A 134782-nucleotide genomic window follows, 5' to 3' on the forward strand; every position below is an offset into this window, starting at 1 on the left:
CTACACACAACAGGCAAAACTCAAGGACCCCATTCACACATTCACACAGTGAGAAAGAGAGACAAGCAGTGAGTCTCCTGGAGGATGAAGATACAGATCCAATATGTATAGATATTCAGCTCTTAAATTATTAAGAGCAGAAATAGTCTTTATTTGTTTGAAGTGTTCTCATGCCGAGCGTTATAAAATTGGTCTCATTAATTCATTTGTCCATAAATAAATTAACAGACATCTTTTTTGACATAGTTTGACCTGTAGGAATGTGCTGATGTCACAATACCTAAGCATCAGCAGCATGTCTCAACTCCAGATAAGCATTATTTCCCTCGGCATTTTAATGTGTATTACTGAAGCCTTGAAATTGAATTGCGAATGCATGAGCAGTGGTTTGGGAAATTTACACTGCCAGCAAGTGTAAAAGTGACCTTGTAGCTACTGAGTTTTGGAATAAAGTTGTTTGAAAACCGAACAAACTTTGACCATCAGCATTAAATCCACTAGTCACATTAGGGTACAACACCTCCTTTAAAACTGGAGTGTGGCAGAATATGGTCTGTACCAAATGACAAAAGTTTTCTCCATTTCATTAAAAAAAAAGTGTGCAAAAGTGTGTCCACAAAACTTACATGTGCTAGAAGGATAGCATTTTGACAACCCTTCCTCCTTGAGTTACAGGGGAGGGGGGCATTCATTTCTCAGTAAGCTGTGATTTAAGTTTCATGTGTTTGTACCAGCTGTACAAATGAATGACTAGTAAGTGTCAGCTAAGACTTTAAATTGACTCCAATTAATTGTGTTGTGTGAGTTTTTTCAAGTATGATAAAATATTAGTTGTTACCATGTGTCTGCATATGTCTGGTCTCACTGGGTTTTGGTGAGCAACAAATGTAGAATATAGAATGTTCTCACATGCCCACATAAACCTAATTTTTGATTTTAGAGTCCCATCCATCAGAAGCAAACACTCACAGATTTAGAACTGTATACAATATTTATTGACAATGTATTCATTTCCATAGGTTTTTCATAGTAAAGACAGACACTGACTTTTACAGGGCTTATCTTTGAGAAGGGTACAGCTCTGGGTTTCTGGGAATGTTCTCGTGAGTGGCACATACAAGGATTTTTTCAAGGTGGAGGGTGTTGAGAGGGTAAGAAGGATTGATGCTCCTTGGAGTGAAGTCCAGGGCAGCAGGAGGCTAAGGCTTCTTCTGTGAGTGTGTGCAAACATACACTGTCACCAAGATGTGTCATTTAGGCTTTTAGGATGTCAGTCTGTCCTTGCTCTCCAGAGAAGACTCTGCTGTCTGATGAAAACCGTGCATTTCCAAAAACTTTTCACTTTCCAGGAATGTAGGGGAAAAAAAGCCATTTTCAAACCATGTATTTTTTAAACTTTATACAAGGGGTCATGGAAGGATTTTCTAAGCATACATGTCATTAAGTTTTCAGAATCCCGAGAGGACAATGTAATCATTCTGTATAGTATAAATGTGAAAATTGCCAAAATTGGATTTACAAGGTTTTGCCAAACGACAGTGTTTGCAGGTTTCTTTTTTTTTTTACACAGGAGTATAGAAGTATAAAAATATATGAAACAAAAAAGCGCTGTGAAGTACAAACACATATTCAAAGTGTAGAACTTATGAAGCAGACCTTTCTTGCCAGTTGCCGGCGTGCTTTGGAAACACATTACTGTCTGGCTGACATACATCCACTACAAACTCTCACACTCAAACACACCATGTCATACCACATACAGTATTATCTGAAGATTAAGAAATATATTTATATCCGGTAGGTTGAGATCTGTCTATGGCTGAGGTGGTTTTAGTACCTTAATGACTTTTAAAATATTTTATGAGTTTAGATTCTGCCAATGCTGAAAAAGTGTGCCATACTGTTAGTACTGTAAAAGTGTACTGTATACAGTATTATGGGTCTTGAGTTAAACAGAGAAAGCAAACAAATGACAGAGAAAACATCTGAGACAAGCTCACTAAGGTACTTTTCCTTGCCAAGTACAATTCTTGGGTTTGAAGTTGTAGTTTAGGGTTGTCGTGTTGTTAGTAGTGTGAATTGTGCTGACCTGAGATGGTTGATTTTCGGGCTAATACAAAGGCATCACTAGCCTCTTTATCACTTGACCCTTTGTGTGTGTGTGTGTGTGTGTGTGTGTACATGTGTTCGAAAAGGTAGTGTACATATAGCTGTATTTAGCTGATCATTGGTACAAGAAATTGTTATACTTTTGCTGACACATTACAGCAAATACATGCTGTAAAAGAATATCAACTACATTCATGAATATATGTTACATTTTGGCAAAACCAAAGAAATGTGCTTTGACAAAAAGAGCAAAAAGAAACAAAAAAGTGATCAAGTGACACTTTAAAATAGACTATTTACATAGTTTCACATCAGCCTTTGCATTCTCTTGTTACAGTATAAATCATATTGAAAATGTCCTTTTGTCTTTTCTGTTGAAAGCTCATAGATATTTATTTACAGGAACAATATCTTCCAATTGATGATTAATAATATACTATCTGATATATACATACTTATATGTAAATATGTTTTTTTGGGACACGAGCCCAAATTTGAGTTCAACTCATCCTCATCTATAGAAAAATTTACAATGCCAATAATAATAGTTTTATAGTAGAACTCAGAATCTACCTGGATCTCTTTGTGTATGTGTTTTGTTTTAAAACTTACAGACAAAATAAAAAAATTGTTTGAGAGAAAGATATATTGAAAACATGAAATATGAGAGTCATTTTGTTGACATAATTACCAGAACGATCAAAAAACCCCAAAACAAAACGTAACAATTTACTTACTTATGTGCAGTTTTCAATACCTAGATCAACACAATGTGAAAATGATTCCTTTTGATGAGTGACATGTAAACACCAGCTGAAAGTCCAAGTGGACTGTATCAATCAAAGTTTACATTTCAGTTGTTGGGCAGTGCTTGTGAAAATGCATCGTGTCATTCTTAAAACAGTCGTAACTGTTACGTAAATGCTTTTTAGAAAAATGTAAATATTTTTAATATTATTATCAATACAGTACTTGCTATACCAATCAGACATACTTTTTATAAATTGTAATTACAGACTTGTGTGTGTGCTCATTTGTGAGGTGAATTAAACACAAAAAGCACAAATGAAATGAAACAATTCAGTGAGAAAGAAGAAAGTGATCAAAAACAATATCAAGGAGTTTCTACTGTACAGAGCATGCAGTGAGACATAACCGTATGTGGCTACATTTTAAGTAAATAATTAGAATATTAATGTTTAAATGTTCATTAACACCACAATCAAAAGGAATGGTATACCAGGAGAAATTATCTCTTTAAATTAGATCTTTGTTGTTTTAGGTGAACTCAAAAGAAGCATGTGAGACAAAGGCTCCAGTTACTAGTTCTCATTTCAGTGTGATTTTTGAAAGATATTTGCAGTCACCTTCTCTCCCTTTCTAACTAAACTTTTTCTGTTGTTGAGACAGTTTGCATTTCACTCTTTGATGAATGATTTGGTACTTTGTGTATGCGGAGAAGAGGCCATAACGCCAGAGTTCATTCATACGGACAGTGTGGCAAATCTATGGGGATATGACACTCTTGTGTATTACAGCCCTAGTTGTATTTTTACATTTGAACCTTGTTGTAACTGAAACATAAAGTGTAATGATCTTTCCACTTTAGACAGCCCCCATAAGCACCAGGTGTTCGAAGAACTACGGTACAGCCTCTATGGCTTTTAAGAACTTGTGTGCAAAATCTTTTATAAAATCTACCTTGTGTACATACAGTCAAAAGCACAGCATCATTAGTAAATAATCTGTAATTATCTGTTGTAAATTCATTTTGGATTTACGGCTATGTCCTTTTATGATCATCAATCCTTTTTCAATCTGGAAACAGTACGTGACTAGGAGGTTTTAAACTTATAATAATTAGAATAATGTGGTTTGGGAGGCAGATACAAAACATAAACTCATTGGCAACAGAAAATATCTGCATAAATAATAATGGGGTCAAAAGGTGATATTTGATGATTGTTGTGCTTTTTCTGCTTTCTGGCCTTTCCTTTTAGCTTCTCCATCTGTGTTCGTCTTGAACCATAAAAGAGTTATCATAGCTAATAAAATGCCTTTTTCAGCAGTTGTGTACATTTTTTTATCAGTGTTGCACAACAACAAAGTGAGAATAGAGAGCTGAAAAAGGTAATTTTATAGGTAATATTATAGCTATAATAAATGCTATATATGTGCTGTGGGGTAAAATCCAATATTATTAATTATAATCATATAAAAGTAATGCTAATTTGGCTACAGACAAATATTTGATATTTTCTTTCTTATATATTTCTCTCTCTCTCTCTTTCAGAAGTTTGACACAGTGGACAGAACTCAATAACGACAATCCAAATCCACTGTATTAGCTTTATGCTTCTTTACATTATACCATTTTTGACCTTCAACAGGTAAAACCTGGAAGTTTTGGAATGATCTAAGTTGATATTACTTAATGCCATGTTATCAAAATGGTTTATGAACTGAGAACATGCTTAGAAATAAATGATATAGTGCTCCCAATATATTAAAGTAGAAAAAGGTTGATCTTGAAATTTCTTTCACATTACATGATATTATAAATTGTGAACTTCAGGCCCTTTATTATTAGTATGAAATTAATTTTAGTAATAATACATTTTGTTTCTTTGACATAAAACCCTGTTGACCTTAAACAAGGTTCAGCACTTTTTAAGTAGTGTCAGTGAAAGTAAACGGTCGTTTAAATATGTCAACTTGTCAATTTGTTTCTAACTGATATTATATTTTGGCAATGAATCATGTATGCTGTAAATCTAAAATAATAAAAACATAAAAAATATGCAGACAAACATTTTAAAAAATGGCAAGATATACAATTCACAAAATATGTAAAATTTTAAACAATTAGTCAGGAACAGGCACCTTATATGTTTGTAATCTCTCTTCTATAAGGTTTTCACGTGTTAGCCAGCAAATGTGGTTTCCAAGATATGATGGATCCAGTCCTGAATATAGTAATTCAGTCCAGTGTTACAAGATCACGTAAAAATGAAACAAACCAGATACAAACAAGAAATGAGCAACATATTTTGCTGTTTGTTCTTGCCCTCACTGATGTCCTTTTCTTCTTTTAATTGACATAGTAAAGCCAGTAAACAATGTTGAAGAAGGAAAAGACAGTTGGGAAGATCATCCTCGACCATTTGTCAATAGAGTTTACATCAGTCAAGTCTGGGATGTTGATCTTTAGCTGTGAAGCGCGCCTCCGTAGTCGGCTCTTCTTTTGAGTCATGTGGCACTCCAGTGTGTTTCGGCCAAAGTTGTGCCTGGCCAGCCCTGCTTTGCGGTACTGTAGAGTTGAGCTGTCGTATGTCAGCATGGTATTTCTTGGGTCATTGAGACCCAGGGCCAGCTCTGAAACGCCCATGTCATTCTTGATGTCCAGGGTTCCCAAAAGGATGTTTTCATGTGGGTCCATCTGCCAAAGTAAAAGAGTCAAGTTTGTTCCACTAAAATGAATAAAAAATTGGGTTGGGTTTTACCAGCCCAGTACCCAGTACTTGTTTTACCAGCCCAGTACCAAACAGACAGACACAGAGGAACATAAGTTTGAGTATTTGTAAGCTAAAGAGCCAGATATTTCCCTCAGGAGTTGGTGAAGATCAACTCCCGAGAATACTGGACTTATGTTCAAATAAATGCTAATGCTGCTGGATGTGTAAACAAGCAAAAGTTTGGTTTGGTAACACATGATAATATGTTAATGTTGTGTTTACATCTTGTTCTGCTGCCCCCAAGTGGCCAAAAAAAAACAATAATACTAATTTAAGACACCAGTAGTTTATGCTTTCAGTAGGTCTTTGTAGTACCTTATTCTTCTGATCGCCAAGTCCAATTGCTGCATCATCCACAAAGATTGGTTCCCACATCGAGTCATGGCCATCAAGATCCCTTTGTTTCATTCTTGCATACAGGGTATCATCTCTGCCAACTACATTCCCCACCAGCCACTGGAAGCAAACAGAATCGCCATGGTTACTTGAGCAATGGAAAAGCAGAGGAAGGAGGTTGCATTTGTGTAGGTGAGTATAACTTGGCAACAGAGTACATTTTGTGAAATAATGAAATCCTTGTGTTCACAAGTGACTGCAAATACTTGTGGACATGAATTACAGTGCACAGTTTTTAGTATTGCTCTTGAATAAAGCATATTGTTATGTTTTACTTTCCTCCTTTGCCTGCACCTGATGTCACAGGATATTAATGTGACCATTTTCCCGCTCAGTTCTAGCCAGTGTTTTGTATTCAACTGAGATATATATATATATATATATATATATATAGGGGTTACTAATAAAATTTAGCTATCTAGCTAACTCTGGGACAGTCAATGACTGTCCATTGTCCCTGTTAAATAAATGAATATCAGCATGGCCATGTGCAGCCATGTTATAGTGGCCATTTCGCATCTCTGCTACTAAGTATTTGGTTCATGTGAACTGGGAGCACAATATGGGAAAGTGAACGCAACTCCTTCTATCAAGACAAAGAGCCAAGTGGCTCAGAGACCTTCTTTCCCTCTGTTTCAGCTGGCAACATGTCACATTTGGATTTCAAACAGGGATAGTACAAGCTTATTAGGCTGGCTCTACTTGGCGCAGTGAAAGCAGGAAACATTAGGTCAACCCTCCATTTGAAGTGGTGACATTTCTTTTCTTTTCTAGTTCTGAGCTCCTTAGATAGCTTTATGAATAATTAAATTAAAATTCCACTGCGAAATAAACAAAATATGTGATTCTGTGAATCTAGAGCAAAGAAAAAAAATGTTTTCACTTGGAATACCAGGAACATAGGTGCTCATCTGTAGTATGTATATGAATCTGCATAAGTTGAGGCGTTTTTTCGGAAAAATATTCTGAATCTGGGGTGAATCAAGTTTTAAGTTTAAAAATAAAATGCAGATTACCGAGGCAAGCTAAGCTGTTCTTACCTTGTTTGGATCCATCCTCATCTTTTCGTTGTTGGCTATAGCTATCTTCTCAGCTGCCCTTTTCTGACGCTGAGGGCCCCGTCCAAAGAAGATATAGTTTACCAGCGCATACTCCAGCAGAGCCAGGAAGACAAAGACGAAGCAGCCCATGAGGTACATATCTATGGCCTTGACATAGGGGATTTTGGGGAGGGTTTCTCTCAGGTGGGTGTTAATGGTAGTCATGGTGAGCACCGTGGTAATACCTGGTGGGGAAAGACCGTATTCATTACATTATGACAGAAGTGGTGTGAATCAAGAATGTTAAAATAATAATAAAAAATGAGTATTGCTTCATAAACTTCAGCAGTTGAAATTATACCACTTTTATGTAATAACCCCACATAAGTGAGGTGAGCACTCACAAATTCACTTCTTGCATTTTTCTTTTTATTAAATCAACAATCACCTGAAGCCCTCACTCACTGTACTTTTCTGACGGAGTGTGTGACAGTTTTAATCCTTCCAACTGCAAGACATCTTTGTGATAAACTTGATACCATGTCTGTGCTTGATTAAGCCTGTCAGGATCAATGAAACCGAGAGGCTTACCCCCATGACTTCAAACCATGCATTGGGAGACGAGCTAAAAGACGTGCACCTGAAGTGTTGCAGCGATTTGAAATTCAAATGTCAACCGTGGTCTTGTTCATTAGTGAAGAACTCCTACTGAGAAAAGTTGTAGCCAGTTTTCAAAAGCCTCACCCAGCGAGCTGTGACCTTAGTTACTGTCAGATTGACTGTGCATATCAATGTGTTGAGTTTGTGCTTATTATGAGTGACACGCTAACTCTTGCAAGCAGTAATTTCATTTCATGTTTTTGTTGTTTTAGCAAAGCACTGACTCTTGGATGCAGTGTGCTTACAAGTGTGTGTGTCTATGTTATTATCTATATGCAGGAATTATAAATGGCATGAAAGGCTCGATTCTACAGCTTATATATGACTTTCCATGCGTGATTAAATAATTGCGTTCTCAGCTCCTATAGCACTCACGAATCCTCCCCCACCTGTATATTCTACTTTGAAAGCACACACAGCCTTATTATTTAAGGCAATTTCTATTGAGAGTCTCAGTAAACAATTACTAAATTATTATACAGCTGTCACAAAGCTGTCAGGTGACCACTGCTCAAAATAGGATTCAGGCAATTTTCCCAAGCTGTTGCTGCAAGAGCTTAACAATAACAACAAAGGATTTCTGCAGCACAGCGCCCATGTGATTCTGACATTACAGGTCCCTTTTAATGCCTGAAACCAGGTCAGAGTAAAGTGGTTCCTCTATCTAGTGTAGATTGGGGGGTGAACGAACATTTACCAACTCTGCTGACCCTCCTCCATTATGGAGCATTACCTATTTTTTTATTAAATCCCATGCATGCCTTTCCCCCGGATCACCAAATGCAGCTCAGTCGTCAATCAGCGAAATTGCCTTGTCGACTAAAGCAAGGGATGGGTAGAAGGATGGATGAAGCAGGGTGGATGGAGTTGGGTGAAAAGAAGGCAGGGAGCTTCCAATAAACACAGAGTAAGCTAGAAGCTCAATACAAACGTCACAGGCTACATGGGGTTTACATAATCGAGGATGACGGGAGGAAATTGTGGCTCTTGAATTAGAGTGGAAACAAATCACTTCATAATACGTCTGCGGGACACAGCAACACTTGTTGTAGGCTACTGGGATGGATATTTGACCCTGTGAACACCCACAGTGATTGTAAAAGAAGTGAAACATAGTGGATCAGCACAGTGCTACTCTGCTTTCTTTAAAGACTGTATCATAGAATTAATAAAGACAAACAAAGTACAGTAATTACTTAATTTATAAAGGTAAAAAATTAAGATAAGATGAAAACTGTATAAATAGGATTCCTTACAATGAAAAGTAATGAACTTCACAGAACTAAAAAGCCTATCTTAAAGTATCTTATATGGGAAACAGGTCAAGCAGGTCTTCTACAAACTGCTTTTTGCTTTGTCAGTATATTCAGTGTTTAGATTTTTGGCAGATTTTCTTGCCTGACTTAATGTGAAATATGTTGTGAATCTTTTTCTTGCCTCCACTTGTCACCTCCAAGGTTTATTGTCGCTCTATTTGCCCTTCAAGAGAAAGACAAGTGAATGTTATGTGGTGAAATTGGTGGAAAAAATCTATGTATAGCTTATCCGTGGATTTCCTTGGTCGGTCTATTTTAGTGCCAGTGCAATCTTCTTTTAAGTGTCAATCCCTGTTTCAACGTGTCCTGCCCATCTGTCTATATCTGTATTGCAGGCCTCACCTAGAGCCACTCTGGCTGCAGAGGCGTCATAGTTGATCCAGAAGGAGACCCAGGAGAGGATGGTGATGAGTATAGAAGGCATGTATGTCTGCAGGATGAAGTACCCAATGTTTCTCTTCAGTTTAAAACTCAGGGACAGACGAGGGTAAGCACCTGCAGACGGGGGATGGGGGAAGAAAAGAAGCAAGCAGAAGCAGTGTTAGGTGATGCATTTCCACAATATTTGCCTTAGCTGCCAGGTCTCCAGGGCTTTATGTTTTCTGATTATGCTATTTTAGAGATAACTCTCCCTTACAGTGAACTTGCTGTGGTCTGAGGACATCCCAGAATATACAGAGATTACGGACATTTTGTGCATTTAATCATTAAACCTTGGTTTACAAATCATGTAGGATAACAATGTTCAAACCTCCACCGTGGTCTGACATCATGCTGCTTCTTTTTTGGTAAGAAATCTCTAACAGAAATCTTTTGGGTCCTTTACTTTTTTCTCTCTAAATAAGAAAATAGTGAAAAATCCCCAAGACAATTTCCCAGAGTTTAAGGTGATATTTTCAAATTACTTGGTTTGTCCAAACAGCCAAATAGAAAGATATTCAATTAATGAAAAGCAGCACATCCTTACGTTTCAGAAGAGGGAACCAGTGAATGTTTGGCACTTTGGCTTAACCAAAATGACCAAAACAATAGATTGATTAGAAACATTGTTGTTTATTAGTTTTCTGTGGATTGACTAAGAAATTAATTGGCAACTTGTTTCAGCACTATAGTCTTGTATGACTGTCTGAAAAGTGATACGTAAGCTTTTTTCAAGCTCTTTTATCAACATTAGGTTTCCATACTGTAAATCATTACAACTTACAGCAACTAGAGTGTGGACTAGTCTCATCCCTGGGTTGTCCATTGCAGAAACACTTGGTAAAAAGCCATATTTTTGTCTCCACTGAACTGAAGCATCAGCGCTCCCCAGAATTACCTGTCCTCCGCTGCCTGTGTTTGTACATGATATTGCAAGAGGTTTGATGGTTTGTCTGTTGAGGGTCCTCTTTTTTCTGCTTATCTCTGCTCTATTTGAAATAAACCCACATAAGGGGAAATTGTATCAGCACACATATTTCTCTCCTTAGGGAATTGGCTGTATTTTGGTTTGAGTTGCATTACAACTGAATGGGGGAAGGCACCACAAGAAGAGCTAGAATACACTGGCAATATGCGGTTTATTGGAAAGTCATGCAGAAACAGAAGAGGCGCGAGGGAGGAAGATTAAGTCTTTTTAATGAAAGCACCAACAATTCACCAGCCTCAGCTCCTCTTGGAAAGTCACCACTTAGATCTGCTATTTCAGTTAGTTAATGAGTCACCAAGACAATCACTAAATTATTTCTTTATGAAGTGAGGAAATGTAGCTTGGGTAGAAAATGACAGGACTGAGGTGCAACGGTGAATATTTATTATTCATAAGGACAACAATGACATTTCCTATCCTTGGAGTGAAACATGACACTTGCATTGGATAAATGCCAAGACACTTCTGCTGATGTTTGCATCTCTGAGTGACCCTCAGGTTGCTCCCTCCATATTGCAATAGACAGCATGTTAAAAGGGAATCCCCCGTCTACCACGTCTCTGTATGAGGCAATAAAATCAGGCGCACTGTGGGGACACACTGGGGTAGACTTACTTGCATGCATGGTAATGGACAGCAAACACACACACACACACACACACACATGCATACAAACATTGTGCATTTATCCGGAAGTGTTATGTTACTAATAGGGTTGTGTGGAATATGTGACCCCTGCAGACAAAATGAGTCCTCTCAGTGGTTGAGGCTCAACGTTCATTGCATTAATGTTCTGCTCTCATTCAATACAGTACATAGAAACTGTATTCAGCAGAACTGCTGTCCCGCTTACAATTGCTTGCTTGCATGACAAATTCATGAATATGAAAATGCAGAGCAGATGAATATTTCATTGTATCAGACAGCATTCTTTTTGTTTATTGCTGTTAAATAAGTCATGGTGTCTTCTGTCTCCCAGGACAGCCACTTCATCCGAAGGTTTGCATGTGTGTTAGTACATTTACATAACATTTTGCATTTCTGGAAATTAGTGGATGCTATTTTCATATCAATAAGAGCAAACAGTGACATGAGTCAATATTTATGAATTGCCATATTGCCCTCTTTGCCGAAGCATTATGATAATGAAATGAAATAACCCTCAGAGACAGAAAACAATGAAATAATGGAAATAAAGGAAAAGTAATAACAGTTAAGTGTGTGTGTGTGTACAAAAACATATGCTTCAAGATAATATTTATATCAGGGCTGATAATACTGGATTGCATCATGTTGCACTGATGTTGCCGTTTGTCTGTTCAACACCGTGCATTCAACTAGCACAAGCCTAACTTGCTCTCTTTTATGACTGGTGTGATTTCATGCATTTCAGCTTGTTTGTTACCTGTGGAGAAGACCACATTCTTGGAGATTAGCTTATGATCCACAATGGAGAACTGGGGCAGTTCAATCTTGTCCACCCCCGTCACAGCATTGTCTCCTCCACGCCAGTAGAACTCAATGTCATCTGTAGTGTAACCATCTGAGAAAGGGTGCAGAGAACAGGATTTGTTGAGGATTGTTAATGGTTTGTATATTTGCTCATAATCACGTCCCATCTGGATCCCATACAGTCCAGTTAATCAATCACTTAGCACAACTCAGTTTGCATTTTGGTTAACTGACTAAAAATAGTAACCGCAAGGAAATGATGCCTCTTGTATCCTACTTAAATATTTGTGTATATGCATTTACAGTATGAATACATTTGCTTGTTTGCTACTAACACTCACTGACTTAGGTGGCGCCAGATCCATCTATCCCACAATTACCTGCATATTGTATTTTAAGAGGAAAAAGGTGCAGGCTAAAATTGGACTAGACTGGTGACAATGAATGGAAGTTAGTGAGCCTGGCATCTAATTGACATTATACTGTCAAGTAGCAACTCTGTTATAATTATTCAGTTAATGTGGGTGGTAAAAAAATCTTTTTTGTGCTTGGACAACTACCAGCATTAAGTATTTCACCTATTATTGTTATTATTATTATTTAATATTAGAAATTATCCACTTGTGTGCTCTTGACTCTTCTTGACCCCTCACTTGTGATCAAGTACTCCTACACACATTAAGCTGCCCAGTACAACCACAGTCTACAGTGGGCCACTAAGCAGCTCCATAACAGTTCCATGCCTTGTTCAAGCGCACCTTAATATCAACTTCTGAGGTACCAATGTGCAAGGCACATGCTGATGTCTACTGTATTCTTGACAATAGCTGAATTATGAAAAAGCCTGTTAAACTATAAATTATGAAATCAAGTTAAGCTTATAACATTCCATATAGTAGCTGAGGGAACCCCTTATATATGGGACTAAATATATATGAGTCAACTTTATTATGTTTTGTCCCATGAGCAACTAAATTATTAAATACCATGAGCAAGAAATGATTAAATAACCAGGCTTGGCATCCATTTTCATAACTAAAACCTAGTAAAATCTACAAAGGGACAAGAAGGAAGTCCATTAATATTAATCTGAACCAAAGCTACTCGCTCTGTTGCTCTTATTTTGGCCAAATCAGTGGAGACATGGACAGCAAAGCGGCCAGTGGGCAGGAGAAATAAATGATTGAGTAACATGGTACTCTGTAGTTATAGCTGAAGACAAGTTTAAAAAAAAAAAAAAGGCAAGAAGAAAAGTAGAAATTTTTCATTAGACCATGAAACGTGGCTCTTGCATAATCCACTGCCTACTGTCTGCTCTGGTGCAGTTGTCATGTCTGCTGACTTCAGGGCATAAGAGTATTGGTCTCAGAGAGAGGAGAGGAAGGAGATGAGAAGACGAGGAGGGACAGGAGACAGCTGGGATTAGAGCACTTTTTTTTTTAGAAGGCTGGTTCACCATTAAAGTCAAACTAAAACTATGTGAAACTCAAGTAAAACAGCAATTTGCAAAGCAATATATAAAAAGGGTATATTATCACCATGTGAGTCGTGTCGTGTTCATGTGTTTGAATGCCTCTTTCAATAGTCTTGAAGTTGTCTTGAGGCCTCCCTCTCACAGCAGAAGTCATCACGATAATAAAACATGGCATACTGCAGTATAAAAGCTAGACATGTACTGCAGCCAAGCTTGTATAAAACATGGATGGCATTATTGCTTTCCCATTTTGGCTTTCTTTAGGGCTACAAAAGGGTTGAGAAGTGACACAAAGCCTTTAGGCTTCTTATAATGCAACACAGTTAGGATGTTAGGGCACTATATTTTGCAGCGCTAGATTATATCAGAGTTCTGACAGCTCATCACAAAGAGTGTATCAGCGTGTGAACTTGCTCAGCTGAGAGGTAGGTGGAGAAGACTTCCAATACACTTTGCTGCCTCAAGACAAACAACTAAATATTGCAGTCTTACCATAAAACTGATACAACTGTACAGTCGCTTCCAATGTGCATGTGTAGTATGGTCAGGTTTTAGGTAACAGCAGGAGATGGATTAAATCGCGTCTGTTTTCAGTATGTCAACATGCAACTTAATAATAATTTGTTGTTAAAACTGCATGTTTGATGCAATGGGGATTTGCATGCATGTTAGTCGTGTTTGCCTGAGTGATTATTGTTATATCATTTGATTGCATGCGTGGAAGTTGACTCTCCTTTTTTGCATTAGTGTGTGTGACCATTACTCTGTTGAATGTTGATGATGGGGAGATTTAGCAGCTAGAAAGTGAATTATCATGCTTGATTTGCGTCAGTATGTACATTATGCGTGTGTGTGTGGGATGGCGGTGATGACGGGGCCGGGCTGGATGAGGAATGAAAGCATGTTTGACAGAACAATTTAAAGGGAACTCCCACGCTGTTTCATCTATTAATGCATACAATGTAGACCGTTATACCACACCTCCTTTCTCCTCTCCTCTTCCTCCTATGGCGTTTTCTCCTTTTCTCCCCCATTCTCCTCTTCTAACTTGTTCTGTTTTTATCTCCCTTTCTCCCACCACTTTTTTCCATTTGATTGCACCCCACTCCTTCTCTCCTCTCGGTTATTTCTCTGTCATAACTACCATTATGTGTCCATCTATCTTTCACACTACCTTCCCTCTTCTTATCCATCCCCCATACCCTGCTCTGCTTAATTAATACTTGTGTGACCTATTTAGTTGCTCTGAATTATTAAAGCAGACTCTTCAGTGGCTGCTTTCAACACCCTCACACTCTGACATCTCTTGTTCCTCTTGACGAAAGGAGAGTTGGGTACTCACTGCATTCGACTATACTGCCTTTTTCTCTCTCTAAAATAATGTATATCCAAAACATTCAGTTACAATATAGTTTGTGTTGTCAAATCACAGCATCATCATCACTTCACATAAGAGGTAATCAATACAATTTCAAAATGTATTCCAAAGGCACTAAGTAGCCAAAGGAAGGATGGTAAAATGAGATTTATGTGTTCTCTTCTCTTAGATCCAGGAAAAAGCCTGGCAACTGCATTTTGAACCAACTGCAGACGATTAAGTGCTTCTCTACTAAGTGCAGAGTATAAGGAAATTATATTAGTCGAGATGGGATGAAATAAAGGCAGGTCAGGTCAGGGGCAGACAGAAATAACTTAATTTTGGATACATTTCTTAAGTGATAAAACTGCGACTGAATAACTCCCTCTACTTGAGATTCAACATTTAAATTTGAGTCAATATGTTAAGTCCCAGAGGATCGTCCCCAGAGGATGAAAGCTCATTTTATTGGTGACCCCCTGATCTTTCCTCTTGTGCCACCACTGGGGACAAATTTCCACTTGTACACAGGATATATCAAAATGTAAGGGATCTGCCATTACATTTACAACAATCATTCTACCTGGAGGATGAACCCTTTCTACTTTGCACATTTCATGAGCTTTCCTTTTGCACCACCTCACACTAAAATTTTTCCAACTTTTCCAATGATGTATCTCAGGATCTAGCAGGCAGATTGCTATGCACATTCTGGATCCCAATAGGATGAAACCTTTTGATTTTAATGATCCAGTGGCCTTTCCTCTGGCACCTCAGGAGAAGCGACAATTTAAGCATAACATAGAAGATATATTGTTAGTTCCATCCATCCAACACTTTTGTATCATGCGGTGTTATGCACATCAAAGCCTCTCTAGGGGCAACTAACACGATTATTTATGTCATAAGAAACTGACAACACACAACAACTACACTCAGACCTGTGTGTACACTTCCAGCAAAGAGAAGTGAATTCCTTTGTGTTAACCGTGCACATATCAGGGTCAATGATTCGATCCGGTCCTCGTATTTTTGATTGTCCAGCTACCCAATCCACTTAAACCTATTGTTTCTATGTCACTGAGGCTGACTTTGCAATTGCGTCACTTCGGTTTCATAGTAAAGTTATTACATCACAGTGGTTGTGGCACAGATAATTTGTCCTGATTCCCATCCTGCATGAAATTAACTGAAAAGAGTGAAGACAGTGAGAAAAAAATAGAAAGAGACATGATCTGCAATATATCACAGACAAGAGAGAGTTAGTCTACAGTATATCTATTAACTACGAAACAATGAAATGAGAAAAGAGGAAATTAGCTCCTTGATTCCCCAGTGGGATGAGAAGCAAACTCATCCCTTCAGTACAAAAAAAGAAAAAAAAAAATATGGGTGTGACAATATGTATTTTACGCTAGCACAAAGGCTTCTCTCGTGGATTCCAAAGTCTGGGAGCGTTGGCAGGCCAAAAATAAATGAAATTGTTCTCGATAGCATCAGAGGAGATAGCAATACAATACTAAAGCTATTTAACTGGGACTCTGGCATATCTCCCTGACCAAATCTGACTCCAGGCCTTTTTATCGAGCTTATGAAATAATGTCTCAGTTGATTTGTTTTAATAGGCAAAGAAGGATTTTGGAGGGAGATAAAACACTGGCTTTGATATTGCTCTAGGCAAAACATAATCAGGGATAACAAAGTTTTTTTTAAACTTCTAAATGGTGCATACCTGTAATAAAACTCAGAAAATAGCGCACAGTTTTTAATATGTAATAAACACTGTTGTCATTGTGACATACATTTTAAAGGCCATGCAGAACCACTAACAACAATGACAAAAAAAAAACTTTTTATCTGATTCTTTTTATCACGTCTATAATGAGAACAGACAGCTTTTTACTATTACAATGGCTGCAAACCTCACTGGAGAACAGCACCTTAAAATCAAAAGATGTCACAACAGATGTCTAATTGATTCACCATGAACAGTAAAATTGCTGCTCCACCAAACAAGCCTTTAAGTTAGTCCAAGAAGCACACAAGGACTCTAAGGGAGTGAGAGTAAATAATGATACACTGAACTACACAGTTCAACCTAAACAGACTTGACTAAACAACTTGAACCTAAACAGACTACCATTTACAATGCAAGGTTTGGGAAACCTGGCTCTTTCCATAGTTTGCACACAACTAAATGCATATTAATAGACACTGATTTGTGGTAAGAGGCAAACACATACATACATGGATACACAAAAACATCCTCACACACACACACACACACACACACACACACACAAATGGACATGTCAAATGAAACCCCTGAGCAACTGCCTGCCTCGCTCTGTCTCCCCTGTGAGCTGAGGAGGCTACTCCACTCTTAAATATGTCTCAGATGAATTTTTGATTCCACGCAGTTCAAAGCGACTTTAATGTTATTCCTGGTGTCCAATTAAAAATGTCTTCAAACTTTTGCAGTACACAGCAAGCTGCAGCTGACTGCATGCCCGGACAGGGACAGAACATCTGAAGATAAGATAAATAAATAAGCCATGGCAAGCCCAAGTGTAGAAACCATTCACGACTCAGAGGATGTGTGCATTTTCTAAAAAATGAGCTCTGATTGGCACAGATAGCAAGAGAGAGATAGACAGTGGAAGTGGCTCTGTCCATATGATGTGGATCGCTGGTGCAGAAAATATAACTATTACTCGGTAGAGATGCTGTAATGAAATGATAGTTTCATTGTGAGTGCACAGCAACTCGGTGAAATAACAGTTGTGATGTGCCTTTCACTCCCCTCTCAGTGTATACAGAAATAAACAGGGATGTCTTTGTTTTAGCATACATGTGTGAGGATACGAAAGTATCGGTGATTGCAAGTTTATCTTCATTTGTGTTTGACTTTCTCTCTCAGTGCCTTTTCTTAGCAGCTTCACTTAAATTCCCAGTTTTGCAGTCTCCTGAAAAGCCATCTGCAATCACACCTATGCTAAAGCTAAAGCAGCCAATCAGAGCAAAAATGCTTCTGCGTAGTATTCAGTGTTTCACGGCTGAGTGACCCTACTCTTGTTATGATTTATTGAAAAGGTGTACAGCTGCTTTACTTGTGAAGTCAATGTTACATCTTTGATTAGAATCTGCTTCCTGTGAAGGCAGTGCGACTGTATAGCAGTGTATATACTGTACATGGTAAACTGCATTACTGTAACAGTGACCCAGAACGTTAGGGGTTTAACCCTTTTTGAATAATTCAAGGGATGGTATTTCCTTGCACTGACATAAAAATCTTGTGTGGCTTACTACACTATAGTTGAAGTCCTGGATTACGCATGCATTATAGAGACGCTGAGCAAGTAACAAAACAAATGCAGGGTGACAGGGCTTGGCTTGCAAGGTTAGAAACCCAACCCTTCTCCTATGCTGCAACTGAACGTGAGGCTGAGGTTGTGTGGTATTAAAGCCAAGTTTACCGCGCCTCATAATAAAGATAAGCCAGCAAATACGATGTATTGTTGTTATGAAGTCCTTGGAGCAGTAACAGCATTACAGATAACAGAAGAGTCTGAGGAACAAGGCCATATTTTCTGTACCATCTATCATATAAAGAATTCATATCCAGAGTGTAGTAATTCATATCCCTTGAATCTATCTTAGTTATGGCCTATGTTTATAGGTGCAGAGCTCTATGTGAGTTATGAGCAAAGAGTTAACATACTGTCCCGAAGCTCTCCATGGATGATAGGTTGAGGATGTGAGAACCCAGTGAAATTTAAACTAGAGGTAGAACTTCTCTTTCAGAATTAACCACACCCTGTGTTTAATAACATTATCTCTGCTGTGTTGAAGTTCTGGCCATATCTTGAAACTTTTATCTAAACACATAACTTTACTTCAGAGACTGGCAACCATATCACACCCTGTTATGATTTGTTAAAGGGACCACCTTTACTGTGGTGTTATATAGTGTTTTTCTCTTGTCTGCATGCGACAGTGATATAGATCAAGCTCCTCTAAGCTGTGAGTGACAGGCCACTCTTAAAGATTCCCTGTGGAGTTTTTGACCTCTAGTGGTGCTATGGATGTTTTTCTATAAGATGGCCCCCGTTTTGTTTGTCAAAGATGCACATACATGCACTTGTACACACCCAGATGCCGCAGTACACAGTCCTACAAATTGTTTCCCACTATTCCACTGATCTACAGTTGGTGGTAACACACACAAAATGCAGCAATGCATCGACAAAGGTGGAAAATGAAAACTGCAAGCTAGTAAACATGGATGTAAATGATGCTGGATTTTAAATATGTAAAAAATCAGCTTTGCAAATGAGGAAGGAAAGACATTTGACATGTTTGTTAGCGCTCAAGGATACACTGTTTTGCTGAGTAACACTGAATGTAAACATAACTTGTTTACAACAAAACACAACCCCTTTAAATTGTGGGAGGAGGGGTCAAATTGTTGCGTAGTAAATTACTTTTAAAGTTGGTGCACTCATGGACGTGAGTGTGTTCCCATTGGTAAACTGTGATGTCAGCAGTGAATAAGAAATCTTATATGAAACCTTTTTTGTTGTTCTGTATTATTTGTATGCTTTGTATCTGTCTGGCTCACCCTGTATTTACCTGAGCAGGTGGTAGGTTCCAGTTAAGTAAGCCTGAGAAGATAAAATGCCTGTCATTAGTCAGTAGTGGGAGAGCAGGTGGCAGCTTGCTGTGCTTTTTTTGTTGAAGTTGTTTTAATTTAACTGCCCAGGATTTGTTTTTTCCTCTGTTTCATTAATATTTTCCTAATAAATTCCATCTCTTTGAACAGAGTCCTGCCTGGGGCTGTTTCCAGCATCCCCTTTAAGTTGTCCAGTGCCAATCAATATCTACAACTCTTTAAACAAGGTTGTGGAACTATGTGAGATAGTTTAGCTCGAGCGTCTAGGAAGGTGGTAGACTCAGCAGTCATGAGGATTTCCCAGAGGTGATGTCTTTAATTTACAGTGTTTTCCATTTATATAATAATAAAAAATACAAAGGAAACTAAGAAAATTAGCTCTTTGCAACTCAAACTAACAGCACATCTGAATGGCAACACAGCCTCCCCTCTCTCTCTCCACAGCAACAACCAACTGACTATTTATAGGTGTTTATATTTATGGGTGTTCCATATTAACAAAAAGCCTGCTTCAGCCAGTACTAAACCAAAAGTGGGTGAACTACACATAAACTTATAATCAGAAAATCAAACACCATTCACAAGCTTAGACCACAGCTCATTAACCCTACTGAATGGCTCTTTAACAGTAAATAATTCCTAAAACATTACTTGGACTGTGTAAGAGAAACAGAAAAAACCTTTCTACAAAAAAGAAAACCCCTCCATTTGGTTTGACCCAATGATGTCAGCCATGACATCACCAACACTATAAAAATCAGGAAATGCTGGGCAGCCCCCTCCCAAACATTAGTCCTCAACGCTGGGCCCAAACAAAGGAACAAACAATTAAACCACGTTCAAACTTTGCAACTTAGATAAAGGTAACTGAAACTAACTTATGACTGTGTGTTGGCTTTAACCTACATATGCTTTGATGTGACCTGTAACCTAATGCTAACACCAACAAACCCCGGGATAGTAAGTGATGCAATGTTACAAAAGCAATGGTAAATTATAGCAAAAGGAACACATGTAGAAAATGATAATGTAATGTGTAAGACTAACCCAGAAGGGACAAGTGGTGAGTGGTCAAAATTCTCACCCACTGTCACAAACTACACATTGATTGTCATTAAACCCATTCAATTCCATCAATTCTATACGTCACATGCAATCATACAAGGTACAATCACAGCAAAATGCAAAAACGTCCCATTTAATATGATCATATTATGATCTGATTAAAATAAACCACAGTTGACAGTTAAGGAAACAGAACACAAACTGCAGTATCCAGTGTCAGACACTATCACAATGCTGTGCACTGTTTATTAAGTTATCTTATTCTTTATTCTTACAAAACAATCCCAAAATGGGTGAGCAATTTGTGAATCCACCAAACCATTAGTCACGGGCAGGATGGGAAAGGTCCCTGGGCTATCCAGAACATTTACATCTCTCCATCCCCACGGCTGTAAGCATGAGGTTTTCTATTTTTCTGTTCCCTCCCTTTGTGTGATCCTCTCATTCATGTCAAACATGCTGATCAAGTGATGAGTGCATTCAGGACAGAAAATCATGAATGAGATTAAAATGGTACAATTAGGAGGGGGTATTGGTGGGCAAAAAGGCAAAGACTTGTGCATATAGTGGAGTATACAATGGAAACTATACTCAAGTATTTCTTGAATTAGCTGTGTAAGTTGGGAAACAAGAGGAATTTGAAATGATTAATACTCTATTGAGATTTTTTGTGCATGGTAACAGATGAATGAACTCCTTTGTAGAATTGAAAACAATACGTTGGCTCCATCCCCCGTTTGCACAAAATACCCATGCTGATACATGGAAATGTTGAAAAAGCTTGTTATTGTGTGATTAAAAGTTGGTAATTAAACCAGGGTCAGCAATTTAACTTTTGCCTAAAGTCATTAGAGAAGGTCAGCATGAAGAGATGAAAGTATGATCCATAAATTAAAGTTCTTGGACGTTTTATATTCAACCTGTCAAAGCTTATTAAATCACAGGCATCACTCAGTGGCTCAATATTGGGATATTAGGAGACATTGGAGCAATCAAACTCACTGGAAACAAGCCAACAGATAAAAAAAAGTATGAAATTATGACACTGGCAAATGTGTGAAAGAAGAGAAGGGAGGGGGCAGATGAAGAGAGAGTGAAGAGGAGACCAGACACATTCAGGGATTTAGAGGAGAGAAAGAGCACAGCTGCATAAAAATCAACCATCCAACCCAATGAGCGGAGTCACTGAAGGCAAAACTAGATCTGAGACAGTCCAAACCAGCAGAGAGCCCCTTCATACTGCTGCTCCATGAGCCCTTCTCTTCTGGGGCTCAGATGAAACAAAAGAGCGGACGTGTGTGTGTTTTTGTTTTGAAATTTTTAGCTGCCGGGCACATCACATTTTCAAGTGCCTGTGATGTGCAGACATGTACTATACACACACACACACACACACACACACACACAACTGCAGTTACTACTCCCCAGCCAGTGTGTTTTAAACGTGGTGGGAGAAAGCCTATCACCAAATTAAAAGAGAGGGATGTGTGCTCGAGTTGCTGATAACTAGCTGTGTTGTGAGACAGTCATTTGTAAACAGCCAATGTCCCTCTCTGTCTCCCCCTCACTTGCCTACCATCAATCCCCTGAACTATGTTCAAACAAGTACTTTAAATTTACATTGCACAGTGTGAGGTAACATTTGCAGTTCAAGCTCTACACCATCTTACCAGGGGCATACCAAATTCCCAATTAGGTTTGATTAAGGAGTTTTTTGCTCGTTGCTCCTGAGAAACTACGGATGAGCAGTCTTGTGTATAGTAGTGTCAGCATGAAGGTCATCCTCTCTACTGCTTCAGTACTTTTCTAATTTCTCCCTGGGCTGTGGCCCCATATGTAGCATTGGCGTTTCTAAATGTGAGAATCAGAAAAGGAGGCACAAGGGTTTCTTTGTTTTTTCCCTCCGAATGAGATGGCAAAAATGTTGCTCTTTGCTCTGATGAATAAAATGAGAAACATGTCCTGTATGAATAAACACTTCATGATAAACAGAATGATGGGTTTATGGTATCATATTCAGGACTGAGATGCCGGAAAATGAGAAACGTAAGACATAGTAATTGTAGCGCCACGTCACCATGAGTCAAAGATGAAGTCAAGAAGTGTAGAGTTGTAGAGATTTGCCAACATAAGGCACAGTATAGTCCCCAGGGCTGTGTTATAGGTGTTCACAGAAGTCAATGTCTCTATTTGTACTTCATTTGACAGCAGATAGCTTGAGAGCAGATGGCTGTATTTGTACAAAACTATAGATGGGAGCCAGTAACCTCTCTTTCACTAGATTTCACTAGCACATGAATGCACCATCAGTAAGCTGTACAGTTTTCAACTTACACTCTCAACTGCATCACAATCCAATGGTAAGGTAACGTACAGTATCTAGGATTTTTCACTGTCAAGGATGACCTAGCATAAGTAGATTGTTATAGTGTACTGCAATGAAAGGAGCCAGATGAAAAGGTACACATTCAACATCTATCTCCTACCTAGTGTGCAAAATATGTGTCAGTAGAGAATATGTGTTTTTTCAGGCAGCATAAAACATGCAAAAACACAAGGTTGGACATTAAGACAATAGTCATTTTAGTGAAATACAACTACAGTTTTCTTATAGGCCTCAGGATATAAGTTATATTAAACAATTCAGAAAGATTCAAATATTTGAAATACTTGTGTTAAACATATAAAACAAAACTTGCAGAATAGGAATATGACTAAAATAAGACTGTCAACATGGATCGACAAATAGAGACGTGAGGAACATCCCCTGCAGGCCCATAATGTGAGTTGGTCATTAGAAACAATGGCCCCTAATTTCAGGTTCACTAGGGGTTAATGACAAGCGGGAGAACCTCTGCCACTGGATAACTGCTTACCTTTAACAGTCTTACGCTTGCACACAGCATTCCTAAGTCCATGCTAAGAAGTGGCAGTGATGGACAGACAGGCTAGAGGAAAAGGGCAGTGATTTTGTATCTTTGATGGACAATTTAGATTTGCTGTGATGCAACTGTACTGTTATCAGTAAAGGAGAGGGGGAGGCCTGTGTAGCTGGGGGTCACTTAGTCAAACCTGTTGAAAAACAGGTTTAATTGGTTTGTCCCCTCCTGCTTCCCTTCAACCAATTGGCCTAACAGCTGACACACAAGGATGTTTCTCATCCCATTCCGCATCTCTTTTACACTAATCTGCCACAGCTTGATTTTAATTCCCTCTCTGTTGGCATTCTCTCTTTCCTAAGTTTTTTGGGATATTTCTACTGCCAACTTAACTGTACCTATTTCAAGCCCAGATGGCCTCAATCTTTCATATTGAAGATGGACATAATGTGTGTTTTAATTCAGTGTTCAACAAACTCTTTTCATGGCAATTATAGAATTTGATGCAATATGTAAAACATTTGGAGAGCCTTATGTGCACATCATGCACCAAGCAAAACACATTCTAGTCCATTAGCTGACTACCGTACTGTAGAGCCGTCATGCATTCCTGTACCCACACTCTCACAGAACTCAGCAGACTGTTGCTGGACAAATGATCTGTATCTGGATACAGCACAATTTGTGGATGTGACTATGGAGCTGTGTGCACCCTTAGCCTTGCATACAGAAAGGCTCCAGGTCTGGAATTGCCGGAGAAGGTCATCATGGAGGCACCGGGATAATATCTTTATAACAATGACAAAGCAGGCACTTTTATGACGAACACTTTGCTAGTAGTATCAGGCCTCTACTAAACTTTACTGTATTGTGCAATCTTGAGTTCACAAAAACTCACCTAAACCGCCTCCTTTGCTCCTTACGCTCTATTTCCCTTTGTACTCCAGCTCCAGCTGTAGGCCTTCCAGCTCACTCGCACAGTTAAGTGCAACACCCTTTAGCCATCTCTATATGGAAGCTACATTTGGATGCATTTACAGCTATCCAGTTGAGTTCTGACTAAGCTTGTGTTTAACCATCTTAGTTTGTGAGCAAATTTGATTTTCCTCATGATGGTGGATGAATGGCAAGATCACCCCTTCTACCTCGCAACTACTTCCATCCTTCTCTAGTGTGCCACCAAGTAAGGGAGTTGGGTTTTTAGCATTAGAGCAGCAGTTAACATCAGGGCAGTCAGCTGTGTTGGACAACATCCCGCACAAGTGAAGTTATAAAGAAAGGAGAGGAATGTGAACCTACCATTTTAGGTTTTACTAATAATACTGTTACAAAATCTTAAATGAAACTACAGACATCCAGTATTTAATTTTTATTTCGTTATCAAATATATGAAAAGCTATGCATAGAAAAACTAAAAGACACTTATGGAGATACAACAACATACAAAGGTCCTGGGATGCATTCAAACCTTAAAACACAGTACGACGTGGTTAAATGGTAGGTGCCGTAGAGGTGCCACAGCACCCCTAGGAAACCAATCATGTCGTAAATTGTTGTCATTTGAAACTAGGCTGCAGCTTTGAGCTTTGGACAGCATTAGCAATTAGCTCTCATTTATCACTTCAGCACCATGGACAGCGCAGATTACATAAAGTAGTCCACCCGTCTAGTGAAGGTAGAGGGACTCATTGAGCTATGACCATTAGCTAATTTGATAAGGGGGCTATATGGTGTTAATAATGGATCTTCCACACCAAACTGTGATGAAATGGATCAAAATACAAATAAGGCTGATTTAAACTATTTTACATAAATTCCCACTTATTGTTCCAAAATCTGTGCAATAAAACACTAATACTAATAGTGTTTATCTAAGCTGAATATTTCTTTCTAGAAGAGCAGCTGAGAGTATATTTAGGAAGGAAAGAATGGTTCTACTTTTACCAAGGGAAATAGAGTAAATTGGATGGGAAGGATTATGTTCAAAATATAACAATTCTGCGTAAATCCTTATAACACATTAGAGCACAAATTATTGGGACCCAGCGCAGGCCCTGTCACACACAAAGTAGTTCCTGACAACCGACTGAACAAAGCTGAGGCTATGCCAGTGTATCTGGGTATAGATACCTGTGGCAGTCCAGAGATTTATAGGCAGGAAACAAAATATCAATAAATGCCATGACATTTAAGAGATTAAATAATGAATAAAGGAAGGAATTACTTACAGCTTTCTATCTCGAGTGTGCAGTTTTGCTCATCCAGTGGATACCTTCTCAGGTCCATCATGCAAGCAGCCGTGGTAGTGATCCTGAAAACACATGACAAAATGATGAGTTCAATTCACGGCATTGTGGTAGAATTTCATAGATAGCATATTGAAGGTTTGATGCACAGTAGGAGAATAACAGTAAACTCCAGCGTCTTGTCCAGCAGATGTAGACAAAGCTGATAGCATAACTGATCGATAATGAAGAACCTGTTAGTGAACAGAAGGTAGAGCACAACTAGATTGAAATTATACAGAGTTGTTATCTGCAATAGAGATATTTAGGACCAAACCTTAAAACCCCTATGTGTTGACTCTGATGTTTGGTGAACTTTAGTTTGTGACAGCTGTGATAAACCAAACCTCCACCTCCGTCTACCATGGGCCCTGCACTGGTGCTCGATGCCCCGTGGTCTCTGTTTTACCATTTAGGTTAGGGTAAAGGTTGAGTTAGGTTCTTGTCTTCACAGTGTCGTGAATTAACGTTTATAAATGTTGAAACGTTAGTACAGTTTAACTTCATTCACCAAGGCACATACTTACATTCACAGAATTCTGATGACCATTTATTTTCTGTGTAACCATGAGTAACTAAACAAGACTTAAAATCTTCAAAACCTCTACAGCTAAATGCAGGAGCCTTTGAGGGTTTGGGGGTGGTGGCAGCAGTGGTGGGGACTCCATTTGGGGATTACAGGGCCAAAGCTAATCCTTATGTCCCAGTTTTAGCATTGTTTGGATAATCCTTTGGGTCCTCTGTCAGGCCTTACCTGAGATGCGAGTCACTACAGGGATCAAACTCTGTGGGACAGCGGTGGCAACAATAGGCCAGAGATAACAGTGGTAGCGTTTGTACTCTGACTACTGCATGTCATATCATCATGAAATACGTGGAAAGAAAAGGCATGTTTCACAACCCGATGGCATCCCAAAGACTTGACAAGTCTAGATTATTGGTTGTATCAAAGCAATTTAATCACTAATACAAGACTACAAGAAGAAGAAGGAGCAGAAGAGGAAATTACATATTTAACATTTCACAAGAAACACACATGTCCAAAAGCTTTACTTAAGCAACATTATGCCACTATTTTACCTTAAAATAACAGTTTCAATATCATTTTAATGGTACACTGACTTGTAATATGGAGAATGGCGCCTCTTTCATTCCCACTCTGCATCCCAAACACCTGCTCTTTGTAACTTGGTGGAGCTGGTACGATCTCCCAGGAGAAGTGCTTTATGACACTAGGTTACACATAAGTCTAGCTTGTTATTTTCAGTACGGACATCACGACAGAGCCGAAGAGACTGAAGAAGACGTTGACAGAGGAAGCCAAGAAGAGAGAAAGAGAGTAACCAGCAAGAGGACAAGAGTAAATCTCAGACCGGCTTTTAGTCGTCGGTGGGAGCTACACGAAGTAAAAGGCTGCAAGACAGACGGTGATCTGGCCTTCTTGCTAGTAAGTTATATTATTATTTAGTATTATCTTATAGATGGCTTGCTATGTCTTGTGCTGTTGCGCTTGCTTGATGTTTGGCTATCTTAGCAATGTTGTCGACTCGCTGGTTTTTGATCAAGTCAGCCCACCAAATCCAAATCCTTCATCTTGTCAACAAATGCACATGTACAGCTGCCCATGAAGGTGAATTGCACTCCTAGTTGCAAAAAAATACCAATTCTTGCAAGATGTTGCTTTAAGTTTTGTGATTTTCTTTTTGTGAGTGCAAAGTTTTGGCACAGTTGTCCATCTCTTCCTCTGTTGATGTGACTGACAGTGCTTTGTTTTGTGAACATTGTTGTCAAGTATGAAAAGTTGTATGAATAAACAAGAATAAAAGATTGTGGGAGGTTCTTTTATGTTTGTCTCCACTTAGAATCAAAGTATTTTTTATGTTTTAAGTTCTTAATCCCTGAAGTGTCTCTTGAGAGGAAAGAGCATACAAGGTGCTGGCACAACTCCACAAGAACATGGAAAATATAAGAACTGAGGTGTTGATCTTTGAGCTAATGAAATTGTTTTCCTTCTGCATCTCAAGATACCAATGAGGTTTAATGAGTGTACCATTCAGAAAATATATTATGTATCATATACATAAATAAGCCAGTGAATGTTCCTCTCTGAACGTTGTGTAAATCAAGGGAGTTGTTTTTATGGGACCAATGGAATAAGCCTCCAACACACTGGTATAAATTTCATCCCGACACTGTTCATTAACACAAGGTCTCAGAGTTATCATTCAGTTAACAAGTTTCATCTGAGGAACTACTTTAAATGATGAATGTAAATCATATTATCTTGTACCAGGCTGAAATGGGATCTAGCTTTAATCTCCAGCACCTGAAGTGCCACAAATCAACACTACCTGACTCTGTGGAACATGTTGAGAGAAAAGATCAATACGGCTGTAGATTATTATCTTCACTTCCACTGAGATTGCCTCAATGGTGATTGTATAGACAAAGACAAGAACTTTGAGGCAAAAGGGACAGTGAAGCATAAAGATGACACCTGAAGCTTAACGCTTTGACTTTCCCTCTGGCAGAATCCAATTTTGACTTAAAAAATTATGTCATCAACCGGGCTAAAGTAAACTCAGATTTCAGCGATGAGAGGGAACCAGATTATGTTTTTAGTTCTTTAGCTTGGTAAAAACTCAGTGTTGAATTATTCTCTTTTTCTTTAAGTATTTGTTTCTATTTGTATTTTTCTTCTATTTTAGTAAGAAGTATTTAGTAAGAGTTGACCTCAAACTTTGATTTTCTTTCTACATGTGCAGCAGCCAAATGAGCCGAAATCCAGCTCATCAAAATGCCAAACTCATTTCAGCATTGTTTGAATTATTTGACACTGAGCCTGTCTTTATTTAAAGAGCTGCTTCAAAGAGAAGCAAATTCAATACCACATTCTTTATTCCAATTTATGATTCATTTTTAAACCAGATACACGGATTGTAAGAAATGAACTGCAAATTAAGCAAAGCAGTTTAAATCTGGATTATTTATCGAAACATTGCTCATAAACCTAATCTACTTTTCCAAAAGAAATGTTCTAGCATGGTAAGTGCTTTAATGATAGCTGCAACCAGCTGTGGCCAGGGAGCTATAACCTTCTGCTTTACTGCCCCTATCATATTTTGTGTATATATGTCAGCATAATAGCGTTTAGCCTTCCAATCACTATCAAAACAAATAGACAGGGATGGATAATAAGGGATAATAACAGCAGCCAACCATGAGTCAGTAGATAAGGTTATGTTGTCCATCAGACTTTGTGAAGGGAACATAAGGATGAGGCTGTGAGTAATAGGCTGCCATTCTTTCCCTGGCTCTGGTCTTGTGTGAGAACTTGACTCCCACTGAGGGAGTTGCCACAGAGCAGCACAGCATGGTGGGTAATCGTCTAGGCACACCTGACAACATAGATAAATTTGTGCCAGAGGAGAGGCTCATCTTGAGTCCAATCCCCTGTGTTACACAGCAGAGATAATCACCCTTGTATGTCTCTGTGCCTCACTCTCTTTTGCTCTCTACCATCTTTGCTCTCTCTCCTACAGCCACTGCAATGCCATTCTTTTTGCATCTAATAAGTATTTCTTAGATTTTTAAATGATGATGCAGCAATGCGACAATACTTTTAAAAAAGTTGTTGAGGTCATTTTTTTACATAGAGGCATCCCATTCTGTAAATCATCTGTGTCTGTGTCTTAGCAACTGAGCTCACCACAGGCACCATATGGTGGACAGGTGGGACCACACCTACCCAATTCAAAACAGTGCTTGTGGTATACTCAGTAATTTTGAGGTCAAACCAAAATCAAGCAAAAATTGCAGGGAAATATTTCTTATTTCACAGTTCAGTCTGTTTAAAGAGATACTGTAATTCACCAGAAATATTGTATATTATCTTCTCACCCTCTAGGATGGTCCTTATCAGCCTCCTCCCCAACATAGACATGGCCAGAGCTCAGTGTTCCAAAAAGATTTAAAAAAAAAGAAAAAGATGACCAAAATCCTATTGGATATTGTGCCTCATAACCCAAGTGTGCTGATGCAGAACAACTGCACAGTGAGTCCTGGACTTGTAATTATACCAGTATCAGGAGCAAGTCTTTGATAAAACACTCGTGTATAGCCACGTATCACATGTTCAAATTGTACTTGACATCAAGAACATGACACGATCTGTCCATCACTCTTTTGGCTGACATGAGGGTGAGTGAAAACTACATACAGTATATAACATGAAAACCAGTTGACTGTGTTTCCATTGTGATGGAAGGACTTTCAGATTCAGAACCAGCCTACAGGTAACTCATTTGGTGGAGATACATTGAAAAATGTGGTCTAAGATGGAAAGAAAAACACTAATTTTTCATATTTTTTGTAAAGGAAGATTCACCCACACTATATTACAAAATATCAGTAGAAACCTTGACATCGCTGCATCTGAGGGTTCAAATCCTTCTATTTATAGTTTATTTCTCTTTTAGTCCGTTTGACTGTATTTCACCATTTCATTGGTTCTCTTGTGTTCTGTGATTATCCTTGGTTTACAAGATGGCTGGACAAATGCTGTTTTTATTGATTTTACATCATTGATTTGGCTGGTGTTACTTCAGAAGAGCCCTGAAGCTGCAGAAGGTCCTGAGATTAATGTGTGGATCATACAGTTTATGGTACAGTGGCTTGCAAAAGTATTCAGCCCCCTTGAACTTTTCCACATTTTGTCACGTTATGACCACAAATCTAAATATATTTTATTGGAATTTTATGTGAAAGACCAACACAAAGTGGCACACAATTGTGAAGTAGAAAGAAAATTATATATGATTTAAAAAAAAATTTACAAATAAAAAACTGAAAAGTACGATGTGCAAAAGTATTCAGCCCCCTTTTCTCTGAGTGTAACCAATTGCCTTCAGAAGTTGCCTGATGATTGCTGAATGATCGAATGTTGACCTAATGACTAAATAGAGTCCACCTGTGTGTAATCTAATCTGAGTACAAATACAGCTGTTCTGTGACGGCCTCAGAGGTTTGTTAAGAGAATATTGGGGAGCAAACAGCATCATGATGTCCAAGGAACACACCAGACAGGTCAGGGATAAAGTTGTGGAGAAGTTTAAAGCGGGGTTAGGCTATAAAAAGATTTCCCAAGCTTTGAACATCTCACGGAGCGCTGTTCAATCCATCATCCGGAAATGGAAATTGTATGGCACAACTGCAAACCTACCAAGACACGGCCGTCCACCTAAACTTACAGGCCGAACAAGGAGAGCACTGATCAGAGATGCAGCCAAGAGGCCCATGGTGACTCTCGACGAACTGCAGAGATCCACAGCTCAGGTGGGGGAATCTGTCCACAGGACAACTATTAGTCGTGCGCTGCACAAATCTGGCCTTTATGGAAGAGTGGCAAGAAGAAAGCCATTGTTAAAAGAAAACCATAAGAAGTCCCGTTTGCAGTTTGCCAGAAGCCATATGGGAGACACAGCAAACATGTGGAAGAAGGTGCTCTAGTCAGATGAGACCAAAATTGAACTTTTTGGCCTAAATGCAAAACGCTATGTGTGGCGGAAAACTAACACTGCACATCACTCTAAACACACCATCCCCACTGTCAAACATGGTGGTGGCAGCATCATGCTCTGGGGGTGCTTCTCTTCAGCAGGGACAGGGAAGATGGTCAGAGTTGATGGGAAGATGGATGGAGCCAAATACAGGGCAATCTTGGAAGAAAACCTGTTGGAGTCTGCAAAAGACTTGAGACTGGGGCGGAGGTTCACCTTCCAGCAGGACAACGACCCTAAACATAAAGCCAGGGCTACAATGGAATGGTTTAAAACAAAACATATTCATGTGTTAGAATGGCCCAGTCAAAGTCCAGACCTAAATCCAATCGAGAATCTGTGGCAAGATCTGAAAACTGCCGTTCACAAACGCTCTCCATCTAATCTGACTGAGCTTGAGCTGTTTTGCAAGGAAGAATGGGCAAAAATTTCAGTCTCTTGATGTGCAAAGCTGGTAGAGACATACCCCAAAAGACTTGCAGCTGTAATTGCAGCAAAAGGCGGTTCCACAAAGTATTGACTCAGAGGGGCTGAATACTTTTGCACACCGTACTTTTCAGTTTTTTATTTGTAAATTTTTTTTTAATCATGTATAATTTTCTTTCTACTTCACAATTGTGTGCCACTTTGTGTTGGTCTTTCACATAAAATTCCAATAAAATATATTTCTGTTTGTGGTCGTAACGTGACAAAATGTGGAAAAGTTCAAGGGGGCTGAATACTTTTGCAAGCCACTGTATGTGGCCATTAAGGCTCCTAAATAGACCAAAATAACTATATTGATCATTGAAAGGCTTAAAAGTGTATGTTTTCCTAGCATACATAAAGTACAAAGTGTTTTACTCAAACAACTGCATGTCCCTTCTCTTACCAACAGTCACAATGTCTTCTTTTAACCAAACTTTAACCACAATCCTAAGTTTACAGCCTATTGTTTGTTGTTGTTATAGGTATGATGACTTCTGGCTCTCTGAATATCCACATGAAGGGAGGGCAGCAAAGCAGTGAAATTATGTACAGAGAGGAGATGAGAGAAAATTTGAGAACAGAGGATGTCAGGTGTGACAGTGAGGGAACTATCATAACAGCACTTTTTAATAGCAATAAAGAAGTTAAAAGGGAAGAGTTCTAGCATTAACATGCTGTTTCATATTATACACCTCAGGGGTTTCCAACCCCCCACAGTGAGATGGGAAGGTTGTTTGAGCCTAAGAGGTTTACAGGTATTCTCCTTTTCTTTCTGTCTTGTCCCCTGTCTTTGTCAGTATTTATTTCTCACTGATGGATTTGCTGCTGGTGATGGGGCTCCGTGGCTTCCAAGTGTTTAACCAAGGAGTAAATTGCCGGTTACTTTCTGGCAACTTTCTGATCTCTGTGTCAAGATGGAGTCATTGGTGTAGAACTGAGAGCAAGAGCCTCTGGCAGAGTCTTTAAAAAGACTGTGTAGGAAAGGTAAAGGTTATGCATGGTTGTGTGGGGTTATGTGTGTGAATTTGTGCTCCTGTGTGTGTTTGTTATGTTGCTGTCACTCTGTGGATGTGTGTGTTTGTAAGTGCCTGATTGTGTTTGCAGCTGTCTGGCTCTCCATTTACCCTCACATACTTTTCCGCTTGTCCCATCCATTAAATGATGCACAGCCGCATTTCTCGCTCAGTCTTAGTATAGTCCTTAGTTGCTTGGTTACTGCCTGAGGACACTGCCAACCGCACCAACTGAGCCCCATATGTTGCATCACCTGCAGTGGCCCTCCATATTTACCAGACTGCGCTTGAAGACTCTGTTCCTGGATGGATGAAACTTGTGAGGTCAAATCAGGGCCAAGTAGCCTTAAGGGTTTCCAGCAGTCATTGGGACTCAGGCCAAGTAAATGTGTTGACTGTTGGTCACATACTCGGAACAGACAAGCTTGGTGGAAAGTAACTAAGAACATTTTTTACATAACTGCAGTATATGTTTTGTCAGTTTACAGTGTTGATAGAGTGTGATAGAATCCTCCCAACCACTCAGTATTTTGTCACGCTCCATTCCCTCTGCTGCATCTGTTGAAGTCACGCTAAGCTAGCAGTTCGAACAAGTCCAGCTCTGAACCACTGTCTTGGCTGCCAGTGGAGGTAAGAAACGGGATTACTGAGTCGCTGCTTTCCATGTTGACCGGTAAAAATGTATCAGTGGTCGAGGGGTGACTGCTGGGGCAGGGGTGTGTGTGCTTTTGTTTGAAAGCTTTTTCAAGTACAGTTTTGATGTACCTTTTATACTGCTCTATGCGTCTATTCCACCATGTTCCAAAGGGAAATGTTCTACTTTTTACTCTTGAATAGTAGTTTGAAAGCAATATTTTCTATTTTTCAAGTTAATTTGCAGCTTTTTACATACAAAAAGGATAACCTTATAACTAACCTGTCTAATCACAGCTCACAATCCCTATTAGTTCCCTATGATTTGTATTTTCAATTAATTGTGGTACAGCCACTTTTACTTTCATAAAGGATCTGAATACCTCTCTTCCATTGCCTGAAGAGTTATATGAGCTTCATTCAGAGGCACAAAATGCGCAGCGTGCCAGGGCTGCATGATTTGATATTTAAGATAATGACAGCATTCAGAGAGCACTCATCCCCCATAGCCAGCTGGTTCCCACCTACAGCCTACCAAGAAAACATAGGGAGTAGTGTGCCCACGGAACCAAATCATTTGCTGTAGCACTAATTACATATTCAACAAAAAAATCACTGCTCTTTAATGTTGGAAGGCAAAATATTATGTTTGTCATTTACTGTAAATATTTATGCTAATTTCTCTCCTTAATTGTCAGAAAAGCTCTTTGTTTCTGCAGTCTTACTGCGGTCTCCCTGTGCTCCCTGTGATATCCAGGCCTATCCTGCAGCAAATAAGTCAGAACAAAGGCAAGACCCCCCTTTAGATGTGCCCTCTCAGGCCTACCCTGTCTGAGAAAAACAGAGGTACTTCTGTTGTTTGTTATCAGCTTTTGCAATGTTATTATACTTCCTGAAGTCAATTTCTGTTGTTTGCTGTTGTTTCTTCACAGGTAAAATAATGCCCTTGAGATGGTGGATTTAGTTTTGAAGATCAATGTAGGGGTGTTACGAGTTGGAAAAAGAACACTAGTTTGCATGTCAAGAGATGTGTGCAAATGAATGCATATCAGCCCACAGAAAGGGTTGGTGCTGTTTGCCTTTTAACCGCCATAATGAACCCCTGGGATGAATTGGCAGTTCAATGGCAAATACAGTAAGTGTGTGTATGAATATTCATTAGCTGTTTGTACATTCTCTCTGTGTGCGGCTTTCTCTATTATCAGCATCTACGGACTCGCTGCATCCAATTACATTTCCAATAAAAAGCCTCAATGAGAAGATTCTCCTTGTCAACAAGGCATCTTGCTGTTTGTGTTTACAGATGATGTGGCCACTATTTCCTCATTAAAGTACGTATATTGTATTTCTGTGACAAATGAACTAATAATTGCCATGACTGCCATGCCACAGATTGCTATTCAGATCACTGTAGGCCACAGAAGAAGAAGAAGAAGAAGAAGAAGAAGAAGAAGAAGAAGAAGAAGAAGAAGAAGATGAAGTGGCTGTATAGGGACACCTTTTTTTCTTATCATAGTCACCTCAAAGCTTCCGAATTTTGTCATGATGGGTAAAAATTACATCCTTAGAGTCTGATGATCGAAACACATCTGAAAAATATTCAGTCTGATTTCTTTAAGTTGTAAATCAACGTTTAAAAGGTCTAGTCTGAGGTTGCTACATAAAGTAACATTGCTGTTTGCCAATTCTGATGAAACACATTCAGATTTTGTGAAATTTTTGCAGTAAGTGGAAAGATAATGTTTCACGTAAGCATATTATACCAGCTTTTCTTGCAGGTAACTTAATGCTTGTCATCACATTGCACATTGATTTTTCATGTTGCACTCACAGCACTTGTTTTAGGGAGACTTATGCTGTAACTATTTCTTGATGAATATCCATCCACCCACCCATTCTGTGCAGCGTCTCCACTGGTTGCCTGGCAACCTCACAGTGACGACTGTGACTCTGGGAGGTCCCTACGCCTGTCGTTTTAACATTTCTGTTTGTGTACAGAAAAAACAAACAAGACACAGCGTGTTCATTAGTGAGCTTTAGGGGTGTTGTTAGGTGTATTTTTGAACTTTGGACAGAGGCATGCCAGCTGTTCCCCCCTGGTTCCAGTCTTTATGTGGAGCTACAATAATCCTGGCTCTAGCTCCAATCCCAATACACAAACATGAAAGTGGCATCGATCTATTCATCTAATTCTCAATTCTCAACTCATCTAGGAAGCAAATAAGTGTATTTTCCAAAATGTCAGACTATTCCTTTAAAGTTCAGAACAAAATATCAACTTTCTCCCTGAGTTAGGATACTGAATACATGTATTAATAATTTCACATATGTTTATTCATATATGTATCCTTGTTATGTCAGAGTATAGGAATTATGATTAACATAATCCCTATTATTATTCCTATTTGAATTTCTTTGGTGTATGGTTTTACTACTGGCTTCTGCAATAACCCAATTTCCAGCTCAGGGACCATTAAAGTTTCATGTAGTCTAATCTAATTTATTGGCATAATAAATTAAATAACTACATAATTTGTATTAGGCTTTCAGGGGACAGGAATATGCTGTATCTGCATGTGCTGCATGGATTTGTGAGCACTCCTTGACATGCGCAAGATCCCATGACCCAATTTAGGATTTGTAAAAATCTGGTCATCCTACTTACATGATATTGAGTGTCAAGGGTGATGGATTTCTTCTCCCACTTTCAATCTAATCCCACTTCATCCAAAGTAATATTTGCACTGACTTTGTGTCATAACTTCTGTAGTGCATGGGAAATGTGCAAGCCCATATTCCAAGTGATTGTGGATTTTTCATTTGCATATTGGATTCAATGGTTGGGTTGATACTGTAGGTTATCCGTTTGAACTCAAATGGCTTGACACAGGGATGATTTGTGCTATTTGTGAGGGTCAAATTATGCTGAAATAGAACTCAATCTGCTGGTGTCTCTCTAGTTTTCTTCAGTATGCTTTTGTCCACTTTTGATGTTCCAGGTTATGAGCACATTGGCTCTGATGTAAGAGGGAAGCACTTAAACACAATGATCAAGTGCCATTCTTATTAGATAAATAGGAGAAGTTGTTACAGTGCTAGATGTCGCATTGATGCAGGGGACTGACAGTATTCAGGGTACAGTATGTCCAGGATGACACAGATTTTATTTTGATAATTCCTTTATTCCCAAACTGCAATAAACCTCAAAAGATTAAAAAAAACAACAACATGGGACAACTTCAAAACCCGTCACGCACTTTGCTTGATGCTGTGTTTACTGTGTGTAGGAAATACTGACGTGTAGTGCTTTGCTTTTTCATCAAATCAAGTGTCTGCAAATTACTCTAAACCCAGCAATGATCCAGGAAGAACTGTTATGTCAGTAAACCGACTGTAAGTTTGACAAGGAGGATTTGTTTTTTTATTACCTAGGGGATTTCTGATTTAATCTGAAGGCAATAAAATGTATCAATGATTCTAAAAAATCTGATTCTAATTCACTTTGCACTCATGAATGCTCCGGCAAAATGGAACTCCACGTTGAAGTGAAGGTCCCTTGCCCCTTTCAATAATACACCGAAGGATCTGATATCTGTGCCTATGTTTGGCAGAAAAGTCCTCAAGTGGGTAAACTTGAAAATATATCCAGCATCATTCTTTTCCTCTCTAACTCAAGCCTTAGCACTTATTCCATCAAAAGTAAAATGCGTTTGTTGTTGTGAGTTATTTTCTCTCCTTAAAAGTTGTCTCTTTCTTTATCTCCTGCATCTCTAAAGAATTTGATCGCTCTTTCTTCTCTTTCCCTTCCCCTCTACTCTTGCGGCACACTCACCATATCTACCAACTATTTACCCTTTGGTTGCCACTCAAGTGTTCAGAATTAGAACTACTTGGGCTTCAGCACATTCATTCCATCAAGCCTTGGCAGGGATGTTTCTGAGCAAATTACAACATGCTGAACACTGTAAGAGGGCAGTGGGTGAGTAATGAAGACAGACAACATTAGTGAAGAAGACCTAAGAGAGCAATATCGACAAGATTTCTCTCTAATCCTCTCTTTAACGCCCCTCTCTCTCTCCCTCTTTGTCTCGTTGTCTCTATCTCTCTCTATTCAATTTCACTCTCCCACAGCAGTGCCAATGTGCTGCCATGATGGCCATTAAGATGTTATGGTTTTCAATAACTTTTTATAGAGTTTGGGCATCAGAGGCCTATTTGCAAAATGAACTGATGAGACATCAGTGAGGTGTGAGAAATGCACTGTAATCATGTTAACTTTGAGAGGCTGAAACTAAGTGGAATGGGTCAATCAATTTATATTGTATGATAGGGGTTTTGTTTTTGGCAACTGGAACACAGATGGGTCATGTCATATTAACATATCAAACATGCAAAAGTCTCAGCTTGGGGAAATATTCAGAAAATCAACTAAAATTGCCTCCCCGAAGAATGTTAACAAAGAAAACATCAAACATGATGTTTTGAAAAAGTAATACTGCAGTCTTTGTTGCTTCGAATGTGTCAACAAACTCACTGATTGTTCAAAGCTATCATTGTCTGAGAAACTCATCACATCACACTAAGTTTGAGAAGAGTGTAAAAATTACAACCATATGCTCTCTAAGTGTTCTTTGGTAGGAAGTGTGACTAAGATGAATAGATGTTTCAATCATCTGACAGTTTACAGTTTTTTGTTATTGAAAGGGAGATAAAAGGTTTTTAAGGGAATATCAAAAATGTTGCTTTTGTTTGTAAGTCAAGAATGAAATATGCAGGCATAGCAGGAAAGCTAATGTGAGTTGTGAGGGCGCAAACATGAAACCAGAAAGTATCAAATATAGCCTAAATTTCTCTCCTTCGTCGCTGATTATTTTCTCTGAGGAGAAGACATGAAATGAGATTTACAGAGCAAATATGTGTGCTGTAGCAGAAAAAAACACAAAAACAGGCAATTAAATTTCAGTTGAACTTCACATGTGCTTTTTCATCACACTTTTGGTGATGTAAATTATGCAGAGACTTTGCAAAAGCGTTGAATTTAGTGTTACAGAAACCTTGTTGTGATGTGCACATGTCCTATAAATGAGGACACAAGTAGGTCACTTCATCAACATTATAATTTTCGCTCAGGGGCAATATTGCACCTCACATCAGTAGTTTTCTTCATCTGGCTCTAATGAGCTAATTACTGACTGAGTCCAACGCAGCAGTCGTTGACTCATTGTTATGTTAAAGTTGGCAGAAGTTAATTTTTTTACCCAGGTTGTTTGTTTGAGTACTCTGACAATAGATTAAGTGTGAAGTGTTTGACAAAATGAAGTGGAAATTACTACCATTTAGTAGTAGTCTATCATTATCGGGTGCCGTACTCATCCGGCATGTGGGAGATATTGTGTTTTTTTGATTTTGTTGTGTGTGTGTGTGTCAAAAACATAGTTTATCTCTTAAAAGAGCCTTTTAAGAGATAAAAATCTCACCTTAAACCGTACAGCACGGTGCCGTCTGGGTGCAGTCGGATCATTCTATTTTTTACTGTGACACCGTGGACAAACGATTTCTTGTCGTTGAGGAAGTAGGTGTCGGGGACCCAGAGCTGGTCAGCCACCCGGTTATCTAAGGTCAGATTGAGGGGGATCTCAGAGTAGGACAGCCGCTTGTCTCGCCAGGCCTGCTGGAAGTACATCGTCAATGTGTAGTCCTGAAAGGTGCACAGAGAGGGAGCAAAGGAGGACAGAGAGGGAAAGAGCCAGAAAACCAGAGGGGGAGGAGACAGATGAAGTGAAAGGAAAACGGCCGGGAGAGGGAGGATGGATAAAAATGGAGGAGGGATGGAGAGAAAAGAGAGAAAAGAGAGGGTTACCCCAAAAAGCGACCATTTTACACAGCTGCTCTGTGATACTTTTCCACTGCAAGCTCTCAGATTGGACCAGACTAGCCTTCAATATTGGATGAAGTTCACTTAAAAGCAAATGGAACACAAGCAGTACAGGCCACAAAACTCTCAGTACAAAGCAATGGGGAATTCCTTCTTTTCACAGAAACATGAGGTTAAGACAGACACTGTGAAAGAGTGTGTATGTGTCAGAGAGGGGAGGAGAGACAGAGAGACAGATGGTATAGGGTTTGGTGTGTGTGTGTGTGTGTGTCAGTTTGGGTCTGTTAATATATGATAAAAATATGTGTGTGGCTTGCTCGGTTGGTTTATTATGCGTTTTTGTGTGTATGTGATGCACATACATACACACAGAGAAGAGAGAGAGGCCATATGTTCCAGACAAATTAAAATAACCTGCGAGCAACCTCAAAAATCTGTTTAAAAAAATCTCCTATATGCTCTATTTGCTTTGACAGTTGCTGTCTTTCTGGGATTAAGTATTGTTTGTGAAACGGGCTCACTATCTTATACTTGCATAACATATTCACTCATTTTCTTCTGTTTGTCCTGCCAGAACCAGAAAGGTAGACCATCCTCCAGCATCAAATCAAGTCGCGCTGAGACAGCACAAAGCCTTTGAGGGACTGTAAATGTTTGCTTTACATAGCAGACTCAGACATCAAAGTGTGTTGGACAAGATATGCATGTTTCTTAGAAAAGGAGAAATATATATAATACATGCACTGTATATACTCTTCTTCAACAATTTATTAATTTATTCTGTATGGATGGGATGAAGAAGAGGCATGGTTACAGTGTCACTAAGGCAAGCTTGTGTATATTTATTTAATTTAAACACTTAGACTGTTTCTGACTGTGGAGTTTCTAACCACTTGTTATGCTATAACTTTGATGAGTGGGATTACTGTATTATTTATATCTCATGCTTTATACGCATGTTTGCAAGGTTGCAAACAAATGTGCATGTGCATGCGGGTGATGAAGTTGCGGTTTCAAGGTATTTTGCTGAGCAACAGTTGGTGGCAGTAATGTGACAAGAAATGTACCACTGCACCAACAAAAAGTAATAAAAAGGAAGACAGATAACTAGCAAACATTAATAACACTGGCGGTTTCAAAATATTCCAAAAATATCAGCTTTCCATATGTTTTATGAAGAAGGAAATGCATTTGTTAGACCTAAAGAATACACACAACACACAACATAACTGTGTTTATGTACAAAAAAATAATTTCACTGTTGGACTATACATACAAAGATATATTTTCTATTGTTAAGATGTTGCACACATGAAACCTCAAACACATACAGTACGTTAATAATTTATAAACAAAGTTTGATGCAGTAGAATTCCCTGACGGTAAATCTAGGACACGATGAAACAGTCAAGCCAGCAGTCAGATGCTCATGTAGCTCACTGAAGTAAGAAGCCTACCAATCATCCACGAAAAACTAAGTTAAATAAACTTGCTGTCGCAGGGAACTTTTTGTCATGACTGGCACATCCACTTCCTGGCAAAGAGGCTGAACATGCATTTTTGAATATACCCGTCGGCTACAGATCTGACATCCCACAGCACCTTGGGAACTGGAGGCTTGGATATTGACTGGATGGAGTCAGGGAAACAGGAGCAGCTTTTCATAGCAAAGTCCTTGTTTGACTTAAATAGGTTTTGTCATGTTGTTGTTGTTTGTACCTTATTTGGCTTGAGGTGCTGACAACCACGAGTTTGAGAATTGAGTTTTTCAAAAGACATAAATAGTATAGTGGCAATTCTAGCGTTCGGCACTATAATTGGACTTAGAATGCGAAGAGAACAATTTGAGTGGATCCAGAAACACTGAAACACTATATGGGATTGTTGAAACTTCCATTTGACAGCCTTTTTTCATATATGAAAAAGCTGTGATGCCTTATTTAGATTAGTTTGAAGAAAAACATTTGAAGGGCTATGTAGAGGCTTAATGAGATGTTATTCTCACTTCTAGAAAAAAAGAACAGACAAATAACTGTAGAGGTCTGATATAAGGGTGTGTTTGTACTTGCACCATTGGATCATTTGCTTCACGTGCTGCCTTCCCAACACTTCATCCCTGGTCGGTGGTTATGTAACAGCTCACACTCTGCTCTTTCTGGCACGCTGTGCACCGCAGCACATGTGGCTGAAGAGATGCTTGTTGCTATGTAGTCCTCCTAAACTATCTCTGCAGCACTCATCAATACACACCATCAAACAAGATGGTTTCCTGTGATGTAGGAAACATCAGGGAGGCTTACCTATCTTTCTTGTTGCACACACAAACACACAGTGTCTCTTCCTGCCTTCTTACAAATGTGGACATCCGCAGTCTGTCTCAGTACATCCTGTCTTCAGATACCACATCAAGAAATGATACATGCACTGTGTTTCCTTTGCATGTGTGTATCAATGCATTTTGTGCATGTGGGTCCTTGGAGACACATGTGCTATATATATATGTGTGTGTGTGTGTGTTTTTGTTGCGCTTCAGGGATCACAGCCAGGGCTGAACGTGAATAGAAGATAACAATGCTGTGATTTTCACATGGCACTGTGGATGCAATGTGTGTTATTGCAATATGCAACATGTCCTTTGCAAAATGCAACAGCAGGAATTAGATAACAAGAGTCATGATCTTGTGTACATCACTTGCAGCCCTAGCACTCATAATAAGCATCATTTGTAAAAGCTATCAGCTATTCTGGCACAATTCTCCCCTCCACGGAGTTTTTTGAATGTGAAGTACTCTTAAGTAGCCGTGAAATATTAGGAAAAAAAATGGACAGCCATGGTGGAGTAAGAAGGTGCTCTGTGACCTGGGGCGTAATTATTAAACTGAGTGAATGTTTCCACTGTCATCCCAGAGAGCCTATTATTGCAGGCCTATCTACTTGAGGAAGTTGTGGTTTGCTTTGTGGGACAGCCTCTGTGGAGGTGCCACTGGCTAGTTTACTGTGAACATAAAGCTCCCCTCAAAGACAGCTATAGTGTGCCTCTCTCTTTTTCTCTCTGTGGGAGGAGGAGGTTGTAAATCACCAGAATAACTGCAGCGGCTGTGTGCATGTAAGTGCAAGAGAGGCTGTCATAACAACAGTCATAATGAGCATCAGTACATAAACTATGTTGGAGAGAGAGAGAGAGAGAGAGAGAGAGAAATGGAAAGCGGAAGGAAAGGAGGCAGATAGTGATACAGGAAGAATGATGTTGGATTTATGAGTGCAGAATATGCTGTGCTGCCAAGCTGCCAAAGAGAGGACAATACAAAGTGATCATTATATTCTCACACTCAAAGCTACTACAGAATGTGAGAATCCATCATAGCTAATAACTAATATCCAGTTCCACAGCACACTTCCTACTGTGTTAATGTTTCCTCATTTAGAACATTTCGTGATAAATACACTTCTTACAGAAGATATTCAATATGAGTCAGTCAGTCAGTCAGTCAATTCATCTATCAAACTCTCAGTGATCCAGTTTGTTCCAATCTGACACTCTTATTTTCTGTTCTAAAACTTTTCAATCTAAAAGTAAAGTTTATGGAACTGACAATGACATTCCTTGACAAGGAAAATGTATGATACAGTTCTGAGAAAACGATCTTTAAAAAATAAAGAATATAATAAACATAACAAAGGTAACAAAACAAACCTACAACGTACAGTTACTACTGCTGCTCAGCACACTGACACATGCGCTACAGCTTCATCATCAAAAGGCTGCAAGGGCTCCACAGCCGGGGGACAATCTGCTGCTGTAATATCATTTCTATTCGGTGTCCGCTCACCTGACCCGCAGCCTGCATACACTGCCGTACTGAGGGAGGCACTGTCATCACCACTCTACTGTAGCTTGTATCTATCTGAGCGAGTTAGAGGCAAATGGAACAGGCTGCAATTATCTAAGCCCAGCCCACACACACAATAGTGGCATCCAGATGATGTGTTCCCAAAAGTGCTTCTGCAAACTTCAAGTTTGTGTTTCATTACTGAAAGGGCACATGCAGCCAGAGTCACTGTGTGGGCAGATTCCTTAGACAGAGGCAAAGATGCCAGACAATGCTATATCTACAGTATATGCTTGGTCACTCAGCCCTTCAGGCAGCCAAATTGTGCAAAATCTCATATTGGCATTTCATGCCATGGATATTACAGTTTGAGTCTGATATGATTTGACTGCCAGGGAGACTCATGAATGCCAAAAGTGTTAGTAAGTAACCATCTCGCATTGCTCAAATGAATAACCAGTCACATGCTTTGCGTTTGTCAAGACTTGTCTGCGCTGTAAATTGCCCATGAATATGTGCAATCTATAACTGTCTCAGCCTCTATGTGCAGCATTATTTTCTCTGTATTACAGAAAAACCATAGACCATAGAAATATCCAACTTCCTCATGTCCTCTGTGCCCTAACAGATCAGCGGCGATCAGTATGAACGTGAGGAAAACAAAAAACACTTGGAAATCAAAAACGAAAAAGGATGCTCCAGCTGCCCACTCTGACCTCGTCAACCGATTCATCCTCCAAGCTGCCCTGTCCACTAACCCCTCACATCTCATCCCCACCCCCGCACCACATGGCATCTCTAGGACTGAGAGCAACTTGAAGAACTAATATTAGACTTATTTTGTTGGACTGTTACGAACCCTCCTACAAACCCTATTTTGTGTCTGCATTAATTGTTACAACTTTGTTTTTGTCTTGTAATTGCTCATTTGCACTGGCCATAGAGTCCTAACAAACTAAAAGACACAATGTGTTGTTGTCATTAACTTCCAAAACAACATATATGAGCATTTTCTAATCTGATACCACCATGATTAAAGTTTGGTTAGGTTAAACTTGGTTAATTTTCAAAATGAAAGTGGATCAGATCACTATGTATAATTTGAAAGGGGTCGATTGTAGTGATGAACCCATTCAGAATTTAGCTCATTGTTTTGGTTTTGAGACCTGCAGCTTTCTCTTTCACTTTTCAACACAAACAGCAGACAGGCAAAAAAAAAGCAAGAAAAAGAACATTGAGAAACGCTGGGAGTGATGAGGTGTGATGGGATGCTGAGAGGAGGACAGGGATGGAGGAAGTAGAATGGAGGTTTAAGTCTACAGGGAGAGAGAAAAGAGAGAGGGATCAGAATGAGGATGACTAAAGTGTGAGTACTGGTTATATATCTCTTTCTTCCCACTACCCTTGAAGCCAGTTTTCCATTTGAGAACTGTGGAATGGTGTGGTGAGTTTGCTGGAAGGGATGGCGGGTGTGGGCGGGTTTTAGAGGGGGTAAATGAAAGGCACTGGAAAGCTCAGTGGAGCAGTGATGCAAATTGCTTTTATTCTCACAGCTCTTCACTCCCAGTCTCTGATTTGAGCACCAGCATTGACCTCCCTCTGCTAGTTTCTCCCCCATCTCTTTTATCCCTCTCCTCATCTGCCCCATCCATTGCCTTTCCCTCTCTTTCATGTTATTTTCTTTTTCTATTTAATCTCCCATTTCCCCCTCATTCCTCCACATGAATCTCCTTCCGTCTAGTTCTCCTTATAGCTTTTCCTCTCTCCTACATTCTCTCCCCATCTCTCCATCTCAATCTCAGAGGAGTCCTTGTTGCATCTATTTGCATGTGGTAGAAAAAAAAAGCAAGCGGGAACACATTGGAGGTGAGTGTGAATCGCTTAGATCATTACCACTAAACAGACACAGCCGAGGGAGCCGTCTAGAGAACATGGCAGGTGTTGGATCAGCCTCTGAGGTGCTAGATGTGTTCTGAAGGGCTCCGTAAAGGATTCAGATTTGAATGTCTCCTCAAAGCTTGCCGACATAAAGCTTGGTATACTCATTTCCAAAAATGCCATATTTTGCATTCAGGTAAAAGGGCACCCAATTAATCAAATGATTGATTGGCAAACATGGATGGACTGAATATTTTACAAATATTGATAAAGCATTGTGACCTTCAATAATATTTTGTTTTTCTTTTTTGGAGAGGAGAATGGCAAACCTGAAAGTGGTAAGTGTTGCTGTAAATTATTTCTATAGTGCATTGACCTTGAAGAGTGGGACTGAATCCTAAAGCAGCCTGCCTCTATCCTCTCTGTGTCTGTCGCTCCTCCTCTCCTCCTCTCTTTGAAATACCTTTAGTGGGGAGGAAAAGTGATCCCTCCACCACTCAGCCATATGTCCATACCGCACTCTATCATCCACCTACTTCAGTTCTTCCGAAAAGCCCTCCAACAACAAGTGGCTTTCAATTTCCTGTCTCACACGGTCTTCATGCCGTCAGCGACAGGGTATGAGGAACCTGGCATAGGGCACAGCATTTCCAAAGAGGCCTAATAATAAACATGCCGATCCCCACAGAGCTGAGTGACATATATTCCCCAGTCTATGGAGATCTGTGTATAGAGTCCTTAGGATTCAGCTCTGAATCTGGAACAGCTTGTGCACTGCATGTTGTAAATCTGCAACAGGAAAGCATACAGGGGCTGCGGCAGGGGTTTCATTTGGCCTGTTGGCTCCAGGATAAATAATGTTGATGTTTTTTAACACAACAGCAAGATTGACAGCTTAAACAAAAATCTAAGAATATATCAAATATATATGTAAGAACATTTCTATAACCAAAATACTATGATAGATATGTTTGAGGTAAGTTCCACCAGAGAACACTTACAAGTTTATGTCCCACTCAGTACACATGGTCACAACTATTTAATAACTACATTTAAGGGATCCTTTTAATTTTTATACTAAAAAACATATATTGATCGTTATATTGTTTCTGAATTTTTCAAACTCAGGCCTCGAAATATTAGTATCAGTTGAGCTCCCATTACCTAATTAATTGAATATCCAATGCTTACATGTATGTAGTCTATGTAGATGCCTGGATGTGTTTTGGGGATTTGTCGGAAACTTGATGACGGATTTCAATAAAGCCCAGACTCCTGTTTGTTTACTTGTACTTTATTTAACCTCCCTTTCATACTGCTCCTCTCTCTCTCTCTTTCTCTTTCTCTCAGTGTCTCTCTCCCCCCCCCCCCCCCCCTCTCTCTCTCTCTCTCTCTCTCTCTCTCTATAATATATATCCCCTTCTCCTTCCATGCTCTTTCATCATTTACTCTGGCCTGGACATAGCTTTCAAAAGAGCTTGCTGCTGAAGGTGAATCAAATTTAGAGGAACCTTTTTTTTTTCTCGGAGCTCTACCAAAGCAGAGGTTCCCAGCTTTGCCAGTCGGCAGTCGTGCAGCTTAACTGACTACATACAATTATTAGAGTCGATTGGAGCATCTGCAGGCCCTTTTGAGTCCCTGGAGAGGAGTAGAGTGGAGTGGCAATTTGGAGAGGGGGGCAGTTGGTGTGGGTAGGGGTTGATGGGAAGAGAGGGAAGAACAGGACGCAGATTATTTGGGTGCTTTTGAATCCCACTGGGTGACAGGGGGAAGTTGATGGAGGCTTCAGTCTCAGCTGTCATTCACACTAGACAGAAGGTTAGCTGGCCAAAGAGACAAGGGGGAAAAAATGTTCCTGTGTCTCTGCACGTCATTTGTCCCACTTATTGCTTCTCCTGCTTGGAGAGATTATGTTGATGTGTGGATTTGGGGGGCATTGTATATGTGTGTGCGTTTGAGTCAGTGTAGTTGCATGTCAGTTTTACTAAAACCAAATTTCTGCCTTTCTGGTTCAGCTAAAACTCCTGACCGCTGTCAATACACATACAAATACATAGTGATCCACTAGAGGAGTGTACACCTCATGCATTATGGAGGTTTGGGGAACTGAGTAAGAAGCTGATTGCTATTCAAACAGAGTACTAAGAAGCACACACCACATCTACACATTGTCAACAATGAGATAATGCAATATATGGACATCTGTGGATCGATGGTACGCCTGAGTGAGTACATAAAACTATCAACCTATATCTGAACCACAAATCCAGTTCATGCATGTGTGTCTGTGTGTTCCTGAGTGCATGTCTCTTTGTTTGTCCATGTGCAGAGTTGTGTGAGTCCAGATTTGATGGCCTGCATAGAGTATCTCCTTGAGCAAGGACACCCTTGAAGAAGCAATATCTCCTCACAGTTGGATTGACCTACAAGAGAGGCAGGGGTGCTTCAGAATATGTGTGTGTGTATGTGTGACCATGTGCGTGTAGACTTGCTTACCTATCCAACTGTGGACCTAGCCGGGGATACACATTCACCAACAAGGGACATTTTGGAGGTCCACTGTTTGTCATGAAAACCTGAAATCCTTAAATGAATGCATTGATTGAATGCATGTTTTGATCACAGACCGCAGCTGAAAATGTAAGAATATAAGTGTGTATTCTAAGAAAATGATGCTGGTAGTGTCATAAGTATTCTACAATTATGTGGTCTTGGAAACTTAGAAGGACAGTTAGCAATGATTGTGAACTTTTGCTAACCATATAGCTTTACACTAGCAGTTGGTTGGGAAAACACTATTTTCTAGTGTATTTCTTCTTTTCACAAATTGTGAAAGATCACATTTAATGTAATGTCAATTACAGCCATTCATCAGTACAGGCTTCTTCTCTCTTCTTTAACTTTAGGAAACAGGTGGTTTAAACACATTCAATTAAACAGCTTTTGTTCCAACTGGCTTGAATGAAAACCTCTGGAATTAAGAACTAAGGTAAAGGTGCTGAGAGGGAAGACTGTGATACAATCAGTGCTGGAAATGGTCAAATTTTCCTGGGAAACCCTAATCTGAAAATCTAACATTTTTTTAATAGAAGAAATAGGTCTGTGGAATATCCCCAAGTTTTTTTAAATGTCACATTTCAGCTCTTTAAACACCCCAAATTTACCCCCACTTTATTGAAGTTGTGGCAGAAGTTTCATAGGCAGACTCTGCACTGCACTCTGACCTGATGAAGCTGTACATACAACATGATTATTTCAATACAGTCAGCACTTTTATTTGTGACGACAATAATATTTTCATATTTTTGTCCTACTTCAAAGACTAAGCCCCTCTGATGTTAAAACTTGACATATTTGACAGAGAGACACAGTAATTTGGTTTCATTCATGCAACAACAAATAATAATAAGTTGATGTGAGCATCAAGAAGCTGTAATACTCATAGTACTCTGGAATGAAAGTGCACAAAACCCGCGCATACATCGTGGTCATCACTAATCCTCACAATGTTATTTGTTTTTCCAGGAAGTTGTTCCTCTCCTCATCTCACCCTAACTGACCTCTTTTAACTGTTGAGAGAGATCAAGATTATAGACTTGTTTTTCATTTCATTGCCATTGACAAAAAAAATAAAATAAATAAAAGCTACAATCCCAATTTTACTTACAGCAATTTCAAAATCTGCCAATAAAACACAACAAAAAGTCATTTTTCTAATCCTTGTTTAAAGTTTGATATTGATGAAATAGAGGGCAGACTGGCTACAAACATAACTTACACTGCATTGTCCCTTATATAAATAAAAAATCTTCAACTCCACAGAAGAAGAGAGGGCGATAAAACATCAGTCAACTACTTCCTCCTGCCTCCTGCACTCCCACTACTTACCAGGCAATATAGCACTTAGTATTGCAATACCACCGATATATAGAGCACACTTAGGATATCCTAAGTGCATCAGTGTACAGAATAGGACCACATACACAAATACAAAAAGATGGACACATTTCTTGCATGCAATGTCCATGAGTGGAAGAAATTACAGTAACGAAGGAAGGAAGGAAAGGAAGGAAAGCATTACATGCCTGACTAGCCTCTCATCCAGGTTACCTTGAATACACTCCCACAGCTGACAATATAAGGCTGAATAATTAAAATACCTGGAAACTGTTTCAGGCTTCATCTTTAGCATAAGTGTTGATGTAAAACTCCCTTTAATAGCAGAAACAGACAACAGCAGCACTTGTTTTCAGCTTCATTTTCCCAACTGTACCACTTCCTGGAATCAAAAGAGAGAGACTAAGACTACAAAGGTCGCTCTTACCTAAGACCCTGAGCAACAAGGCTGTGAAAACAATGATTCATTATTTTTCTGATTGTCCACCGTAAGAAATGCACATTTCAGATTGAACTCAAATTGTATTGTTACAACTGTTCCAACAAAATGCAGACAACTAAAGAAAGTGATGGCAAAAATATCACTCAAAAACTGCTTCATTATCCCTCTCGACGCCATCCCATTATCAGCTCTCAGTGTCATGTTCAGCTGCTGTGAAAACCAATCCACACCCGCTGACACTCCTATTAGGCCATTATCAACTTCTAGTATTTTGACTAGCTGTGATAAAGCAGAATCTAGTATTGTGTTTCACTGACAACACGCTGTGAAATGTGTGTGTCAGTGCCAGACATGAGCCAAACCACAGTTACCCACAAGACCAAATATAAGGCTTTGATGACAAGACTACGGTGGCCGACAAGGGCAAACGCGCTACAATGGCCGAAAACATTTCCATTGGGAGAAACATGCCGCAGCTTCAGAAACGATGCCAATTCAAACACATACAAAAATCCGAAACAAATACAACAACGGAAACGTGCTGCAAATGAAAGAAACACACACAGCTAGAAAAAAGTGGAGTTACATTTGGCATTAGTCTTTTACAATATTATAAAAGAGCTTTTTATGTTGCCTCTTTACTCCTCTTTTCTTCCCACAAACACACTCTCGTCTGGTTCTCAAAAATCAACCTGTTCTGCTCCCCCTAGAGGCTGGAGAACTTTCGTTGTGTTGACTGGATATGCAGCGTTTTTCTATTAAATTTGTTTTCGGGTGTGTGTGTGTGTTTTTGACTTTGCATCATTTCTGTATTTGCAGCGCGTTTCCAATGTTGTATTTGTTCTGGATTTCCGTATGCAGTATTAAGAAGCCTCCAAATCTCTCTGCGATTGCTTATTTGTTCTGTCACTATGGCCTTTCAAACAAAACCGGCGCTGTCACTGACAATGTTTATGCTGTTGGTGGCTGCATGCCTATAAAACTGTGATTTGATTAAGACTCTAAATGCAGCAGACCAGAGATTATTTTTAGCCTGTGTGAACAGGTAGCATCAAATCACTGTGTAATAAACAGACAGATATGTCAATGACAACACCTGTGTTTTGTTATCGGCTATAAACACAAAATAAGTCTTCACAGTGAGAGTCGAAGGCAAGAGTTCTCCCAGCTGAGACCAAATGGAGCAACTAAAAATGTTTGTCCTGGCTATAATTCATGACTCAGAAAATCAGAAATCATATAAAAAGGCGCTCCTCATAGTATGAAAAGTAATCAGGGTGATTGTTGTACGGTGCAAACAGGAACTGCTTGTAGCCAAAGCTTCATGACATTTTGTAGAGCGGATTTGCCAAAATGTAAACAAATATACTGCGGTAAAAAATACAAACAAACAAACACAGAGGTTTAGACAGTTTTAAGCTGAACACTCTGACATTCTGAGAAGTTTATCGAGAGCTTTGTGGTGCAGTGCAGGATAAAGTTTGACTGATGTTGCCCAGGTGTTGTTTTCACCTCATGACCCCAAATTGAAGCCTGGCACTTTGGATGGCTTGGCAGCTGACAGGAAGATGACAAACTGAAGTTAGGGACCTTCTTAAAAGGAAATGCAGAATGGAAAACTTTTGTCGTTGACTTTCTTATTTTTTCTCAAAAACACTTCAACCATCTTCATATCATTTTGGCCTCCATCCATTGCATGCACAACCTCCACTTTATGTATTTATGTTTCATTATGCAATACGGCCTAATGAGCCCAACTTTATGTTCATCTGGACCCCTCCCATTACAACCTCGACTTTTGCAGATCCACTAACAGCTTCACAGCTTTAATTTAGACTCAGTTCAGACTTGTTTTTTTTCTGTTTTTAGAGTAAATCCCAATACATAATTGAAATACAGAACATAATAAACATACAGATGCACATAACAGCTCTGCATTACACCCCTATGGTAGAACCAGGGATTGAGACATTATCATTGTCAAACACTAAACAAATCCACATACCTGCATGCACACTCACACACGTTTTTGACCTCTGTTAGGTCACTGTGGATGGATGAGCCGAAATGAAGCAATCTCACTCTACTCACACTTTATGGGATATCATACTGAGTGTGTCAGTCTGAACATGTTACCTTGATTAACAATCTAAAAATAGGTTCCGTACAATGATGAGTGTTATTCCCACTACACAACACAGAGCAGTGTTGCTTACACGGACAGGAGTGGTTGCATGTTTAAATGCGTTGGGGAAAAGGGTGCTTGGGAGTTCATGAAAAACGAATCATTGAAGTAACACTCAGTAGTATCTCAATTATTCCTAAGGTTGAAATTAAACAAAGTTGATCCCTGATTCACTTCATTATCCTTGTCTCTTTCTTCAGTCCTCTGTCCCTAACCCTCGCTGATCTCTCTGTACAACATGTCCTTTCTTTGAAACTAATGAATACATTCAGAAGCGATCTTGTCTTTGTGAACTATAGAGTAGGCTGACTACAATTGCTAGAAGAATCTTTTTTTGTTTCTCCAATGTCACAAAGATATAGTACACATTTCCACTTCTTAGCCTTGGAAATATGAGTGTACAGCACTGTGAGCGTCAAATATAATGTACTACTTTTAATACATAAATAATCACCTGGCCCAGAGCCATATCAGCCCTATGACTGAAAAATAGTCCAGTCAACACTTGTCAAAGCCAAATAGTTGTCAGTGAACATTTAACACTGTCAACTTGTTGTTTACATAGACAGTGAGCCTTTGATTTAAATAATTTAGCAATTTTAGGTAATTAGGGTGCAATTGCACTAACAAATGATTTATATGGTCTGAAACCGCAATGCTTTGTTGCAGTTTTGTTTGGGGTTTACTTACAATTTGAGGCGGAGTCACTTAGCTGTTTCGAATAATTGTGTTCAATTCAGTTTAACCCTTTAACACCGAGTGTAACGTCGGAGACACGTTTGTGTAAGCGTACTTTGGATTACCGCTATCGGAAAAATTACGGTAATCCAAAGTGTGCTTACGCAAATGTGTCGCCAACGACACACTCGGTGCTAAAGGGTTAAAGATCACTGTATGTAGTTTGTCCATACTTTTTCTGCTTCAAACAAGGATGTTTAAATGCAATTCTTTATGTACATCAGTGAAAGGTGTCATCACTGTTCTCAAAGCCAGTTCATCTCAGTCAGTGTACTTTACCAACTGTACAGATGTTAGCTGTAAGCTAGCTAGCAACAGATGCCCCAACTGTGTGTGTTGGATTGTGTCTGTGTATTTTTGTTCAGCTCCTCTTGTCTATACGCTTTTATAAGTTCAAACATTTTCAACTCGCTCAGACGCGTCCTTCCGTCAATTCGTGTTGCCCCAGGCAAGTTCTCGTGTCATTGTGTCTTTCCATCAACTTCGTATGCAATCACAACGCATTTCTAAAATTTGACAATGATTACATAAAAGCTATAGTTTGCCCTAAGTACATTTTGTCATGCTAGGTCTTCCATGTATAAATAACTGCTTGCTATTAGATAACACTTCCAAATCATAAGATATGTTGATGGTCATCATATACAAGTGTGACTGGTATTGTTTTCACCACGACAACCAAACCAAAACGTTGGAGAGTGTGAGCAATAGCACACAAACAAATAGAGCAATGGGGCCAGTGAACTGAGAGATGCCTCCTGAAATGGTAGGCCAGCCGATTAACCCACTTCGATTTGTAACTCTGTCTAATCCCCCCTGCAGCAGGGCCCCAGCCTTGTGTCATTAACAAACAGCCAAAGAGAACACAAACGTAAGAGAGAGCGAGAGAGATGAGCGAAAGTAGCAGAAGAGAGTAACAGCTTGACATAGGACAGGTGTGGAAATGACTGCCCTGCAATGAGCGAATGGCAATATGCTGTCAATTCCCCACACTCTGCCCACAGAAGAAAACAAGATGCTGCTGTTTAACAAACCTACAGCTGCAGGGAAACGGCTGTTGTCTGATGGCTAAACATCCACCCCATCATTCACTGTCACAGGCAACAGTGAATCAGATGCCTAACTAGTGAGCTTGTTTAACCTGGGGGAATTGATTACACGCCTTCCTTCCCCTGACATTTAAAGCTGTGTTACTAATTGTAATAAGCAGTGCTTGTAACAATAATAACTAACTAAGCAGTACATCTTTGGTGTTTTATGACAGTGTGTTTACTGTGTTTATATTTATCAATGTTAGATGTTGCAGATTATGCTCAAATTCAATCCAATTTGGATTGAAATTTGAATTGTATAAGAAGAAGCAGCAATATGCTGTTCAGATTACCCTGATCAAGCACATGAAGAATGAATTCTCATATAACAGTGTTGCTACAGGGTTCTTTGTATGGCTTAATGGAGTCAGCTTTAAAAGTTAAAGATAGATTGTTTTGCAAAAGAGAACTTTTTTCTACACAACCATGGGATGAGCATACTCCCACATCATAGCTGACTTTTCTGTTATATAATTGTTTACCCCATACTGTCTTCCTACATTGTGTCTATACGATTCCTTTTACAGGAAAGAACCCACATGGGTGCTAAATTAAGCCACACTAGATAAACACGAGATGAAAAAGCAAGAGGATCATCAATAAATACATGGAGATAAATAGATAAAGAGTTAGAGAAGCAAAGCAAATAGTGAGCACAATCCTGAGAAATAGAAATAAAAGTATAAGAAAGGGAGTGTGGCAATGCTGCACATTTTGCTGGAACATGGAGGAAAAGTACATTTAAAGAGTTATCACAGAATAAAAAGCCAAAGTTAGGGAAACTTCAGAAACCTGTTGAACTACTGATGAGATATAAAGAGATATCTGCAGTGAGAACAGAAATAATGGCGGTCAGTCACCATTTACCCAGACAGCTTTGTACAAACAGCATATGAGATTTTGACTGCACAGAAACCTGTGGTAATCTTGTCATGGCGAGAGCTGCTCCGTCTACCTCTCCTCCCTCCTTTGCCTCTAGTTCCTTTCACTACCAGCCACTCACCCAGGTCCTGCTCTACACCTAACTCTGTCACCTGCTCACCCAGTTGCACCTCATCTGTAATTAGCTCCAGTATTTATAGAGGATAGCTCACAGTTAGCCTCTGCCAAATTGTCAATGTCGTCATGTTGCCTTCCTCTTCCAGCCTTTTTTCTGTTTTTCCTGTCTGTGCCTGTTTACATATGGTTATCTGTCTGGCTTTTGATTTAGTGCCTATCACCCTCAGTATTTTTGATTTGTTTGCCATATCTGATTGACTTTGTTTCCAGCTGTTAGCTGGCCTATTGACCAAGTAAATACTTTTGGGTACCAAATCTGTGATCCATGTTGGAATTATTTAGTAATCTCTGCATGTTGATTGCTGTTCTGTATTTGTGTCAGGATGACTATTTCGGTACTACTTTAGTATCCATTTTTGCATTAGAAAGAGTGTGAATACTATGTTGTTGGTAAATCTGGGCAGATCATTATTATTTCAGAGAACTAAACCCTGTCTGTTGAACTCAGCCCCAAGCCCATTCCTTCCTCTAATGAAGAAGTAAGTCTTTAAAAAAGGGTGCAGGTATATTGTTTACTGCAGCACTCATGTTCATGGTGGTGAAGAAACATGTCACTCGGAGTGGCTCATTCATATTTTTTAATAGTTTTTGAACAACAATGGAGGTCTTCAGCACGGACGAATAAGCTAGAATTGATAAAGTCTCCTATGTTATGGCTCCAAGATATGAACTATAGATAATGTTACCAACAGGCAGCTTTCAGTCCTGCAGAGCTAGACTTGCCTAGTTTTGCTTTGATAATAACGCTTTTGTGAAGTAAACACAACAAAATGCCAAGTCTTATGGCTGTGCCCACACAGCAATGACTTTTGTTACCTGAATTTATCAGCATTCCAGTGGTGGAGACAGACGCTCACACAGATCTAATGTGTAATGTACAGTTTTTCTCATATGAGGGGAGCTATAAAATGCCACTTTGTTATTGCTTTTATATATATTTATCCTTGTTTTATTTGGCTTGTTCCTCACCCTCCATATGAAGAAGGAGGAAAAAAAGAAAACATCTAATTTCCTTCCTTTGTTTATCATCATGATCACCGTCATCACCACAGCAACACAACCACCACCTTCATCATCATTTACATCAAGTTAATTGGTTCGGGTAATGACACCTACCCATATGTTATGTATTGTCACTGGTGACATAAAAATCCTCTTTTCAGTACACAAACAATCCACTTAATGTCTGTCCTTCTACTGCATTCAAGTGGCACATGAGTATAATCTTAATGGATTACTAAAACTCTATAGGGAGGCATATGTATCTAAACATACCAGCATGAATAATGCAAGTTGGGGTATGGGTTGTTTCCGCATTAACACAATTCATCCACTCCTCCTTCACTCCCTCCAGCATCCCTTGTGACTTTCTGCTGCACAAGCTTACTGTATTTTGTATTTTCTGTATTAGTATGTAATGTATACAGCTTCTGTGTATGTTTCATGCTTTTCCTCTTTTTTTTCTCAATCTGTGTAGCAGGTTGTTGCCAAGCTCTTCAGGTGGGAAGGAGGAAGCCAGGTGGAAAAGACTTGGCTTAATGAAAGGGTTATAAAAATGAAACAGAAGATTACAGAGTAAGTGGGCTGAAAATATTTTGCTAACTAAGGGGCACCACGCATCAAAGCCTAATAAATAAAGGACTAAAATAGACTGTCAAAAGAAGAAATGATCCCTACAAATAGTAATGGTATGAACATAATCCATTATCACCTAGATATTTGGTGTCAGACCTGATATTTGTTCTACAGACCACCGGGTCAGCTGGAGTTAGAGGTGCTGCATTGGTCACATCTGTGCATTGGACAGTAAAGAGTTGAAGGGAGTGAATTTGATTAATTTAAAATAGAGAGAAAATTCAGGTTACTACCCTAACGTGCCAAATATACTGTATGGCATTCATGTGAGGATCCAGGGAGGTCCTTTATTGTAAAAAACAGTGCTTCCATGCCAATGTACTTGTTAGATATAAGCAAATCACCAACTTTGGACTATACAGAGAATTTTAGCACCTTTCAGCTCATTGTTTTGGTTTTATGGCCCACCTTTCCTGTTTTGGTTCAGTCTCACTGCTCCCAACTACCCTGTTTCCCACAGCAGCACACAGCTGGATACAACCTGCACAGCAACAAACTGCAAACAGACAGAGTGACTACCTGGTGAACACAGTGGAGTATGTAGCAACTAAAGAGACAGACACTTCCCTTGATGAATACCAAAACAGGGATAAAAGAAGGGTAAATATTGAATTTACATTCATTGGGTGGCCAGAAACAGGACTCCAAAGGAATGCTAATGTTGCTCTGTGTCTGCTGGATGTGTAACTAGGCAACTGTTTGCTAACACATTTGCTGTATCAACTTTGTTAGGTGATAACAGTTGTGGTTTCAGGTTGTTCTGCTGCCCTCAAGTGGCCCAAAAAATCACAATCAGAAACTGCTTCATGTTTAAATGGTAAAAGTTGTCAGTTTTCATGCTTGTGCTGCATAGGTGATTAATTCAATTTCTTCATGGCACATTTAAATGACTGAAATTTCTTGCAAGCAGTCTCTGCCTCTGAGATTGTGAGATTGTTCTTGTGTAACCTTTAATTACTGTTTTACATTCTGGTTACAGCAGAGTCAGTGCAGTGATTATATAAGGTTGACACTGCTAAAAGTAAGGATAAGGTTAGCCAATCATGTAATAACAATCTGATATTAAATAAAAGCTGTTTTTAAAGGGCGATTGTGTTCTTAATGTCTAAATTGTCTATTCTTTTCTTCCATCCTAACTTTAACTTTTGAAGTTGAGGTTCCTTCTCTGCACTGCGCCATAAGTCAAGTGGTATCCTTTAATGTATTTCAAATCATATTCAAGCCCATTTTTAACGAAATTGTCTTGGAACAGGGCTCCAGAGATGAGTCTCGGTTGTCTTTTAAGTCAGACCGATGTATCATTTATCCTAAGCAGTGAAAATAAATCAATATTGCCTGGCTTTTTTCATACATTATATGTGCTTTAGCTCTCTCCATTACAGCACCAAGTCAAATCCTTGCTGAAGCCTGGTTGAGTTTGTCTCTGCTCTGTCCATTACATAATTAGAACAGCTACTTTCTGGTGGCTAGGTTAACATACCAGTTTATGAGGAAACATGACTGGAGACTAGTGGGGGATTAGGATTTATGAATGTGTGCATGTACATGGGAGACAGAGAGAGGGAGTTTACATCCTCTCTAGAGACATCCTAAGTGTGCAAGTATGTCCATATCTGCCCTATATGGTACTGTAGCAGGCTTAATATAGACTGTGGGTAAGAACGGTACACTGCAAGAGTCACTCCAAAGGACTTAAGTAACTAAAACTTTTAATGCAGTAGTTTTTGTATGATTAACCATTGCACATTTACAAAGTAAACAGCATTCTTGTGCTCATTTTTGTTTGCAGCTTCTCTTTATGCTGCACAATATCCTTTTTGGATCTACGTTACAATAATATCTTAAACTGTACTTGTCTACTAAATACTTACCACCCCAGATTACGTCCAATCCCAGTTTGCCCATTAGCTTGTTATGAGTTTTAAAGATAGTGTGGAGATTTTAATAGTGTGACAGTTCATTTTACAATAGGACAAGAAGTTGGAGCATCTTCATGAATTCATATATTTTAATTGAGTTTACCACATTTATTTTTATTTACCCCACACACACACACACACACACACACACACACAATTGGAATGTGTTTCAGTCTGGGAATCTTCACACGTTGCCTCTACACTCTCATTAGTTACTATGCAACCATCGTGGAGCAGGAAATAATTTGAGTACTGACAAAGATGGCAGAGATCAAGCCTTGTGTATAATTTTGGTGAAACCCGGCCAGACAGAAGTGTGTGTGTGTGTGTGTGTGTGTGTGTGTGTGCAGTGACAAGAGAAACAATAGTGTCACTGTATCCTTTCAAGAAAATAAAATCAAGTTGCGTTCATTATCTTTAAAGATCAATTATATCATCCATCCGTTGATTGGTATCATTAACATTACAATGAGCTGGTTAAGGTGATGTTTTCCTCACCATTGACATTATATACTGGGCGTTAAATGTGTAAATCCATACCATGAAAATCTATTTAAATCATACTGACCTTTTATCTTGGCAGATGTCAACTGCTCATCAATTTACAGATCTGCCCACATCAGCAATATATTATTGAAGGCTGATATGAAATACGTTTAGACACAACTACAGATGCAGACTTAATATCATTTTAAAGCTCTCAGGTCCGGATGAGATATTACGCAACACCACATAAGTGCTTCCACAATCTTTTTTTTCCTTTTATTATCATATGGCAAGCAATAATCTCTTGCCTTCCAGCCAACATCCATTATAATATATCACATTTGTATAATATATAGTATAGGCCTAGTTCTCAGTGCGATCTTGATGCATTTACGGCAGACATCCCATCAGAGATATCATCTGCTAAGAGGTGGAAATAACTGGGTACTAAAATGGGGGGTTCTGAATTTCACAGTCCCTCTCCAACAATCAATAAGCTCCTCTTGACCTTTATGTGCATCAATAATGGTATTTCTGCCTTTTGGAGGAGGATAAGAACTTTAGTTCATCCTCAGACAGGAGTATTTCTTCCCCTGTGAAAACTGTTGGCTTAGGATTCAAGTGCTCAGGAGCTCAACCAAAATCAAATATTGAGACTTAAATGGCAGTGGAGAAAGTGCACGAAAGAAAATTGCTGGGAGAAAGGAAAACTCAAGCGATGCCTACTGTACATATTTTCCACTCTTCCTTTGACCAGTGCATGAATTAAGGCTTGCCAGGCCTGCCTTAGGTTGAATGTCTAACATGACATTGGTATTCAGTGTGTGAGTCCCTCTCTGAATGTCCACCTCTGAGTCATGCAGAATGAACCCTCAGCAGCACTAGGTACATGACCTTCCCTCCAACACCAGCACCGCTTCTGGCTCTCCACATGGTAACTTGTTAATGTCAGAGCTCTCACCCCTATCTATCTCTGTCCCTCTCTCTGTCACATACAAAGAGGTGAAGAATTTGACCCCTAGGTCTTACACAATCATATACTATCCCTTTTCACCCTTGAAGGCTTAGGACTTTGACTCCGACACCCAGGAACAAGTGACCTTTCATGGGTATGTAATGAACACCAGCCACAGCCTCCTCATTCCATGTCTGGCTCCGGGCCTAAGTGACATATAATGTAGTTTTCTACATGGTACATGACTCAGTAAAGCCTTAGAACATCTAAACAGCCATCGGTTGCTACCTTTTTCTAGGGCTTGTCTTTAACTAAGAAAAAGTACGGTGGGGTTTGGAGGTAAGGCCCTGCAACATGCTTGAGTCCAGGTTGTACATTTAGACATCAGAACTGCTTATGTGACAAATACTTGAGAGGACTTCAGGTCCTCTGGGCCACTCATGCTTGAAGGCTTGCATGCTTAGTTTAGTGACTCATCTAAAGTGAGTTGGAGGTCTGTGTTGTTTCTAAATGGGTTTCTGCTCAGTGACATTGCTAACAAAGTGCTAAAACAGATGGTTTAAAACAAACCTCTTTGCAGTTCCTTATTTTAATGGCCCCTCTGGAAAAATCAAATAAATACACTGTTATCACCCGTTAATGTGTCTGCTTTTAATGTGAGGCCTTCAACAGAGAGCAGTGGTGGGCGATAGAAGAATATATTGTTAATACACCCCAAAGCACGGATGTCCCACTCTGCCATAATGGCTAATGGGACACTGTTGGATACATCCCTCAGTGACATCTCTCCATTATCCTCAACCCTGTTCCTTATCTGTTCTCGAAAGAAAGTACACAGGGTGGTTCTATCCCCGCACCAAAATAAGTGGCAGACAGAGAGCCAGATGGGGGGGAGGAAATGGAAGAAAGGAAAGTGCTTCTACACCAGCTGCTATCCTGAAAAGTGGTTACATTTATAGGAAGGGGAGCAGATCAAAGATGCCGAAACCATTACGCACACATGTGGCCTCTTCTTTTCATGAGACTCCAATGGGTCAGGTGGTAATGACTCCCCTTTTACATTAGAGGGTGTTTATTGGGCCAAAACTGACAAAGGAATGAGATGATCAAAGAAGCTGTGCAGTGCTGGCTTTGTGTGTTTGGATGGAGAGTGGGATTTTGTTTGTTTGACCATGCATGTGGGTGTGTGTGAATATAAACCCCAGCCCTGACATACTTGTGAAGCTGGGATATACTCTATCTCTAACTCTATCTACTCTGTTCTCTTTTTTTCTGAAAGTTGTAGCCCATGGGAGATAATAGCAGTGGAGACAATAGTAAACAAGGCACAACAAACCTGTCCTGTTGGCTCAGTTGTAGGAAACGTACTACTGTATATCATATTATACTTGCAACACCAGGGATTAAAATCTTTCTTGTACCCTCTTTTCTCATTCTCTTTTGGATCTCACTCTCTGCTCCATGCTATCTAAAAAGTAGAAATACCCCAAATATCAACATGTATTTGTTGCCTAGCACAATGGTGTTGTCATTTGCCATAACAAAAATCACCACCTTCCTTTTTGCTGAGAAAAGCTATTTATAAATTGGATGAAATAGCTCTAATGCATGAGGTGATTAGGATGTAGATACAAATAGCATCTTACATAATACTTTAGTATGTGATTCCTGGAAATACATCCCATGTCCACACTTACATTGTACATAGTGTACTTGCAGGCACTCACATGCACAAACACAATGTGAGGCAGCTTTTAAGCTCTTGCATCGGTTACGAAAACGAAAACATGTATTTAATTAAGAATTCAAGGCCATTGTGAAGGGCTCTGTAGACCTACGTTGTGTTTGTGCGTGCTTGTGTGTGTGCATGTATGTGCCTATGGTTGTGCAGGTGTTCCGTGTAAATACATGCAAATAGACATTGCCTCATTCAGGAGCACAAATATAACAACATAAGGAACAGCCTTTGGGTGCTGCTGCCAAAAATATTCCAGCGTGTAATCATTCCCTGACGTCACAACATTACTCACATCACAGCTAGTAACACCAAAACATCTGCAACAGCAGGACATGTCCGTACAAAAAGTAAATAGGTTGCAAATGAAAACCTCAAACAGTAGAGGTCAACCACACAAGGAGACAATGTTACAAAAAAAACAAAAAACAGATGACAATCAAAATCTCATGCACATTACCATAAATATCCATTTTTGCTCACCTTGTCAACTGTATCATAAATGTCAAGAGTGACCTTCCATGATGATAAAATGCAGCCTTGAGTTTCACTGTAAACTGAGGTGCAGTTCTAACATCTCATCACTAGGAGGTGCACTTGTATGAAGCAAAACTTAATCTCCACTTCTCACATCCACAGCTCACAAGTTCTTCCACTGTCACTATTTCTAGCAAAGCACTTATAAACCAGCTATAACAGACAATCTAAAACATTTCTCATCAAGCAACATATGTGTGTGAAATATTACCAGGGTTGAGACTTGGGATAATAATAAACCTTTCCCTATAAGGCATACAAGAGGTGATTGAACTTGTCTTCCCCCAATTAGTTGATTCTGTGAAGTTAGTGATGCTTGGCTGTGTATCTGCTCAGCAAATTAAGCAAAAAAAAAAAAAAAAAAAAAAATCAGCTTATAAGACTGAAAACAAAGCGTCCATCTATGTCAATCAATCTCAAAATCCCAGGGAGGTTGAATAAGTATCGTCAACCCTCAAACAAAACGATCATTGGCTTTGAGCTCTCAAACCCACATGTCGATGCTATTCATCTGGGAAAAGACACTCTTACACACACCTACATTAAGAGGGGGTTTCCCGGTGGTTTGGGAGGGTATTTCCCCTGGTAGGTTTATGCATAGCGGGGATCATTAGTCCAGAATGGTCACCAGTTGTCAAAGGACAGGTGATAATGGCCTACTTACCATATTGACTTCTGATACCATGTCTATGCTGGCTATGTCTATATTCATTCCCACTCCAACTGGAGGACCTGGGACAGATCAAAACAACGGTAAGCATCAGAAATACTGTACATCAGGTGCAGCCTGTATGATTCATTGACATATTCTACGAGAAACGGTTTAAAATGTTTGCGTGATGGGAACACAGGTTAACACTTGTGAATTTAGCTGTTGTCAGCCGGATAATAGTTTACAGTGTTCATTTCGGGTGGGATTTATGCGCTGAGCTGCGCTGAAAGTGCTGGCAATTCCCCTAAAAGTTGTTGACATTAAATCATCCAGCCCTGAACGTATCTCCGTCGCAGTGGACACCTGAATTGGAACATGAATATAAACAAGAACGGGCATCAATTTGTCTAAAATTCCAACAGACGTGCACTGGGAGTTGATTACTGGAGTGATTTTTCATTCATATAATTGAGCTGGTGTATTTTATCGTCCACATGCATCCTTCAGCCACATCACTCATGTGTTCTCACATTATGTCGGTACTCTGGGTTGTTTTGACACATTTTGCCTCGACTGTACCATATGAAATGTCACAGACGGTGGCACCTGCAGAAGCCGATTAAGAAACGTTCCTTTTACTTTCCGAAATTGCAAAGCTAATTGAGTTATCGGTGATTGTAGTAGTCATTGAAACACTGTGTTATTATACAGGCTGACAAGGCGCAAACTCGAACAGAGTAAGTGATAATACGAGTTCATTTACCTCCGAAATCTGGCCTCAACCGTATATCATAACCTTTCAACAGTCTATCCACCGTTTCTTTAACCAAAGACATATTGCTAGGGTCATTGACACCGGCACTATGGAAGGAAAAAGAGAGAGAAAGGGTGCACAGCAGATTTAAATACGAGACATTCTGGAACCATAAAGTGTCCAAGTATTTTCCATGCCGTCTGTAACACAGTCACACTTAGTAAAAATGAGTGGAGCATCCTCCGACCCTTTCACTTACCTTTGGGCGCACGCCACGGCCACTACGAGAGGGAACAACCAGACGCAAAAACACCTCATTCTTCTTATTCTGAACACTGCCATACTTATGTTATGTGTTTTTTTTTTCTTTTTGTCAAGACAGACGAGGTCCAACTTATTCTTGCCAGTGCAGTAATTCCAATGCCGGGCGCATGCGTATTCCCGACCACAACATCAAGAAGCAGCGCTGCTGCTGCTGATGGTAGTGGCAGATGTAGTATAGCCGGCGACGGAGGAAATTTAAAGGAGAACCAAGACTACAAGTTACTCAGGGGCACACGGGGGTCTCCCTGGTTTCTTTACGCCCAATGTGACTGTTTTAGAAACAGTAACTGTGACGGGAAAGTCGGTGGTTCGAATCCACGGGGGCGAGGTGGAAAATGTGGGTGGGGTTGTCTCTCTCCGTTCGCTCTTTAGACATCCGTCAGCCAACTCATCTAGCTGTCCCTGAGCAAGGCACTTAACCCCGCCGCTCCAGCAGCGCTGCTCGGGGGATCCCAGCTTAAGTCTGGACTGGACAGCTGCGAGTGTAAATGTATGTAACTTCTTGAGCGTGAAGCAGAGCAGTAGAGCGAGCATTCAACTTTACTTTACTTCCATGAATCAAAAGGTTTTCAAGTTGACCACCAGCCCAAACTTTCACTTCATAAAGTGGGATACAACTGTGAGCCAACGATGAGACCAATAAAGATCGTATTGTCTATTATTAGACTCTAAGTCGAATTGTATCTGCATTTATATTGTGTATATTGCAAAATACTGGTACTGATCAGTGAGTGTGAACTTGCACGTGAGGCAGATACCGAGCAAGGGAGATAAAATAGTTCTTGGAGCTTGTTGTTTTGGTGAGGGCTGTCAGGTGGGTCCCAGGGGGCAGCTGAGGGAAGAGAACAGATTCGCCATCTGCTGACTCCTTCAAAAAAGAAAGAAGAAAGAAACAAAAAACAGAAACAAACCCTCACTATCAGCTGGTGACTCTGTCCGTGGTGCTGAAATTAGTGACTTCAGTCGCCCCCTCTCTCGGACTCTGTCCATTGTGCTGAATGTGCTCCCCTCTCTCACTATCGCTTTCTCTCCACACAGAAGGGGGGTTCCGTGCTATAAATGCATCCCTGCCTGCACCAACAGTTGCTCACGCATCGATCTCCACGCATTCGGGCCTCTGACGAAGATGAGAAGCGTGGCTTAATACTCTGAGCGGCGCGGTGCCAATGCAGTGCCTCGGGTCGGAAGCTGGATGCATGGAGCAGTGCAGTATGCACTGAAGCCTACCCTCAGCACATCTCTCACAGCCATGCACGGTTGTGGCTCCACGCCCTGCTAAGCAGGATGTGCGCCACTGTGTAAACTCGGACACGAATCGTCATGGATATGGTGGGATCAGAGGCGGATGCTAGAGCAGTGAGCCCTGTGTAGAAGTCCTAGGCTCTCCTGCCTGAGAGAGGAGGGGAACAGAAGTGATCCTACCAGGAAGATGCTAAATGTACTGGACAAGTAAAAATGATGACTGTCCATAATATGATTCTACTCACTTTGAGATTTTATTGATTTGTTCACATTAAATATTGGAATCGATTTTCTTATTGAAATATGATATCAAATTCTGCGCCCTATTTGACCTGATGGGGGAGCTGTAAAATGTGAGCAATTTAAAAGTCAAATTAAATGCAGTTTTAATTGGGTAATAATCAATGTTTTATTTCCAGTCCCATTGCACACATTGGTAATATATCTACAGGGGCTTGATATGTTGAGAGACTACGATTAGGTTGGCAGCTGCAATTTTGGCTTTCCAAAATCCAATTAAAGTGCATGTAAAATATATTTTCAGTATCTTGCATCTGAATTTTTGTTGCATTGTCGGAGCGGTAACAACAAAATCTGGGACAGTGTGTTGTTTAGGAATTAAAAATTGGTCATAATATTTTTCTTCATATAACTTAATGTGCATAAGTACACTGATTTGACCAAAGGAAGCACAAGCAAGTTTGTACTCTTTTGGAAATGCAGTTTGTCTCTGAGTATGTTGTCATGGTTTTCCGGTCTGTTTTCCTTGACATATTACGTGATTTTACAGTTTTAAATTGATGCACCTGCACAAATGATTTGGCTCCTGTAAAGCTTTGAACACTCACATATCAAAGTGCTCGATGTCAGACCTCTTTTGTAGCTGATAATTGGTATTTAACCTAATATAGCGCCCCCTGGCAGTGTTTGTAATTGTGATTGTAATTTAATTACTTGAGAACTTAAGTACTTTTTGACATTGTTTACATTACTTTGTCTCTTCCATGTAAATAAGATATATTTTGATGTGATGATGATATACTGTAATTATTTGAATTTGTAAATCAAATTCACGTACATGGATTTTAAGTTTGACATCCCTTTAAACTCAAGAATAAGCTACATTGCCACAGTTTTGCAAGCAGGGGTTTTCAAGACTAAATGATCTGCAGACCATGGTGTGCATATAGGATAATGCTGATAACCAGAGTGTGTTCCTGAGGAAATGCCTGCATCTGCTCCGGGCCATGCAGTAGGTTCAGCACCATGGATAGCACCCATTACATTTGGTACATCTTTTCCTAATGGGCTTGCCATCATGTTTTATATCAATAAAACAAATAAGTGCTGCCGTCAGAATCAAACTCAAAATTACTGTTTTTCATGCAAGCACAGATTTTAGTGACTGTCAAGAGAAGCAAGTCAATCTATCAAAGTAATGCACAAGTTTGGTTGTGGGGCACGTGAAGGACATAATCACTATCAATCAAGGGTTTACATATCGTGACCTCTTTTAGCATGCATTTCATATTTCACTAATATTCATAAGAGGGCGAACAGATGGTGGAACCATAGAGCGCTTCGCCAGTCACAATATTGTGAGTATAAAAAAAAGACAAAGTTGTGTTTTAACCCTTCAATGTCAGTGGGTGGATGTTTACATCCCTTTGAAACTGGCACTGAGGCAAGCAAACAAATATTTTGACCTGCTATGCCTTGTTAATGCCTGATTTACTGAATTGTTTAACATTCCCAAAAGGGATCTAGCTCTCCTCTTTTCTCTCTCTAACTATGCCTTTCTGCATCTTTGCACTGAGACGAATATAATGACTGAGCCCTTCAGTAATATTCAGGTTGTCCTGTGCTGATGAATAAAAAGGGATGTCCACAATGTCTAAATAAAGGCATTCGTGTTGTTTCATGTCAGTAAACAGGAGTTTGTTTGCTGGCATCTTGGCAAGATGATGGGAAATGTGCATGTGTAGGGAAGAGGCTTGTGATTTCTCTCTCGCTCTGTGTGTGTGTGTGTGTGTGTGTGTGTGTGTGTGAGGACTCTGTGCCTGAGTACACAGATAACACATCTCAGTCCATCGTCTGCCATGACATTGACTTTGGTTTTTGTCATGGTTTACCTTTGGCAGACCAGCTTTTTGCCCCCAGTGAGTCCACATATCATGACTCTGGAAATACTTTTTTTTTTTACCCTCGCATTGTGAGTAATAGAAATAAACTATGTAAAAGTAAAATTTATGCCTATCAGGATTCTTATGAAGCATAGAGAAGCTTTTTATTCCTTTGGTGCTCAAAGACTTGGTAGTTTTGATTAATCGTCTATCACATATATCTAACAAAAGCAATTTCATTACAGGAACAAGTTCGTATTTATTATGATGCGGAGTTTATCCGTGTTAATTGGTGTGCCTAAAATTCTATCTCTACCTACCACATGTCTTGTTTATGAATGTTTCTTCAATTAAATCTTGCTAAAGCTATTGTAAAACCTCACCAAATATTGGCAAACTAATAAAGCCGGTGCGATCAGCTTTTATTTGTTTGCACATTTCAGGCATCTCCAGAGGGAAGGTGGTAAGGGAAGAGGGTGGATTACTATGCAGTGCTTAATAAACCTCTACAGCTTGTGGTCTTACTGTGGAGTTTGCACCTGGTCTGTTCTCAGCAGGTAATGCCTCCCATGAATCGACTGTCTGATATCCATCCAGCCCCACAGAGATGGAGCGGCAATATGCCAAAAGCACATGGCCAAAATACAGTGCATCATTTCACCTATTTACTGCCATGACTGTGTCTTTGAAAGTGCCATCGACACTGTGGAGATACAATAAATATATAAATAAATGTATTTATGTTTTATATGATATGTGCATGTATGCATGTGTGTCTATTTTGCTTAGAAAGAACTGATGAAGGTGCATTTAAGCTTTGTTGTCAGATCAGATATCAATTACCAAACAACATACCTTGAACAGTTAGCATACATATCATTTATAGTATAATCAAACACAATTTGTCAGCCAGAGATGAAAACTGCACTCTGCCTTTCCCTGTTATTAAAACACCTCTCTGTATTTTTCTTTTATGTGTACTGCAATTACAGCATTGACATTGCTGATTAGAGCTCCTTAACTCAGCAGGAGAGCTCTATTAGAGGCCTGCAGAAGGCACATTTAAATGATGGCCTTCTAATTATTGACAGGGTGGCCATTTAGGTCAATGAGACACAAAAATAATTCTGAAATGAAGTGTAGTGTAATTAAAGCTGACTAAGAAATTATTGGAAATACATTTAACCACATACTCACAGTCGTGCAATGATGGACATATTCAGATCCTTTGTTTCAGTAATAGTTTCAATACTACAATGTAAAAATATTCCATTACAAGTGAATGTATTGCATTAAAAACATACTCAAATAAAAGTAAGTATTACCAGAATAAGATAGAATAAGCAGAATGCACTTAAAGCATCAAAAGTACAAGTACACATTATGCGTAAGTGGCCTCTGTCAATGTTAAATGATTATATCTGTTATTGGATCATTAATTCATTACTGTATAAGCAGCAATTGTAACTACTTTAAATTGTGTTGGGTATTTCAATCTACTGAATAGCAATACATTGTATTTTATAAACTGAGATTTTTGTATGTGTAATTTGTAAATTAACTAGTGATTATAATTTTCAAATACTACAAAGTCATATATTTGACTGTGAAATGAAATAGAAGTATAATACTAGCATAAAATGCAAGTACAGTACTCAAAGAGTACCTCAAAATTGTACTTAAAGGACAACTACAGTTTAATTCAACTTGGGTTTTATTTTCATAGCTTTGGTGATTCTAATCAATTCTATTGTGTACGATAATATTGTTATGTATATTTTCAACAGACAGTTGTTATTCTACTGTTAGCATTTGTTTCCACTCTGAAATAAGTTTGACTGTCCTGTCAGCTTGTTTACAACCTGTCCCTGAGCGGTTACTTTTTACTGGAGAGTTGTGATAAGAACACTGAGAACCGATGGGTAGAGCATGGACAATGAAACCCAACCCAATAAAGCCCCAGAAAACTTGCTTTCAAATCTCAAGCATTTCTGTACAGCATTACATATTCAAATGAGCAACATTTAAAGCTGAAGTTTGAAGAAGTTTAAAGTTTTTTTTTCATTTGGACTGCGTGGGTGTAGTTGGATCAGATTTTATGGACAGTGCTGGTAACATGAGTAAACAACACCAAAATATCATATCAAACATCATTTTGATTAAAATATTTCTGAAGTCTGACTGGTTCACGGACATGTGTGACATAACCATGTGAAAAGATCAAAATTCTGTTGCCAAAATGTTTTGTGTCTACATTCCACCACTGAGGTGCTGTGGCATTGGGCTGCAATGTAACCTCTAATGTAGTCTTATATCTGCTGCAGAATAATAATACTTTTCCGTGCTAAAGTGATTCTTTAAAGTAGTTTTTAGATTCATGATTCTCAGCTCATCTCGAACGTCATTCTATCACTGATGCATCAGAAACACACTCATCAATCTTCCACTGAAAACTCCGGATACCAAAATGAGCCTGTGATAATCTGACACTTTCACCAGCAATTATGTTTATGAATTTGTCACCATACCCCATAAACCCATAGTCCACCATGCTACCTACAGTGCTTGCACTCCATCTATCACTGTTCACCTTTACTGGAGGCAAAACAGCCCGTCAACATTGCCTCAAAAGGCCCCTGGATGTGTTCTGAACTGCAGGGTTTCCATTGCAATCCCTGGCACCACCAGAGGGCTGCTGTTGGCCAGGATCTCCACCTGTCCCAGGAAAAATGTCACGGTGGTGGTTTCGACCTCTGAAGTGTAGATAAGCAGGACAAACGAAGTCCATCAGCCAACCTTTATGCCTCATTACCCTCCCTCTACCAGAGGAGGCGCCACCTGCTACTTCTTCAAGGTTGCAGTGTCCTTCCCTGCCTAGCTATCACCAAAACAGCACATAGTTGGCCAATTCCTTGCCTACCTTTACACACACTCTTTCTCTTCATCGCTCTCTCACTCTGCCCCTGACAGACGTTGGTGATCACTGCCAGAACTGCTGACAGGAGTCCAGGGTGAGTGTCAGCTTTAGCCACAGTTGGAACCGGTGGAAAGATGGAGGGAGTGATAGAAGGAGGGAACGATAGGAGGATTATTTGAGGGCCTCTGCCAAAAGCCCCTCTTTTGGCGTCTTGGCGGCAGAAGTGATGATTTAGACGGTGACACAGGATGATAACACAGTAGTTGGCCTCTAGTGTCACCGTTTCAGCATGCCACCTGCTGATCACAAAGATCAAGAGCTACTGTAACACAGTGAGTTCACTTGATGCCATTCAAAGTGGCACTTTAGTTTCAACAGAGGATATCAGCTAGTTGAATAAGAGAGACCCTCTCTTAGAGTATACTATGTAGATAGTACAAAACTGAGACCTATTCTCAAACATTTTTATCTCTTCAATTATAAACCCAACAAGCAGTCCAATGGTGCATTATCAAGTCATTATAATTATGGAATAAAACGTTTTCATTGAGATTTTTCCTCTCAAACTTTACCAATCCCTATATTCAGGTGAATAAATTGCAACCTTGACAGACAACCAGCTGTGTTGACCAGGTCAAGCTTAATCGGATCAGCTCAGTTTGAAGACACAATTCAGCAGAGTTGGCCAAGTACCACCTCTGCAGGCTCGCTGACTTTAACTTGACATTGATTCTTTTTCCATAACTTCAAGTGGTAACCATAGAGACTGAATACTAACTCTCTATTCTTACATCTGAAGAAGGAGGAATATCATGCGCACGGCAATGTTTCAGAATATAGGCACAAATTTTCAGCTCAATGATTTGTACATTTTTCCATAATGAAACACGTGTTGAAAGAACAAAACATTTAACTCAAAGGATGCACATCATAATTTTTAATAAGTTTATTTTTTTGGTATGTATTTGTATGTATGTCTGAGAGTACCTTTTGCTATTCTCATTAGCTTTTGAGGTTGAATTTCAGACTTCAGAGTCAAGATGTTTTTGTGAAGTGCTCATCATGGCCATTCCAGGGAGCTTTGCTTAGTCAATTAACGATAATGAGAAATGAAATACAGTTTTCACAGTTTTTTCATATTGGCACAATTTCCTAGACATTTGACTGTCTTCACTTTAGCAACAATAAAGGGAAGCGTCATTTTGGTGACAGTGACGCAATCATTAATGCATTTTGTTATTTTGAGACATAAATATTGTTGTTGTTTTGAGTGCCAGATATGAATTGTTGTGGTGATTGCACTTAATGTTTTGAGAACTGCAACAGTGTTTCGGAAAATTAGAAAAAGTGTAAATAAGCTTTTCATCTCCAAATTATATAGAAATACACAAAAAAACACGTTTCTAAAGAGATATATTCATACATATATTTTTGCACATACACACCAATGCTTTGACAACCAGTTCTAACGTATATTGATGATCTGCACATGTAAAATAGCTAACCACATAGAGAAGCACATGTTACACATGCCTCGGCATAACACGTCCATCTCTAACCCTAGTCTAAATCCGACTATATTAAAAGTGTGAGCTTTTAAAATTAAAGTCCTAATCCATTAAATCCAATAAAGTACATTGTCAATGTTCATTTCTTCTTGTGTTTTGCCTTCTTTTTATTTCTGTGTGTTTCACTGGGGGCAGCTGGCAGAGTTTTCGGCTGCTGAAGTTTTCTGTTTTTGTCTATAGTTTACAGGTCAACTGAGGCAGTAAGGTGATAAAGTTGTCTTAACAAAGTGTCTGTCTTTTTAAAATATACTTGTTACCATAGAAATAGTAACATATATATATATATATATATATATATATATACTTTGTCTGCGTTGGTGGGTTGCGATGGTTACATTTACAGAAAGATGAGCCCCAAGTGTTGTGACGACAGCTCCGTATCATTTGGAGAAGATCAATTATTATATACATAACATTTACATGTCAATAACAAATACAAACCTTGAGGCAATAAAGTTTATTGAATTGACTGTGTTTTTTTACTGCCTTTCTTCACTCTTTCGGGGCTGCAGGCTGTTGGCAGCTATCCAGCACAGTTCATTGTGAAGCTTTTGGCTGCAGCCCGGCAAAGGTCAGCCGAGGCAGTGAGGACAACTGTTTTCTCAAAATCAACATTTATTTTATCTTACTATGATATGGTTTGGTCTCCATGGAAACTGCAGTGGAAATTTTTTTCCCGGCGTCAAATCCACTGGAGGTGGTGCAGCACATCATGTCTAAGGAGTAGAGATGTTAAAGAACTGCTGTTTGTGTGTGTCGTTGTGGATGTGTGGCTACGGGGGTTGAGAGAGGGATAAAGGCTCAAGCCCAATGTTTTCAAACAACTAAATTTAATGTAGGGTCTGAAGCAATGAGGCTACTGACATAGAAGCACTTACAAACACATGCTGCATGCTAACCCATGTACAGTACAAAACCTCTAACTTATACATATGCACTTATGTGGGAAGTTGTGTATTTTCAAAGCCTGAACTCTGGACCTTCTTCCACTACCCAACCCAAAGCCGTAACAACATCCCTAAATTCAAATCTGAACCCTAAACCTTTTTGGCCACTACACACTGACTGAACCTGAACTCATCCACTAGCCTCAATTAATTCTAACTTTACCCTAACCCAACACTGTAACCCTCATTCAAGTCACTTTCAGAAGCAATGACCAGAAATTCCTCACCTTTCTATTCTTGTGAACACATTTGGTTCTTAATAGTCTAGAAATACACACACACATTCCACCACACATGCTGAGTTTCTCCTACTGTAAGTGGTTACCATAGATACCACATGGTGAGGCTCATGAAGTACAGTGGGTCCCTCTCACGTGGGAGATACTGATATTTATAGAAGCACTGTGGTGTGGCCAGAAATGAGTTTAGACAATGCATTTTGGGGGGTAATAACAAGCAATGAAGTGCTTGTAAGAGCGTAAGAGGTACTGTGAGCGACGATGTACTGGTACGTTTGCAGTGACTTTGAATTGTCATTGTGTTTAGTACGTCAGTGTAATAAAAATAAGTTGTTGGAAATGTCTGAACATAAGATGTACTGCAAGGCATTCGGGATATTCAGATCCTGAGCGAGACAGGTCATTCTTTCATTCTTTTGTCATCTGTTTCTGCAGCTTTTTTTCCGCTTCCTCACAGCACGCTTTTGTGTGTCAGTGTCTGTTTTCCACAGAAAAGAAATTGAATGAGTGCTGAGCGAACAGCTTAACAAAACCCCCCTTCTCTGGTTCTGCCATCTGAAAGCTCCTCTTCCTTCAAAAGGTCAGCGAGTTTTGGAAAGTTTCTTGCAATAATCTGCTAGCTCGGCACACAGCTGCATGTTATGGGGATTCAAATACGGAGTACATATCATGACATGTTTAATTAAATCCTATTTCGTTGAATAATGAACTAATTAACAAACTCCTACTGAAGGCTTTTTTTTGTCTTCATCAAAACACGTTGGATTTTGAAGTATGTCCCCTTATCTTCCCCAAAGTAATTGTACTTCTGAAATTGACATAATTGAATTGCTACCCACCCCGGCATATGAGGTGTATTGTTCTCATGGAATGAAGCATACCTAATTGCAATCCATCATAATCACTGCGCCTTTTTCATCTCAGTTCAGACCTTAAGTCTAATGAATGGTTCAGTGATTGTATTTTGTGGAAATATTGTCTATTAGATATAATGGCCTCCCATTATTTAACATTGTTCACTTGACAAGTGCTTTAAAAACTAATGACCAATTACAGAGAAGGTATGAATTGGGCCAGATGGAACAGAGAATGAGACGTCAGAACATGTTGGCTATGGCAGGATAATCAATAAGACTGGTAAAATGATTCACCTGAGCTGACTATTATCTCTATTGGTTTTAAGGTTGAATGATTAATATTTTTATAATGATCTTCATTTACATAACTCCTAATTTAGCCAGTCTAACCATCTGCTTCTCTACCCTCTGCAGCACTTATAGTGGATGTTTGGCTGGGTGACTGACAGAGCACGCTTGCTTCAAGACTTGGTATCTAGGGAAGACAGTGATCCAGTCAGGAAGAAAGGCATTACATTTTGATAGCTGTCTATAAGTCAGTCAGTCAGTCATCCAGCCATTTAGGAGATGCATTTAGTGACTCAGCATGTCATTCTATCAATCGGCCATTCAGCCAGCCGATCAGACAATTATCAGCCAGCAAGCCTGTATATCTGGGAAAAAAAAGTCACTATACTGACAGGAAATCAGGTGGGCATACAGGCAGACAAGACACAGGTGTATGCAAGAACACATATGTGAGCACACATATAGAAACCCTGGTTAAGCCCATGGCAATCATCTCTAATCTAAACAATATTGTGTGGCTGCAGACCTCTCGCAGTATGAAGCACGCATTCAGTATTGCACTGTGCTAATTTTGTATGAATACCGAATAGACTCTTGTAATAGGTGACATGCCTAAAAAGCAGAGATTAATAATGACTGCGTGGGTGTGTCCAGTGCATATTACTTAAAGCTGCCAGCTATAGAGGGTAGATTAAAGAGTAATGGCTCTTGTCTGTGTCATGTGAGTGTGTGTGTGTGTGTGTGTGTGTGTGTACACTATACACATGGGCCTCTGCTCGCTTGTCATGTTAAAAGCCATCGCATAGCATGCTAAGCACATTCCCACAAATGAGGAATGGAATAAGTTCACTCTTGTCCTGGCTCATCCGTGACCTCATCTAGTGCCAGCAAAGTGAATCAGGTCAGGAGCCTTCAACGGTCGGTGCGCTGTGGTTGGTCAGATGAGTTGACCTCACTGTTGATAAGATCATGTTGATCACAGCATCAGGGTCAGATTAGTTTGTCTACCAGCAAGCCATAAGGGAAACTGAAACAGCAACTTGTTTACAAATTAAACACGATTCATTCTCCAGTACTATTTGAATATGTATATTACTACTGCTGCTTCTGCTTCTCCTACCCTACTACTATGTCTACCACTATCCCTACTGATATTCCTTCTATACTGCTATTACATAAATTAATGGTACACCTGTCACTCCTGCTATAGCCACTACTTCTTTTTCTGCTACAACTCTTGGATGATGAGTTGTAGTGGATACTGAAAAAGAAACATCAAAAGATTGGTTACATACGTCCCTGAACAACCCTCCAACGCCTCTGTAGTGTTGCACCACAAGAGGCTGTTTTACTGTGACTTCTCTGAAGAAATGCATACACTGTGTAGAACATGTGGAAATGCAAATTCCAGTTCCCAAATGTAAAGTTGAAATCCTACTAAACTTTATACTTGTACTGTAACCAAGAGGACTCTTTCCATTGATCAGATGCTTTACAGTAAGGATCGTCTTTGAAAGTAGTAAGTACTGCACTTGATCTGAAAGTGATCCATTGTTGTTTGCATAGGATTTAAATCATATTTTGAGATCATTATATAACTTGTGTTTGGAGTACAAAGAGACCAGAGTTGAAGGATGATGTTGCGTAATAAGTCTCCACATTTTAATGCTGTCAGAAGAATATCCTATATTTTCTCCCTCACATGAATTATTGATAATGTGACTATGATACCACTTATAATGAAAAAGTAATGCTGTGCGGAAATAATGTATTCATAATGTAGTGAAGACACTTGCTGAAGTTGGAACATCAGAAAACATTGGATCTTGTTTTTTTTTTTTTTCCTATTGCAGGGATTGTTCTTTTCTTTCAATTTAAAGGTCAAGGTTTAGTTCAGTTATGTTCAGTTGCCACGGTTATAATTAGCTCTTAAGTCACAAATGGTAGTGCAGTCAAAAGATCCCTCCCACACAGTGCTTGCTTTAACTCGTACTTGTTCACCAACCACTGGTGCAATTCTTCCACCCAACCTTTAAACTACCACAACTCAAAATGTGGCAAATTCCACTTTTGCACTTGGCCAGCAAGGTTGAACATTTTTCTTCTTTATCTTGCCTCGGTCGCATAACCCATCAGTTGACGGTTGTGCACACTGACACTAGGCGTGCCACTGAAAGTGCACCTTTAAGGAAAACCAGTGAAAATGATGCAATGTCTTGAATTGTGTTTTTGCAACAAAAATAAACTCATGCCAGCCCGGTAGGAATAAGCTGACTTTGGCAGTGTGGTATTTTCCCACTGCTCCTGGTCTATGGATATTGTGAGTTTGAAGTTGCACTAAATGTATCTACCACCTACTCCACTCAACCACACAACCACTATATGAATCACAGTTCATCATGCTTTATCTGTAGTAGCAATTTTCGGTCTTTGCATGGCCATGGTTTTACGCACACGCACACACAAATGCATAGGTAACAAAAGCTGAGAAGGCGGCATCAACAATATATCATTTAAAAAATATACTGCATTCAAAAGGTCACTGGGTATTCTGTCCATTGATATGATAGTACTGGATTTGTGCAAGCTCTCTTCCTCTCCTCCTCCCTCTCTCTCTCTCTGTTTCTGTTCCTCTCCATCGCTCTTCTCTTTTCAACCCCCTTAATCAAACAGGCACAGTAACCGTCATTATTTCCATCAAACAGAAACAGTTTTTCTAAATAGCCAAGTTGCACTTGAGACAAGTGCAATTCTTGTAAAATGCCTTGTGCGGTTAATGTTAATGCCCCCCTCGTCCCTCCGCTTCACTCTCTTAAAAACTCTTCAGGTTTTTCCAACTGAGCGATTCAGGCTGAGGCGGGCGCAACCGCACTAGAGGGGAAGTCAAGTCGTGCTGGACTGGCGCGATATCCTCGCACGGTTCACAACTAAAAGAAGACCTGACCCGCGTTTAATCATGCTTTTAAATGATGGAATATGCTGATTTTAAAAGTTGACCAGGGATTTCTCGTTGTGGGGTGTTTGCGAGGGATGGCTTTCCTTTTAACTTGCTTATTCCTGTCTTGGTGAGTATGACAACTCTTTTCTCTGCATGTTCTCGGACTTTTACGCACGGCAACCAAAGACTGTGGATGGATGTGCATTTGAGCAACTCTGTATTTTCAACAGTTTTCTTATCTGTTGAAATAAGCTTGCATTCTTGCATATGTACTTTAGTTACAGTGCGAGCAGTGTTTGGGGAAATCAGCACAGTGACACCAGTATCTACTTGGATAACATCACGCGTATATTGGATAGATTACTGGATGGCTATGACAACAGGCTGCGACCTGGATTTGGAGGTATGCTAATGACCGTGTCATATTATATTTTATACGATATTGCTTCAGAAATTATTGGATCGATGTCCCTTCTCTCAGATGATAAAGTTTCACTCCAGTAGTTGTGTGCACCTAATTTGTTTCAATGGTTAAATACTACAGTTTTTTTCTTTTATACAATTATGACAAAATGATCATCTAACACCTGGAAACTGAGTTTGAGAATCAACTTAGAATCAATTTCATTTTATTTGTTGTTGTTTAAACGAATTTGATTTCCAGTGGCCATTTTGCTCTGTGTATAGGCTATACATTATGAATAGCTTTATTTTTTTACTGCTTTATATTTTGAAAAATCATTAAATTTCTGACCCAAAGTTGTGGTTCTTGTCTGTATCAAAGCAACTATTATCTTTCTGCTGTAGGTCCAGTTACAGAGGTCAAAACTGACATCTTTGTCACCAGCTTTGGACCTGTTTCAGATGTCGAGATGGTATGTAAACCATACTGACGCCTGAAACACTGATACGGGACACACTAATTCACTGGCTGTCATACACGTGCATGTGTTTTAACACCTGTTAACAAAGTCGATGCCAATGCATGAACACAAAACGTAACATTTTTAACAGTTTTCTGGTAACCCTGTGCATATAGCTTCAAGCCATGGTTGTCCCAGCCTTCATTATTCCAGCATTTGGGCAGCATGTCATTAGTGCAGCTTAGGATTTTAATCTGGTTGACAATCCCCCGTCAGAGAGGGGGAGAGAGAGAGAGAGATGTGGCTGATGTTGGGACGGGATGGCTTTGGCTTCTCCTGTCATGGGATAGGCTGAGCGCTGCATGTCTGCTGTACTCTATACTGTCCAGGCTTTAGGCTTTAGATACTGTTTCCCTGCATATAAAGCCTACTTGAACAGCCATGTGATATGCTGGTGGTGATATAGAGAGGCATGTAAAAGGCTCTTCAAGGCAGCGAGGCCATCCATTTCATCTAAAAGCATTCGGGATGGACTTGACATCTACATAGACTGTAGATGAAATAAACTGTATTCATGGTTAATGAGTTCATCATCAATTAATGAACTCATTAATGAATTCACTTACATAACATTTGAGAAAAATATGTTTTATGTCCTTGTTTGAGTTGCATTGTCTTTTGAATTTAATATTCTTGATATATGAAATATCATTTTGGGGGTATTTTGAGGAAGTATGTCTGTGTCCTGGATGGACTGTCTAAAAATCCCATATCAACTCCTCTAAAACAAACAACACATTTCTGTATGGTATAAAAAGAAAAAAAGCTTAAGTTAGTACTGGCAGCAATCAAAGAATAGTCCAGAAAAAACAACTAATCACATTGCCAGTCCTCTATCCAGCAGGTCCAATGAAACCATGGCTCACAAACCCATCTGCCATTCTCTCCGGGGGTAGTGGAGATAGTAGCGGCAGGAGCAGAAGCATCACCAGCAGTATGAGTGGTAGGAGTAGTAATAGTAAATAAATCCTTAACCCACACTCTAACCCCCATCCAGGAATACACCATGGACGTGTTCTTCCGTCAGACATGGATTGACGAACGGCTGAAATTCGAGGGCCCCATCGAGATCCTGCGGCTCAACAACCTGATGGTCAGCAAGATCTGGACGCCGGACACCTTTTTCCGGAATGGCAAGAGGTCGATCTCTCACAACATGACCACCCCCAACAAGCTGTTCCGCATCATGCAGAACGGAACTATCCTCTACACCATGAGGTAAACAGTGCTGGACAGTGAGCTCCGAACCCAGCCAAGACCGGAATAGAGCACAGACCTGGAAAGCAAATCAAACAAACAGGCATCCAAGAATATGCACAGACATGAAAAGAAACGAAGAGTGCCATTCCAAAAACAAGATATGTGCCATCTGATACTGAAAACAGGCCTGGAAAGCAATTCAAACAAACATGACTCCAGCTTTGTTCCAAAAGGAGATACCGTGTGTAGCATGAAAAAAAAATTCCCCTTGAGGAACTGATGGCACAAAAACAGATTTTTACAATGATTAGATTATTTAAGTGGATCAACTTCAAGTTGAAGGGCTTGAATTAATCCATATTGTTAACTTGTAGGTAAGTAGGTAGGTAACGATGTAGCATTTCTGTAATATAATACGAAATCATTACTTATAAATCTCTACAGAATTCACCCATCTACCTTACGTCAAATATGTATTAGTTTTAGTTAGTTAGTGGCCATTGTACAGCATGGCACCACACTGACTGGATCCAGCTTAAAACAATAGTCATTGTTTAGCCAGTAACAGCATATCAAATATAAATCAAACACTCCTTTCAACTCTCCTCTATTCTGACAGATTAACTATAAATGCAGAGTGCCCCATGCGTCTGATGAACTTCCCGATGGACGGCCATGCCTGCCCGCTCAAGTTTGGGAGTTGTGAGTTTGTTTTTTTGTTAAGCATCACTGGTCTGACAGATGGTGTCACTCTCAAATGATCACTCTCAGCTACCGTCACTGAGTAACTGACTGTCTGACAGCATATATTCAAAGATTTCGTTTCATACAGTACATTTTGGGAACTGTAAAAAAACAAAAACAAAAAGATATATGCCAGGAGTTCCTCATTTAATATGTGTCAAGTGTATGGAAGACCAGGTGTGCAAAAATCTTATCTGTAACTCCAATCATTTTGAGTCTGCAATAACACCATCGATGTGATCCTATCTCCTTGAATGATTGTGGCATTAAGTACATTTTTTGCAAGTATGCTAGCTTTTTTTTGGCTCAAGCTTAATGTCCAGCAGTTTAATAGGCTAGTATGTTTTCCATCCTGTCTAGATGCTTACCCCATCAGCGAGATCGTGTACACTTGGAAGAAAGGTCCTCTTTCCTCTGTGGAGGTGCCACAGGAATCATCCAGTTTGCTGCAGTATGATCTTATTGGTCAGACCGTGTCAAGTGAGAGGCTAAAGTCCAATACAGGTGAGCAGAAATTCTAAGAACTGTGCTCAGAACTGTGATGATCTGTGGTTTCTTGTATATCTATATGAAATATATATCTATATCTTCGAAAAAACCAAGGTATCTCTAAAAAGATACAATCATGTTATAAAATAACTTGCATGCAAGCAAAACTTATTAATGCAGTTTTTAGTCATTTTAATACTAAGCTAAACACTAATCATCATCAGTATCACCATTTCTATATTACATCTACACACGTCTTTGTTGTTTACTCTGTCAGGTGAATACGTCATCATGACCGTCCACTTCCACCTGCAAAGGAAAATGGGCTTCTTCCTGATTCAGACTTACATTCCCTGCATTATGACTGTCATCCTGGCCCAAGTCTCTTTCTGGATTAATAAGGAATCAGTTCCTGCTCGGACCGTGTTTGGTAAGATTTCTTTAAATTCACATTACTCATATGCTGTATGAATTCCAGTGTAAGTTTCAAGCTTATTTTGAAGTGAAAAAGGGACATTTATGCAGGCCGAAGAACACAGGCTGCGCATTACTTTCCTGTTGGAATGGAATCATTCAAAATTCAACACCATTCTCATTTTAGCTGCCAAAAATTGCAACAAAATGGTCTTGCCGATAATAGAGGCTTTTTTCTCATAAAAAGCAGTCTTTTCAGTTTTCATTTTGCTTGATTGCAATCACTTAAAGAGGACTATAATGTGGGGGGAAATGTAAATCATGTCAATTCACTGAGAACAATTTCTAAATCTGTGCCTCTCATGCACGGTAGGTGTCTTAGTTTTCATGTTTCAATAGTTCATATCAAGTTTTAACCCCTTAAAACTCAACTTTCTTTTTTTCAAGAACCAAAACTCAAATGGAAATTCTCTGGATTTATCGACTCACCACCCACTGCCTGACCCCAGTGTGAGTCTAGCCCTGCAAACTTTAAGCAAACATACTTTTCTCTATTTACTGGACTCTGATTGGTTCAACCTGCACAGAGTGGTCCTTAAAATACAACCTTCCACAAGAGAACAAAGACAGACACAGTCATCACAGTATGTTTTAACCTTTTTTCATTATCTCTATTCCTCCTCCACTGTGGCGGAGCTGAATTAATTGGGAATAAATGTCCTTTTTGAAATTGGTCATGCAAGGGCCGAGAGAGGGAGGATGTTTACTTGGCCTTCTTCCGAGCACTCACAGGTTCCGCTTGCTCACATTACATTACGCTACAGTTGCCATCAAGCTCTTGCCTCGGGAGCAGAGAGGGTGATAGACACTGAACAAAGACAGAGAGAGAGAGAGACTGAGAGGAATGACAGAGACAAAAAGACAGAGACAAAGCAAAGGGGGGAAAAGTAGGCAGAGAGTGTAGAAATTCCTATCCTTTTTAATTTAATTTTCCCTTACGTTAATTTTCAACAAGCTGCAGCTGAGCGGAGTAACACTGCTGGCCCTTGTACATTATGGTTCTGGAGCCTGCGCTTGTCTTTGGAAGCGAGCCAGCGCTCCAACGAGCCCGCACACTTCTTCAGAGAATAGATCCCAATCATTAGTGTGAGCGTGGAAGTTGAGGCCCCATGTGGAAAGCACATCTGTGGCAACTCATTAACATCACTCGTCCTGCTGTTTTCATTTCCCCCAATATTGGGTATAGGATAAAAAAACCCCTGCTCATTCTCTGGACTGGCTGTTGTTAAAATGGAGCTCAGGGCAAGCTGGGTATTTAAGAGGTTATATAGAAAAAATCTAATACCACATACTGGATTTTTTTATGACAAAAGGCCAAACCTCAATTTCAAACTGTGATAAAGTTTGCTTTTTTAAATAAAATCGCCCTGCTTATGAGCTCTTAAAGCACTTGGAGTTACATTAAGCAGCTCCATATTTATGTGGTATAAAGGACGGCAAGCGACATGTCCAAAAAAGAAATTATCTGAGTAAGTTTCGTTAATGCTGTTGATCGTGCATGTGAGCTAGAAAGTTGAAAATGAGGGAGAAGAGGAGAGAAGAAAAATTGCTATATGGATGTGCTCCACCCTGGCAGTACATTAAGTCATAGCATGTTGTGTGCTGGATTGTCAACAACCTCTCTAAGAGCTGAAAGTCCCTTGAGCACAAGTCTCACAGACTTAATTGAGTGTGGCCTAATTTGTACCTTGCTTTTTTCCCTATAAAAGCACATAAATGCCCCAAGCATTTCTTTTCTATCCTGTCTTTATACTTCATCCCCCTCCCTCCTACACTCTTTCTTTCTTTCTTTCTCTTTCTCTTGCCTCTCCGTCCTACCCTGTCAGGCTTTCTTCCCATGTCCCTCCTCCCCTTTGCAATCATTTAACTTGTGCTTAACACAGTCAGCGTTGGTTGGCTATCGGAGGAGGTTGAATTTGAGAGTTGTTAGCTTTCACTGCTGAAGTGGTGTGTTGAAAATGCTTTTGAGACATTATTAGGTGCATTAAATCCCCCATAAGTTCCTACACTGCTAATGAAATATGCACAACTACAGTGCGCATTTGGTAAAAGCATGGGCAGCAGTGTTCAATGGCCCTTTTTCCCTGCTTGCTTTAGCTTGATGAAAGTGAATTAGATATGTACTTTGTTAATGGGCCATTAAAAAAGATGTTCATTGTCAGCATCTTTCTCTGACTTAATAAGGATAGAATCTGGGCAAGATGAAAATGCTTTTCCAGTTATTTTCTGGAGGCAAAATTGCACTTCATGTCTGTTTCTTTGGGTGTGTTTTGATAGTTTGACAGTTCAAAAGTGTCTCTAAAATGCACTTGCCATGGACCTTTTGTATGGTCCAAACTATCATGTACCCAAGAGTAGTTATGAATAGCCTCAGACCTATACAGCGTTTCTCTTAGTCTTCTGTACTTTGAGGATGTACTCAAAGGGATCATTGCAGTCTATGCTTCAATCTGGAGCCATGGCCAGAAGTATAGAAGAACTTTAAAGTGCCTAGTGCAGTCTTATTTCAGCTGAGAACGATATCAAAACTCATGTTGCTTTCACTCTCCCACCTGTCCATTGATACACGTGTTTCTTTCTTTCATCTATTATCTTCATCTTTCCTCACATCCATTCTTTCGTCTGTTTATCGTTCATCATCCCACCCGTAGATTCTGCTGTGAGATACTTATTAACAGATAAGCAAATATTAGCAAATGCTTTGAGGCTTGTGTCTGGTCATTGCACTGGATGGCTTTTTCGAGAATGTTTACAGATATTTGGTCTCTTTTATTGGCATGCCACTGCGGGGGCACGGGTCACTCTGCTTATGGACAGATTAGCATCCGCTGATGTGACGTTTTGGTAGTGATGGGCGGATGACGCCATCTGAAGCTTTGGGGCTTTCTTTCTATTTGTGCCGAAAAAGATTAGATGCTCCGGGGCTTCAAACTCAGCAAACACAGCGATATCTGGTGGCTCGTAAAACTTACAGCAGCCCTGCAAGACCGGGGGCCAAAGCACCACCACACCTCGCTGATATTAATACTTTTAGTCTCATATGTGTACAATAAAGGTCCAGGAAGCCTGCGTGTATAATTTTGTTCAGAAGTGCTGCATTAAAAATAATTAACATTTTTGTAGTGTGTTCAAATCATTAGACATTATTCAATATTCTGTCCTAGCACTAACATGCATGTTTAAATTTTGAATAAGGATCAATAGTTGATTTTGATACAGTGTATAATTTTGTAAAAGTTACTTTTTCCACTTCATATCGTTACCCTCACACAGAGCACCCAATCCAAAGCTTCAGTTTGTATGTAATTACGTAGTGCATGCCACGGTATTCCAGTGAAAGAGTAGACACTGTGAGTCTTGTGCATTTGTATTCACAAACTGAGTCTTTAAGATCAAAATGTCTTTTCAGTAAACTGGTGACAGGAATACACCAATATTTTGGAAAATAAACACTTTCAGACCTGTGTGTCAGTGATTCACTACCGTACATACTAAGACCTCGCTAGGAACTCGCCTTGAATCATCTCTGCAGCATTGTGGTCTAATAAATACTGAAGACATGAGTGCTTCAACTGCTATCATCTCCGCAATGCTGAATTGATCACAGACGTTATTTGCCAGATGGTATATTTTGCTAAGAGAGTTGAAAAGGCAATTTCCAAAGAGATGCTGCCGTTTTGTGTGCCACTTAAATGATGAAATAGCTTTAGTGAGAAGACCTGATAGATTTGATTTATTGATTTGGAGAAAAGACACTCTGAAGTCAAATGACAGGTTGAATGGTAGCTTCGAATTTATAGTGTAACATTTGCTTGTGTATGTGTGTTTGTGCGTCTGAGGTGTTTATGTGTCCAAATCAAGCTGATTGCAGTGGTCTCTCATAATCAAGCCTCTGCGTTGTTATTCATTGAGAAACATTCCCAGACGTTGAGTCATATAGCGGTTTCTCAGACAGAAAAAAATACATAAAAACTGACATACATGCACACACATTCATCATTATTCTTCAAGTTCCCTCATACTCATCTGGAACATCACCATTCACAACACTGAGAGTAAATAACCTGCTTATTCTGGGCAGGATTGTGGCGTGTTTTACTAATAGTGTGTTAATATCCTGAAACATTAAAAACCATACATTCAGTTATATATTTTTTTTTTCTCCCCATCAGAGAGGGGCAACAGAAGAAAAAAAGAAATAGGCAAGAAGACTAAAGACTAAAATCAAGACTGTAACACAGTGCTTGATTGAGCCATTTAACAAAACTGCATTAAAGGAATAGTTTTCGTGAAAAACACTTATTTACTTTCCTAACAAGAATGAGATGAGAAGGTCTGTGTGTTGAGTATGAAGCTAGAGCCAGAAGGGGGGGGGGGGGGGGGGGTAAACCCTGTACGCAGGGGAAAACAGCTAGCGTGACTCTGTCTGATGACAACAACAACAACAACAACAAAAAATAGACTTTACAGCTTAACAGATAGCTTTACAGATGTTGGTATGGCAAGCATATTTTTGAAATTTGGAAAGAGCCAAGCTAGCTTTTTCCCCATGCTTCTAGTTTTTATCCAAAGCTAAGCTAACTGCCTCCTGGCTCTAGGTCCATATTTAATGCACAGGCAGGAGAGTGGTTTCGGTTTTATCATCTAATATCTGCAAATAAGCTCATTTCACTAAATGTATTCCTTAAAGACAATAAAAGCTGCAACTAACATACTGCCACAGTATACCAAAACAGAACACAGAATAAAGACAAGCCATGAATCCCAGTAGTGACATCTGATGTGAAATCAAGAACAGCTCGTTCCTAACGTCTGTCTCCTCTCTCCTCCCTGAATGCAGGTATCACCACTGTCTTGACCATGACAACACTCAGTATCAGCGCCCGCCACTCCCTCCCCAAAGTTTCTTACGCCACAGCCATGGATTGGTTCATCGCCGTTTGCTTTGCCTTCGTCTTTTCCGCCCTGATTGAGTTTGCGGCTGTCAACTACTTCTCCACCCTGCAGGCCAACCGGGAGCTGCGGAAGGCAGCAGCCATGAAGGCGGCGGCTCAGGAGGCAGCGGCTGCAGCTGCAGCTCCGGCTGCAGCCACAGGGAACGACGGGGAGGTTTCCTCAGTAAGTCTCTTTCACACTTGTTGTGTTTACATGCATTCACACATCTGTTCTGACTCAAGTTTTAACTCGTGTAAAGTTATACTTAAAAAAGGGAACCAGGTGAAGATTAACAGGTTGCTGTAAATTGTAAACTCAGCTGCTTTCCTTTGGTTTTCTCTGGGTTTTCAGTATATTTCGTTGTCACAAAAATGCAAAGCTTATTAATATCCATGCTCCATGTAATATGTTGCTCAGTCAAAGAAAAAGGCAGGATGGAAACATGATACAAAAATTAGGGATGCACAGATCCAATCACTTCCAGCTTGCCTTACACATATAGGTTAAATGCAGCGGTAGGATTACTGGTGTTGTGTACACATACAGATCTTACAAATTACGCTGAGGTGCTGTGATAAATGGTTATCAGAGTCGATGCTGCACTCACAGGAAAGGAAAAAGGCTTCACTTGGCCTCATTACACGCCTCTACATCTCTTCATCAAACCACTCCACCGACGTGTCTTTTTTTTCTCATGAATCTAAACTGAGCTGCTAAATAACGTAACTCTCCGCAGGGCTTTTAACTCCATTTGCTGAAAGGTGGTCGTTGTAACGTCGGCACTCGTTTTCTGAGCATTTTTTTTCACTTTGTTTAGGAAACAATTTACTGACATCAAATGTCTGTATTAGAAAAGGCATATCGAGTCAAAATTTTGTAATGTTGGTTAACCCCCAATACTTCTGGTTTCACAGCAGTGACATACCACTGACTTTACATTAAGATTCAGAGAAGCACATGCAGAAAGTGGTGGTTTAGTATCAGCTGTAGCTTTATACATCAGAGTTAGTTAATCCCAGAAAATGAGCAGTTTTTATATGGATTGGTCACAACTGGCTGATGTGAAACTAAACTATATTTGTTTACATTTTCACTAGCTAAAAGCAGTTTAAAAGCAGTTTGCACTGTAACCCTGGGTATACAGATTCCAGTAGTTTGTGACTTATTATTCATTCCGGTTTGACTGCAAATTTGGGTGCAAAGGTTCTGGTTTGAGTGGCTCAGTTCAAGTCTCTTGTTAAGCTTGTTTCTATTTCGTCCTCCTGTCTGTCCCTATTTTATACATTATGCTGTGCATGTTGTTAAAGACACATGCATGCTTACAGGTTACTTTTTATCCGTCTGTCTGCTCTCTGCTTAGTCCTACAATAAAAAAGAAAGTTTTCTTATCATCAAGCAGGGTCATAAAGCCTGGAATAGCTTTTACAAAACATGAACAATATTTATCTCTTGTGGTTTTATATATTTTGGACACGCACAGAAAATAAATCTGTTTCAGTGTTTTAGGTGGCAGTGGTTGCAGTTAAATTCCTCTGATGGCTTTCATCATTTCATGTAGTGACCTCTTTCAGTCTCTGGTTCATTGTTGTTTACGCTTTGTTAAGATTTCGCTTTCATTCAGTTTTTTATTTTTTTTATTTTTAGATGTTCTGCCAGTTGAATATGTCTGTTGAGGGACTGGTAGTAGGTCAGTTTGCTGTTGGGTTTCTTTTCATCTCTTCACTGTGTACTGAACTCTTCTTGAAGGTGTTTTGATGGATGAGACCAGTCTGCGGCTCTGAGGCCAACTGGTTGTACTGGTCAGTGTGGTGAAGGTCATAGCCAGCTGTTTCAGTGATTCTACATCCACATAGCACTATTTACTCAGGAAAGCATTGTATGAAATTGTGTTTGGTTCTACCTGGTTTAGATGGTTTACATTCTTTTTCTATTGCTCATGTATAATTTTTTCTACATTCCAATTTGCTCTCAAGTTCTCTCTACAATATCTCCTTCCCTCCTGTTCACCCATTTGCTTATTTGCAGTCACACATGCAGCATGTGCAATGTAAACAATGCAGACTGTATAAAACCTCTTTCGTCCTCTGCCTCATCCCAGAGAAAATCCCACTCGGGTTTACATCTCACCCATACCTCCATCTCTCCTTCCTTTCTTCCCCCTCACACACAAAAGATGCTCTAGCATGTAACATTATCCCTCTTTTGCTGCTTCTTCTCCAGCCCCCTGCTGTGCTCTTCACGTGAACCCTCTATCCTCTGACACACACTCTCTCCCCACACACACACACACACACACATACACACACATCTCTTGACCATCCCTCTTTTGCCTCTCTCCCTCTCTTTTTTGCTTGACTGTGCTATCCACATATACACACTGAAACAACACAATCTCCACTTTATCCACGCTTGTCCTCACAGTCCCACACAAGAGCTCACGTCCACACATAATCTGCAGCACACACTCAAACACATATACAGGCGCGTATATATGCACACACGTAATCTGCAGCAAATTATGCCCCCCCCATATTCATACATTTCATTCATCACTCCATAAAATGTATTATCCATCCATCCATCTACAGTATATCTATCATCCATCCACCCCTCTCGTCCAGTCCTCCATTCTGCCCTGTAACTGTGTGATAACCACAGAGAGTGACACGACGAGACAGCCAGTGGCTCTGCGAACGATGTTGCTGCAGATTATGTAAGAGCCATAGATTAAGGGAATATCCAGCAGATCACTGCAGGCTCACAAGAAGGAGGGCAGTCACCACAACGAAGCCAAGTGGGGGCTGAGAAAGCTGGCTCAGTCCATTTCTGCGGCGCAAGATGGAAAGATGGATGTGAGGGGCCACTGTGGTTTGTTTTAATGTTGTGTATGTGTGTGTGCGTGAGAGAGAGCGTTACACTGAGAGAAAGAGAGAGTGGGCGGGATGCATCATGGAAAATGACTGCTTTCAACAAATATGTAGGAGGGAAGACTCTTCATTACACAGAGAAAAGGGAAAAAAACAATGGTGTATCATTGGGAATAGAAATAGCCCTCCACCAGTCACGATTTAAAACACTACGACCTGTTATGACTGTCAGGTGAAGCCATAACAGGAATAGAAATCTCACAACAACATAAATGGTTCATTTAATGAATCAAATATACAACTGTAAACACAAAGGGTAAGGGAGTGTTTATCAGTGTGTGTAAAGGGTGCTGCATTTATTGTCAGTGGCGCGTGTGAGTAGGTGGTGCAGTATGTGGTGCAGGAAATTAACAGAAAATAAAATAATCGTGGGAGTTGAAAAAAAAAGGACAACAGAGAGAGAAAGAGAGCGAGAGAGAAGAAAAGAAGGGACCTTTATTTACAGGCCCAGCCACAGGTGCCAGCAATGACAGGATTGATGATCACTGCTTGGGTGAAGAGACAGTTTTGATTTTGAAGCATTTGACGTGGCATCGCAGTGTCCTGATAATCTGACTGAATGAGTATTATTATTTTCAAGCTCAGGAAAGAGTGTTACCCTGTGGTGTTTTATTGTTTACATTGTGTGTATCCTTGAGGCCTACCACTACCAACTGTACAATAAATCAGTGGAATAGTGTGAAACCAAGAGACATCATACAATAGACATTGGCAATCATTGAGATTAATGCCAGTATGGCATATGGCGTCTTTGTCATCTTCTTCTTTGTGTTTTATAGCTTGCGCGCTCTACACATTTGCATTACTGACCTCTGCTGTCAGCAGGAAAGTGTATTGTGTCAACCACTTGCTCATGTGTTTATACATGTGTCCTCATTTGTCAACATGGAAATGCTCACCAAATATTCATCCGTAAGACAGAGTATTTTTAATTCTCGTTCACGTCTAAGAACCTTTGATTTGTGTGTATGTATGTGGATAATTACTGATACACCACAGATAGACTACATTCATATTGTTGAATAGTAGTCTCACCCATGACCTCAGCACTCATAAATTACTCAGCGCTCCCTGTGAAAACCTTAAGGGTATCATCAAAATGTTACCTTTTACCTGTTAACCAGCAGGAGGTTGCATCTTCAAAGGTATTTTCTCACAGACGTCATCTGTCAGCCCAGAATGATGCAAATTGAACGTTTAAATCCAACATTCTGGCGTGGCCCTTTGTCCAGAGAAGAAAAATAGTAGATTGAAGTGATAATTTTTGCGTAAGGAATGCTATGTGACCTAATCATTGGGTGAGGTTGCAAATGGGGCTATATTGTATGTTGTATGTTGTTGTAGCATCTTTGAAAGCTTTATTATGCCACGATTCAAGTTGGAGTGTGAACTTGTAAAACTAAGAGGTGAGACAGAATCAGAAGTCAGAAAAGCCTTTCAAAGTGTTGCTTTCTTGCATGTCCGTCCACAATCCTGTAACACTACTTTTCCACAGTAGATGTTAAGAATACAGTGTGATATTTAGAGGATGTTACAAAGGCATTAAATTACATTTTATTTGCAGCTGATGATTAGGTATTAATAATAATATTCATCTTTATTTATAGAGCACTTTTCAAAATCCACATAACCAAGTGCTTCACAAAGACAGCAAATTAAAACAGACAAGTCATAAAATCATCAGGTTTTTAAAGAAAACAGCGTTGGAAAATGCAAGAATAGGAAAAGAAACACATTTTTTCAAGGAAATAAAAGACAGTTCAAAGGGACTTAAAGGATATAACTGACCTGATTTCCTCAGGCAGATTGTTCCAGAGCCTTGGGGGCCCTGACTGCAAATGCTCTGTCCCCTTTAGTTTTCAGCCGGAGCAGACAAAAGACATCTGCCTGAAGATCTTAAAGTAAGTTTACCGGCACCAATGCGTATGGTACCAAGAGGTCAGAGATATAGGAGGGAGAAAGGCCATAAAGGGCCTTAAAAGTAATCAGTTATATCTTAAAATTTCTAAAACATAATAGGAGCCAGTGTAATGATGCTAAAACAGGAGTGATGAGATCACGTTTTTTGGTTCTGGTTAAAAACCTGGCAGCGAATGAGAAGCATAAAATAAATAAAACTGGTCCCAAAAGCAACCCCTGAGGCACACCATACTTAACAAAGGAAAATGAAGAGACGTAGTTGTTCACAGAGACACAGAACCTCCTATTCGACAGGTAAGATGAAAATCATTCTAAAGCTGTACAGATATCCCCACCCAGTGCCTCAGTCTGTCTAACAGGATGCTGTGATCGCTCGTGTCAAAGGCTGGGCAAGGTAGTCTGTGTTTTCACTTGTCAGCTGTATTCCATCTCACATTATTCAACTTGTATTCTTGCAGCATTTGTGATGAATGTAGACAGTGACAAAGAAACACAAATTAAAAAGATTGTGTAGAGAGTGTATTTTGCATTTTTAACCCCAAACCACATCCATTATTATTCTCTTACTTTCTGACCGTAAACAATGAAAAAGAGAGTGTTATAGATGATATATCCTGGATACGAACTACCATGCTTCAAATTAATATGAAAAATACATTTACATACACATATCCACATCCACCACCTCAAGTGTATACATACCCACTCACCACCCACACAGATGAACCTCCATGCACTTACTCACATGCCATATTGGTAGCGCACAGTTTGAGTAACCTTATTTCACACACACACACCTATATATACACTATGAAACACATAAACACACTTACATGAAGCTCCCAGCCACCCTCACACCTAAACAACATCCATACATCCATCAATCAGTGCCCATCCTCTCCGTGTCAAAGTGGGTCTGTTGAAATCTAGAGCAGTGGATACAGAGAGGAGGAGCTGATCCCTTTGGGATTTAACCAGGAAGAAGCCAAGCAAGCCTGTTGTCATTATCAAAAATAGCTTGCGTATCAGATCAGCTGCACATACGTACAGTACGCTGCACACCACAGTGCATGCCACACCAACCACTTACAACAGAATACAAATAGACCTTCAAGACCAAATTCCTGTTTGTGCATAAATCCTCAATCTCAAGTTAACCTAACACATAAGAAGTGACTCAACAGGAGGAACCATACCTTACTCACAGATAGGGGCACACATTGTAATTAAGTGATGAGTAAGCTTAACGTCAGGATGACCAGCTGTTAGATCACCGGGACCCACTCGCTCTCACAACCCTTCCCCGCTGCCATGCTGCTGTAGGGTTTTACAAATCCTGATCTGTTGTTTTTATCCCGTCTTCTACCCCATACACCTTTCACAGCGCCCAATTACATTTTTACTCTGTGTCAAGGGTGCAATGCTGATAAAATTGTTTTACTGTAGATTGCAGTTCCTTAAAGAAATGTCTCACACTAATGAAGCCTGAGGAGAATGGAAGGATTTAAATTATTTGATTATAATGCAGCATCCTTCTTTCTCTCCCTTTGTCACACTTTGTACATGGCAACTATCAGTGCTATACCACAGTGAAGGATGATCTTGTGTTTTAGGGGTACCATGGAGTACAGTTTTATGGTTTAACAAAGAGGAATAAAGTTATTCTGTATTTGTTTCAGACAAGTCTGTTACTGTAATATAAAGTCAAGCCAAACCAAAATTACAAAATGTTAAACGCCCTCTATCTGTAGACCTTCAGTTCGGATATGGAAAAAAACAAAATTCCTCACTGTATATGGATCTTTTTTTTTTGTTTTCTCTGTTACACATTTCCATGGTTATGCTCTTGACATCCAACCTTACAGAAGTGGAATGACAAGATGGCTCAACTTAATCAAATCTAGGGGGTTGAATGGTCATAAATCTCAAGATAGCTGCCATACAACAAGCATCAAGACAAAGTCATGTTACTACAACGTAATTTCATCATTTAATAAACATTCTGTATGGTTCTTAATTGTACATTTACTGTTGGATGAAACCCTTGCATCTGCAAACATGTCAAGTATTGTGAAAATAATTACTCAAGGACTAATCTAGTCTTAGTTTGAGATAGGCCACCATGCATTTTTGGAAGGGTTCCCCTCAGCCAAAGGATTGTAACAGTTTAATAGTTTCTCAACCTGTAGAGGAGCATGTAATCCTGTAGCCTCACAAATCCATCCTAAATCTTGCAAGTTCAGCTTTTGCTCCAAGACAGTAGTCTGGAAAAACATCCACTGTGAACTAAATAAGCCTGACAGCTGGAAGTTTATATCCTAAAACTTTACATTGCATACATTATAACCATTTAAAGCATACAATCATACAATGTTTTCATAGAACAACATGCTAAATATTTGATTATTATTTTTCTTCCTCATTGTCCATAATTCTCATTTCCATAATAATTGAATGGAGCCACTGTTAGGTATACAGAGATTACCTTGATGCATCAAGAAGTGACTGTTCTATTTCTGTTACTCAGGTTGATACAACAATTTATACTTGGTTTATAAAAAGGGATGTCTCTCTCTTTCAGTCTCTTTCTCACTGTCTCTGCCTCTACCTACAAGCAACACAGTGTTCCTTGACCCATTTCCCAGAAGCACTCTCCCTTTCTTTCTGTGCACATACTGTAGCTGATTTACAACTATTGGAGCAGGGAGCATGTGCTGAGATCACACTGGTTTACTGAAAGTTGATGAGGCATAGCGATAACCATGTGTCAATAAACTGGGAGCCTCTTTTGTTTAATATGTTTTGTTTGCTTTCCACAACCGCATCAATCTTCATGGCAAGGGTTGATTGAAATCACATCAAATCAAAAACAAAACATCATGGATTTCCTTTGTTGAGCTTAATTACTGTGATACTCATTGGTATTCTAGACAGTTGTTTTGCAGATACATGCACATTCCTCACATGCTCTGATCAACTCACAGCGGTGCAATATGTATGGTACTAACATCATTTTTCTCTTTCATTTTGCTTGATTTAATTCCATGTGTAATGTGTTGATGTTATAAGATTCCTCCACTTTGCCATTATAACATATTGTCTTTTTACATGGAGAATCAGTGTATACTACAGTGTTAACATTCTTAGCATACAACTGGGTACAACAGCACAGCACCAGTTTAATTATTAATACCTTCATATTACATCATGCAATATTCTCTGAATTTCATGGTACAGATTTTATATCTTTTCTCTTTGCCTCTCCAAGGTGGATGCCAGTACAGTGCTGAAGAAGAGGATGAACTCTGCTCCGCTGTTTGACCGGCCTGCCAAAACATTTCCCAACCCACCTGTCAATGCCCAAGCCTTCCTTCAGCAGGGTTCAGCTGTACCGGCCAACAATGTTCTGACTGGCACCAGCATCATCGACAAATACTCACGCATCCTCTTCCCCCTTTCCTTTGGCGCCTTCAACCTGGTCTACTGGATCGTCTATCTCACCAAGGACACGATGGAGATGTCCAGGTGAACAGATGGCATGGTTGTTACCAATAATTCCAGCACCTCCTTACTGAATATAATTTGTTTGGTTAAATCTAGCACAACCTCACCCAGGCTACTGCAAAACATATCCACAAGTTCTGCACTTGTGTGTACATTAGTTATTATTATTATTGCTATAGGAAATGCGAAAATGTTTAGACATCCAGCAGATTGGTTGCTGCTGTCCACTGTGTGGAATGAAACAGGGCCAGACTTTTCACCTCATTAAACTCCTAACAACCAAAACAAACCTTTTGCTAATCTTTTGCTACAGTAACTGTGCTAGATTAAAAATTTACCAAAACGGGCCACTACATGGCCTGTTTTTCACTTAAAATGTTTGCAGAAAGGTAAGGATTGCTAAAATGAAATGAGTGAAAGTTTCCAAAATTAGCTGACATAGTTGTCTTTGTCTTTGTATATATTAGATTGCAGATTGAATCTATAATGCATGTGTACATTTTGAGTGCAATAATCCATATTTAAAGCTGTATTTAAAAGCACACCACATGATTTAGTGCAGAATGCAGAGTGTGTGTGTGTGTGTGATGGGGGGTAATATGGGTTGTTTTTGTACAGTCTGTATCTGTCTCCATTCTATGTTTGTTTTTTTTCTTTTCGATGTGTTTGCCAGCCTAAGAGTCCATATATTATTCAGCAGCCACACAAGCTCTTCCTCTAATTATTCACCATATGGCTTTTTCAAATGTGTCAGCACAGTTGAAGAGTGGTCACAGGCTTGATACAGTAGTTGCGTTATAATTGCAATACAAGACCACCAGGCAACACTGGCAGCCTCTGTATTTGTCATTCAATGTTTTGCAATGTGTCTAGCACTGTACAGTGCCAACAGGCTGCAGTACTCATAGCCCGTAGGTGTCTGTGCTTTCCATACACAGTGAACTATAGCCTAAATAAGGGTAAGAAAAGTAGTATTAGTCTTCTGGGCACCTTTTGCCAGACAGATTACACTAGTATACACCCATGCTAGGAGTTTGTACGGCTGTACTGAGGAACAGCGGTGATCTGAGCTAAATGTACAGGTGCACAGTGAATAGCTGAGGCTGACATTTTTGCAGGTATTTGCAACTGACCAACAGTGCCATCCTTTGAGCCATTTTCTAGCTGTCATCGTGGCAAAGGTTATCAGCAGATTTTATCAACTGCATCTCATTAACGCTCACATTACACGTCACAATCGGGAGCTCTATTTGAAACAAGTTTTGGAAAAAGTGTGCAAAGTCAGCAAGCTACACCTGTTGTTTCAGACACATATTTAATTAACAATTCATTTCGTATGCTAATTAGGCTACCGCTTAAAAATGTAGTGTTTCTGCGTTCTCAGCCAAGAACACGTGATAAATGATCTCAATTGAATGTTTGAGTTTCAGTTCTTCAATAGCTATACGATTTTTATGTAGTGGATTCAGGTTCAATAAAATGCTATCAAACCCTAACTCTACTGGCCACATTCCTATCCACTGTGTGCTGCTGAAGTATATAATATCTATGATCTGGCGTACAACTTTAATCAAAACACCAAACAATTCAAAAAACATTACTTGAACAGCAAACAAACAAGATAGCCACTGTGGTTGTTGGTGTGAATTGTGAAGGCTCAGAGGCACATTAATGTCATTTTCACAAGTGGTGTCTTTCAAATGCACGTGGTAAACTGAGACATACAGTATATGACTCACAGTTGTTATTGATGGCAGATATGCACAGCGGTCTTCATGGCATTGTTATTGCTAAAGCAATATGTCTGTCACCAGATGAAATCACACTACAGTGTTTTGATGACATCAGGAGCTATATGTTGCTCTCATACATCACCTTTACGGATCCTGTAGGGTTTGACACTGACAGAATGCTGAGGGTTATGCTGGTTAGGAGAAGGAGAAAGCTCTGTTTAGGATCCATGTGTGCATGCAACTTTGTGTGTTTTGATTTGTCCCGACCATATGCTCTGTACAGATGCATGGTTGTGCGTTTATGTGCACAGTATCAATGCGCTTCACCACTTATGACTCCGGGGCTTTTCAACTGTGTGGGTTCAGCTCCTTTCATTCCCTGCCTTGCTCTTTCTATAAAAAGGGAAAAACCCTGAGGCCTGAGCTGAGACAAGTCAGATGACATGACAGTGTTGGCAGGCATCGACATAGCTCTGTGTGACTAACCCTCTTAGTGACACTCTCTTAACTGTTTCTATTAATTGATAGGGACTGTAAGCGAGAAAGCAGATCCTGACAAATGTCTTTTAGGAAAGCAGCAGAGCGGTGGCCTTCAGGCACTGGGAATCAACAGGACTTAGAAATTAGGAAATAACATGCAATATACTTACACGTGTGTTTCTGTATAAGTTTGTGTGCATATGTTTATGTGCAAAAACACAGGAATGTCTGCTCATACATTCAAGAGTATGACTGAGCAGTGAGTGGGGGGAGTGATGAAAGGAAATAGGAGGTGACACAACACACAGTGCCCCAAGGCTGATAACTGAAAATCCCAGTAGTGTTAGAACCTGTAGCTGACCAGCTAGTGCAAAGAGCAAGTACAACCACAGGTTGTCACAGCGATTGACTGTTACATCATTGTCAAAGTCAAGATGTCACCATGGACAGAAACTGTCACCAAACACAGTTGCTGCAGATGGTGTGGTAGAATTTACAGTTGAGTCCATTTTAACTCATAAAATTACTGCACAACAACAAGCCTAAGAATCCAACAACTAAGTATGTCCTTGTAGGTATAAAGACGATTCATATATTAAATACAGTTTTGATAAATGTGGATTTTGACTTGTCTTTGTTACCAAAGAAGCCACTCTGTAATCAATATATAAAGAAATGTCAACCTTCACTGATCACTGAACTAGCCAACGCTCTTCGAGTCACATATGAAGTGACATAAAGACAGAGGCTCAAGTCATTTCAACACATAATTACATTCATACAGAAAGCGTACTGTATTGTTGTAGCATCTATATGATATCTGATCAATACAATGAATGATCCATAATGATAAGAGAGCAGTGATCTGTGTGGGTGAGTGAGTTGCTTGAGCCTGTAATGATGAGCAAAAACAGCTTCAAGTGCATTGCCAAAGCCCTCTGGACTGGAGTATGGCTGTCCCTGATTTGCATATAGCCCAGTAAAACCCAAATGTATTAAAATTATAGTAACGCACATGTGATTTAGCTGAACTTTGAGTCTGAACGGAGCCATTGTAGACACCCGCTCTGGTGAAAATGAAAGCCACAGCTGAATAACAATCCACTGTACAATGCTTCACACTTCCACAATTAACACTTTACATTCCATTGCTATTTTTATGCAGCACCACCCACACTAGTGACCCCTTGATTCTGAGTAAGATCCACCTTAATCCAAATATCACATCCATTAAATGAAAGCGGGCAGTCCTTTTCACTCCAGAGAAATAAATATACAGCTCCAGTGGCCCTGAACTGAAAGCAGATAGGAGTGCGTGCAGCAGACCCCTTTCTCCCTTTGTAGCTTTGCTTTTTTATTATAGAAGGCCCGCCTGCAAAGATGAGCTGGACCAGAAGAAAACTCTGTTTGTGTGAGTGTGTGTGCAGGTGGATTTGTGTGTGTGTGTGTGTGTGTCTACTTCTGTGAGGATACAGGCATACAAGTGTATAAATGTGCGATGGCAGCAGTGCCTACCGACTGGAGGCTATTTTAATGAATAGCACCATTCAGGGCGAGGCATGAAGGAAACAAATTTGCTGAAAACACTTCCTCCCATGAAGGGCCCCAGCTGGTTGGCTGACTGGTTGCTGGCTGGCTGGCTGGCAGGCTGACTGGTGTATTTGTGTCAGAGTGGGTACAGCAGGTGATAAGCCCTGCTCCTCTTTATTGCCCATCAGAGTGCCAGGGTTGAAAAACAACTTCCCCATTGTTGCTCATAAATCAAAACCACTAAATGCCGTTTCCAACTCAATTCCTATTTTTCGACTGCGGGGCCGTAGCCATAACTTTGGTGTAATGATCATTCAATTACAGGCCACTCAGACAGGGAGCGAAAAAGACCGATATAAACAGAGATCGGCTATCTATCATATTTCTCTCCGCAGCCTCGTGGGAATTGCTACAACCGCCTTTGTCTCCTACCTTGTGTGTGCTTGCATGAACGCATTTGTCACACATCTACCTGTGTTTACATGGACGTCTGTGTGCACACTGAAGCGTAGATGAGTGAACATTTACAAATCCATATACAGAGATAAATTGTTATCACGCAGGAAAACTGCTCTTTGTCCCTGGTTTTCTCTTCATATGTACATGCTTTTTCTCTCTCTCCCACTATCCCTCACACTCAATTGCTTTCTCGATTTCTCATTTTATCTCAGTGTCACTCTTTTAATCTCTCTCTGCTACCCCTCTCTCCAATGGTGAACAGACAGAGTGGTGTCCCTCTACCTCATCTACTCAGCATTAATCATCTAGCCATTTCAGAGCAAAGAGGAATCTTGTCACTGTAGGACTGAACAAATGCCTTGTCTATCAGTCTTCTTTACCGACTGTATAGATGAATATTGGCCATCTGTTTACTTACTTAATGTAGCAGGGCATCCTCGTATAAAAGGGAAATGGTCCAATCACCAAAAGGTCACAAGTTCAGTTTCTGCAATATGAGTCTGTCAGCAGTTGCCTGACCTGTCAATGTGCCGAGAGCAAGACACTGAACGCCACTCGCTCATTTTAAGTCACACTGGATACAATTATCATTATACGTCATCAGCTGCATGTGAGGCATTTTCGTATATGTCTTTTTGTTATTAATATTTGAAAGCCTGTCAACAGTAAAGTTTAGCTATTGTGTAGAGGATGTGGCTGGTCAGAAACAGTACAGCATTATATAATGGTCACAGAGATTTGACCAGAGTTTCTGATTGATTATAATGTTCCAGTTAGCAGTTTTTAAAATCAGTCCATAAGATAAATAAAACTGAAGGACATTATATCAACAACTCTTCTGTTTCATACTGCGCCATCAGTTAAGTCTTCAAGGTGAAACAGATCTAGTAAGAGATATGATAAGTAGTCATATATAAGCATTTACATACAGTAATTTGTACCAATGCAATCCATATAGTGTCATGGTATTAAAATGATGAAACATATGGCTACATAAATCACCATACAACATTCAGCATATAGCCAGGCTACCTAATATTATGCCGAAATCTTTGTTCACATCATCCTACAATCAAAAAAAAAAAAAAATACATGTGTATATGCACATGCTTCATTTGAATCTGCCAGTTAGTGAGTACATGCCATGCAACATTGTTGGACTGGAGTTGGAGAGTTTAAACTAAGATTAAATGTTACTGCACACAGCCACACACACAAACATACAGTACATTTGGACTCTGTACGAGGAAGTTGGATAGAAACTGTTTTAATTTGCAAATCAATTGAATTTAACAGAAAAGGCCCATCTAAGCCCTTTAAAGCACATGGACACCTATTCTACCGCAAAATGCCTCCTCGCCTACCTACCAACCAAAAACACACAGAAAGCTGGCCTTTTTTTGCCAGCAGCCATGTAAGTTCTCCGGCTGAAAATGGCTCTCAGCACTGTCAAAAGTGTCTCCTGCTTTAACACGTCAGGCGGAGGAGGTGGAGGTGTGAACTACCTGGCAGAGGTTCCCAGACGAGTTTCACAAGGTCTTTGTGAACAACACTGGCAGCGAGGGACTGAATAAATTCAAATTTTAAATTCAGTCCGGAATGGATGCCAACCTTCACAGCAAGACTGAGCCGGAGCATGCTGTTACATCATACCAATGTGCGTTTGTGCTTGTGTGCAGGCAGATGTGGACGGATGTGAAATGGAGTAGGTGTGTGTGTAGGTGTCTGTATACGTATATATCTGTATGTTTGAATATGATAAAATATGAAATCCATAATATGAAGAGAAAACCTTTATTTAATCTAGGCAGCATACCAGGGTGCCCTTCTTTCTCTCCCTGCCTCACACAGTGTCCACAGCTGCCATTTTCCCACTAATTCTACCTTTATTCTTCTTTCTGTCTTACAGGGATACCGTCTAAGCCAAGACTTCGTCTTCCTGGAAATCACACACACACACACACATTCGTACACCTGCACGGATACACACGCACACACACACACACATATATTTATACACAATAAATAGATGACAGACATTTGCCAAGCACTCTTTTATGCCGCCTCAGTGCATTGTATTTCTTTTTAAGTACTCCCTTGGAAAGTGAGTGTTTTGAGAGCAGATGAACCAGCTCCTATTGCCAACTCGACCCGGGAGCTCACAGCCTGTGGGCCCCAGGCTCTGGAACCATTTCAAACAGGTACTATATCTCTCTGTCTCTCTCATTTCTTTATTTCTCTTCCCCAATATTTAAAAAAAGTCACACATTAGGACACTTTTTCAATGCCTGTCCTGTATCCCCTGTCCAATGGATGGGGCAAGACGTTAACAGCTAAGCTAGCTAGGCTGCAGAGGCAGAGCCACTACTTTGTTGTATGTATGTATTTGTTTCTTTGCATGTGTGTTGGAAACGACACATTCCCTACCCTGATATTTAGAACACACTCGAGGGAATGAGTGTCCCCGTTGTCCTGACTGGATCCAGTGTGACTGAACTCTCTCACTCCCAGCTCTTCATTCCACTCTTCATTTTTTCCCCCCACGACACTTTTTGGTTCATTGGCTTAATTTCCCTCCGCTGATGGAGTACAGAGGATGTGAAGCAAAATCTTCAAAGGGTTTTTATGGTGTGTTCCACAGATACATTGGCCTGGTTCTATATTCACTGTCACATGCGGATGGAGAAACGTGCACATGCAAATATAGAAAAAACACTACACTAAAACATGTACACATGCCACTCACTCACACTTTATGTTTTCCATGATTTTCACAATGACAACATTGTATGCCCAAATTTTCTTATCAGAAAAAAACATTTGAAACATCAGTGCATGATTTAATGACTAGCATAAAATAACTTGTTACAGCCCAAAGCTGTGGTCCATCTGGTAACATGTTTAGGAAAAATAACAGAATCACATAGTACCTGCCTAAAGGGACAGAGGACACTGCAGATTAGTTTGGAAGACAAATGTTCAAGTTTAAGTTTGCAAGACATTTAATGTGAGCCAGAGGAATTAGTTTGAGCTGCAACATTTATGACATGCAAGACACTTCAGTGCAACAGTGAATGTAAACACAATGGATGAGTGTGGCAGAGTCTTATGTCAGACATTCATAAAAAAAGACAGAAAACATACAGTTAATCCACGACTGCACACATACATGCTAGCATCTCATACAGTATGGTCTTTATGCTTCCTGGCAAAAACCCATTTTCCCCCAGAGAAGATTTAGGCCTTTATTCGCTAACACTGTTATCATTTTCTTTTTTATTGTTTCTATTTATTGTAGTCATTTTAATTGAAGTTAAGTTAATTCCTACAGTGGTTGCCAATTATGTCTTGAGATGACAGCTCTGGCGTCTGGTTTTCATTTAAAAAAGCAGTAAAAAATAGAAACCTAAAGCTATCATCATCAATTATACCAAATGCCAAAACATATTCATTAATAATCCACTTGTGTGGATTTGCATACGATTATGCACAGTTTCCAATTAAGTAGAGAGGGTAACATGTTAAAGCCATGTGGTGTCTAAATATAAGCTGATGTATGTTTGCTTCCTCATGACATTCATCATCCACGAGGATGTTCTCATTAAAAGTGTCTCTTATCAACACAGGCACCTTTTGAAAGGAAAAACCTGCACACTGCGCCAAAAGATTATCGTAGTCTTGAAAACTGTCTTCTTCCTCTGGTTGTTTAGTTGATTTTGTTGAAAGTCCTGTGGTGTATATTCCCCGTGTTTTGTGTTCATTCGTGCACAAACTGGCCCTATCGATAGAAGTTATTGAAGAAGTAACATGATTTCCTGGTACTTACTTTTTTTTTTTTTTTTTTTTTACATTTCATTGGTAAGAAAGCTGTTCATTTGTTTGAATTGTGTGTATTTCTTATGATCACTTTAATTTGTTAAGCAAACCAGCATGGTAGAGCTAAGTTCAATAACACTGATAAAGTAAATGAATAATGCATGATTACAACTTTGCATCATAAACATAGTTTTTCAAGAATAAAGAAATATGCAATGCAATAGAAAATGCAATACAGACTCTGGTTGGACCACCAGCGTTGGGATCCATTGCTTAAAAACATATTCTGAAGCTGCAAAGCTGGTCATGAACTGGTTGCAGACAACAACAACTCTATCGCCAGACAAGAACATCACCATTGGACAATTCTGCAGAACCCCAGACTTCATCCAGTGCCAAGGATTTTAAATTGTTGTTTTCTACAATATCTGTGCATGGCAACTAATGACTAAGGTATGTTTAGGGTCAGGCTACTAAAATATAAAAAATCTGATGTGCTAGGTTTGGACTCATGAGTGTACTTTAAATGTTTGGTCAGTTGACATCAAAATGACAAGTAACTATTGCATAATGTTGTCAATTATGGAGTGCAAAGGATTTCCTCATTTTAAGGCCTGTTGTTGCATGTTTTTTTTTCTTTCACATGTACACCAGAGGACTAAAAGAACAGTGGTGTCAGACTGTATGAACTATCCTTGTATCCTCCCTCTTCCTCTACTTCATTCATCACCCTCCTCCCCTCTGTCTCTGAGGCAGAGGCTGATGAGACAGGGCATTTCAGCCCTTATTGCCCTCTATGTCAGGCTCTATTGTGGGAAAACCTGACTGCCAGTGAACTCGGACTGCTACAGAACTGCTGGCTCAACCCCAGTGGAGCCTCAGAACACCAACGACCTCCCACCTCCAGCGGTGACTGAGTGTGTTTCTGCAGAATAAACTCCAGTCGAATAGTCAAACAGAAATAAGCTGCAGTGAGAGGGCGTGTATGGATGTGTGCGCACATGAGTGTGTGTGCTTTTTTTTTATATGACTGAGCTCGTTTGCTTTCATCGGTGACCCGATTGATCTGCCCTCTGACCCCGGCCTAGCTGCTCAGCTCCATCGCTCCACAGCGACAACGACACTTGCATGACCTCCGACCCTTTATGTGCTTGTTAGGGTTGTTGAATGTAGAAGGTTGTGAACTCCATAGAATATAGAATTCTATTACTATGGTGACTGCGGCCATAAACTGCCCTTTCGTCATTTCGTTTCGTTCCACAGGCATGGGCTTTACTGATTCTTTCATTTAGCCAGTGTTAATGGGGTTTTTTGTTTTTGTTTTTTTTTCATTTCTACATTTGGCCAGAAATTGTGGACACAATTTGGAAGACAATGAATGCTCTACATTGCTAATTTATGTGTATATTTTGTGAATATGATTAAGTATTTCTGTAGGTTGCTATTTGTATTCCAATTGTATGACCCTGCTTGATGATCAGCTGCACTGCATTAACCATTTGTACTGGTTTGAATGACAGTCAACAATTTTTGTATTTTAGCAGTTTTTAGTTTAGTTCTTCCACATTTGCTCCTTGTACACATTGCTCTCCATTAGTTTTTATTGCAACAGAAAACAGTTGCATATTCAGGTCTTTTGTCCCCTGTTAATAAATGAACCCATACTCACTTTTCCCACAGGATTGTATATTACTATGTTCAATAAAGCCAGATTATGTATATATATACTGTATATATATATAAATATTTCTCTCTTCCACTGTATATAAAACTACCGCTGTGTGTGAGAGGTACAGTCTGTTAAAGTAGCCTTTGAGGCTGTGCTCGTTGTGGGATTTTGAAAATACAATCTTTGTCAAGTCTGTGATGATGCAATCTCTGTAGCCCTTCTTTGCAGGGCATTTTATTATTATTGCCACAATTTTTATTATATAACATGTAAGGAACCTTTCATCCAAACAGATGAGAGTGAGATAATTATCACAGTCTGTCCTCATGCAGAAGATCACAATGGTTTCATGTGACCAGTTTTATTTGTTACTTTTAAGCAAACAGTACGAAGCCAATACTTCTCATTTCACACATGAAAGCAGCTGTACACTAGACGTGACTCCTTTACTGCTCCTGATGATCATAAGTGATGTGATATGAGATGTCGCGAGAGAACAGTAAGGACGTGGTTTGCTCAGTGACTCACACATTTATATAATTCAGTCTCAATATGTTCTACTCTGTGAATGGGTTACATTACAGTAAACTACAGTGTATGACACTGAGTGTTGACATTCAGTGACATGGGCATGGTTACACAGCTATATATGAACATGCACACATATACATGCAGTGCAGGCCCTGGTATAGATGAAAAGCTGTCCCGGCAAAGAAACTTGCTAACTCAAACCAGTCAGCTGAGTTTTTTTTCTACTTAAAACACTATAAAGACATGCATTTAGCCCTAAAGGAAAGTGAGCCTCTAACCCCGGCAGTGTTAACTCTCCATTCATCCACCCAGAGTGGTGTAACCTCCAATCACACTCTCCTCTGACTCTGCTTTCATTCCTTTCATTCATTCATTCAAATAACCAGAGGACAGAAAAAAAAGGAAGCAAGGAAGTTTTATCATCCAACTTCCTGTTCCGTTTGGATGCAAACGCATGTGCTTCCAGACCTGTTTTAGTCTGGGTCACCGTAGCCAATCACAAAAGGGTAGAGTGCCACCTATTGGTGCACAACCTGAATCCTCTCTCCTCTCCATCACCACCTATCCACTCTCCCTCCTCCCACAGACACACTGGCGCTCAACTCCTACACACTGATTCACCATATGTTTTTACAGGCGCACGGAGGAAATCACAGTTTGAGTGCACACAGTAACCACACACACACACACGCACATAAGACTGACATGTAGAAATAGCTTGGTGTGTGTGTATGTGAGGATGCACACAGATGCTCATGCATGCACAAATATGTACAAACAGTACACAGATTCATACCAATGCAAAAAAAACAAAAAAACATTCACAACTCAACAATAATCACCAAATGCATTATATGCACAGTGAATTTGAGTTGGACAATCAGTGCTTAGATGAAGTTACACAGCTGAATAATTTAACAAGATTTTCTTTGTATGATTGTCTCACAGGGGCCCTGTGGGGTTTAAAGTGGGTTTAAAGAACCACAATATCCCTGGTTTGAGTCTGGCTAGTCAACAAAGGTCGCCAGCCAGACTCAAATCAGGGATATTGTGGTTCATGGTTGGCACTTTAAACCCCAGGGGGCCCCTGTGAGACAATCATACAAAGAAAATCTTGTTCATTCTCCCTCCTTTTTTCATGTAATTGCTCTTCTGTCAAATCTCTAATGAAGGCATGAAGATATATATATATATACATATATATATATATATATATATATATATATATGTATATATATATAGTGTCTAAATAATAAAATTTGGCCTCAAAGTTTATTAATCATCACAAGAATAAACCTATTCAGTATGTAAAACCTCTACTTGTGTGTTTATTTAATGTGTAAAATTTATCAAGCAAACAAAAACTTTAAAAAATGACAAATTCTAGTTTACCTGAAGCAACAAAGGCGAAGAAGTATCAAAACATCAATGTAATGCTCAACGGTAATATTTGATTTACAGAGTCACTCTAAATAAAATAGTTCCAGTTCAGTTTTAGGTGCAGAGTTGAGCTTGAATGAGGAAGAGGGAGGCGGGCCAAAGTGTTTTTTGGCATGAATAAGTTTAGACTGAGAAACACCAAAAGTTACCCATCTCTTTAGAAATGTTCTCATCCACAGCAAGCCATTATGTAATATGAAAAGCACCTTCTTTGTTTCCTGTAAGACCAACACCATGACGAGAGGTGGATTTGAGTATGACTTTAATTCATCCAGTGAGGCTACTTGACTTTCACTGTCATGGGGATGTGACTAGTGGTTACAGCACGGCTGATACGTGTGGGCAGAGAAAAAGGAAGGCAGCTTATTCTGCTGACCTTAGACCCCCAGGAAAGAAAATTGTACACACACAAAAAAGCACACACACACACACACACATACACAAGTAAACACATGCTCCCCCTACGCAGACACTCTAGCAGCAGAGTTGTTGAGGGTAACTGGGCCAAAGAGTAGCTGTGTCTCAGTGCTCTTCCACTGTGAACGATTTCCACAGCGCTGTCAGCAGGCACCATATTAACCACATCAGATTCACTCAAATGCCAAACTGTCACATGCAGTCTGATTCATCAACTTTCCACACTGTCAACCCAGGAGAGAAGAAGATAGAGAGACAGAAGGAGGGAGAGGGGGGGGGGGGAGCAGAGATGAAACAGAAAGAGGAAGGTGAGAGGAGTGATGCAAAGATGGAGAAGTGAGAGGATAGTCAGGAAAGTGGCTAGTGGAGAGAAGCAGGAGGAATGAGATATAATAAGTAGAAAGAGGGAGGGGGCTGTGGGATTCAGATAAAAGATGAATATATAAAAGGGGCACACAAGCAGAACTCCAGCTCTCTCGTGCCTGACATGCCGAGCTGGTGCTTGAGAAGAAGCACGACGGCACAAGCCAGCCAATAACCCAGAACGCGGAGTGTCACACAGATGGGGAGCATACTCAGAGTCTCTCTTTCTGTTTCTCCCTGTGTGACAGAAACACTAGCGGTGGTGTTTTGTGTGGAGGTGCCGGCTGAATCTCATTTCGTTCCATCTCCTTTTCCTCTGAAGGATGTAATGTGATGTCATGCACACAGATCTCCAATTCCATTTGCTGCTTAATGGCAGTACAGTACATGAAATAATGCTTAGGAGGTCTCACTTGATGTGGAGTATCTTGAATGGAACTATTACCAGGCATATCACATTTCAGCTGTTGAATATATGGAAAAATAGGGGCCTGAAGTGCTTTGAAGAGCGTTGATCCACTGAGGCTTTGTGGTCCTTCTTCGGTCTATCTTTTATCAACCCAAGGAGAAAATCTAAGTGTTTAGTGATATTATGCAATGTGTCACCGTTTGAAATGTAAATGAGGTCTGAAGAAGATCATTACAGCTGGAATGACTTTCTAACTGTCACTTGTTGCAAAATAAATCTGAACAGGGAGCGATTGCACTTTAGGTTGATGACAACATAAATGATGTGTCACCTCTGTTTCACCTGTTCGCTTCACAAACATGGACATTTAACTGATCTTAGGGTACTGCAAGAGGAAAAAACTGCATATGCACCAGCAGGAAGGATGTCAGCTAAATGTGATAACACTGGTAGTTGAAGTAAAACTGAAATGTCATGACAGAAATGTAACCACAAATCACATTTTCAGAGGAGTGTTGGGCAAAAGTCATTACTGCAACTGTCAGAAACACTACAGACCTAAAATGCAGCAATTATAGGAATAAAATAAACTTTCGGTTTGCAGCAGTTCTTTCAAGTATGTTTCATGCTAAAATGGCAGAACAGCTCACCCCTGTGACAGAATTATGTTAGAATTCATGTCGATCCCAGTACGGTGCAAACATCGTTAACAACAAATGAAATGTGCGGGTAAACACGGGTGAATTGATAAGGCATGCAGACCCCCTCTCCCAAAATCAGAGGGTGCAGAGGGGGGGGCATTCAGCCTTAAAAGAAGAAAGAAGAAGATTGACATCAAGAATTATATTGTATTATCATATTTTGTTTCATAAAATAATATATATATATGTGTGTGATTGCCTGCAGATCTGTGTTTATATGTCAAACTTAGCTTATGGTAATAATGAATTCTTTCCCCTGAAAGAAATACATTTTGGGGTAAAGAATTGACATACTGTATTCCCATAAAATAATTATTTTAAATGTATGAGAAAACATTTAGCTCTAGTCTTGATACATGATATAAAATAAATGTTACTCATAGAATATAAGGTTATGACTTGGGTGAATAACACTTTTTTAACACTTTCTTTGGTTTCAATAAAAAGGAGAAAAAGCACAAGACTTTTCATTAATTTCAAATATGACTTTGTCTGCGGGTTATTGCCCCATTATGAAGTAACTAAGTACTAAGTAACTTCCTTAACCTCCTCTGATTCTAAGCTATTAGTGGAGAAATTGCAAAACCCTGATCAGCATTTAGCCCCAGTAACCCTCCTGTCTAATTGACCTTAGTCTGCTACTTCATGGTAGGGTATGTGTACAGACCCAGTCACATTTCATGAAAATATATTTCCTGGTTAATTTGATGAGGAACATCCTGTTCTGATTAGACCTGCACATGGGGGACGGTTAAAAATAACCACAGAATCAGTGACAAACGACCTCCTTCGATACACTCCAGCGCTCCGCATGCTCTTGGAATGGAAACGCTGGGCAGATGAAGAGCTCCAATGAGCATTTTAACAAAAAGTCTCTGAATGGATCACAATGAGAAAATGTTTCCATTGTTTTCTTTGGACACAATGGCACACACCCAGGAGCTTTATTTTATCAATGGCCAAATGTAGTTTAAAATTGAAACTTCAAAATGATAAAAATTCTTAGAAATCTCAAATAAGAAAGTTGAAACAAGATTATAGGGATACAGTGCACATCCATAGTTTTCACACTTGTTGCCAGTGTTGTCTTTTCAGGCAAATACCAAGAGAATAAAAAGGAAATATATTGACCTGGTACAGAACAGGTTGAGCAGGTTGACTCATGTTTTCATAAAGGGGTGTGACACTAACTACTATCTGTGTCTGTTTATTTCCCAATAATTCGGATGTACACTGGAAATGGACAGGGCCTAAACCAAAAGTGGTTGGTAGAAATTTGGATGCTGTTAGCAGTGCGCAAAATCCTTCAAATTCCAGTTTTTATGAAAACGTGTATAACGCTCTGCAATAAAACCAATGTTCTAAATTCATTTGTCTTGATCAGCTTATATTTGTGGCTAAATGGTATTCTGTGAAATATCACTACACAAAATGGAAAGCAACACGCACTTAAAACAAAGCATTGTTCTAATCACTTTTGGAAGTTCAAATAACCCACCACTGTAGGCATGGAAATATGGTGCACTCTTTGGCAGCCTTCAACTGTTCTCTATAAAAGCCTCTACATAGCAACATCTCCAAGCATATCATTAAAATTCTTCTTGATACCATAGCAACCAAGTTTTTCTTATTGCACGAGGTCAGTTGGAGCTTGCAGAGAAGATGGCAGGGTACCAACGGCTGGGTCTCCCACGCTGGCGGGTGAAAGGTCACATCTGAAATTCTGCAGGCTTGTACTCTCCTCCGACAAATTACTCATGAGTACACATCTGTTTCTTTATTGGGGTAACTCCTGTCCTAGCCATATTTCTCAGATACTCAATAGCTACATCAATATATTGTATGTAATACTCAGATTCAGTTATTTTGGCTCTTGCAGTGTTTCTCACCATCTTCACAAACGCCTTTTGCACATGACTCTGTTCTGTCACGGAGAAGATGAGGGAAGTCTTAATCTATCTGCTCCCAACAGTTTCATGTTTCATACATTTCACTCTGAGAGTACAACTAACAAATATCAGATTAGCAAAGTCGTATGTCAATTAATTAAACCTAAAGTATTACAAATAGCTGGTGTATGCCGGGGTAACACAATTGCATTTGGTTACAGAGTGTAACACATTTATCTGACTTGAAGGCTACACTTTAATAATGAAGTTGCTGCAGTTTGTACAACTTGTTTTTACGAGGAGAAATTAATAGTTGCAATTCTGCGGCCTGGGCGACTCGCCAACTAAATTGCGATCACAACCATCTTATTTAAACAAGAAATTGCAGATGAACACGTCTTGGCTCCAAACACATCTCTCCGTGTTTGTTTTAGGCTACAAACAAGATGAAATAATGAAACTGTGAAACACCTCACCTCTTTTTTTAGTCCACAACCCAGTCAAAATACCTGGAGATGGCAAGTGTAGATGCATACAGGAATAAAAAATGCAGATGCGCAATAAGTGGGTCATTTCCAGGTCATGACTACATTAAAGTGATGAGAGGTTTGCTGTAAAATGTGATGAACTGAGCCTGAAACACTTACTGTTATGAGACAGCTGACGAGCTGAAGGAGGTGGATATAATCACAGTCAGTTAGGGTGCTGACATGGGCAACCCATAGCACCCATAGCTTATATTAAACACATTATGGCGACAAAAGTCTGTAAACGCAGTCACATTGTGGGGACTTTACTGACTTTACTAGTCACTGTGTGCTTTCCGATATTTTTTTTGGGATAAATTAGGGGAAACAACTCCAGCAATCAAATAAATGCTTGTTATATCTTTATTACCTGACAAATGTTAAAATGTGCTGCCGGCAAAATCTAGACACCTTGCTGGTGGGTGTCCTACAATTTCAACTTACATTGTGTTAACAGAAAATGATCACGATTTGAAGGTTATAAAAAATTACAAATCTATCCCTTGTCTTACCCCTCGTCCACACATACTGACTCACACTGGAGGCTCGACAGGATGCCATTCATTGTGAAGTGAACCTTGAAATGACATCCTGGTGCAGCCCAAAAAGACTCAAGCTTCAAAAGTTGCCAAGCGGCACGACTTAGTGAAGTTGAGAAAGATATAACTTGTCGTCGGACACATGACAACCTGGCGACAACCAATCGCACTTGCTTCGCCCTCAGGAAACGGAAGCACAGTAGTTTTCTACTCCATCTTAATTATGCTAAAGTACTTAATAATGGAGGAAAAGCTGATTGTCAAAGGCTTCCCTCTTCTCTGTGATACATCTTTAACATGCTTTAACACGAGTCTTCCACTTTGAGTACATACAGTATGTGTGAATGGGGCCAGGTTAAAGGGACAAGGGGGAGTGTTTTTAGGAGCTTGACGGGTCATATTGATGATGTGTCTAATGCCACCCAAAACAGTGCTGATGGCTGACTCCCTTGTTGGTCTTTTAATGGGGAAAATCACAGAGGTACTGAGGTTAGGACCATTTAACCATGATTACATTTATTGATCCTCAATGACTGCAGCACTAGTACTAGTACTGGTACTATTAGTATTAAATGTTTGTTTTCATCTGTTTTATTTTATTTTATTCACTATGTTTACTCAAGTGTTATTCTAATATGTTTAACCAGAAATCGATGGTGTCACCAATTCAAAATATTAATTGTGATTTCATCTTAAATAGCAATACTTTCTAATCTTCTATCTTTTTATTGCCTATGGTTCAGCACATTGAAGGGGAAGTCATATTTTGAAATGACTGTTTGAATGAAATAAAATGATATAATCAGGGAGGACACTAATCTTACTGACACATACATTGGTGGACAAATTAAATGGCAGACCTCACAATAAGATCCAATCCATTACTCCACTGTGACAAACTGTGGCCCACAAATTAACCAGAGTTGATTCAACAAGTCTCGGACACAGTCTAAAGAGTAAATAATAAAATATTAATCATATCAGTTGAACTTTGCACTGTTAGTATTACATGGCTATTGTATAGGACTGCATTTATGTGTCCTTGTTAATTTGTTCACCGCCTGTATTTATGGCATATATTCACCCATACCTCTAAATGGATGAATTATTAATAAACCCACGTCACAACTGAACAGTGCCGCTGGTTGCTCAGCTGTCCAGTGATGTATGTTTTAAACCCTGCTCCTGTCCACACACTCGTACACCTAAATCCCACATTCATTCAGAGAATGTGTCCTGACACTGCAATTTAGGGAAAAGACATTCATTGTGAGGATTACAGAAGGTGCAAGGGAGACTGACAGAAAGAGAGAGAGAGAGAGAGAGCGAGAGAGAGAGAGAGAGAGAGAGAGAGAGAGAGAGAGAGAGAGAGAGAGGAGAACTGGGTGATGGGAAAAGCCGATCTGTACTTACAGAGAAACCAGTGCTATTAAGCAGCTTGGTGTGACCTCAACATCTAGATTATACTGTAGATATGCAGTACTGTGGAGGCACTCAGCCATTAATCCACATAACATGAAATAAGAAACAAGCTGATGACCGTATATAATACACCAGAATGTAAACTATTGACATGGTTTGCATATATTTTTTGCATTTGTTTTTTACATAGGTACAAGCATATTAACCCATTATAACCCATGACATTTAAAAAAAACAAAAACAAAGAAAGACATGTTGATATGCACACATCCTCTAACCTGGCCAGCACTTACAGTATATAAACAGCTATATATGCAATTTATAGCATCCAATAGTATATTAGGCACCATGACTTTTGCATTAAAGCATCTCTATACATCAACTAGGCTTCCTGGCTCCATGCACTCAAGAAGAAAAAAAGTTTTACTGGCAGGAAAGACTGCCTTAATAGCAGTTAGAACTCCTCATTGAAATCAATGCATTTAGCTTTTCTTTTGGCATTTTAGTACAGGCTATAAAGAAGGCAGGTTGAGGAGGGGAGGAGCCATGACCACACTGATGCAGGGAAGAGAGAGTGCAATAGCCAGTAAAGGAGGAATTTAAACAAAGTTAAGCAGCTTAGATTTAAGGTTCAATACAAAAAACTGTAACAGTAGTACAGTTTATTTAAATATACTCACTTTATCAATGTATATCGCAAGAAGACACAGAAATCCTTTAGCATGTAAAGAATAGTACTTAATGACCCCTTTATGAATTTCTGAAGGAGTAGCATACATTGTAGCCCTATATTCTGTAGTTACCTGGACAGAGGTGACACTGCAACCAATTTTTCATTGCAAACAGCTTACCCCTTGCTTTTCATGTAGCCGCAAAACCCCGTGGGCTATATGAAACATAACATTAAACACAAACATTGAAAAGTGATTTAATGAAATCAGGGGAATTCTTAGATCTACTCTGCCAACCAGCATTAGACTCTACTGTAAAACTGGCCTACACTCTTCTGTCGCCTGATTTTCTTTTTTTGCTCCAAGTTTGCATATCTTAAGTGGAAGATTGATGACAAGCTGCATGCTGTGGACAGAACCTATGCTAATGAGGAACACGGGAGACCTCCCCTGGGTTTAGAAAGAAAGTTGAATGAGAAGAGGCAACAGTGACTCTAAGCACAGCAGGTGCTGCCTGATTCTGCTGGAAATAGGGTGTGTGGGCAAACAGGTATAGACGTGTGTGTTTTTTTGTTGATGGCTAAGTAATGTGTGTTTAAGTGGATATCCATGTAAATACAGCTTATGTTTATAAAGATATGGACATATATGCCTATCTTATTAAAGAAAGGATTTGGTGTGGTGTGGCGGGGGTGGGGGGACAGTAGAAATATTAGACACAAATAAGGTCAAATCCACATTACCATGGTAACCCACCAGAAGAGACCAGCTGGTCCATCTGTTCCGCGGCTAACTTTGAGTTGGTTCTCCCACACCTCATAGCAGCTGCTGTTGTTATAGTCATACAGGATCTGCATGTTCACTCAAGCAGTAACATACTGTGCTATGCAGTTTCACTGGATTCCAATCCTGAAGAATGTACTCGCAAAATACAAAAACAGCAAGAAGACATCCCTTAAGTAAAAGTACTGCATTACCTGCATTCGTGCTATGAAACTTTTTTCATCAGCTACGATGAGAAGATTCATACCTGAGTTTTCCCAATGCAATAATTAATTAATAATTTTGCAATGCTAAAAAGAACAGAGCTTATATGTGCAAAATGCCTTTCTAAACATAAAAAGTAGAAGATACTTTTATATGAAGCATCTTCCTGCACAGACTGCCACAGTAAGTGCACCCAGAGTCAATAACCATTCCCATAACACAGGCCATTTCAAAGACCTACACTCTATTCAACCACAACTGCTCCATTGCTTACCATTGCAAGTGGCAGGTGAGGTACAGTAACAACCCTCTGTTGTGGAATTAAATGCGGCGCTGGTTTCCCAAACCTGAGTTTAGGAGGTGTCTCTTGTGAAAAAAGTGCCAGTTTAAAAGGGCAGTTTTAATTTGTCCTTTTAATCAATGGGACTGGCCTTTTCTGCCCCACAATGCCTTCACTCCTGTCGCGCAAAGAGACCAGGGTCACAGTTGCATAACATGTGTTTTCAGTCTGTATGTCAAATGGATATTTTTCTGGGTAATTTCTCACCATGGCAGCCGCTCTGATTATCATGTGAGTGTGGGGGGTCCAGAGCCGGGAAGCTAATGAATTGCTTACATAAAGTCTTCTGCCAAGGTTGTCTCTCTCCGTCAGGATGTCTGGGAAAAGCTCACTGCTCACTGGAGCGGGGCGTTCATATCATGGATGGGCTTTGGGAGAAAGAGAGAAAGCGAGTAAGTGAGAGAGAGAGAATAGATGAGAGCGGTAGAAATAGAGGGAGAGTAAGGAGCAAGAGAAAAAGTTGAGAAAATAACAGATGGCTAGCTATAGCTGGCTGGCTGGGTGGATGGATGAGGGGATGGGAGGGGGATAGATTTATACATTCTTGGATGTATGATTGTATGGTTTTAGCTCAGAGATATAGGAAATGTTAAAACCAAAATGTCATTGACATGTTTTCATCACAATCATGTTACCATCCCCTACAAATAAAAATACAAGGCAAAGATAGAATGTGATCAAGATGGCAGTCAATCTGAAATATCGGAACAAACCTTGCCTAACACAAATACATGAGAGCAAATCTTACTGAATAACAAATCTTCAAGTGAAGGATGAGCCCTGACCAGACAGTTGTGTCACGTGGGTCAAGGCATGGTTGTTATGGTTGAATGGTTTTCTTGTCTGCCTGGACACTTTCAGCTTCTCTTGAATGCCTAATCCTGATGACATGAAACAATGTCATCAACAAAACAATAAAGAACAAAAATCTCAAGAGAAATAAGTGTACAAAATATAACAGACGGTGAGCCACTGATTCATGTAAGCTTCCTATTGAACATGCAGTCTATTTTTTTTTCCTTTTTTTACCTAGGATCATCATACGTGATTGTGACCCATGTTTAAAGATGTACGTCATTCAGTGGTAAAGATCATGCATAAGACAAGGATGTATTTTTAACAAAGAGGATTAATCATTAAAAGTATAATACCCAAACCTGCCCCATACGTCTTGACATGTTGACAGATGTGTATGCAACTCAGTGGGCATAGACACAAATAAAATCTTAAATCATCTGCTAGTTTAATCATTTCCATTTAACTACATCCACATATACATAATGACTTTACAATTTATATTATTTTCTGGCAGTATAGGGATTTCACTTTGGCATACATTTAATAAAAGCATTTGAACAGTGTTCCAAAAACACTGTTGTAAAGGGAAATCAAAAGACAGATTTTTTATTAAATTACTCAAAAAGTAGTTTCTGTTTTTACAAACTATACTTAAAAACACAACTGAAATACACAAATGTATTTCTTGTGATTATTGTGTTTCCTTGTACCACCCACGATACATTAGAAAACTGATTCCTGACTATTTGCCGTCGGCTATGCAGTCAATCTTATGTAAAAGCTATGTGTTTCCCACCAGTGGGTGGTTTTGCATGACCAAGCTGAAACCAAAACCTAAATAATCCCTGTTGAGCTCACAGTATGAGTAAGATTGATTTTTTTCACATTAATTTAACAGCTTTTTTTCCTGGCAATACATTGCTTGTGTCATAATCTTTTCCTATGGAGTAACAGACTACGGCATAATGGGGCTTGATATGCAGACAAAAACATTTTGTTATAGTGTTTTACAATAATTAACACCAGTTTCACAAAAAAAAAGGCCTTTTCATATGTTAATATATGAATCATTCCCCAGCTAGATTACTGAAAACGATTGCTTAAAGACTTTAGATAAAGACGAGCCCACATACCGGTGTCAAAATGTATTTCTAGACTTTATTTGCAAATTTGTGCTGCTCTACTAATATTACATGGACATAAAATCTGTAAATAATCTAACTACCCCAAATGAGATTGCTGAGCGCACACTAGGGGGCATGTCGGATTGAAGAAAAAGGAAAGCAGGGGGGAGGGAGGAGAAGGGGAGTGAGAAAGAAGTTTGTGTCCATTATATAAAGAAAGAAAGAGGCTGGCAGAAATGGACCAAGTGGAGCAAAGGGGGGAGGAAAAAAGAAGGCAGAGAAGAGGAGAGAAAAACAAAGTGAAGGAGAAGGATATAAGTAACAGATGTGGGAGAGGGGAAGGAGAAGGCAAAATCCAGCCTGCAATGAGGCAAGAGAATGTGGGAAAAGGGGATCAAGGCAGGGGCAGACGTAAGGTTGCAGGGAGTGGGGTTAAGGAGGAATTGAGGAGAAGAGGCATCATGGAAAAGTTTTTGTAAGAGTGGCATGAGTAGTGCAATTGTAGCTTCTGATATGCCACTTCTTTTTAATATTTTAATTTTTTTATCACTATTATTTATCTGTATGGGCAGATGTGCATGTGTGTGTGTGGGTGTGTGCATGTGTGGAATGTTAAATGAACCATTTTAGGAGCTGTACAGCAAATTTCGCTGTACGATGTGCAATGACAATAAAGGCATTCTACTTTACCCTAACAGACCAAAACCAAAATGGACAGAGGAAACTAGACAAATCAGTCTTTTTGTGGGGGGAGGGAGAAATAAAAAATCATGTTCCTGTGAAATGAAAAGAAAGAACGCAGAAAGGGACTGAAAAATGATGCTAAGAAGACACGAGGGAAGAATAGGAAACAAATAATGGAGCCAGAGTAATTCAGTAAGGCAGAGGGCCGAGCAAAAAGTGAATTGTAAGAAGATAAATTAGCAGGGGGGGTGCAGGAGGAAGTAGAAGGATGAGAGACATAAAACAGAACAGGTGAACTCAGGATAAGGACTGTGGGGCGGATGTAATGGACACTGTAGGGGGGCGATAAGGGATTGGCTGGATGGACAGATGAATGTCTGTGGGTGAATAAATGGATGGATGATGGCTGTATGGATGGATGGATGAAGGTTGTAAATGAGAAAAGAGGGGGTTGCCAGCAAAAAAAATGAGAAGGGAGGCATCTGAACATGGTCAGTGTGCTGAACAGATAACTGAGAGTGGAGAAGGAAACAAGCATTAAATGATAATGGAAACTGATTAGGGCAGAGACGCGTGACAAAAAATGAGTATAGGGATGCAGTGCATTTATTGGTAAACAACAATGATGATGATGATGATGATGATGCTGTGCCTCATAAAGTTCAACCCCTCTATTCTCTGTCTCCCTGGCCTGCTTGTCAGAGATTGCTTTCCATAGAAATACACATCAGGACTTGTGCAGCCATATTCTACGTCAACCAATTTATAGCCTGGTACAATATGCTGACGGTGCTCAAGTAAATACCTGCTCCAAGGAGAACCTTCAGGCCAATGTTGAGTTGACATATTTCACATCAGCATATATCATTTTAGGACTGACACTCAACCCAAACAAAAGAAAACATTCCTCTTCCCATATCCCTCGGAAGCACAGCTGTCGTCCCACAAAACCTCAGCCAACAATAGATCCCTTGAAAATGATTACTTCCAGGCAATTTAACACAGACAGACTACCAGGTAACATAAAGGTCACAGGTTTGATGTATTCAGCATAAAGTGGAGCTCCAGTTAAACATTTTTTGGAGATAAACTAAATGGTCAGAAAGAAGCTAGGAGGTAGCTCGATATAAATATAAAAGCTCAGGCTATAATAACTTAATATAAACTGAATAGAAGTGAACAGACCAAACTGACCTAACAAAGACAAAACTGTCAAAACTTTTATAAACAAGATGGGTAATACAAAGACAAACACTACCAACTAAATTACAAATAAAACAAAAATCTGTCTGTTTGGTACAGTCTAATTGGCTATTTCCTGTATTTAAGAGCTCTGTCTTTAGGGGGCTCATCTTCTGTCTAGGCCTGACAAGATGTCCCTCCAGCAACAGCAACCAGCATTGGCACCGTCAGCACCAGTAACTCAAAAAAAAAAAATAAAAATATTGAAACTTAAATAAAGACAAACCAAAGTATGACTGTACAGAAGTTAACAAAATGAATGCTCTACTAGTAAAACTAATGCACTGCCAACAATAATAAATAAACTGTTTAATTATTATCTGTTCAACCATCTATCTGTTTGTCAATGTATGTGCAATGGTAATGTAATGTGTATAAGGTCAAAAGGTCAACAAACTGAGGAGAAAGTGAACTATTAATTGTAAATTATGAAGAAAACTAAGGTGTGTTTGACTGCAGGAAGTTTACAGAAATTTAAATCAGCTGTGTGGCTGCAGGTGCGGCCATCACAGCTCCGTTCTCTGACCCAGTAAGCCCCGCCAGAGTGACAGTGAGCCAGCATGCACAATACCAGGACCCTGAAACTTAAGCAGCTAAATGTAATCCAGCCATTGTTAATTTCATTATTTACACATTTTTCCAAGTGTGACACGTCAAAATATGGAAGTTCATTAACAGAAAACAAATTCAACAGATTTAATACTTTGTTTCCAAGCTCTTTCTGCAGTTGTTTCACCTGCAATTTGATTGAACTACTATAATTCCAGCTGTGAGTAGCTCCTCCATTTTATATAACTTACATCAACAGCACAGTCAAAACTTTAGTGTTTTTAGTAAATGTACTAACATTTTTGAGCATACTTTAGTTTGTTACCTGTAGGTGTGAACACACTCAAAACCTGTTTTGAATGAACATGTAGTATGGACAAAGGTCTTGCCAGGAAAACTGTAATTATTTGGTTCTGTTTATTGAGGTTTAACCTCCAGAGCAGCTCTGTCTCCAGGAAATGTTTGTAGAGCTAACACTCCAATCCACCGTCTCAGCAGCTGATGTCTTCACTCTGTCGCACTCATGTCATTGAGCAAGACACTGACCCATTCCAGCCCATTTTAAAGAGCTCTGGGTGGGAGCATCAGCTGCATGCCAACATGTAAATAAATATGGGTGGCCACCTCTCCAGTGATGTCCTTACAGGAATAGATATTAGGGTCCTTCCCTAATATCTGTTTTAGTCTGTGGCCTAGTGGTTAGGATCCTCTGACTTAAAACCTGCATCTGCTCGAAACAGGTGTGAGAAGTCCGAAACCAAACACTTCTGAGCAAATTATAATCAACTATAAGGTAGAGGTGAAAAATTCCAACCACACTGCCTCAGAAAAAACATTGACCGTCAACTTGGAAGCTAAACTGACCCCTGTGTCCTGGAATTTACCACCCACTTTGACATCAAGTGCCATCACCATGAAGTGGACAGGTCATCTTAGCAGAGTGAATGGCTCCAGGTGTCCAACACAATTCTATTCCCTCTTCAGAGATTGATGTCTTGGCCCTGGAGGTCAGAAAAAGCATTAATATGACAATTCCAAATCATAGCTTGAGAAATGCCACAGGTGCAGACAAGATACAGGGGGCACAACTGAGGAGGATTACAGTGTTAGCTTCAGGGCCAATGTGATATATGGAGACTCAATCACCCTCTGAAAAGGGAAAACACATTTTTTTAACAGCTGTACATTTCCTCAAATGTACATTGCTCTAACTGGCAAAGCAGAAACAATTCTTGTTTCAAAAAGCATCATGCGTCCAATGACTAGTTTAGATCAGTCTCTCATTATTAAAAAACAGCTGATTCTGCGCTTTTTCTACAGAAAATGGGGAAGAAAATGTGTACAAAAAACAAATGACCATGGTTTAACTCAAGTATGTTTGAATATTAACATCGCTCTATGTCAACATTATCACCTCCACATCAACTCCAGTCAAACTATTAAAACAAACCAACCAATTTTTCAAACCAGTTCATAGCAATCATATGTTCTGCCACAATTATGAACTTTTCATATTCATAAGCTTAACATTTCTGTGAATTAAGATCTAGTCTGGATCAAAATATAAATTTTTATGGTTAACTAGTTGTAGAAAACCCACAAATCCCCATTTTGCTGTCCCAAAACTACTTTGCTCAAAGAAACTGCTTTACTACAGTAGTTATGTTATTAAAGTCAGTTTGAATGAGATGAAAAATACAAATGGCACTGAGTTTAATGTTCTATCATTCTACCATGAATGAAAGACCCATCAGAATATGAAGGGGCCTTCATTCTCGTTAATTCTTCATTCCTCCTCCCTTCATTCTCACACAAGCAACCATATACCAGGTCTTGCAGGTCTAAACCAATGTAATGTCTTGAGGAGTGTCTTGATACGTGTCAGAAACTATAAGAAACAAAAATGAGTACCAGAGAGACAAACGAGCATCATAACAAGCAATGTTTTTCAATGGACTTTGTCTTACCTTAACACCTCTTTGAGACAGAATATGTGCTTACGGCTTGGGTATATATAGAGCCATTTCAAATCTAGTCCGCCAGAAATGCCATACTTACAGTTTATCAATTTTGTTCTGTTTTGGGTATCTATATTCTGCTGTGGCTGTTTTCCGTTGACTATGTTATTATCTTTTTAATGTATAGGATATTCACACTTCAAAGACTCATGATGTGTGTTTGTGTGCATGCATGGAAAATGCATTTAAAATGCTTACTTAAAATACAGAAAGTAATGAACAAAGAGTTGTAAGCATGTTATATCCCATAGCAAAACAGCTTTGTCCTCCCTCAGCTAATACATCTAAACCAAAAATTCTTGTTTATTATTAGCAATATTTCCAAAGTGGAGGAATGCACATGTGCACACACACACACACACACACACACACACACACACACACACACACACACATACACACACACATACACACACACACACACACACACATCTGTTCTTCTTTCACTGTGAGTCATGTACTGCTGCTGTACACCCAAACCCTACAATTAACCTTACCCCTAACCATGCATTTACTTGCAATCAAAAACTCAATATTAATTGAGCCTCATTTCCTAACCCTAATCTTGAAACTGTTACTAATACCAACGCTTCCTGTGTGGCCTAATCCTGAACAACGTCCTCGCTTTAGTGGTTCTTCCTGATGTCACTGTAAATGCAACATTTGATCTTCACCAAGACAGAAGTGTAGGCGTGGACGCACACACACTCCTCCATTGAATGTCAGCGTACATTCATGTAACAATTTTTTCCATCACCATGGTGACACTTTGCTGCAGTAATCAAGCAACTTCATCTTCTTTATACTGTTCATCAGTTTATTAAAATATTGTCATAGTGTCTCTCACTCTACAAAAATGCGATTGCTTGGCCCATGTGTCTATTTAATATTTTGCTGTTTTGGCTTGATATTCAACATATGGGCCACAAAAAGTGCACAAATATCCAACAGAAATGTGAATATAGCCAGTTATACAGAATCCTGATGAAGAATGGCTTTATATGATTTACAATAAGAGCATCCTGTCATAGTTTTCTTCTTTTTGTTGAACAGCAAGAGCTAGCGTCTTTTTGTCTTTTTCATTCACTATCATCAAAGAGTGACGAGCTTTCTGAACACATTAAAGCCACAAAACTGCCTCTCAAACTGTCATAACCTGTAAGGTCTTTTCAGCCAGAAGCTCTTTATCCAAAATGGGATTGATGCTTAAGAGAATGTGAACCTACATTCTACTGTATGTGGCACTAATACATCCACTGCAGCCATCTCAACCACCATCACACCTTATTACCTCTGCAAGCTCCAGCGGTCACCTCTCCCTCACCAATGTGGTCTAGTGCCTTTCATCAATCATGGTCAACCAGCTATAGAGGCTGAATGGCGGCTTGGTGGGGGTTGAAAAGCCTTTGGGACAAGGTAATGTAGCCTAAACATACAGCCTGTAAGCACTGTTTATAGACATAATGACATCTGATCTGAATTTTATTTACATTTCTGATACAGTTTCTGTATGCTATAAAATTGCATAAGGGCTGTTTTACACACATTTGTCTTTGATTCTCACTTTCCTGACTTTTCTCATGCATGTTTACACACAAACACACACACACACACACACACACACACACACTCATGCACACACAATGTTGCACAGTCAATGCTGTCAATTTAGGTCAACATCACACCAACATCAATCTTCATTAAGCACTTGACCTTGGATGTGACCGACGAAGCATGGATGATATCACCTAGAACGGAGCTAGAGGGAAATTGTGCACTTGAGTGCGTTTGTGTGTTGGTGAGGGTGTGTTTGTGTTAGCATGTGTTTGTGTAGAGGTGTGTGAATAATGAAAGTGTCTCGATGCTTTTGTGTTCATATGCGTGCATGTAGAGTTTAAGTGTTTACTGTGCAGCGCTGAATTATGTCAACTTATTTCCTTGCATTTTTCTTACAGAATGGTGAAAAAAAAAACAATCTTGTTCACAAGACTATTATGGCAGTAATGTCAATGTCAACAATAAGCGCTACAGTGTGTGCCTACAATCACAAAATCATTTATAGCAGCTATGATGAGTTTTTTTGTGTTTATTTAACAGTCTCAATTTATTTTTGATGCCTCTATATAACTGGCAGAAGCGAAAGCATGTGTGAGGAGACTGGATGTTTGTATATTATGACTCCATGCGCCTGCCACTGGGTCGGCAGCAGGTTGGCCCTGGCTTTCTCATAAATTCAAATTAGGGAGCAAACGTTGCTATTTATATACCAGCGATGGGTGTATGATCATCTCAAAACCTTAGTAGAAGTTTTACTTTATGGAACACATGTTTCACTTGTAACTGATCTCTCCACAATTAGAGGTGCTGTAGTGTACCTCATCAATACACAGTACATGCAAACTGTTTATCCAAAACAACACTGCTACATCACTCCTCTTTCTCCCGCTCTTCTAAACAGTCGCATGGCTGAAGGTCATGGATGACGGCAGCTCTTTCTGACAGGAGGCGATGGGGCTCATGCTAATCTCTAAGGTTTTTGTCCACCGTGGCTAAGAGAGTCAGTCGGTCTAGTTTTCATATCCCCTGAATCACAAGCTGCAATCTTTGATATTGATTCATGGATGGGGTCTGGTAGAGCTCTGAGATGTTTTATCAACATTGCTGCGTTTGATTTGTTAGGGATTGACTTAAATCCTAAAATCACAACATTTCACCATGTTGCATGCTGTAATGGAATCCCTGGTAAGTTTGTTGACTATCCAATGAGACATTTTGGACTTTCCAAATCACAAGAGGGAGAGCCCAGTCTGGTCTCATAAATTGCTTCATCATCCCAATTAGTGGCCCAGATTGCTATCGGTGGGGCTAGATCCAGGCTATCTCATTGTGGCTTTAAAGACTGTCAAAATTCAAACTCATCCCATCATCTAACCAACTAAAACATAATGCAAGTAAATCAGTTCTTGTTGCCGTAGATAACCAAATGTGAGATTTTGTATGGATTATTATGTGAACGTAGAATATTTGCAGCCTTGATAGTTGAGGCTCTGACTTCATCACTCCCCGCAATGAAACACCACAGGGTGCGCAACAATAATAACTTCCACCTTAGAGGAACATAGACTCAGAGCCTACAGGTGGATGTTATGGTGGAGATGGAGCTTTTGAAATGCTCTATGAACAAAAGCAGCAGCGATGGCAGGCAATTTGTAGAGAGTAGTACTTAGGTAATGAAACTCACAGGAACTGCTTTATTAATAAAACATGGGTGTCAATTAAAATCTATTAGTATATCACATTGGCGCAAATCAGTCTAGTGATCCTGTTCTTTGTCTTAACATTATGTGCTGTGTATGACTTTTTCTCTCCCTCTTTACACTGTTTACCCTCACTACATGTAAGTGGTGCTGCTATAGGTCAGCAGCTGTATTTGACAGTGACAAGCGGAGAGGCAGACAGTTGTTTTGCTGTTTTCCTAAATATGACTCTCTCTCTCTCTCTCTCTCTCTCTCTCTCTCTCTCTCTCTTGTTTCTCTTTCACTCCCTCTAATGTATTCTGAGTGGCAGCAGTTTACACTGAAGAAGTGCTAAAAGAGCGAAAACAAAAATAGCCATCAAGTTTTTTCACTTCTTTTCCTGCTAGACTCTGATCAAGGAGGGGTAATTGTTGGTCGTCTGTGTCTTTTTGATTTGCTCATGCCAGCAACAAGAGATGGAAGTAACGCTGTTTGAAATGTGTGTTAACCTGTCTCTCAGACAGTTACAAATAAGCAGGTTTTTCTTTTTCTACAGAGACCTAATGTCAAGGATGACTTCAAAGCAGCGTGCAATGTACAACAACAAAAGCATCATCACTGATTCCATACATTTTAACCAGAGAGTCAATAGGGGAGGAAATCTGAACATTGATCAGAAAGAAGTAGAAATGTATGTTTTTGCAGTATATGCTTTCTTTATTATATAAGATTATATATACAAGTATATAAGAAAGCCATTTGACATGTTGAGATATGCTAAGAACAACTCTTAAGACATTAATCATAATGATACAAGTCAAAAAGAAATATCCTCAGCCTTGACTACGTGGTGGGAATTGATGAGCAACTTTTTGTGGCTGCAACCCAGAATAGCACCTCCATACAAATTCACAGTTTTGCGAATGACTGAATGATGGGCTCTAATGAGGCGGGAGATGTGTGAAAAATGTTTCTTTTTCCTCCATTCCCTCCCTCTCTCTGTTTTTTTTTATTCTGTCTCTTTCTCTCTTTCACACACACACACACACACACACACATGCATGCATACTCTGACACCATGGGTTTCTCTCTCAATCATACAGACACGCACAAATGCACACACACACACACACACACACACACACACACACACACACACAAATACTCCTACACCTCCAGAAATAGAGGCAGCAACAGTCTCACTGAATCTCTCAGCCCACATGTTGATAATGTCACCTTTTCAGTGTTTCATTACCTTGTGCTAACAATCAGAGAACATCGCTCTCTCTCCTCTCTCTTGGCCTATCTCTCTCTCCTGCTCTTTATTTTGAGATCAGTGGGAAGTTTGAGAGGAGCTGTCATTCTATATAATTGCCATAGCTACAGTAATGGTGCTATACTGCAATCACATCTGGAGCGGGAAAAGAGTTTATGGTCCATAATGTCTGCACTCTAACTGCGCTCAGAGAAAACATCGGACAAAGGATACAAATACAGAATACAAATGATCACTGACATAACCTCAGGTCAGTTCTACGAAGCAGAAGCACTAACCTTATTGTACAACAGTTTGATTTCATAAACTATGACGTTCACAGTTGGGTTATGTCACAAAGAGAGGAAGATGAACTGAGTGTTGATGGGTTTATCATGGCGGTACATATCACCTTGATAATTATTCAGAGGTGTATATAATAAATAAAAGTCATTAGATAATTGCCTAAATATAACTTTTCTTTGGAGCAGCAAAGATATTGTACAAGGCCAAAATGACCAACTTCACCTGATCACCATCATTGCTTGTGTGTGGGTGAGTCAGTGTTGAAGTGGATGTTCTTGTCGTTACTACAAAAACTTTACTCAACACTGTGGTTCTATGTCAACAGCTTGAGGAAATCGGACAGGCAGATGAATCCATGCGAAGCGTGACACAGATAACTAGGAAATTTTACTAGTGGACTGCTTGTAGTTCTGTGGCATTCATCCCCAGTCATCATCTGACAAATAGCTCCTGTGTGGTCACACTACGCTAAACAGTGGCCATCCATCATGATGCCGGCTATAGTTTCACTAGTTAACTAGCTAGCTAGACAGCTAACATTAATTCATCCAATGGTAGACTGATGAGTTGAAATGCTTTTCTTTCAATTTAGTGTGTGTAAAGGGTTAAAATTCATGTTAAAATGATATTCCCATGTATACTTTTATTTTCATTGCAAGATTATCCTTGTGGAGGCCGGTAACATGTATATATAAATACCAGTTGACCCTGTGTTTAATTTCTTTTCTGACAAAGATGTAAATGACAAGACGTCAATCAAAGCTTATGGGACAAGAGAAAAAGAAAGAGAGAAGGTGATGGAGAGATACCCAACAGCAGGTACCGCACACTGTGCCCGGGATAGGATTTGCATTATGTTCCTGTGCTGTTCAACACAAACAAAAACTGACCTGTTCCAATTCAAACAATGTAATTACCACAGAGATATGTTGTTTGGTAATTACAGTGGAAACAGGCTCAATTTAACAACAACACAAACACCTAGCATAATTATAGTGTAATAACATTACAGTACTATTGGATAAATATATTATTGTATAACGCACATTTTGCTTACGTTACTGTGCTGTTTGAGACACATTTCAATCATTCAAATCCAAAATGATGCTAACTTAAACACAAAAATGAAATAAAGAAGGTTTATATAATTTTACTGAATTATTTTTAATACACTTTAGCAGGAGAGACAAGTGTGGAGTCAAAGAGTAGATGGTGTCTGTAGTATGAATTTCCCATTACTTGAACACTTTAATTAAACATTGTCAACATTCATTTTCAGATATTTTGTGATCATTTTAATCTCTTCTGTATTTCTAGATTGTAGTATGAATCATTCATTGCAACATTTACTGTGACTGTCACATACTTACTGATTAACAGATAATTTATGCTACTGCCCACTTATCTGGTTTTTGCTCTCCAAATGTCTTAAAATGCACATATTTATATCAGGGAAATCATTTTTTTAAAGCCCTCTGCAAGGCTGCACATTTAAATGTCAACCACTTTTTACTATTTACTCAAATTTGGGACATTTTACTCGGTGAAGTCAATACCTCAATAATAAATCGACATGTAACTATCTAATTGGTTTGTGAACAAAAACCTGGTAATTGTAGTTTCATCATATCAAAAAGAGCAAGCTCTATTTGTCTCCTCAGCTCACGGACCTTCAGATATATTGAATATCTGTCCTGCAAATCAACTTTGGCATTAAAACGATTAAAAATAGTGATCTGTCCCATATGGGAAATTTGTCCGTTAGGTTATATCAAACATTCACTGTCAGAAAGATAGCTAAAGAAAGATAAATCTGCTTTGCAAATTTCTTTTCAACCGTATATATTTTATTGAAAGTCCTTCCAGTCTCCAAGAACAATAGATTTGTCCTTTGTTTTGTTTGACAGTGTAATATTGATAACTTACCAAGTGCAAAAATAATTAAAAAATAGGTAAATAATAATAAATAAATAGAGATAATAGAAGATAAAAAATCTTCTGCAAAGCCATGTACTGTAATAATGATTTTTAAATGATGGATATTAGTTATAAAAGGGATGTACAGTAGCTCAAAGTGCTTTACAGCAAGGAGTAAATTAGAAAAACACTTTCAGATACAAGTCAGTCGCTGCTCTCTGATGCTTGAGTGGCAGCAGTGTACAGTTCCACTAGGCAGAATCAGTGTCCAGAAAAAGTATTTGAAGGAAAGCAACTAAGCAGTGGAACAGATGGTCATTGAGATTTTAATGCCCAGGCCAAACTACACTGTTGCGCGTTGGTTGACTAAATCTCAGGGTTATAATCAGTGTTATGTAAACTGACGAGTGAGAGCGCTGCTGTGCGGTCTGCCTCCGCTCCGCGGCCCTACTCGCTCGCATCCATAGCGCTGTTTGTGTGTGTATTAACAGGCAGGCGCCAGTGTTTTTGAGATGGAAAGGGAGAGAACAGCCAGTATGGACATAAACCAAGAAGGATGAGATGGAGAAACCAAGAGAGAGGTCAAGAGACACTTAAAAACCCAGCCATTCAGTGGAATTCAAATAGGTTTTCTATAGCAGAACCATTTGAGTGACACCAAGTCTAAAGAGCACGTCAGTTCATCTCAGTATGCAGCAACCACCACAGCTGAATGCTGAGGCCAATGTCCACAGAAGCACTTCCTCTAATGGCCACTAGAGGCTGGCTCCAATAAATTGTATTGAAGTGACTAGGAAATCCCCAAACATATCCAAGAGAGGTATAAATCCAATGCACAGGAATACAGTTAATTTAGGACAAACAGGCAAAACATGAAGGAATCCAAAATGAGCAAACATCTCTTTGAGTACTTGAATGAAATGGAAAAAGAAAGTGGGTCTAGACAGGGGCAGGTTTAGAGACTTTTCAATGTGTCAACTTTTGTATATAATCAGACTGGGGCCCAGTTTTAAAATGAGTAAAACTGTGTCATGACTGACATTTAAAGCCCTGGTTCTCAATAATTAACTGTACATTATTAGTATTTACACAATTTATTCAGTGTAATAAATGAATGCCAAATAAACACATTTAAATATTGTTATATCAAATTAAATCAATAAATAAAATATATCACTGGCATCATAGGACACTGTGGTAGAATGTACTCACCGTGAGTGGGAAACTATTGAATTCTATGACTTGAAGAGGCAGTGTAACATTTAACCTTGCTGGAAAAATGTTGACTGTGTCTCTGTAAGATAAGAAGAAGCTGAATTGTCTCAAGACTTAGCAGTTACAAAAATATAATAAAGAAGTATTTCTTTTTTCTAAATATGTATTTAATTAACTGTATATATTGTTTTTTTATTATTATATTCGGATTCTGGATATTTGTATGTGTGTTCTGTGTGTGTAGCGTGAAGGGGGCTACAAATAAATGTCCCTTGAACCTTGAACATAGTTGATCAAATCATTTGAAAAGGTGTGACTGTGAAAATACTGAGAAGTGAAAGCTTATTGTGAGTAAAGAGCGCTTACACACATACATGCACACACCCACACAGTTCACATACAGTGCGTTTAAGTATGACAAAAAATCAATGTCATACTGTACTGTTTGTACAAAGCTGCAGCTGAGGCCTCTGAATTCTTTATTTCCCGTTACACATACAGTATATGTATTCTAAATGTGGAGCTGAGCAGTTCACTTCTTTTGATTTTCATTCACATGGTGTTTATAAATCATGGCAGTTCATTGGCAAACATGAATATTTGCGTGTGAAAAGATCAACTGATTGCGTAGTCCAGTTGCCTGCAGAAATTTGCAGACTCTCTCTAGCTCTAGCTTTGGATTTACCTCATTATTTTGTCCTGCATTGTGTTGTGCATGTGTGTTTGTGTAAGCAAAAGGATGTGGGTGTATGCTTGTAGTTAATTCACAAGCCTTTACCACAGTATACATGGAATATGGGGAGGGATATCAATGGATATTTTATGCACAACCCTTATGTATGCATACGCATGTATGTCTGTGTATGTGCATCCACACAGGACTTGCTTGAATGTATTTTTACAAACATACACGGTACATTTGATTTAGCTTTTGTAATGTTACTGTAGTGACTGTGAGGATTACATCTTGGTTTACTATAAGAGCTTTCTAGTTTATCTTACTCACTTACGTTGTGTAATTAAGCTGAACAATAATTCATTTTTAGTTGGGATATTATTTTTAGACAGTTGCAGAATTCAATTTTACTTTTATTACTCAAATAGTTATTATATTATCACTTACACCATAATAACTACTATTGTTTATGTGAACCATTTGAGTTATTTATACATGTCCCCTTGCCTTCCCAAGGGCCATTGTTCACAGTGTTGAGAAACTGTACAAACTTGCATTCTCTTATAACTTATAATTACATCCATTTTGCACACCTTACAGCTATCTCTTATATTTAGTACTTGTGTTTTGATGTTGGTCTTTTGCACTATTCTTGTGTGGTTCATTTGTGTACTGCTGAGAATTTCCCCCCAGAGATAAATAAAATTTCTATCTATCTATTTATCTATCTATCTAAATATGTGCATTTTAAGACGTGTTGAGAGCAAAAATTGGATAACATTAGCTTTAAAACCATGTCAGTGGGCAGTAGTGTAAATAATGTGTTAATCAGTAAGTAAGTACATGAGAATCACAGTGAATGTTCACACTGCAAATACAAAAGAGGCTGAAATGAAAACATCTGAAAATTCAATTTGACAATATTTAATTAAAGTGTTCGAGTAAAGGGAAATTCACACCACAGACACCATCTACTCTTTGTTCTCTCTCACCCTCTTATTCACTGCCTGTCCCTTTCTCTGTGACGCCACACTTGTCTTTCCTGCCACAGTGTTTTAATGTTTGTTTCATCTATGTGTTTGAGTTTGCCTCATTTTGGATTTGAATTATAGAAATGTGTCTGCAGAGGTCCGGACCTCGATGATCTCAATGGTACGTACAGCCATGCACAGGGGTAATAGGCCCCCTACCTGACATCTATTGTGGTGGTTTTGATTACGTCAGAATAAAACTGGCTGTTCGTTGAGGATGCCACTACGCCATGCCGCCAAGGTTTCTTTCTTACTTTCAAAAGGGCTTCGTGTAATTTCCCCCCAGGGGTCAATAAAGTATTTCTGATTCAGATTCTGGGATAAAGTTGTCAAAAGGCACAAGTTAGTAGAGGGATACAAAAAGATTTTAAAGGCTTTAACCATCCCTCTGAGTACCATTATTATTATATAGCGTTATTAAGAAGTGGAGAGCGTATGGCACCACCAACACCTTGCCTAGATTGGGCCGTCCCTACAAACTGGATGACTGAGCCAGGAGGATATTGATCTAGGAAGTTGCCAAGAGGCCCATGGCATATTTTAAGGATTTAAGTCTTTATGGCTGAAATTGGTTGGTCTCCGTATGTGACAGCAATCTCACAAGCTTTACACAAAGCTGGCCTGTATGGCATAGGGGCAAGAAAGAGGCCTCTTCTGAAGAAGTGCCACACTGAGTCTATTTCTGGCTTAGCAAAAGAACACTTGGAAGATTCTGATGCCATGTGGAAAAAAGGTTTTATGGTTAGATGAGACCAAGATTGAACCTTTTGGACTGAACTCCAAGCGTTATGTTTGGGGCGAAAACCAAACACAGCACACCATCTACTGTGAAGCATGGTGGTGGCTCTCTGGTTCTCTTTAGTTATTTTCTTTAAAGAAGAAACATACTCATCATTATTTTAACAAAATCTTTAACACAACTGATCAAACCACTGAGAGAGTCTTTACCATAGATGTTGTAAGATTATCCATAGCACCTGTGCACGTCTGTATTTGTGTACACACACAGGATGTTCAGTTAAATTTGTGTGTGCACATGCAGTTTGTATGTGTGTAGAGTATGCATATAAGCATCCATATAGGTATGTATATGTATATATATATGTGCATATCTGTCTACAGGAGCAAGTGCGTATGAGTAGGTATGAACCTGAATGTGAGCGAGCACCTGTGCGTGTGTGTGTCGCACACTGGACTTGGCCTGAAATAGTGAGTCAGAGGAGATGCCAGTTTATGGCTGATTGCAGAGAGCAGCTCACAGAGGGGAATCACCCTTTTGTCTTCTGCAACAGCCTGATTTATTCCTCAGGCTGATTGAGGCAAGTCACTCTTAATGCTCTGCAGAAAGGGAACTACATGCTACAGCCACAGTGGCTGCGTGTCCACCAGTAAAACTGCTAGAAGGACAGGTGCCCAGCAATTTGGCAGCATTAGCTTCTGACAGTGCATTCTGGTCCACTCTGGAGCCAACCTTCCTTCATTTGTGTTTGTTGAAGGAGCTCAACACTAACACTGGCTTCGATTTACTGCAAGTATTTCCCCCGGTCTTGGTACCACGTGTGGATAGCACCTCACTGAAAATATTTCCAGTGATTCATCCACACCTGTGGTCTCAATTGGTCTCAATTAGCCTGCTGCATCCAGATCAGATGGATGAGAGGTAAAAGATGAAACCGGAGCTGGGCAGGAGGGAAATGAGACACTGTTAAGCAGTAGACACCAAGTCCGGGTTCAGGAGCCAGAGTAGTTGCAGAGTTTCAACCCGCTGGCACTGTGAAATGCACAAGCCCAAAGGGGCGAAAAAGGCAAGCACAAATCAAGCTTTACTGCAGTAATTGAACTGAAGTACTGCACTTGGGTTTATCTCTCTCTCTCCTGCTAGAGCCTCAGTTGGAGGCAGCCAGATGGGAGCCCTGCCTGCTGTTGCCTACTGGACAGAGAGTGGTCTTGAGCGACCTCTTCATCGAGGAGCAGCCCTGACCTAACCGGAGCTACAACATGCCGCTGGCTAGAACAGTCCACGAGCAGAAAGACTCACAGAGCCTCAGGAAACTCCAATCGAGTGACATCACATGCCAAATGAAGACATTTCTCCCTTGTGAAGAGTGCTCCGGTTCACCCCCTGTCCTGGTTTCACCCTTTTTTTTAAATGCTCTTTAGTGCCTACAAATAAACTGAAACTGAGACGTCACCTGCTGTTGTCTGAGACAACAATCCTGGTGCTTTAAGTGCAGGACAAAGTCTCCATAGGACACCCACATGCGGAAACACATTGATAAACCACAGTGTGAATGACTTAACTTTAAAAGGTCAAATGGACAAAATGCTAAAACACACTGACATGTTCAAGATTGATTGTGCACCCGAGCAACACATACAGAAACACACTGAGAGACACACATGAGCACAGGCACCGCACAAACACATGGTGAGAGACAAATGTTAAATGCGAACACACAAAGGTGGCTGCAGGTTACTTTTTGTGTTAATGTGTTAGCGATGTGAGGCCGACTCCGCCACACATTACTTCAGAATATCAATTTACCACCGTTGGTACTTTAGGTTTGTGTGAAACGAAACAAATTATCACCACACACAGCACCATGATGGATGAACAAACAGAGAAGGGAGGGGGGGCGTAGTTCGTCAATATCCCTTCTTTTAAAATTCAAAAGCACTGCGAGTGATTATTTCCCCATAACCTGCACATCTCTCACCTAAATTACCGTCATCCATCTCTCTCCGTTTAGCTCTGCGCGCACACACACACACACACACACACACAAACACTTCACTATCCGTTCCCATCACCTGCCCAGAGATGGAGCTGTGAGTAGGCAAGTCGCCTTTGCTTGCCCTTATTTCTTTGAGAGGCATCACTGGAAATTCGGCTTAATTGATCACTTGCAGTGTTTAGGAGAAGCTGTCTATTGTTGCGCGCGAAGAACTGATCCTCTTTGGCACAACGGAAGGTTATGAAAACGTGAGGAGGAAGGAGGGGGGGGGGGGGGGGGGGGGGAGAGACGAGAGTCGTACTTTTCTCCTCTCCACTATCCGTCTCGGGCGTGCGCGCCAACACAACACGCACGCGGGCACGTGTTGGTTATGCATGCCCGCACGTGCACGCGCGCGCACACAGGCAAATCGAGTCACATGCAGCAGCGGCGTCTGGCTCTGAGAGAAGGAAAGCAGCTTGAAATGATACTCCACTTGCATTACAATAGCATTCATTCTATGGAAGGAGCTCGGTGGGGCTGTGTGTGTGTGTGTGTGTGTGTGTGTGTGTGTAGGGAGGGGGGGGTCTTGTTATTATTATTAAAATATGCGCGTGCACCTGCAGCATCAGGTTAGGAGGACGGAATGTGAGCAGAGCGCAAGAAGAGGGAGAAGTCCATCAAATATTTGGATTATTTCAATGTACTTATTTGAAATGTTCACGTAACATGTAAATCCTAATATGTCGAACAATTTGATTTTAGGTAGGCTGAATACAGAGAATACACAGGCATATAAGCCCATGACATCCCTCATAACTAATCACGCACATGCACTACTTTAACCACGCGTGAGGAGGCAACACACACACACACACACACACACACTCACACGCGCTCACAGAGGAAACGTTGCACTGCAGACCAGACTGACGTGACTACACTGCCAGCTCACTCTGCCTGCTCTGATGAAAATAAACCCCCAGTCAGAACTGAAGGCGAAAAATGAGTTGCTCCTCTGTCAAAAGCATTCCAAAATCAACAGCTGGGATTTATAGGAGGCTTATGCAATGATGAATTACACTGATATGATATAAACTGCCCATAAGAATGTCCTTGTTTTTCCTCTTATGCCTCCCGCTGTAGTCCTTGGTGATGAAAATGTCCTCTGATTTGTAGTTTAACTTGAAATACGCAGATGACTACAAAAATATACGCTGGGTATCATCAGCCCAATTTTTTTTTTTCCTCCCTTGCAGATGCACGCAGCTCAGCGCTCCTCGCCGTTCTGAGCTCAGTCTAGAGTGGCGCGGCTGTAGCAGCAGAATATTTGGCTGTAAACAGAGACACAGTGCTGTTGTCTCGATGCGAAACGCAGGCTTTTAGGAGACGGTGAGTGATTCGAGGAGGATTTTATTGCAGAGAGAGGCTCGTCTCATCAGTGCAAGCTGGTGAGGGAACACGATTTTCTTAACATTTTGGAGGTGTCTTTTCCCTGCTTGTGTGCGCGCGTATATCCGAGCCGTGCAATCCATTCGTGTTAAATGGTTTGGTTTTTTTTTTGCTTCATCGTAAGTACTTACTGTCCGTTTTATATGACTCTTGTCCATAAGATGCCCTAGCTGTCTTGGTCGCGAGACGGTCTTTTGCTAGATGTCAATTTTATCTCCTTGGAAATCATCACGTAGGAGTCAGGGAGCGAGACAGAGAAAGCGCGATGGGGGAAAAACAAGGGATCCCAGTTGAAAATGTAAGAGGATTTTTATTTAGCAGCCACTGAAAAGAGATTAGGACGACAGCAGTGGAAGTTAAATTGTGCTGCATATAAAATGGGCGGGCTAGTCTTTATATTAGGTTGGTCCAGCCTATTCTAAAATTAAATGGTCTGCGCTTGGACACAGTCTGTTTGCCATGCACTTTATTTACAGGCACGACTGATGAACTAAAACGTTTATTTTGGATAGAGACCCCGGTACACAGGCCAGATTTGTTAGTTTAGCAGAACATTTCTTTTTCTTTTTTTTTTTTTTGGTGCTGACAGACTGAGAGAGTTCAACTCACTACAGCACCACCAATGAACAGTGAGAGAGACCTGCGCATATCGTCAGCAGCCGCTTCTCCAGCCTCAAGCTAAAATTCGTCAGATCTGAGATCACAGAGGATTTTTCTCATTCAGTCCGGCTAGAAACGATATTCTCAAAAGTTTGAGGATATAGCCAGCGGACACCGAATATACCCCCCGACTCATCTGCTGTAAGTGATTTTCTCCATTTTTCTCGCCTTTTTATCGGGCAGAAGAAGGGGAGAGGGGAGTAACGCTGGGATTTAGAAAGGGACGGTTTGTGTTGCTGGACGCCGCTAGAATCGAAGGCGAGTTTTATTGGGGAGAAGGGGGAGTTCGCCGTCGAAATTGGGACCGTTTAAGGGGTATTGCATGGCAAACAAGAGCCGTTTGATGTTCTGAACGGGAGGCAGCCTGGCTTCAGCACCGCGGACAGCGCTCCGAATAAAACAGCATCAGCGCACATTTGCTTAATTACTCCGCCACGCACGAATTGGATCGCCAT

General features: G+C 39.7%; 2 protein-coding genes across 3 annotated transcripts; one reads left to right on the forward strand and one right to left on the reverse strand.

Moving 5' to 3' along the window:
• Nucleotides 1-5200: 5200 nt before the first annotated feature.
• On the reverse strand, nt 5201-63310 carry LOC139294802 (gamma-aminobutyric acid receptor subunit beta-2). 2 transcript variants are annotated; one of them, XM_070916733.1, is made up of 10 exons: nt 63228-63310; nt 62978-63075; nt 62227-62294; nt 38778-38998; nt 25572-25654; nt 11850-11987; nt 9379-9531; nt 7061-7305; nt 5941-6080; nt 5201-5576 (listed from the first exon to the last, which is right to left on the reverse strand). In XM_070916733.1, the coding sequence occupies exons 1-10, from the start codon at nt 63308-63310 to the stop codon at nt 5201-5203; spliced, it is 1605 nt and encodes a 534-aa protein (XP_070772834.1). The 2 variants fall into 2 exon arrangements, with proteins under 2 accessions (XP_070772834.1, XP_070772835.1); XM_070916734.1 differs by lacking the exon at nt 5941-6080 and having other exon boundaries at nt 5201-5548; nt 63228-63298.
• A 13139-nt stretch (nt 63311-76449) lies between these two features.
• gabra6b (gamma-aminobutyric acid type A receptor subunit alpha6b) lies at nt 76450-93552 on the forward strand. Its single transcript, XM_070916686.1, has 9 exons — nt 76450-76538; nt 76690-76814; nt 77219-77286; nt 78332-78552; nt 79154-79236; nt 79639-79782; nt 80045-80197; nt 85082-85359; nt 93292-93552. Exons 1-9 carry the CDS (start codon nt 76450-76452, stop codon nt 93550-93552), a joined length of 1422 nt encoding a protein of 473 aa, XP_070772787.1.
• Nucleotides 93553-134782: the final 41230 nt, after the last annotated feature.

This window comes from Enoplosus armatus, chromosome 13 (genome assembly GCF_043641665.1).
Source record: "Enoplosus armatus isolate fEnoArm2 chromosome 13, fEnoArm2.hap1, whole genome shotgun sequence".
Taxonomy (NCBI): domain Eukaryota; kingdom Metazoa; phylum Chordata; class Actinopteri; order Centrarchiformes; family Enoplosidae; genus Enoplosus; species Enoplosus armatus.

Coding starts and splice junctions, on each gene's coding strand:
- LOC139294802 (XM_070916733.1), bottom strand. CDS start 63,310: ATGGCAGTGTTCAGAATAAGAAGAATGAGGTGTTTTTGCGTCTGGTTG. Junction 63,076..63,227: donor GCCGTGGCGTGCGCCCAAAG/GTAAGTGAAAGG, acceptor TTCCTTCCATAG/TGCCGGTGTCAATGACCCTA. Junction 62,295..62,977: donor GTTGAGGCCAGATTTCGGAG/GTAAATGAACTC, acceptor GATCTGTCCCAG/GTCCTCCAGTTGGAGTGGGA.
- gabra6b (XM_070916686.1), top strand. CDS start 76,450: ATGCTGATTTTAAAAGTTGACCAGGGATTTCTCGTTGTGGGGTGTTTG. Junction 76,815..77,218: donor GCTGCGACCTGGATTTGGAG/GTATGCTAATGA, acceptor TTTCTGCTGTAG/GTCCAGTTACAGAGGTCAAA. Junction 77,287..78,331: donor CTGTTTCAGATGTCGAGATG/GTATGTAAACCA, acceptor ACCCCCATCCAG/GAATACACCATGGACGTGTT.